Source organism: Pseudorasbora parva, chromosome 4 (genome assembly GCF_024679245.1).
Source record: "Pseudorasbora parva isolate DD20220531a chromosome 4, ASM2467924v1, whole genome shotgun sequence".
Classification (NCBI taxonomy): Eukaryota; Metazoa; Chordata; class Actinopteri; order Cypriniformes; family Gobionidae; genus Pseudorasbora; species Pseudorasbora parva.
This window is the reverse complement of record NC_090175.1, coordinates 56,238,798-56,377,948: the sequence shown is the minus strand read 5'-3', so window position 1 is coordinate 56,377,948 and position 139,151 is coordinate 56,238,798. Positions and strand designations below refer to the sequence as shown.

At 38.8% G+C, this 139,151-nt stretch overlaps 4 protein-coding genes across 5 annotated transcripts in view; 2 read left to right on the top strand and 2 right to left on the bottom strand.

The window, feature by feature from the left end:
- Window positions 1-17,474: 17,474 nt before the first annotated feature.
- Window positions 17,475-76,754, top strand: wu:fa56d06 (uncharacterized protein LOC795664 homolog). 2 transcript variants are annotated; one of them, XM_067442871.1, is made up of 14 exons: window positions 17,475-17,831; window positions 65,006-65,043; window positions 66,621-66,857; window positions 66,931-67,053; window positions 67,134-67,256; window positions 69,348-69,578; window positions 70,334-70,534; window positions 70,608-70,730; window positions 70,805-70,927; window positions 74,520-74,660; window positions 74,808-74,972; window positions 75,046-75,168; window positions 75,243-75,365; window positions 76,620-76,754. In XM_067442871.1, exons 2-14 carry the CDS (start codon window positions 65,007-65,009, stop codon window positions 76,709-76,711), a joined length of 1,842 nt encoding a protein of 613 aa, XP_067298972.1. In that variant the 5' UTR covers window positions 17,475-17,831; window position 65,006; the 3' UTR covers window positions 76,712-76,754. The 2 variants fall into 2 exon arrangements, with proteins under 2 accessions (XP_067298972.1, XP_067298973.1); XM_067442872.1 differs by lacking the exon at window positions 17,475-17,831 and adding an exon at window positions 64,814-64,887.
- A 2,311-nt stretch (window positions 76,755-79,065) lies between these two features.
- LOC137073613 (protein SON) lies at window positions 79,066-109,835 on the top strand. Its single transcript, XM_067442285.1, has 13 exons — window positions 79,066-79,228; window positions 79,978-80,120; window positions 80,192-80,363; window positions 82,636-84,218; window positions 85,827-86,209; window positions 86,285-86,416; window positions 91,781-91,999; window positions 92,090-92,200; window positions 93,737-93,853; window positions 102,682-102,829; window positions 102,920-102,985; window positions 104,460-104,575; window positions 109,250-109,835. Exons 1-13 carry the CDS (start codon window positions 79,146-79,148, stop codon window positions 109,406-109,408), a joined length of 3,432 nt encoding a protein of 1,143 aa, XP_067298386.1. The 5' UTR covers window positions 79,066-79,145; the 3' UTR covers window positions 109,409-109,835.
- A 2,778-nt stretch (window positions 109,836-112,613) lies between these two features.
- On the bottom strand, window positions 112,614-122,404 carry LOC137073609 (uncharacterized). The gene is made up of 7 exons (XM_067442281.1): window positions 122,255-122,404; window positions 119,074-119,134; window positions 118,658-118,981; window positions 116,603-116,950; window positions 113,922-114,161; window positions 113,803-113,838; window positions 112,614-112,790 (listed from the first exon to the last, which is right to left on the bottom strand). Exons 2-7 carry the CDS (start codon window positions 119,117-119,119, stop codon window positions 112,663-112,665), a joined length of 1,122 nt encoding a protein of 373 aa, XP_067298382.1. The 5' UTR covers window positions 119,120-119,134; window positions 122,255-122,404; the 3' UTR covers window positions 112,614-112,662.
- A 1,667-nt stretch (window positions 122,405-124,071) lies between these two features.
- LOC137074187 (protein downstream neighbor of son homolog) overlaps window positions 124,072-139,151 on the bottom strand; it is a 15,119-nt gene continuing 39 nt past the window's right edge. Inside the window, exons 1-10 of the mRNA XM_067442870.1 lie at window positions 138,691-139,151; window positions 138,075-138,155; window positions 136,630-136,827; window positions 135,118-135,296; window positions 133,021-133,199; window positions 132,520-132,613; window positions 132,105-132,245; window positions 130,284-130,482; window positions 126,239-126,448; window positions 124,072-124,550 (exon numbers count right to left, since the gene is read on the bottom strand). The exon at window positions 138,691-139,151 is cut by the window's right edge and continues 39 nt beyond it. Of these exons, the coding sequence (XP_067298971.1) occupies window positions 124,413-124,550; window positions 126,239-126,448; window positions 130,284-130,482; window positions 132,105-132,245; window positions 132,520-132,613; window positions 133,021-133,199; window positions 135,118-135,296; window positions 136,630-136,827; window positions 138,075-138,155; window positions 138,691-139,062 (1,791 nt within the window). The 5' untranslated portion in view covers window positions 139,063-139,151 and the 3' untranslated portion in view covers window positions 124,072-124,412. The remainder of the gene's footprint in view (window positions 124,551-126,238; window positions 126,449-130,283; window positions 130,483-132,104; window positions 132,246-132,519; window positions 132,614-133,020; window positions 133,200-135,117; window positions 135,297-136,629; window positions 136,828-138,074; window positions 138,156-138,690) is intronic.

Genomic DNA, 139,151 nt, shown 5'->3' with positions numbered 1-139,151 from the left:
ACTGGGTTAAAAACCACCCAGTTTGCCCAGTGAATTGCCTCATTTGTTTAACCCGGCATAGTTTATTCTTTTTTGCTATAATACAAGCTTATTTGTTTTACTTCATAATTAATTAATGTGTGCGGATAATCTAAAATTTAAAAAAAAAATACTCGACACAACCACTGGTTTGCATGATAATTCCTTTACTTTAAATCATATTTTATAGTAAAGCATATTTTATACACATTACCAAGCTGTAAGCTTGTTTAACACATATTAGAAGTAAAAAATTAACGTTTTCAAGTAATTGAAGTGTAATCGAGTAATCTCCGTTGTCCTGTTTTCACCATAAAGGCGCTGGATCATGTGCCAGAAAACGTCTGACTTCTGACATCGAACCCCTGTGGGTTGCTTTGTGTAACATTAAACAATATACAGCACAAAGAAAACTAAACGAATTAATAGATCAAATTAAATGTACACAAAATTACCCAAACACTGGGTTGTCACGTCTGACCCAGGATCTGAGTAACACAAAAACTACCCAAACACTGGGTTGTTACGTCTGACCCAGGATCTGAGTAACACAAAAGCTACCCAAACACTGGGTTGTTACGTCTGACCCAGGATCTGAGTAACACAAAAGCTACCCAAACACTGGGTTGTTACGTCTGACCCAGGATCTGAGTAACACAAAAACTACCCAAACACTGTGTTGTTACGTCTGACCCGGGATCTGGGTAACACAAAAACTACCCAAACACTGGGTTGTTACGTCTGACCCAGGATCTGAGAAACACAAAAGCTACCCAAACACTGGGTAGTTGCGTCTGACCCAGGATCAGGGTTACACAAAAACTACCCAAACATTGGGTTGTGACGTCTGACCCAGGATCTGGGTAACACAAAAACTACCCAAACACTGGGTTGTGACGTCTGACCCAGGATCAGGGTTACACAAAAACTCCCCAAACACTGGGTTGTTACGTCTGACCCAGGATCTGGGTTACACAAAAACTACCCAAACACTGGGTTGTTACGTCTGACCCAGGATCTGAGTAACTCAAAAACTACCCAAACATTGGGTTGTGACGTCTGACCCAGGATCTGGGTAACACAAAAACTACCCAAACACTGGGTTGTGACGTCTGACCCAGGATCAGGGTTACACAAAAACTCCCCAAACACTGGGTTGTTACGTCTGACCCAGGATCTGGGTAACACAAAAACTACCCAAACACTGGGTTGTTACGTCTGACCCAGGATCTGAGTAACACAAAAACTACCCAAACACTGGGTTGTTACGTCTGACCCAGGATCTAGGTTACACAAAAACTGCCCAAACACTGGGTTGTTACGTCTGACCCAGGATCAGCATTACACAAAAACTACCCAAACACTGGGTTGGATTTGGGTAGAAAAAATATTACAAGATTTTTATTCAGTCATAATCCAATATTTTTTATATTTAACTTTATTTTGCATTGATTTTTTATAATGAGCAAAGTTTTGATTTTGAGTTGTTAGAGTTAAAGTTTTGCTCATCAGTAAACCAAGCATGCAAGAGATATCACGAACAGACATGCGCAAATGAAAACATCTGACAGGATGGCGTTCACAAGCGAAGCAAAATTGGGAAAATGGGGAAAATCTCACGTTCGGCATGAATGTTAAGGCGTTTCCTGATAAAATATCATCATTAAAGTCAAATCAGGGATTAATGCGCTCATTACACCGCATAACCACATTGCAGAGGCAAATCGAAATGTATTCGTTTGTATTCATAACTCTGATTAGTGATGATTAGAAGTTGATTCATCATGCAAACAATTTTGTGAATGTGTGTATTCACATCTCTCTCTGAAATCGTTTTGAAAGGTTAGTTCAAGAAGTTTAATAGCATTTGCAAATCAGCAGCAGAGCTTCATTATTGCTTTGAGAAGCGTAATTACTAATAGATATGGTAATGGAGACAGCACAGTCAGCTGAACGTCACTGCTATTCTATAATCAGAAATGATTCATCTTCATCTTTTTGAGTGTAAACATTCATAAACAGCATCACAGTCCAAACATCTGCCAGAGTTTAATAACTGTGTTTGACTTGAACAGTGTACTGACTATATGAACCTCAATGGACAGAGAAAGAGAAGATGTCTAATTATGTGTATGTTTGTGATTGCAGTAAGTGTATGAAATATTAAATATTTATCTCATTGCGATGCATTATCCACAGCAATATTAGCACTGTTGAAACGACCCGTTAAATGAAGCACTTTGCCTTTTTCCGGCGCTCATCTCGCTGAACTGAATGACTGTTAGTGTTCCTTTGGTGACATGTTTTCATTCTCTCTCTCTCTCTCTCTCTCTCTCTCTCTCTCTCTCTCTCTCTCTCTCTCTCTCTCTCTCTCTCTCTCTCTCTCTCTCTCTCTCTCTCTCTCTCTCTCTCTCTCTCTCTCTCTCTCTCTCTCTCTCTCTCTCGTACAAACAGACACAGAGCACACCTTGATCCAGACTTAAAGGGGGGGTGAAACACTCAGTTTCAGTCAATCTTGAGTGCCTATAGAGTAGTATTGCATCCTTCATATCTCCGAAAAGTCTTTAGTTTTATTATATTTATAAAAGAAATATGGGCTGTACCAAGTCTTTCCGGAAAAAAATGAGCGGCTGGAGGCATATCGTGTGGGCGGAGCTAAAGAATGACGAGCGCCAACAAAGTGGTGACGTCCTCAAGTGTGGAGAAACCCATCGCTATCTTAGCTAATACAGATAATGATCCAGAATCAAATCTAAGGCAGAAATAAATTGAACAGGAGAAGCAGCAGCAGCAGGACGTCCGTCTCTGTGGTATGGACTGTATTTAGTGGCCTGTCAACATTTGTGTGTGTTTACTCGCAGTTTATGAGGACATGATTCGGTTTATGGACTATTGTATGCGACTAAACCTTAGCAGTAGCGAGCAAAACGGTTTTGCACGTCAGACTAGTGTAACGTTATACAGAGAACAACAATGGAGTAACCGTTAGCGCATTTGAATGACGAAGCACGCGATCGTGTCGTTTACTGATGTTTACTCACACGACGATAGCCGACAGCACAGACATCTGAAGCAGTTTAACTCACCGGCTGCTTCCAAAGCAGGACCGAACCTTTTTCGCTGGGACCACTCCGTCAAAAACACACTTCTTTGGTATGATTTGGTGAAGTCCTGTGACAGCAGTGACTGTGGAGATCCACTTTGCGACGCGATTGCATTTCTGCGTTCAAATCGGTTCAAATGCAGCGCTGCCTTCCCAGAATGCTGTGCTGACGCGTTGAAGTCGCTCGACGTCACCCATAGGAATAAAGTGGAGCGCGGCGCGGACTATAACGACGACTGGATCTGCAGCTGAGAGTGTGTATGGGCGTGCATTTCCTCTCTCGCTCTAGTCACGCGCGCACACCCTACCGGGAGAAGAGCCCGTACGGCCCATACAAGGACCTTCCGCTCTATTAACGTCAAGCCGACCCATACTCGAAAAAAACTCTCCAAAACTTGTGAGAAACCGGAAGGAGTATTTTTGACACAGAAATACTCCATCAAACGTCCAACATTAGTTTTTGAAACTTTGTCTGTGTTTAGGATGGGAATCCAAGTCTTTAACAGTGTAAAACGCTCAGTATGCATGAAACAGCATTCCCCCCCCCCCTCCCCCCCCCATTTCATTTTGTGTTTTAAGTACTTTCGGAAAAAAAATTTCATTTGTCAATTGTTGATTTTTATTTTAGGGTAATAAAAAATTGCTATTTATATTAGCAGGAAAAATAAAGTGGAACAAAGGTCTAGTGATGATGTTAACTTGTGCTTTTCAATTTTGACTGATTTTTCGTTTTTATAAACTTATGGAAGATCTTACAACTTTTAATTTGATTTGGTGCAGTCGTGGTGCAGTGTGTGAAGTGTGTGATGGCAATTTGGTGTTTTCTTTTTAAGTTTAATGTGTATTTGTGGGTTTATAAATTGTTGAAAGTGTAATACTTATATTGCTGGTGAACTGTGAAGAGATAATGGATTAATTGTAAATAAAAAAAAAATTAAAAATCTAAATTTTCAAAACTCTCAAGTCAAATCTCTCTATCTCTCTCTCTCTCTCTCTCTCTCTCTCTCTCTCTCTCTCTCTCTCTCTGTCTCTCTCTCTCTCGCTCACCTCAATCTCTACTCCATTTCGTGGTGATTTACCGCGGTCCGCGGTGGCCCTGAATTGCTCGGGGAAGATTTGGTCCTTGATAAGCATTGAGAGTCCATGAGAGCAGCTGCACCGCAGAAGCAGAAACACCACGTGCTGTATAATCATTATTTTAATGTCTCTCGCTGCCATTAATCACAGTCAGAGAGTAAAACACTGAGAGATAGAGAGAGAAACAGGAAAGACAGAAGTTAAGTGGATGTTCATGTGATGAGGGCTTGGAGTGCAATGTGGGTTTTATTATCTTTATTCGTGACGGTGCCTTTGTAGACAATTTCAACCTCAGGGTTTCAAGATATGCTCATTTTTATTTGAAAAACTAAAATGCACAGATATAATATAAATTGAAATTGTTAATATTATATTATTATATATTATAACTGTGTGTGTGTGTGTGTGTGTGTGTGTGTGTGTGTGTGTGTGTGTGTGTGTGTGTGTGTGTGTGTGTGTGTGTGTGTGTGTGTGTGTGTGTGAGCCTGTTTATGTGGTTTATGAGGACACAAATTTGTATAACTACATGGGTATTACACTGGTATTACACTATAAATGTGGGTTATGAGGACATATCAAATGTCCTCATAATTCAAATGGCCTTAAAAACATACTAAATGATGTTTTTTTGAGAAAGTAAAAATGCAGAATGTTTCCTGTGATGGGTAGGTTTAGGGGCAGGGGCAGTGTGTGTGTGTATGTGATGGGTAGGTTTAGGGGCAGGGGCAGTGTGTGTGTGTGTGTGTGTGTGTGTGATGGGTAGGTTTAGGGGCAGTGTAAGGGGATAGAAAATACGGTTTGTACAGTATAAAAACCATTACGCCTATGGAGAGTCCCTGTAAACCACATAGACCAACATGTGTGTGTGTGTGTGTGTGTCACGTAACACAGGGGAAGAGCAAACACAACTACTGACATACACATTACACACTAGCCAATATCCGACCAGGAGCTGAAAGATACAGGGAGTATACTAGACCAAATGAGGGAACTAAATAAGTGACTAACAGGGCACAGGTGAAAAACATGACTAATTAGATTTGGAAACTAGGGCTGCGTCCGAAACCTGGAAAATGCTGCGTTCAGAGGACACATTTCAAGGCATCAAGGCACATCCGAATCTAATGTTAGCTTCTGAGAGACCTTCATCTGATGGATTTTTGAATTTTTGGCAGCATACATGTATCTTTCGCTGCCTTTGATATCCCACAATCCTTTGCTTTCCATTCAGTGACAGTTGAGCTGGAAAAAAAGATGCCGTCCAAAAGTTGCATTTACTGGTCAGTTTGTGTTTATATTATATTTTCCACTTCTGTCATTTCTAGCGAGAACTTATGTGTTTAGTTCTCTCCAAAGCTTTCTCTATTTTGCTGTAGATCAGTAAACTGTTAAACTGCCGAAGAAGTCTGTCCGAAATTGGTTTTGTGAGGTGCCTTCATGGATAAACTTACAACTATAATTCAGTCTAATAAATTTTCGGATGCAACCGCTGTCACACTAAGGAGTGATAGCTGACAAATACTGATGGGGCTGATTCGAACGGACATGAATCAGTGAATCGATTCATGATTCGGATCGCGTGTCAAACTGCTGATACCACGTGACATTGGTGATCCGAATCATGAATCGATTCACTGATTGAAGTGACTGAATCGATGACCCTTTGAATCTTTATTTGCGGATTGAAAACAAACCCGGAAGAGAAGCCAATGCTGAATAAAGTCGTAGTTTTTGTTATTTTTGGACCCAAATGTATTTTGGATGCTTCAAGAGACTCTAATTAACCCACTGATGTCTCATATGGACTACTGTAATGATGTTTTTATTCCCTTTCTGGACATGGACAGTATAGTGTGCATACACTTGCATACGCTCTCGGACTAAATATAAAATATCTTAAACTGTGTGTGAAGATGAACAGAGGTCTTACGGGTGTGGAGCGACATTAGGGAGAGGAGTTAATGACAGACATTTCATTTTTGGGTGAACTAACCCTTTAAAGGAATAAAGTTGCTTTTAATAAACTCATAATTACATGTATCACTCATTATTTTACTAAACAGTATGTAAGGCGAAGCGGCGGAAAGCTTCTTTGTCTTGCAATGCTTGTAATAAGACTGTAATCTCTAAATGACCTCCATTATGGCAGCATTAAACGAGAGCGCTGTATCTTGATGAATATCTCAGCCACGCTGGGAGTCACTGGATCCATGTGAAGCTGTTAATTATTCAAACAGGTTAACCCAGCTGAGCACTTTAATCAAAGCACTACAGATTCATCTGTGCGACGAACACATATTTTATCAGCTACTATTACATTTTATCATCCAAGAACAGCCTGTGTGATTATTAGCTCTCGCCGTGGAACGTCAAACTGTCTGACGTTTCTGTTTTCACACTAAATTAGCCTCATTAATGATAATTACTGCTACTTTTTTCCCCATTTATGACTTTCTTTGTAACTTATTTACGTCACTCAGCGAATGTGGCTAATAATGAGGTTCACTTTTTCTGTGATTAGTGATACTTATGAGACAAACATCTTAATCTCATGCATACTTTCAGCTTTATATAAGTTCAGCAGCATTTTTTTTTCAACAGTACACTCTTAAAAATAAACAAACTAGCTTAGGACATGCTAATTCATGCTAGCAACATATTAATTTATGTTAACACAAATAAGCAAAATGCTTATTCATGTTATCCACATGTTAAAACATGATGCAGCATTACAGCTTGTAATCGATGTGTTAATTCATGGTAGAAAAGTGTTAAATCATGTTATTACACGGCTCTGTGAAATACTTGATTCTGATTGGTCAATCGCGCATTCCAGCGGTATGTTATTTCCAGATAACAACCGCTCATCCGGGTACTACGAGTTATCTTGACCGGATCTACTTCTGTGCTTAACGCTGGCGCCATCTTGTGGCTTAAACAGCCGTGGGTTACAATGGAAGACTTCAAGGCAGGTTTCCTTTATAAAGTTTTAAATATGGATATTTTTCTGACACAAACGCATCGATTGGAATCAGAAGGCTCTATTAACCCATCGGAGTCGTGTGGAGCACGTTATTTGACGGACAGCTGCATTTTATATGGACTTCAAAAATAGCTCCAACTACTGCTGGGATTAACGTTAGCCTGGACTTTTTAAATATAACTCTGATTGTATTTGTCTGACAGAAGAATGTCATAAACACCTATAATGACCTGAGGGAGAGTAAATCATAGGCTTGGGTTCATTTTTGGCTGAACTAACCCTTTCAGCATTCATTCTCAACATTTAGCAGCAATAGATAAAGGCTTAAAGCAGGTTGGAACTGTTTTTCTTCGCGGAAGCTTTGCGGAAGAGCTAATAAAATATTTAATCTCAAGACAATATTTAGTGTCTAATTTATTTGAGACTAGTAGGCGTGTAATAAGCGGGATAATGTCCACCCAGCCGGTTGTTATCACAGAATAAACCCCTACAGAGTGACGCTCCGCTTCGCCTCGGGGTCCTGATCGCTCTGAAGGGGTTTTTTCTGCGATAACAACCGGCTGGGTGGACATTATCCCTTATGATAGTAACATGCCAATTCATGCTAGCAATGTACTAAAAACTGACAGCAAACATACTAATACATGCTAAAAATGTGTTACTTAATGTTAACAACATGCTAATTTATTTTATCAAATGTATGTATGTATGTAAATCACGATAGAATAATACTAAAACATGCTAAAAATATGTTAAATCATGCTAGTAACCTGTTAATTATTGTTAACATGTCAAAATGTTAAATTACGCTAGCGTCATGTTAATTCATGCTAGCAAAGTACTAAAAACTGTCAACAAACATGATAATACATGCTAGAAATGTGTTAAATTATGTTAAGAGCATATTAAATTATATATCAAATATATGTAAATCATGATAGCATAATGCTAAAACAGGCTAAAATATGTTAAATCATGCAAGTAACCTGTTTATTAATGTTAACATGTTAAAAATACCAAATTCCGCTAGCATCATGTTAAAACATGCAACCAAATACTAATTCACCTTAACAAAGTGGTAAATAATGCTAGTAATATGTTAAAAGATGTTGAATTAATTCTAAAAGCATGTTAATTCATGGTTACATGATAATTCATGGTAACAAAATATAATAATTCATTTTAAAACATGCTATCAAAATGCTAATTCATGTTATCAATGTGTTAAAACATGCTACCAAAATGTTAATTCCTGCTAGCAAATGCGTAAATAGTGTTAACAATGTGCTAATTAATGCTAGAAATGTGTTAATAGTGTTAACAATATTAAAACATGCTAATTAATGTTTGCAAAGTAATACAATTTTAGCAAATTGCTCATTCCGGTTAGCAAAGGGTTAAAACATGTCAGCAAAGTGTTAATTAATGCTAACAAAGTGTTAACACATGATAATTCGTGATAGAATTGTCTTAAAACATGTAAGCAACATGCTAATTAATGTTACCAAAATGTTAAATAATGCTAACAACTTGCTAAAGCACATTAGCAACATGTTAATTCATGTTTAAAAAGTGTTAAATAATGATAACAACATGCTAAAACATGTTAGCATTGTGTTAAAACATGCTAACAACCTAGTAAATAATGCTAAAAACATGCTGAAACATAAAAAGTAACATCCCATAAAGCATAAACAAGTGTGCATTGTTGTAGTCTTTAAAGGGTTACTTCAGCGATTAGCATATGGCTTTGTATCAGTAGAAACCCTGGAGAATATTCAAATTATTGTGCTTTCCCCCCTCATATCTCCCTGAGACGAGAGATTTATGCATTTTATTTCTGGAAAAATTCCTCCTATGATGCAAAATGACGATTTTTGCATCATAGGAGGAATGCTTCCCCAAAGGCTAAAGACTACAGCCAGCAGAGGGAGCCATTTCCACATGTTTTGAAACCGCGCATGGGGGATGGGAGATTACACTCAGCTGGCAGGGAGAGCTCATCTTGCAGACAGGATCATTTAAACGGAGCTATGGTGAGCAATGTAAGTCTTTTAACTTCTCAAATTCATTTCTATGAAAGTTAAGCTTGCAAAGGCATGAACTGAAACGCGTGCCAGACTGAACTGGCGTTGTGAATGTATGCCGCGAGTGTAGTCGCGATTACCTCAGCTCTCATCACTCGTGCAGTTAGTGCTCTGGGCTGTGAGACTCGCGCGGTGACTCACTCATTATATTGAACAGACACGTTCAGTTTTTAATTGTAGTGTCTTCTCTAACTCAGTCACAGTAATGAAGTTGGTGGTGTTGGGAATGGCCTCAGAGGGCAGCGAAGCATTCTGGGAATTGTAGTCTTTCATCCCCATGGGACAAAAATACATTTTCTGTCTTTTCTCAGTCTAGAAGGCACCAAATTCAAATATAATTTCACATTTCTACTGCATTGATGACCCAGTTTAAATACAGATTCATCTTCCCAGCGCTGAAGTACCCCTTTAAGCATTTTTTCTAGTGCAAACCACTAATTATACTTCCATCACTGTTGGTTTGTGGTAGTTTTCCCAAAATGGTTTGCTGGTGTGCGGACAATGGTTTCCCAAACAGTTCAATAGTCCACCGATACTGACCTGCAGCAATAATTGATCTCTGAAGAGTCTGTGTGTGTATGTTGTTTACCTCTGCATGGAATATCTTTCCCAGCATGCATTGATAGGTAACACATGACACCCATTGATCTTGCTAGTGAAGTGAAGTCCAAATCCTCCGTCTGCTGTTTTCAGCAAGCTAGATATTGCCTTGTCAACGAGATTAAAACACGCGCGCGCGTTTGTTTATGTGACATATGGGGACATTCCATAGGTGTAATGGTTTTTACAAAACGTATTTTATATCCCCTTTACACCCTGCCCCTAAACCTACCTACCTATCACACACACACACACACACAGACACACACACACACACACACACACACACACACACACACACACACACACACACACACACGCGCGTTTGTTTATGTGACATATGGGGACATTCCATAGGTGTAATGGTTTTTACAAAACGTATTTTATATCCCCTTTACACCCTGCCCCTAAACCTACCTACCTATCACACACACACACACACACACACACACACACACACACACACACACACACACACACACACACACACACACACACACACACGCGCGCGTTTGTTTATGTGACATATGGGGACATTCCATAGGTGTAATGGTTTTTACAAAACGTATTTTATATCCCCTTTACACCCTGCCCCTAAACCTACCTACCTATCACACACACACACACACACACACACACACACACACACACACACACACACACACACACACACACACACACACACACACACTGCCCCTAAACCTAAACATTTCTGCATTTGTACTTTCTCAAAAACAAAAACTCCTCCTGTGTGATTTATAAGCCTTTTGTAAAGTGAGGCCATGGGTAATGTCCTCATATTTCACCCTCTCCTGTAATACCTGTGTCATACCCATGGCATTATACACATTTGTGTTCTCATATGTCAAAAAAAACATGCCAACACACACACACACACACACACACAGAGAGAGAGAGAGAGAGAGAGAGAGAGAGAGAGAGAGAGAGAGAGAGAGAGAGAGAGAGAGAGAGAGAGAGAGAGAGAGAGAGAGAATTGGAAAACTTCGGCAAAAGGAGGAAACTTGTGTCCTTGAAAACAGATTGGAGTGGCTCACAAAAGTTGATAGAATCAGTGCGATTTTTTTTTTTTTTTATCGTGATGAAGGATGGAAGCCCATCGAGTGTCGCGGCCGCCGACAGCGGCTCCTTAATCTGACACGGCGCGGCTGAAATAACCCCGAGGCCTTTAGCCGCTGAGTTATAGTACAGTCAAACTTCCAATCGTTGTGTATTTTTTTAGAGACCAGAGAAGAGGTCTGCTGTTTCTCTCCGCTTCGCGAGTGAATCCTGTGCCTGAACGATGGCTCTTATCGCACTCAGGAGATTCGTCAGAGCTCAGCGTTCCTGATTCAACTCTCCAGAGGTTTTGGTTTTACAGTAGCAGACGCTTTCCTTCTGAAAGGGTTTTGATTACAGTTTGAGCGCCGTGTTCCCGCGGGAATATCACTCAGGTGAACAGCCCTGCTTTCCAAAACTGCAAGAGTAATGGAGACGTTCCTGTAGTATGGCAAGCCATTTTAACTTTTAATCCTTTTTTTTTCTTCATTTAAATTGTTAGTTTACCCAAAAAATTAAAATTCTGTCAATAATTCCCAGTGTTGGGAATGTTACTTTAAAAAAGTAATTAGTTATAGTTACTCACTACTTGTTCCTAAAAGTAACTGAGTTAGTAACTGAATTACTCTAAAATAAAAGTAACTCGTTACCAGGGAAAGTAACTATTTGCGTTACTGAAAAAAAAGAAAGTTGCTATAAGTCATATAATTTTGATTTTTTTAACCAGTTTTCACAAGTCAGTTGAAATGAGTAGAACAGACAATGTTTATAACTTTTTTTAAATGTTCGAATATGTAAAATAACTTGAATGCCCCCAATATTAAATGAATGAAATGGACACTAAATAGAATAAATTATTATTATAAAACATTGTACACTAATCTACACTATTTTAATGTTGCTGTGGGACAATGTGAGAGACACCTATCAAATGCAATACATTATTTTAAATATCAGTAATATAGTGGAACAATAAAACTAAATAGATTGTTTAGAACTGTAATATTTATTGCACAGACCCCAACTGGCCATCAAATAAATCTAAAAATAAATAATGCTCCTTAAGAAAAGTACCAAAAATAGAAAATAATAATAATAAAAAAGATTAGCCTAATTTACTGTATTTAATTATAGTAATGCCGCATTTAATTCTCAGTAACGCTGTTTATCTATAACGCTGTTATTCCCATCACTGATAATTACATACCCTAGTGTCGTTCGACACTCGTCCTCCGTTCATCTTCACACACAGTTTAAGATATTTTATATTTAGTCTGAGAGCGTATGCAAGTGTATGCACACTATACTGTCCATGTCCAGAAAGGGAATAAAAACATCATCACAGTAGTCCATATGAGACATCAGTGGGTTAATTAGAGTCTCTTGAAGCATCCAAAATACATTTGGGTCCAAAAATAACAAAAACTACGACTTTATTCAGCATTGGCTTCTCTTCCGCGTTTGTTTTCAATCCTCAAATAACATCTCAATTTGATTTCCATTTAATCGGATTGATGTTTTGCAGAACCAGCTGAGATAATAAAAAGGTCAGGTTTGTCGTTGTTTGTCTTTTGAGAATCTGCGATCAAACGTCATAAATCTCAATGTGAACTCGCTGAACGTTTTGGCTCATTTCAGTCTGTTTTCTCCTCAGGGCTGTTTTGGTGTCTGAGCTGTGAAACTGGTCTGTGTTTCCCACAGTGACAGAAGCAGAAAATCTCTGATTACAAACCGTCAGTTCAGCGTTTACAGAGGGATTCGTTTGAACCGATTTCAGCATCAGCTGTGGAGGATTGTGTGTGTGTGTGTGTGTGTGTGTGTGTGTGTGTGTGTGTGTGTGTGTGTGTGTGTGTGTGTGTGTGTGTGTGTGTGTGTGTGCGTGCGGGCATGCACACGCTTGTTTTTGTGAAATATCAGGACACAAATGTGTATAATGACATGGGTATGACAGGAGAGGGTGAAATATGAGGACATTAATTTAGTTTTTTATTGAGAAAGTAAAGATGCAGAATGTTTCCTGTTATGGGTAGGTTTAGGGGCTGTGTGTGTGTGTGTGTGTGTGTGTGTGTGTGTGCGTGCGTGCGTGCGTGCGTGTGTGTGTGTGGGCATGTTTTTGTGACATATGAGGACACAAATGTGTATAATGCCATGGGTATGACACAGGTATTACAGGAGAGGGTGAAATATGAGGACATTACCTATGTCCCCACTTTTCAAAAGGCTTATAAATCACACAGGAGGAGTTTTTTTTTTTTTGAGAAAGTAAAAATGCAGAATGTTTCCTGTGATGGGTAGGTTTAGGGGCTGTGTGTGTGTGTGTGAGAGAGAGAGAGATAGTGTTTGTGTGTGATTGCGTGTGTGCAGGTGTAGGTTTAGGGGCTGTGTGTGTGTGTGAGAGAGAGAGAGAGATAGTGTTTGTGTGTGATTGAGTGTGTGCACGTGTAGGTTTAGGAGTAGGGTTAGTGTAAGACAGTATAGGCCTACAGTTTATACAGTATAAAAACCATTACGTCCATCTCAAGTCTACATAAAACGTGGAAGCCCAACGTTTGTGTGTGTGTGTGTGTGTGTGTGTGTGTGTGTGTGTGTGTGTGTGTGTGTGTGTGTGTGTGTGTGTGTGTGTGTGTGTGTGTGTGTGTGTGTGTGTGTGTGTGTATGTGTGTGTGTGTGTGTGTGTGTGTGTGTGTGTGTGTGTGTGTGCATGCTCAGGTTTGGCCAAAAGTCCTCATTTATTAAGTGAAATATCACGATCGCCTAGTGAGGATTAATATTACTCCACAGCTCTCTGGAATATAAACCTCTAAAAGCCGTGTTTTCTTTGTTTCTCCACTTTGAACAGTCCCTCATCGACATTCAGAGCCGGACTTCAGTGATACTTGTGCAACCGTGAATCAGAATATAAGAACAGAATAAAGTTTCTGCGTGTCGACTCAAAGACAACAGCAGAAAGAACAAGCGGGTAATGATGGAGAGCAGATGTAAAATGCTTTGCTTGCGTCTCTCGGGCCGTCGTCAGGACACGTTCATCTCGATAAACAAAATTAATTGCCCTCTCAATGTCTTTCAATTAATTGCATGTGTTTTTTATGCATATTTTCTTTCTTTATCTCCAGGCCGACAGCAGTGGTTGTGTTTTATTTATTCAGGTTTTCTGTTATTTTTTTGGTTATGTTCGTGGCTCGAGTCATAGCCAGGCATCGGATAAATAAATGATTCATGAATTAATGTAAAACTAGATACATAAGGAGACACAGAATAACAGAATATATTATTAAAATATCTCCAAACTGAAATTGTGCTTTACAAACGCGAAAGCAAATCCGTTTAAATTCACTTGAAATGAAAAGTGATGCAAAGCCCTCAAAATAAAGTGGCTTAAAATTACAAAATGAGATCTTGAATGAGATTAAACCACATATGAGTTTCAGAAGATATCATATTGCAAAGTTCATATTTCTATGCTCTAATGCTTTGAGTTTTTCCAAATATGCAGAAGAAAGAAAGTTTAGATTTTTTTTTTCCCTCTGGACAAACCCATTAATATTTCATACAGTCGTGACACGCAAGGCTTCTTATGCAAATGTGTCAAGTGTTTGCACAATAAAGATGTCGGCAGCTGAAATAAGGAAAACAAAACCATTTTTCATTCCAGAGTTGAAAGTACAGAGGCACGCGCGGCCGTGCGCGGCGCTTTCAAATGACTTATTCTGACAACATCCAATTACAAATGATAGCAGCATATACTTCAGATGATTTAACCGCTGCATTTACACCTCAAAGCCCCCCAAAAATGCTCAGAGGAGAAAAATCTGAAAATGAAAAACAAATAAAAAAAGAGACACACTTCCTTCTCACAGCTGGAGAGCATGCGTTTGGTTTTTTTTCTGAATAACCCAATATTTAACATAAAAATATTCACATTATTGCACGGCAGTGAAAATGTTGCATAATGCTCTTTTTACCTGTGAGTTAAAAACACTCTGGTCTGAGGTTGGACCTGTCTGTGTTTTAGCAATCGTCTCTGATCTTGATGGCAATTAAAGCATCAACGCTTTTGTTTCGCATAGACTATATCGTCTCAATTGTCTGAGACCTCCAGAATTTATTGTTAAATGTGTCGTGAACTGCATTGTTTTAGAAGGTCTCCTGGGGTGCATTAATAGTGTCAGTATGATTTTTACAACATTTTTTCATAATTTAGAAATAAAAGGCTTTTTTTCCCACCCTGATATTAGGGGCGTGTCTGCAGTGATTGGCTGCTGTGAAACTTCAGTGTAAACGCCCACTGCTGTGATTGGCTGCTGTGAGACTTCAGTGTTAACGCCCACTGCTGTGATTAGATGAAGTGGGCGGGGCCAAAGTTATGATGATGAAGTCGGGAGAGCCAAAGGTGCGATGATGAAGTGGGCGGGGCCAAAGGTGCGATGATGAAGTCGGCAGAGCCAAAGGTGTGATGATGAAGTCGGCAGAGCCAAAGGTGAGATGATGAAGTGGGCGGGGCCAAAGGTGTGATGATGAAGTGGGCGGGGCCAAAGGTGCGATGATGAAGTCGGCAGAGCCAAAGGTGTGATGATGAAGTCGGCAAAGCCAAAGGTGTGATGATGAAGTCGGCAGAGCCAAAGGTGTGATGATGAAGTCGGCAAAGCCAAAGGTGTGATGATGAAGTCGGCAAAGCCAAAGGTGAGATGATGAAGTCGGCAGAGCCAAAGGTGCGATGATGAAGTAGGCGGGGCCAAAGGTGCGATGATGAAGTCGGCAGAGCCAAAGGTGCGATGATGAAGTCGGCAGGGCCAAAGGTGCGATGATGAAGTCGGCAGAGCCAAAGGTGCGATGATGAAGTCGGCAGGGCCAAAGGTGCGATGATGAAGTCGGCAGAGCCAAAGGTGAGATGATGAAGTCGGCAGAGCCAAAGGTGCGATGATGAAGTCGGCAGAGCCAAAGGTGAGATGATGAAGTCGGTAGAGCCAAAGGTGCGATGATGAAGTGGGCGGGGCCAAAGGTGCGATGATGAAGTCGGCAGAGCCAAAGGTGTGATGATGAAGTGGGCGGGGTCAAAGGTGTGATGGTGAAGTGGGCGGGGCCAAAGGTGTGATGATGAAGTCGGCAGAGCCAAAGGTGCGATGATGAAGTCGGCAGAGCCAAAGGTGCGATGATGAAGTCGGTAGAGCCAAAGGTGCGATGATGAAGTCGGCAGAGCCAAAGGTGCGATGATGAAGTCGGCAGAGCCAAAGGTGCGATGATGAAGTCGGTAGAGCCAAAGGTGCGATGATGAAGTCGGCAGAGCCAAAGGTGCGATGATGAAGTCGGCAGAGCCAAAGGTGCGATGATGAAGTGGGCGGGGCCAAAGGTGCGATGATGAAGTCGGCAAAGCCAAAGGTGCGATGATGAATTCGGTAGAGCCAAAGGTGCGATGATGAAGTGGGCGGGGCCAAAGGTGTGATGATGAAGTGGGCGGGGACAAGGTGCGATGATGAAGTGGGCGGGGCCAAAGGTGCGATGATGAAGTTGGCAGAGCCAAAGGTGCGATGATGAAGTCGGCAGAGCCAAAGGTGCGATGATGAAGTGGGCGGGGCCGAAGGTGTGATGATGAAGTCGGCAGAGCCAAAGGTGCGATGATGAAGTGGGCGGGGCCAAAGGTGCGATGATGAAGTGGGCGGGGCCAAATGTGTGATGATGAAGTGGGCGGGGCCAAAGGTGCGATGATGAAGTCGGCAGAGCAAAAGGTGCGATGATGAAGTGGGCGGGGCCAAAGGTGTGATGATGAAGTCGGCAGAGCCAAAGGTGTGATGATGAAGTCGGCAGAGCCAAAGGTGCGATGATGAAGTCGGCAGAGCCAAAGGTGCGATGATGAAGTCGGCAGAGCCAAAGGTGTGATGATGAAGTCGGCAGAGCCAAAGGTGCGATGATGAAGTCGGCGGGGTCAAATGTGAGATGGTAAAAAGACGGTCTTTCACCATCTATTCCAGGCTTGGTTAAACTTACAGCACATTCTAATAGTATGATGAGAATTATATGTCACTTATATGTCTCACATGCCAAAAGCTCAGATTTCTCAATTCATGACCCCTTTAAGTGATCTATAATAATGTTATGTTCTTTGAGTAATGCATTTAAAGTTTTCAGCCCTTTGGAAGAACTAAGAAAAGTACACTGATAGTCAAACTCACAAATAGTCTTGATTGCACATCCATCAGTGTGCAATGCAGGTAATGTTGTTTCAATTACTTTAGCTTTAATAAACAGTGACACTGCTCTTGTTTTTAATAAATAAGCTCACCATCAGCAACAACACGCACGGTTGGGTTTCTCAGACTATTCATGCTGAATCATCATAACAACATTTAACATCTAATAAAATGTGCTGCACCTCTCCCCTGGTTGGAAAAGCATCAACTCTTATAAATTCATTGGAAATGCCCGGAAAGTCTCTAATTGGTAATATTCATTGTAAAGCTGCTTTGGAACAGTATGATCTGTGAAATGCACCATACAAATACAACTAAATTGAAATCTTTTTGTGTAACAGGTGCCAGGAACCCAACAGTCCTGTGATGCAGGAGAGGAGAAGAACATAAAGATGACCGTCACACAGCGAGGCGCTGAAATTACACTACTTGCAATGAGGCTTTTTCACCAAAATTGCCCACCGCCATCCAACTGGGTCAAAGCACCCCAGCGAACGGCTCACTCCGATTATTTCTCAGAGGCGAGAGAACCCGCGAGAGTGATGTGAAATCTTATGGGAATGATTGCATCTCTCGGTTCATAAGCAATTGTATATAGTGCAAGCAAACAATGATGCTAAAGTTTGATTCTGGCTGAATGTGTCTGATGCAAACCGTACAGAATACCAGCAACAGCCGGCTGAAAATCACCAGCTCCAATCTGATTGGCTGCCACTAAGAAGGTCAGTGGTATCACAAGATATTCACCTATTCTTATCTCAGCATAATGAGAATGTGTTCGTAAAGAGTTTAATTTGATCAAATACTGGTTCATCTTGTCTGACTATCACCAGACCAAGCTCAATTTAAGATTGAACATTGATCTGGGGAGTCTGCTCTGTGATAAACCAGCATTATTCAAATGACTCTGTACTCAATTGGAAAATCTTTCAACCAATCAGACCACAAAAGGCGTTATATATGAGCATAATTCAACTGAATGACAAAATCTGTTCATAAAGGGTTTAATTTTAGCAATACAGGGTTTATCTAGCCTGGATGCTAGCCGAACTTAGCCCCGCCCACACAATTTTTAGGCCGGGCGGTTCGGTCTGGCCTCGCTCCGTAGAGGAGTAATTATCCCCGAACAGAAACTGTTCGGACAAATGAGATCATCAGGGCGAGCTTTAGACGATGACGGACAGATGATCAACAGAAACTGTTCGGACCAATAAAATCATCAGGGCGGGCTTTAGACGATGATGGACAGATGATCAACAGAAACTGACCAACGAGATCATCAGGGCGGGCTTTAGACGATGACGGGCAGATGATCAACAGAAACTGACCAACGAGATCATCAGGGCGGGCTTTAGACGATGACGGACAGATGATCAACAGAAACTGTTCGGACCAATAAAATCATCAGGGCGGGCTTTAGACGATGATGGACAGATGATCAACAGAAACTGTTCGGACCAATAAAATCATCAGGGCGGGCTTTAGACGATGATGGACAGATGATCAACAGAAACTGACCAACGAGATCATCAGGGCGGGCTTTAGACGATGACGGGCAGATGATCAACAGAAACTGACCAACGAGATCATCAGGGCGGGCTTTAGACGATGATGGACAGATGATCAACAGAAACTGACCAACGAGATCATCAGGGCGGGCTTTAGACGATGACGGGCAGATGATCAACAGAAACTGACCAATGAGATCATCAGGGCGGGCTTTAGACGATGACGGACAGATGATCAACAGAAACTGACCAATGAGATCATCAGGGCGGGCTTTAGATGATGACGGACAGATGATCAACAGAAACTGACCAACGAGATCATCAGGGCGGGCTTTAGACGATGACGGGCAGATGATCAACAGAAACTGACCAATGAGATCATCAGGGCGGGCTTTAGACGATGACGGACAGATGATCAACAGAAACTGACCAATGAGATCATCAGGGCGGGCTTTAGACGATGACGGACAGATGATCAACAGAAACTGACCAATGAGATCATCAGGGCGGGCTTTAGATGATGACGGACAGATGATCAACAGAAACTGACCAACGAGATCATCAGGGCGGGCTTTAGATGATGACGGACAGATGATCAACAGAAACTGACCAATGAGATCATCAGGGCGGGCTTTAGACGATGACGGGCAGATGATCAACAGAAACTGACCAATGAGATCATCAGGGCGGGCTTTAGACGATGACGGGCAGATGATCAACAGAAACTGACCAATGAGATCATCAGGGCGGGCTTTAGACGATGACGGACAGATGATCAACAGTAACTGACCAATGAGATCATTAGGGCGGGCTTTAGACGATGACGGACAGATGATCAACAGTAACGTAATCATCACGTCATCAAAGGGGCTTGGATTATATTTGTTCAAATCCTAAACGGAGAGCTTGTTCGTATCTGCATCACCTTCACTATATCTCTCAGAAATGATGATCATGTTGGGTAAGTGCTCTGTGTATCAATAAATTATTACATTTTTTTACAACACCGGCAAAGATCACTTATTCCAGCGCATGTGCAGATAGGGTTGCCAAGTTTTTACAACAAAATCCGCCAACTACTAGCCCTAAACAATAGCTTCTCGGGGGGTTCTCCGGAAAAAAATGGTGTTTGGGGGTAAAAATGTGTGTTATTTTGGCAAGGGTGCTGCTAAAATTCGCACTCATGGGTCTATATATCACATAATAGTCGGAAAAAAGACACAGACTTGGCAACGCAGTGCAGTTGAGTTCTGTTGACATTATGCGTGGCTTCGCTGCTCTGATTGGTTGTGGGTCTGTCCAATCAAGATCTTTCCTGGTTGGGTTGAAACACGCCCCATAATCACAGCCCAATGGAGCATCAGACTCATATTATGACTAGAGCTGAGTATGACCACGGCAGGCTAGGGTTTATCCACAAATGGGTTAAAACAGCCCGGGTTTTTTTTAGAGTGTGTTGGCAAAAATATGACATTAATCTGCAAAATATTAAAAGAAAGAAATAATACAATCACAGTATGTTGGGGTTAAAAACAACACAATTTGGATTGTTTTTTGCCCAAAGGCTGGGTAAAATGTGTACGAATTGCCGTGAGATCGGGTTGGACAGAACACTTTGACTAATTTTACCCTGCAAATTGGGTTATTTAACCCAGAATAATGGGTTGAGCTGGGTAACACAAAAACTACCCAAACCTCCAAAACTTTTCCGTCATGAAAAATTCGGATTCGATTTGATTTTCTAAATTTTTTGGGATCAAACGTAGAAAATCGAACCCAATCCGAATTTTTTATGACGGACGAAAAGTTAATAATGGGTAAGCAGAATACAACAATGGTAAAAATTATTATTATTATTTTATTTAAAGTTAATTTATAATTTTTTAATATCAAGAATCCTCCGTTCTTGTTTAGTTACTAGAACTCAAGTGAACTATACTAAAAAATTTCAGTCGAATATACTATTACTATTTCACTCTTCTTGTTTTTTTAAAGGTAGTCCGTTTGCATGCTCTTTTTAATTAAGTCTAACTCATTTGATTTTATAGTGTACTAAAATTAAATGCCATTTATGTCAGAGCAAATAATAAAGTACAAAGCCTAACATTTCATGACTAAATTTAAAGGACTCATTTCCAAAAAATCCAACATAACGTAAACTCTTCCAAATTAGCACAGCAAAACATTAAACACTACACAGCAAATTCATCCGTGTTAAATTTCAAGTGTTAAGCCAATTCAGAGTAAAGTGTCGAAGTTATAGTGTTACATTTAGAGAAATTAACACTATCAGTGTTAAAAGCTTGATTGCTTTGGTGTAATCACTGAGTTAAAGGTATAGGGCAAACGTACCTATTAAGCTCAAGTACCCATTAAGCACAATATCTTTGAACTCAGATTATAAAAAGAAAAATTAATAATTTATCATCCTACTTGAAAATCTCCCACTTAACATTAATCTTGCACACACACACACACACACACACACACACACACACACACACACACACACACACACACACACACACACACAAAAACATTATATTGTAGCATTTACTCTCCCTTTTGAGTATCATTGCAGAGCATGCTGGGAAATATAAACCCCAGCTCAGTTTCAGTTAAATTTAAACAGAGGTGGTAAAAGTACTCAAAAGGTATACTCGAGTGAAAGTATATATACCTAAATAAAAAAATACTCCAGTAAAAGTAGAAAGTCCTCCATTCAAACATCACTTGAGTAAAAGTACAAAAGTATCAGATTTAAAACGTACTCAAGTACCAAAAGTAAAAAGTAAATATTCAAATTAACTGTAAATATCAATAATTAAGCAGATCAAATCTTTTGGGACTGATATGCAATGCTTTAATTGAACAAATGATAAGATTAGATACTGCAATTAAGAATTTGTTAGATTTGCAATAATACGAGACAATGAAGCACCTTAACGCAGTATAGGGGTTAAACTTAAAATAGACATGTTCCATAACATTAGCTCCATAAAACAGATGAGGAGCAAGATACTATTAACTAATTCAAAATTATAGTCATGTGCCTCAACAAGTAAAGTCATACTATAATTTTGCCAATTGTTATGATTAATGATTAGTTAAACAGACAACTGAGAGTCGGAATGCATGGCTTTGAATACATAAATTTACATTATTAGTTAATGTAATATGTTATTAGGGAATTAATGATGTCATTTTAATTAATAGCAATTCATATATTACTTAATCTATTAATCATAGAGAATGTTCATTAGTTGCTGTTGCAGTAATCATTAAAGGGGTACTTCAGCGCTGGGAAGATGAATCTGTATTTAAACTGAGTCATCAATGCAGTAGAAATGTGAAATTATTTTTGAATTTGGTGTCTTCTAGACTGAGAAAAGACAGAAAATGTATTTTTGTCCCATGGGGATGAAAGACTACAATTCCCAGAATGCTTCGCTGCCCTGTGAGGCCATTCCCAACACCACCAACTTCATTACTGTGACTGAGTTAGAGAAGACACTACAATTAAAAACTGAACGTGTCTGTTCATAATGAGTGAGTCACCGCGCGAGTGTCACAGCCCTGAGCACTAACTGCAGGAGTGATGAGAGCTGAGGTAATTGCGACTACATTCGCGGCATACATTCACACAGGAGTTCAGTCTGGCACGCGTTTCAGTTCATGCCTTTGCAAGCTTAACTTTCATAGAAATGAATTTGAGAAGTTAAAAGACTTACATTGCTCACCATAGCTCCGTTTAAATGATCCTGTCTGCAAGCTGAGCTCTCCCTGCAAGCTGAGTGTAATCGCCCATCTCCCATGCGCAGATTCAAAACATGCGGAAATAGCTCCCTCTGCTGGCTGTAGTCTTTAGCCTCTGGGCAAACATTCCTCCTATGATGCAAAAATCGTCATTTTGCATCATAGGAGGAATTTTTCCAGAAATAAAATGCATAAATCTCGTCTCAGGGAGATATGAGGGGGGAAAGCACAATAATTTGAATATTCTCCAGGGTTTCTACTGATACAAAGCCATATGCTAATCGCTGAAGTAACCCTTTAATAAATGGTTTAGTTCTTCATTAGTAATACATTAACTCATGATTATCTGTGCATTAGTTAGGCATGAATTATAATAGTGCACCTGTATTGTAAAATGTTACCGATGTTTTCATAGTAAATAGTGTGCCGCAAAATAAAAAAGTTGGGGAAACACTGAGCTAACGTTAGTGTGGCAAACCTGACTTGTCAGCTTTTCCAAGTCTATACCCGACTGGATCATCCATGACCGACCTGACCGGTTTGGAAATCAAGTGTAATAAATACTTAATACTTGGAGCGGGCATGGGGAAATGTATTGAAGTAAAAAGTAAACTTTGCCTTTAATATTGTAGTGGAGTAAGAGTAAAAGTAGATGAAAATAAAATATACTCAAGTAAAGTACAGATCCCCGAAAAAAATACTTAAGTAAAGTATCAAAGTATTTTTACTTGATTACTTACCACCCCTGAATTTAAATTAGTCTAAATTAAAGGGAAAAAGAAGGTAAAACTCAAAACAATTAAACAATTCAGATTACTTAAAATGTGTCAGTTTTGTGAACTCAAAAGAAAAAGAAAGTTCTAAATACTCATAGTTGATTTGATTTGATTGAAGTGAATTTGATTGAAATAATTAGTTTAATTTGAGTTGGCTCTACTCAAACCTACTCAAATCAATTCATTATTTAGAGCGTTATGGTTTTCCGCAGGGAAATCTTTTGCCCTAAACAAGAAAAATTCCTATTTGAAATGCCTGGATTTCACCACGGACAACGATAAAAAGACCGCAGCTTAAAACAAGTAAACAAAAGCTGATGTAAAAACGAACAATGGTTAGCAGAGATTTGTTAGAAGTGTTTAATAGTGAGCAAACTCAATATCTGTGATCTTAAGAAGTGCCTTTATTTTTAGAGCAAAAAAAAGTGTCGGCGGTTCTAATTTATTTCCCCAAATCTTTACTATCCAAAGAAAGTGCTGCAATTTGTCACTTGGGACGTAAAGCGAAGCCTTTAAGGCAGAGCATCTGTAATTAGACGGCATTCGAGCTCAACGCCTCGGCTATCTCAGGGGATCACGTGGTCTTCCAGCGGGATAATGATGTCAAGCGATGTCACCTTTGATTCATTTGCGGTCCAAAAGTGTGATTGAGTTTTCTCTTGAAGCCAATTACTAACGGCTAGCGGCCGATGATAGTGGTAACAGATCTGGTGGTGCAAAGCGGCTAATTGTGCGTCTTATTTTCTTAAGTGCTCAAATTATTGCAGAGATGTGTAAAGTCACACCGTCGACATCATGACCTTCCTGTGCTGACAGCTAACGAACTGTATTTAAACGTCTCAGCTGGCTCCGATTGTGAGATGGAGAAACGCAATATTGATGCGAAGCCTAGATGTTATCAGAAGGCGACAGATTCATTTCTGGGCAAACACTACAGACGCAGATGATGATGTAAAGGCTCTTTCTTGATATAATAAGCAATAAATGTCTTGACTTGCAATTGTTGACTTATTTGACCGAGTGGGCGGCTTTGATTTATCACACACACAAGAAATTCATTCTATATTAGTGTGTCGAGTTTCTGGGCGACCATAAATAGTCTAAACCAGGGGTTTTCAAACTGGGGTTCGGAGGCCACAAGGGAGTGCAAGGGAATAGGTTAGAGAAAACTGTAATAACAATAAATGGAGAAATAAATAAAGCATAACAATTACATTAATTAATAAAATCGTTACCGTAAATAGAAATTAAATAAATAATAAGATCAAAATTTACTAAAAATAAATCAAATAAATAGGTAAATAATGGAATATTACATTCAACAATACAGTGCTATAATGAGAATAAAGCATAATGTAACATACTTTTTTCACATTATATTTTAGACATCTTTATGATACATTTGTCACAGTATAATTGGGTGTTTTAATATAAGAGAGTATTTAAATGCCTTTTACATTTTTTATTAAAACAATTAATAAAATATTTAAATAAATTAATTGATAAAATTAGATTAAATAAGTAAATAAATAATTATTAAGATCAAAATAAATTTATATATAAATGAAAGCTCAGCTCCAAACTCGCTCATTCATGTCTTTATGGACCGACGCTTTGTGCACTGGAGCGCAGTCATGCTGGGACAGGAAGGGGCCGTCCCCAAACTGTTCCCACAAAGCTGGGAGCATGAAATTGTCCAAAATGTCTTGGTAAGATGAAGAATTACAAGTTCCTTTCACTGGAAATAAGGGGCCAAGCCCTAAATAACAGCCCCACACCATAATCCCCCCTCCACCAAACTTTACACATGGCACAATGCAGTCAGGCAAGTCCCGTTCTCCTGGCAACCGCCAAACCCAGACTCGTCCATAGGATTGTCAGACTGAAGCGTGATTGGTCGCTCAGAGAACACGTCTCACTGCTCTAGAGTCCAGTGGCGGCTGCTTTACGCCACTGCATCCCACGTTTTGCATTGCTCTTGGTGATGTAAGGCTTGGATGAGCTGCTCGGCCATGGTAATCCATTCCATGAAGCTCTCTACGCTGTTCTTGAGCTCATCTGAAGCCCACAGAAGTTTGGAGGTCTGGAGCTGTCTGGACCTGGAGCTGACTCTGCAGAAAGAATTAGACCCTCAGCATGTGCTGACCCCGCTCTGTGATTTTACGTGGCCTATCACTTTGTGGCTGAGTTGCTGTTGTTTCCAATGGCTTCCACTTTGTTATAATCCCACTAACAGTTGAGCGTGGAATATTTAGTAGTGAGGAAATGTCAGGAATGGCCTTATTGCACAGGTGGCAACCTATCACGGCCCCACGCTTGAGTTCACTGAGCTCCTGAGAGCGACCCATTCTTTCACTAATGTGTGTAGAAGCGTCTGCAGGCCTAGAGCTGGAGTTATACACCTGTGGCCATGAAGAGATTGGAACACTTTAGAGGGGCGTCCCAATACTTAGCAATATAGTGTACATATATTATAAAATATATTCATATAAAATTATATAACTTTAAATATAGTTTGGGGACCCTTCGCATGAGGATGATCATATTTAGGAGTCTTTGTCATTTTTGGTGTTTTATTTTATTGTATTTTTTTGCTGTAAGAATTACTTTTGCTCATCCTTCAGATTCAAAACTTAGACAGTTTCCACATCGTGACTGACTCCAAGCTTGAGTTTTCTTCTGTCTGTGACAGTGAAGTATCTCTCATGGCTGATGAGATCTCTTCATCAGCAGCGTTTGTGTGTCTGAATATCTGCCCGGTGAGTGAATAATGGAGCCAATCTGAGCTCAACGCCAGCTCACATTACGTGAACAAAGTTTGTTTTTAAACTAACAGCAGGAGATCAAGTGATAAAAAGGGTCTTACAGTACAACCACAATCTTGAATGTGTTCACAACTGTTCACAAACCAAAATCTGTTTGTTAAAGGGATAGTTCACTTTAAAATAAAAATTCTGCCATCTTTTACTCACCCTTAAATTGTTTCAAACCTGTATGAATTTCTTTCTTCAGCTGAACATAAGGGAAGATATGTTGAAGAATGTCAGTAACCAAACAGTTAACTGGAGCCATTGACTTCCATAGTAGGAAAAAAAAAAATACTATAGAAGTCAATGGCTCCAGTTATCTGTTTGGTTACTGACATTCTTCAAAATATCTTCCCTTATGTTCAGCTGAAGAAAGAAATTCATACAGGTTTGAAACAATTTAAGGGTGAGTAAAAGATGGCAGAATTTTTATTTTAAAGTGAACTATCCCTTCAAAGAAAGCGTAACTATTATTATTGCTTAGATATGATTGATTTGACCCTTTCAAAAAGTATTGAACTTCACTTACTTCGCCTAGTAATGCCGTACCAGAATATGCAGGTGGTCCATTTTTACTTTGGCCAGAAAGACACAAAAAACGTAGTGTAAGCAACTACTTAAAAAAAAAAAAAAACTTAGTGACACCCTAGCAACCACTAAGAACGCCTTAGCAACTGCATAGCAGTGACAGAATACCATAGAAACATGCTGGCGGGCTATTTTGACTTAGGCTAGTAAGCATCTAGTTGAAAAAAAACTCTTTGTGACACCCTAGCAACCATTTAGTAACAGCATAGCAACCATTTAGAACACCTTAGCAACTGCATAACAACACCAGAATACCAAAAAAAACAAGCAGGAGGGCTTTTGTGACTTGGGCTAGTAAGCAACTACTGTTAAATTAACTCTTAAAGGACGTACAATAAACTTTTTAAAGTAATTTCAACTTAAATAAATTTGAATATTGTCTAACATATAAAAAAGTTGAAAATTGCTTAACATATATTGATGGGTTAAAGTATTAAAACACATGTTGTCATAGCTTATTGATCATATATATTTTTTTGTTTATAGTAGGGGTGTGACGATTCATCTACTACATCGATGTATCGATTTATATTCCTATGATCCAACTACATCGATCTGTGCTCGGCAAGTTGGCCTTCCGGACGACATATATCGATCTAATATCGTTTTAAAAGATAATCAATCGATTGTATCGATTATAGGAAATAACGCGTTTGATTTAAGCACGTCAGACTTTATATGGACGTTTTTTCTTAGCCCTTTTAATGATAAAGGCGTTAAACGTTACTCAGTCTGCCTATCCACAACTTTCCCGAACTCTGACCTTTCCCATGATCGCTATGGCAACGTAGAACACGCCGGCAACGAACTTCCGGTTTACGTTAGTCTGTACTGTTATCAGCTAAACGCTTGGTTGTATTATGAGGATTCAGGAGTAGATGTTTACAACAACGCTTCAGGCAAAATGATCACATGTCCCAGATGGTCGCATGGATCTGACTATCTTACAAGAACGTACTAATATCTGTTGCACTAACCGGTTCACCTGAGTAATGTGGCGCAGACATTTTGCCACTGTGTGGTAGGCCAGCTTGGCTGTTCCTATGACCCACGTAAGAGTTACCTTCCGTCCATGCGCCTGTACATCGATTTTATTTTATTATTAATAAAGGTTTATTTGTTTCTAGTTATTTATTTTGTTAGATATTTCCACTTTGCAGGAGTCCCGCAAAATAATTTTATTTTCCCGCGACACGCACACAATAATATCTTGCGGCCCGCATCCGCATTCACCATCAAATATTACCCCACGCCCACTCGGTTGTGCTGGGTCCCGCGGGAGTGCAGGTCTCTATTTATCGTTAGGTTGTTTGAGCGATCTTGCTACACAGTAAATCTGTAAATTATTGAAAACAATAAACATACCCCTTGCAAAAAAAATTATACAGTTGTAGCCTACTGCAGTATTTTAAATAGGTTAAAATAATATATTATATAAACTCAATAATTAAATTTACAGCAATGAAATGTTAATTATTATTACAATGCACTTACATTAATTGAAGTTCATGCATCTATTTTCATGTTGATTTAAAAAAAAAGTCTACTGACAATGTCTGACATGATTTCAACAATTACAAATATTAAAATATAAATATTACTTCTACATCACAATTCTTGAGTTTATTTGAAGCTCGTTGGGCACTGAATGAGTGTGTAGGGTGCTAGGCAATATGTCAAACGGGTCCGTTTATGTGGCATGGTTTATTGAAGCAAGTAGGTTTCGGAGGTGTGAGACCCAGGCGTTCAGCGGCGCTCAGCCCTCATTAACCCCGGCGAGAGCAGCCTTAACTCTGCTCGTCCTTCTGATGACTGCCGCTGCCTGGCAGAAGCCCCTCCATGACGCAAATTTGTGTCTGTTGTGTAGTGAATGAAGCGAATGAAGTCAAAACGTTCACGCGTCCATGTTAGCGCGAATAGCGCTATTTATTCGCGTCACTCACGTCTGGCGTGAACGCAGCAAAACTGTTATGTGTGCTAAACCGGAACTGAGATACCGTCAACCGGAAGTATCGAGTGTCATGGCGTCGCCCACTAAGACTTGCAGGAAAGTTGTGGATATGTGACGTCAGCCGCGCGCGCCAGCAGCAGCGCAAAGAAAACTAAACCTAACATGCCGGAAGACAGAAGAGAAGCCAACGAGTGAGAAATTATCAAGCCACCATAGCGGTCCAGTTTGTGGAAACACTTTGGTTTTGGTAAAGACGGAGATGTTCTTAACAAGTCGCTCGATCGCTGTTTGTAATAGTAGCAGGTTCAGTACTGCTCATTCAACCTGAAGAGATGTTGGTTGCACTTTATTTTTGATATTAATAATGTAGTATTTTTATTTTGAAAAAATAAACAGAAGTAGCAGTAGTAGTATGTGTCGAATTGTATCGACAAGCTCAAAATGTGATACGAATTGAATCGTTGTTAAAACGAATCATTACACCCCTAGTTTATAGTATACTTAAAAAACATTTAGTAACACCCTGACAACCCCACAGCAACACACTCAAAAAAAATAAGTACACCTTAGCATCATGGCGGTGGGTTAGCACAGGCACACATTATGTTTTCTTCCATAAATGTACAAATCTAGTTTATGCATGTTTGCAGAGAAACGCAAAGCATTTTAAAACTTGGTGACTTTCATATAGTCGTGCAGTATGTACAGGTCATTTTTCACCTGATTGGCTCATCTCTCTCACTTGAAAAGCATCTTTGTGTCTGATCCGAAGCGGTTCATGTTGTCCTGACCCAGCACTCAAAGCGAGGTGCCGTCGACGGCTGTCTTTCATCTTCTCTTCCTGCACCGTGGCCTTTGGTCTGGCAGAAGAGGAACAAAGACGGCATTATTGAAGACACAACTAACATGTCCCTCTCGTCTATTGTTTCTTGGAGAGCTTTACACAGACGGGCCTCTAAAAATGTCATCTTTTGGAGCAGGCCACCGTCACCGCTGACTGAACGTCAGTCTTAAACTGCTGCTCTTCTCTGTCCTTGCTCAGTAATGCTTCAAATATCATTAACGCTTCAAATCCACTAATGACTTTAGTTAACTGGACAATTAAATGCAAAAAAAAAAGTTGGCTTAACCAGTGAAAAGAAGTTGGTTCAACAATTGTTGGACCAACCCAGCATTAATTGTAAATTCAATTTGTAATTGCAAGTTAAAGCTACACTGTGTAACTTTTTTAGTTTATTCTTAGCTAAAAACACTTAGTTCTTTCAAAAATATATGTGCTCATTAATGTATATTTACTTCTTTCAAGTAATAAAGTATTCTCGTAAGTTTATAATATGCCATTGAAAATACATACGGGTGAGGGGTTCGGATGGCGGTCGCCATGTTGCCCCTCCATCTTGAAAGTACATTAGCCAAAGAGGGACATACCCGTAAATTCAAGCTTCGCCTTTGGCGTTTTAAAGGTCCCATTCTTCGCGATTCCATCTTTCAAACTTTAGTTAGTGTGTAATGTTGCTGTTAGAGCATAAATAATACCTGTAAAATTATAAAGCTCAAAGTTCAATGCCAAGCGAGATATTTTATTTAACAGAAGTTCCCTTTCAAAGCCAGCGATCGGCCGGTTTGGACTACAGTGCTGCACTTCCTGCTTTAATGATGCAACTAGAACCGTCTGTTGACGAACCCTCCGCCCACAAGAACACGCAAATTCGGGGGCGTTGTCCTTTTGCTCTCGCAGGTCGAGAATAGGAAGCATTGTGTTTGTAGAGTGTGTTTGTCGCCATGCCATTGAAACGCTGTTATTTTCATCCCCGAGTCAAATCACCTTTGTTTGACCTTCCCACGGACGCTGTATGTAGAGATCAATGGCTACAGTTTATGGTTAACTCGGTTCCGGAAAATTATAATCACAATTTAAAACTATGTGCAGCACATTTTGCTGAGGACTGTTTCCTCAATCTCAATCAGTTTAATGCCGGATTCGCAGAAAGATTATTCCTAAAAGATGACGCAGTTCCCTCTTTGTCTGGAGAAGGCGTTGTTATGGACCACAACCGGTAAGTGTATTTTATTATTTAAGTCGGTCCGTTTAACAGTTTATGTAACTCATGACACAAAGTGCAACGCTGTTTAGATGGTAATTGAAACTAATCCGAAAAACTTCACATATAAAAGTGTAGTAATTCATTCAGACACCATCGATTGTTTGTGTTTGTAATGATCAGTTTAAACTACTGAATAGACAGCTGACCGTTCTGAAACATCCAGCAAAAGTCTTTCCTGAGCAGGTTGTAATCGATCCTCTTCGATATTCTCCGGGTCTGATTCCGACTCAAATTGATAAGGCAATATAGACATTTTTGCAATAACATTGAGCGGGCGTATGGTATCTACACGTTATGATAAGAGGCGGGACCTTTCCGGGGAAAATGTGCTAAGCTGCTGTCCAATCACAGCGCGGGAAGCGCTGGCCCAATCAGAACTCGTTACGTATTTTTGAAGGAGGGACTTCATAGAACAAGGAAATCATCAGGCCGTTTTTAGGACAGAGGAAACACCGGTATACAGATAAGTAAATTGTGTGAAAAATACTGTGTTTTTTTACACGCGAAACATGAACTCATGTTATATTGCACACTGTAAACATAATCAAGGCTTCGAAAACACGCAAAGAATGGGACCTTTAACACTCGATGGCACCGTGTCGAATGCATAGACCGTAAAAAAAAATGTTTTTTTTTTTTGACCGTTTGCCAGATTTGAAGCTTTCAAATCGGCCTGCACGGCGCTAACATCTTGGGACTAAGTCTGCGCAGTAGAGACCAGGAAGTAGAGCAGGAAGTACAGCCGCGATATCAAAAGCCCGCCCACACTCTCACGGATGCAGAACAATTAATAATGTTGGTGTGAAATAAACAATTATGGAAATGTAGAAATTAAAGCTAAAGCTCCAATCTGCTCCCAAAAATCCAGAAAAAAGTCCGTTAGGGCCTCAGTGACAACTTCACTCAGAGAAGACGTCGATCAGCTGTCAATCATGACGTCACACACCCGTTTTTATAGCATCAGATAACTAACTAAAACTAAACTTATTTTAAAAACAAACACTTGAAATGAAATCATCGTGATGATAACTGCCTTCAATGACATAAACTAACTTTGGGGAAAAAATATTTGAAGTGTAATTTTATTGTTTAATTTGCCTCGCGAAAGTCAGTTTCTGAGAGGGATAACTGCAGGCTTGGTCGAATGTGAAGAGGGGGATTGCCATGCTAATCTTGGACTTAATTGACCACCGTAGAAGTTAAAACTAAATCAGAATTGAGAGGAACAGAAACTAATTTTCACTGGATGGTCATATACCCTCTTCACCGCTAGATGGGGGAAAATATCACACAGTGTAGCTTTAACAAGCATACAAGTTGCAACACGTTAACAATGCATATTGGGTGCATCATGCAAAACTCATCCATGGCTCCCAGCATCCATTGCGGCATGAAGCATGTCACCGTTGTTGAGATTCATAGGCTGATTATTGATGTCTGTGGGAGTAAATCTCTAGCCTTGTTGCCAGCCGAACTCAGCCCCGCCCACAACATCTGAGACTCATATTCTGACTAGAGTTGAGTATGACCACGTCAGGCTAGTAAATCTCAGAGCTGGACAGTAACTCAGCTCATTTACTTGAGTACTGTACTTAAGGACACTTTTTGAGTATCTGTACTTTACTGGAGTATTATATTTTCTGGAAACTTATGACTTTAACTTCACTCCATCTGAAAGACAAATATCGTCCTTTTTACTCCACTACATTTCTATCAAGGTCCTCGAAGTGGAAAGTCGTTTCTGTCGCAGCTTTGAAAGTCAGTGATGATTTTTTTCTTCGTTAAAAGGTGTTTGGGTTTTTGCAGAAAGCCTTTCAGGAATCACTCTTGTAGAGTCTCGTGAAGTTCAATGATTTCACAGCATTTATTAAACACTGATTTATAGTTTAGAGCAAAATGGAAGAAGACGGATGTCCAAATGCTCATTTAGTGGAGTATTCACATAAACAAAGTTGATTCTGTCTTCAGTGAAGGTGAACAGTGTGAGAATATCAGATGTGTATCAGTGTATTGGATCCGTGCATTCGGCCTTAAAGTGACAGCAGCTTTGTAACTTTTCTACAAGTATTTAAATGAGTTTAAGTTAGTCGTCTGCTAGTGTGTCAGATGGAGCGTCACTGACTGGCTTAAACTATGATGGCATAATGTGCATTTATACAACAATAATACAATAATGCGCTGACATAAAAAAGAAATTTACTTTTGATACTTTTGAAAACAAATACGTTTTTTACAACTTTCACTTGTAACAGATTAATATTTGACCTGTAGTATTGTGTACTTTGTCCACCCCTGGTAAATCTCAGCACTGTAAATAATCCAACTTATGTTTTGTATGGCAATTGATTCAGCTATTTAACTTGAAAAAAGTTTGATAACTCAAACAAAGTTTGTACAACTATTGACCCTAAGTTGAGAAAACTCAAAAATGTTCTGCAGCTGATTGCCTTAAACTTTTAAGTTTTCTCAAATTTTTTACGTTTTTTATTTATCTATTTTTTACAGTGGTCAAAGTGCTTAATGTATGGTCGGTTTTAAACCTTATTGAGTTTTTCTAATGTAAAACTGAGCTGGATCTTTCCTAAAATCACAGTAAAAGAAAGTTAATAGTATATTTCTCATATAAACTCATTAATTAAATCAATAAATTAAACCAATTAAATTCAGCAGCCAGAGAAACACTAACTTTAAAAAGTCGTCAAACTCCTGAACTAAAGAACGCACTGATCACCATGATGGTGACATAAAAAACAATAATTCAACATGAGTGAACTACTTTGTGTTAAATTTGAGTAAACAAAAAAACACTGTGCAGCAATTTTGCCATACAATTTTAAGTTATGTCAACTTTTCTTTTTTTAAAGGTGTAGTATGGAGGAGGGTATCGAATTGTGACCACTTTTCAATATTTTTCTTAAAAACATTTTTAACAAAAGAAGTGTGGAAAAGCACTTTCATAAATGTATGTATTCTAGCCTGTCAATATTTTACCGGCATGTCCATGACCCTAATCGAGAAAAAGTCCAGAATCAACCAGTATTTCTGACAACTCAAAATAATACGCAACTGGTTTCATTCTCATAATAATGATGTGGGATTTTTTGTGTACAGACTGTGGTAAATACACATGAGATTGTGTTATGAAATGCCAAGGTCATGAGTCTTGACTGCAGAGAATTATATTTATTATTTTTACACTCCATTCTCCCATGTCTCCAGACTTTATAGAAGCAGTTTTTTATCAAAATTGAGTTATTTCATTTTAAGGATGCTCATGTATTTTTAAATTAAACAGACAGAAAGGGATTTTTGTCCTCTAAGATTGTCCAGTTATAAGGCAAAATACATGTATGAGTGTAATCACATAATTAAACAGGCAAATTCTTGAGAGTCTATGATTGGATCATTATTATGTTTCTAGTTAAAAATGATACGTTGGATTTACTTAATTTTTTTATGTCAACAGGTTCCACGTAATTGAGTTATGTTGAATTTAATTTACATTGTTCATTTCGGTAAACTTAATTTTTTCACATAAAGTTAATTCAATGCCATTTAGTTAAATCAGGTTAACATTCTTAATCTGGCCAAAACTATTAAGTTTAATTACTCTGAAATGAATATAAAAAAACAAAACAAGTGGTCCTGTTTAACTGATTATTTTAATTTAGTGAAATGCTATTTTTTACAACATTCACAAAACCTTTTACATTACAAGATTGCATTGGCTAGATGGTTTTGTTACATCCATGGCATGCCCAAAGTAGCTTTTTTTTTATTTATTATTAAAACAACTTTAATAGTTATTATCAGATCCTTACCCCAAGCACACGCTCTACACTTCACCACAATGGTAACGTCCAAAAACACTAACATAACACACACTTTTAAATACCAACATAACAAAACATTAAACATTAAAAAGTATCCCCATCTTCTCATCTCGTTAGAAATGCATAAAATAGCACTTTAGTTAAACATTTACTCTCCACATTCAGCCCATTTGCAAAGCATGATGGGAAGTGAAAGTTCTGTTTGATTGGGTTACTTGATTGAATCATGTTATTTCAAAATAAAACCATCAAGTCAGTCTAAAATGATTAAATTACATTTGAACCAGAAACCTGATATAATGGTGTTAAATCAAGATGAATTGCTTAAATAAAGTGAACAGCATCATAAGTTCATTTTTTGAGTGTGTGTAGCTTTTCATCTCTTAGGGTGCTTTCACACCTGCCTCATTTAGTTCGGTTGAATCGTACTAGAGTTCGTTTCCCTCTTTGGTGCGGTTCGTTTGGTCAGGTCTGAAAGCAGCAATCGCACTCGGGTGCGCACCAAAAGCGGACCACACAAACGTACCGAGATCTCCTTGAAGAGGTGGTCTCGGTACGCTTTCAAACGAACTCTGGAGCGGTTCGTTTGTGGTGAGAACGTGATCCGACCTCGAACAGAACCAACTGCAAAAGTACTGATCATTTTTGGACTAAACCAGCTGCCGTAGTTAGCTGCTCTGACATTGTGTGCATGATATTATTACCTGATAGAGCGTTGGCAATATTTACGGGAAGATGAGCATGTCAAGAGTTAATAATTAATGCACGCCTCCTCTTGAAGTGACGAGCGATGCGCGCTCGCCGTCTGCAGTGCATTAGAGCGTTGTTTTCATGTCGCATCCGCGCTTCATTATAGAAATGTTTTGTTTGCATACTGTGGTAAATACACACCGTGTAGTAGATTATGGCCAGGGATAAAACCAGCCCGCAGTCGTCTCTCCATAGTGTTATTATAGTTTGCTGGCTTTTCCTCTTCTGTTGGAATTTTCCTACATGTAAATTCTGACCAATCGAAAAGCAGTTTAGGAAATACGCCATGGCCAATGAGTGATGTGGATGTTGTCACGTGCCTGCATTTTGGTTTGTTTCAACTGGTTCGGACCAAAGCAATCAGTGTGGTGTGAAAAGGAACCAAAAAAGCTGAAAAATGCAACAATGTATAATTGTTTGCCCTTGGTTCGGACCAAATGAACCGAACCAGAGATGTGAAAGCAGCCTTAAACACCCATGTAGGAAGACACTTTCAGGGTGACAATGTCAAAATTCAGATTGTGATAGAATGGGTGGGATGGCGCATTTTCACAGGTACATCGACACCTCTGAGTCCAGATCTTAAGTTCATTGGAAGACTTTGAGATGTGCTGGAGGAGACTTTACACCGTGCTGGACTGGCATTACAAGAGCTTGACCGAAAATTGATAATCATAGATAGCATTTATTTCCATCAAGAGGTGCATCTCAATTTCTCTTCCAGAAACTTCTTAACCACGCTACATTACTACAGAGCCAGCCCAACCACTATGTCTTCAGAGATAAACTAAATCGTAACCAAAAATATAAACAGGGTTCAATTGAAACATTTAAAATAAAGTGCAAGCAGTTCAGACTGTAATGGCAAAATAATTAACTCCGTCGCTTCACTGAATAAGAGACAAACATTAGCCAGTTATAATTATAAAGGTTTATTTAATAAAAAAGTTTCTTGCAAGAAAGAGGCATGGTTGATGCAACCACCAGGCCACACCAAGCGTACACTGAAGTCATAACAGAAGTCACAATCTCTTATACTGTTGGCAGCATCCTCCCCTCTCAGTACATTTCCACACAGGCCGTTGTTTAAGTCAGGATGCCACGTAGCCCATGTATAGCTCATAGTACACGTATGTCATGTACTGCATATCTCACACCATGGGAAGGTAAACATATGGCTATACCAAGATTTGCATTTTGCCACAACAAGACAAAGCTCAGAGCTCATTCAGTAAATGCATAGCTTAACGTCTGATTTAAAAAAAAGTAGTAATGAAAAATTAGACCCTTAATTAAACCTACCGGTACTTCAGTTAAAATATCAAATAGCTTATGTGTGAATAGATGCATTTGCTTCTGTAAAGGAAGAATCTTGAAACTATAATCATGATTTGAAATGACCGAGGGGTTTTTTCTATATAAGGACAACCTCGTTTGATAATTGTATCAGAAGCACAGAGCAGGTCTTTATGAATTCAGTTACGGATCTATCAAAGTCATTCCTGTAACCTTGAGCTGTTGCAGTGTCATGTTCACTTAATGTAGCAGTGTAATGGAAACGGATCTTCTGGAGAGGAAGAGAAAACCTTCTTTCATGGCTTTTTGTGAACATCTGATACAAGATGTTCACAAAACACTGAAAACACTGAAAGAATTCTGCTTTTTTATTTTTATTTTCCCAAACTCAATTCTGAGGACAGATTCATATATGGACAGAAAAACAGACGTGCTAGAGTTGAGTGTTCAAGGTCACAGCAGTGAAGTACAGAAGACGAATCCAAATCCATCTATCTGAAATTCAGTCTATAACTTTTATATGACCCTCTACTCCTCTGACTTCTGTTCCAAAAATGGGTCACAGACAGCAGGGTAAAAACAATGCTGAATAATAAATGATAAAATGCAACATTATTAGGTAAACAATACTGTTTTATGCATTTATTATTGAAATGCAACTGTTTTTGTGCAGAATTACATGAGTCAATACATCATCAGTTCTTCTTCCAAAACTTGTTTTTGTCTTACCCTGATTCAGTGTGGCAAGATTATTATAAGTGCTGCTTTGACACATGTCCGGTGTGGGAGTGAAAGGGGTTAGTTAGTGGCAGAGGTTAGTTAGTGGCAGCGGTTAGTTAGTGTTAGAGGTTAGTTAGTGGCAGGGGTTAGTTAGTGGCAGAGGTTAGTTAATGGCAGAGGTTAGTTAGTGGCAGGGGTTAGTCAGTGGCAGAGGTTAGTCAGTGGCAGAGGTTATTTAGTGGCAGGGGTTAGTTAGTGGCAGGGGTTAGTCAGTGGCAGAGGTTAGTTAGTGGCAGAGTTTATTTGGTGGCAGAGTTTATTTGGTGGCAGGGGTTAGTGGCAGAGGTTAGTCAGTGGCAGAGGTTATTTAGTGGCAGGGGTTAGTTAGTGGCAGGGGTTAGTCAGTGGCAGAGGTTAGTCAGTGGCAGGGGTTAGTCAGTGGCAGGGGTTAGTTAGTGGCAGGGGTTAGTTAGTGGCAGAGGTTAGTTAATGGCAGAGGTTAGTTAGTGGCAGGGGTTAGTCAGTGGCAGAGGTTAGTCAGTGGCAGAGGTTATTTAGTGGCAGGGGTTAGTTAGTGGCAGGGGTTAGTTAGTGGCAGAGGTTAGTTAGTGGCAGAGTTTATTTGGTGGCAGAGTTTATTTGGTGGCAGGGGTTAGTGGCAGAGGTTAGTCAGTGGCAGAGGTTAGTTAGTGGCAGAGGTTAGTTAATGACAGAGGTTATTTAGTGGCAGGGGTTAATGGCAGAGGTTAGTTAGTAGCAGAGGTTAGTTAGTGGCAGAGTTTATTTGGTGGCAGGGGTTAGTGGCAGAGGTTAGTTAGTGGCAGAGGTTAGTTAGTGCCAGGGGTTAGTTTATGACAGAGGTTAGTTAGTATCAGTGGTTAGTTAGTGCCAGAGGTTAGTATCAGTGGTTAGTTAGTGGCAGAGGTTAGTTAGTATCAGTGTTTAGTTAGTGGCAGAGGTTAGTTAGTATCAGTGGTTAGTTAGTGGCAGAGGTTAGTTAGTATCAGTGGTTAGTTAGTATCAGTGTTTAGTTAGTGGCAGTGGTTAGTGGCAGGGGTTAGTTAGTGGCAAATGTTAGTAGGTGGCAGTGGTTAGTGGCACAGGTAAGTTAGTGTCTGTGGTGAAATTTTGCAACAGCAACTCAGATATGGTGTTTTTAGTGAATGTTTTTTGAGCAGTTGGATAATTTATTTTAAAAAATTTAAGTTAAGCGAAAAAAAACATGTTTATCCACACAGTCACGCAGAGCCAAAGCACAATCAACATAAATTGTTACTATCTATTATTAATTATGAAAAGCAATTAACCATAAATTGTGCATAGTAACTGGTTGCTGAGAGAAGAAAAACATACACTCATAGAAGAAAAAGTTCTATATAGAGTTAATTTGGTTTTATTTCATTTTCTCAGGTTAAAATTAAAAAAAAAAAAAACTCTATAGACTCTGAGATCAGATTATGATAGACTTGAATTCGGGCCTCACCCAGCCACAGTCATGCATTATCCAGAACTTAGAAACTGGATAGCAACACCCTGGCAACCACCCGTACTCTGAGAAAATCTGTGCATGGGAAAGTGTGACACAGGCCCAAATCTGCTGCTCTCACCTTCAACCTCCATTTGAAATGAAAAACCTGTCCAAGCATAAAAATATGAATCCATCTCCCACAGAAAGACTAAATGTGATTCTGAAGAGTCTTCAGGACGACTGACAGAGAAAAACGCAGACAATGTTCAGATGTACTACAGTACAGCAGCTGCATACTGTGCATATAGGCATTAAATGCTTTTTGCATCTGTAATCTGTCAAAAACAAGCCTGGTTCATATTTCAACCCAAAGTCAAAAGTAAGAAATTCGAATAATAATAAAATACATTTTGCATAATAGAACCAATGTCTGTGACATTATTGTCATGACAATAGGGCACATTTTGCCCCAAATTATCATTACTGTAATGTCATTAATGTAAGCAAAATTATGATTTTTTTTTTTAAGTTAAGTATTTATTCATTATGGTCATCTTGTTATACTGCAATTAATTTAGTCCTATGATTTAAATATAAAAAATACAGAATTAAGAGGACATGCTAAAAAAAAAAATGTAATTGTATGAAAATAATTTACAAGTCACATTTCTGTTTTCCACATACTATTTTTTAAGAAACTTCTATTCTGAAAGCAGCCGACACGCTAGTTGTTGGGAAACGATAACAAAAAAAAGAGCAGCAGAGAAGATGCATGAAAGAGAACGCTGTAACAATGAGCACTCAGAAATGTATCAGCCATAGATAATGAGCTATTCATTTCTCTCCTAATGGCATAAATTCCCAGTCTTTCTCACTGTCATGAATACACAAACATGCACACACATCAGCTTCTGCTGAATTTAATGTGCGCAGATGGCGTGGCAGAGCCTCAAGTAACTAACACGCAAAGTGATGTACTTGTCTCGTCCAATGAGAGTGCTCGTTTAGATCTGTCATCCGCTGACAGATGATTTATTACCGTTTGCTGCGGCTCCACACAGAGTCTAGCCTGCGACTGCGCCGGCGCAACAATAACACAATAACAACACAAAACACAGACCTGCTCCATCTGTGTACATCCCTCCTTTTGTCAATCAAACTAGTTATGATGGAAATTCCAGCTCTGGGTTTAGTTTGCCTCACGTCCCATTTATTTACATGGAGAGAGCGGGGTTTATGACTTATACTGGGACCAGCCACCGGGGGGCGATCGAAACGTTTTGGCTTCATTTTTCAGGACTTGTGCGGCACACTTAAATCATGCTGCTTCCCGATTCGCCTACTTATTCTATGTCCTGAAAGAATGTACTCTTTTTGTGAATAAAAAATACATACTTTAGAGTTTTTAGCAGAAGAGTAAGCAAGCTTTGGGACAAACTACTTCTCATCTTTAACGGACTCTGACGTTTAGTTACGAGCATCCCGTCACTGTTTAACGGACCTGTCAATCATCGTCAGATTCATCAGTTCAAATCCTCCTCATTCAGTTTAATCTCCTGCCGTATCGGAGAGAAATGTAGCCGCTCGTTGATCTGTCATGTGTGTGTCTTTAATGCAGAGACTCTCCTCATGTGTTTGCAGTTTAAATATAATGATGCATTTAAAAGTTAATGGCCAAACGTGTCATTACAAAAGTTCACAATGCTGCTGCAGGTGAAATATAATGTGGACAACACTGAATAAATATATTTTTATCAGGTTAAATACTGATAGTTGGTCACTCAAACCCCTTTATCTAAACATCTCTACTTAACCGTCTGACTCGCACATCTGACATGTTTGTAGTTTTTTCACACTTAACCGCGGTTGTAGTTCTAATTGAATCCTCATCCAACTCGCAATGGCTTGTGGGTAATATCAGCCGTTAGTGTGTGTGTCGATCTGTACTTCAAATTCTAACCGGAAAAAGTAAACAATCCGGGTATCTTTGAATACTCTTTTCAGCATACTACGATTTGGGACATACTAATTCTATTTTCGAATACTATTTAGGATGGAGATTGCAAATTGATACGCAGGGTCCGTGTTTGGAAGGAATCGGTTGAATGAATTATTCATTGACTCACTTTGTAACCTTCCAGTCAGTGAATCGATTCATGATTCGGATCGCATGTCAAACTGCTGAAATCACGTGACATTGGCGATCCGAATAATGAATCGATTCACTGATTTATAACCGTTTGAAGCTTTGTTTTGAATTCGGCCATCGCTATATAAGTTGTTTTTTAGGGTTTTTTTTGTACAAAAACTCTTCTGGTGTCTTCATAAAATGATTGTAGAGCCGCTGTAGTGAGATGGGCTTTGTAACGACGTCTTTAGTGCCTTTATGGGTCTTGAGAGAGGAAATGACATTGGTGTCAATGAAGGCCTTTCTGAGCCATCGGATTTCAACACTAATATCTTCATCTGTGTGTGAAGATGAGCGGAGGTCTGACGGGTGTCCAACCACATTAGGGTAAGTAATTAATGACAGAATTTTTATTTTGGGGTAAACTAACCCTTTAATACACAAACACACACACACACACACACACACGCACGCACGCACGCACGCACACACACACTGATAATCCGTCTGAAACCAAAACAGAAAACAAACAGTTAAATGTCCCAGAGCAGATGGAGTTATATCAGTGCCCAGCCAGTAAAACTTGTATAAAATCTGATTATTCAATGTAAAACATTGCCTCGTTGGTTCAACGGGGCATGACTACTTTTTAAAAGGCTAGCATGACTGTAGTTTAATCAAATGTTGTGGTTTTTAGTTTGTTTCAGCACATCTTCCTTTGTTTTAATAGGCAATGTGTCAACCCAGGAAAGAAAACTGCACTTGTTAAACTATTTCAGGTTTCTAAATTATGAGTAGCTCAGCTGTAGTTTCAAAGTATTTTCCCCGACACCAGAGTTCATTATTGTGGGAAAAACAAGTGTTTGGTGGAGAAAGGTGTTCCTAGAATGAAGAGGCTATAGTGTTTCAGCCCGTGAAGAATTACTTTCACCCTCATTTCCTCTCAAGAGCAAAGCCTGTTTCTCCACGTCCTCTTCAGATCGGCAACAGTGCCTGTCAGATTTCAATGCCGCGAGAGTGCGAGATTGACACCGAGCATGCCAGCGAGCTTCGCTAATCAATGCTTCTGAGCAAATGAACGTGAGAGAAAGAGAGGCCTGTCAAGTCCCATCTCGTATCAAACACCGGCCTCTGAGAGCGGCCACGGGAAGGAAGGCTTTGGAGTGTGAGTGCGATCGATGCTGCCTGAGCGACAGCCAAAATATGGTTTAAAGTAGGTTTTGATTGATGGTATTTAAGGCTTATCTGGACACAGGCAGGAGCTCCATCATAATCTCTGGAAGCAACACTCACACTGACCGCAGCCGAGAACGCCGCTGCCTTTCATGTGTTTATGCAACATACTGACCGCAATCTCTACCTGAGGCCACCATGAGCATCAGCAGCACGATTGTTTACGACTATTATCAGGGGAAAATTACGTTAGGCAGAGGTACATTTACTTGAGTACTGTACTAAAGGACACTTTTTGAGTATCTGTACTTTACTTGAGTATTTTTATTTTTTCTGGAAACGTATGACTTTATCTTCACTACATTTGAAAGACAAATATCGTCCTTTTTACTCCACTACATTTCTATCAAGGTCCTCGAAGTGGAAAGTCGTTTCTGTCGCAGCTTTGAAAGTCAGTGATGATTTTTTTCTTCTTTAAAAGGTGTTTGGGTTTTTGCAGAAAGCCTTTCAGGAATCACTCTTGTAGAGTCTCGTGAAGTTCAATGATTTCACAGCATTTATTAAACACTGATTTATAGTTTAGAGCAAAATGGAAGAAGACGGATGTCCAAATGCTCATTTAGTGGAGTATTCACATAAACAAAGTTGATTCTGTCTTCAGTGAAGGTGAACAGTGTGTGAATATCAGATGTGTATCAGTGTATTGGATCCGTGCATTCGGCCTTAAAGTGACAGCAGCTTTGTAACTTTTCTACAAGTATTTAAATGAGTTTAAGTTAGTCGTATGCTAGTGTGTCAGATGGAGCGTCACTGACTGGCTTAAACCATGATGGCATAATGTGCATTTATACAACTATAATACAATAATGCGCTGACATAAAAAAAGAAATGTACTTTTGATACTTAAGAAATTTTGAAAACAAATACTTCTGTACTTTTACTTAAGTAAACATTGTTTTTTACAACTTTCCCTTGTAACAGAGTAATATTTGACCGATAGTACTGTTACTACCAATTCTTGCAGTATATATTATTAATGATTTATCCATGGACATCACTATTTATTTTTTAACATTTTTTTGAAATTGACCAATAGCAGACTACATCCATCCAATCAATTCCACATATACAAAATCAAGCCCCGTCCTGCATTTATTCTTGTTCCAGAAGCTTTTCTTTTATATATACGTCCCAATAGGGAATAAAAGACTAGTGCATTTCACAATGAATTTAATCAATTAAATATCAATTTAGTCATTGTCAGTGGCCTTTGTTGTAGGTGAGGCAGCCTTTCTAAAATATGGATGGATGGATGGATGGATGGATGGATATATGGATGGATGGATGGATGGATGGATGTTAGATGATTTATTGATTGATTGATTGATTGGTTGATTGATTGATTGATTGATTGATTGATTGATTGATTGATTGATTGATTGATTGATTGATTGATTGATTGAAATAAAGTGATAAAGATGAAGGCACTAATAGAGATAAGCTCTCTACATTGGCAGCTTTTTAATATTTTTCTAAGCATGAACCTTTCGAAATGTATTTTCTAAAAACATGTTTAAGCTAGTTTACTGCCTCGGTCCTTTGAACAGGAGCTTTGATCCCTTTGAAGCTGCACTGGAGAGATCACGCCTTCTCTGATTTATTCTGTATTTATAAAAAATGGCCTACAACATTCATTCATACTTACTCTCATTTATTTCTAAACTTCTCTATTTACACTGTTCTGACTTCCTAACCCTGCAAGCCTGAGCATGCTGTGATTTATAAAGTACTACACACTTCTTTCTTCGGGAAAGCCAATAAATAACGAGCTTGTAAAAGACTGAGGTCATTTCAGTTGCATACAAAAAAATCTGCTTTTAGTCAAATTACATCACCATCATGTTCATGTCTTGAATTTAAATAATGTCACTTAATATGATAATGAAGACGCCATATATGACCTATGACATAATTAACATAAATACCTTGAAAAATAGATTATTTTTTAAATATGCAATTGTGTATATGTGTATATATATATATATATATATATATATATATATATATATATATATATATATATATATATATATATATATATATAATTTAACTGAATTGAATTGAACAAGCTGCACTGAGAGACATCAAATTCAAACTACTACAAAACTAGATTTTTACACCTTCCAAAGAAAATGGTTGCTAGGTGGTTACTATGGTTACACTATTATATTTTATATTAGTGTGTTGCTATTAAGTTGCTAGGGTACTTTAAGTGGTTGTTAGGGGGTTGTTATGCTGTTTATTATTGGCCCAAAACAAAAGAGTCCACCCCTCTGTTTTAGTGTGTTGCTAGGGTGTTGCTATGGTATTTTGGGTGGTTGCTAGAGGATTGTAAGTCTGTTTATTATTGGCCCAAAACAAAAGAGTCCACCCCTCTGTTTTAGTGTGTTGCTAGGGTGTTGCTATGGTATTTTGGGTGGTTGCTAGAGTATTGTAAGTCTGTTTATTATTGGCCCAAAACAAAAGAGCCCATACCTCTGTATAAGTGTGTTTCTAGGGTGTTGCTATGGTATTTTGTGTGGTTGCTAGAGGATTGTAAGTCTGTTTATTATTGGCCCAAATCAAAAGAGCCCACCCCTCTAGAGGGCTCTAAAATATTCTGTATTAGTGTATTGCTATTAAGTTGCTAGGGTGTTGCTAGGGTATTTTGTGTGGTTGCTAGATGGTTGTTAGGCTGTTTATTATTGGCCCAAATCAAAAGATCCCACCCCTCTTGAGGGCTATTAAGTTGCTAGGGTGTGTGGGCATCATTTTTATTTTATTTTTTTGGGATGTCGCTAAGGTGTTTCTTCCTCTCTAATTTCACTTGACAAGCTGCACTGGCAGACTAAAAATACTCTGTGCAATGGCTTTCAAAACCCAAGAAAGTATTAATCAATCAGATTTGAACTCTATTACAGACTCGTAATGTTATCACACATCTGAGACAAAGAGTTTCTAATCCTGAGTGAGGGTCCGACAACAACACGCAGTCATGCTTTGCACATCTGTGATCTGATCAGAGCTTAAATCCGGCTCTTCCTGATTACCTCAACAGCTCAGCACACTTCCCAATCTCATGCATCAGATATTCACACACACACACACACACACACACACACACACACACACACACACACACACACACACACACACACACACACACACACACACACACAGACAGAGAGAGAGAGAGAGAGAGAGAGAGAGAGGATTGACATGATTCAATTCACAGCAGCAAATGAGCTGCTGGACTGCAAAAAAAAAAGAGAAAGAAATAAAAAAAGGATTGTATCCCCAATAATTTCAACTTGCAACTTGTAATGCAGTGACTGCACACCTGCCATTTTGTTCAAATAATTCAATATCATGCGAATACAGAGACAACTGCACAGCATGAGTTGCTTGGTAGTTTACCAGGTTGTTTCTTACTGGACCAAAAAAAAAAAAAGCCACAATAATATGGTTGCTAGGGCATTGCTATGCCGCTGCTTGGTTATTTTGGGTAGTTTCCACTATACAGTTGCTAGGGTGTTTTGGGTGGTTGCTAGGGCATTGCTATGCCGCTGCAAGGTTATTTGGGGTAGTTGTCACTATACAGTTGCTAGGGTGTTTTGAGTGGTTGCTAGGGCATTGCTATGCCGCTGCAAGGTTGTTTGGGGTAGTTGTCACTATATAGTTGCTAGGGTGTTTTAGGTGGTTGCTAGGGCATTGCTCTACCACTGCTAGGGTGTTTTGGGTAGATGCCACTCTACAGTTGCTAGGGTGTGTTAGGTGGTTGCTAGGGCATTGCTATACAACTGCTAGGGTGTTTTGGGTAGTTGCCACTCTACAGTTGCTAGGGTGTGTTAGGTGGTTGCTAGGGTATTGCTATACAACTGCTAGGGTGTTTTTGGGTAGTTGTCACTATACAGTTGCATGGGTGTTTTAGGTGGTTGCTAGGGCATTGCTTTACCACAGCTAGGTTTTTTTGGGTAGTTGCCACTCTACAGTTGCTAGGGTGTTTTAGGTGGTTGCTAGGGCATTGCTATACAGCTGCTATGGTGTTTTGGGCAGTTGCCACTATACAGTTGCTAGGGTGCTTTGGGTGGTTGCTAGGGCATTGCTCTACCACTGCTAGGGTGTTTTGGGTAGTTGCCACTCTACAGTTGCTAGTGTGTGTTAGGTGGTTGCTAGGGCATTGCTATACAACTGCTAGGGTGTTTTGAGTAGTTGCCACTCTACAGTTGCTAGGGTGTGTTATGTGGTTGCTAGGGTATTGCTATACAACTGCTAGGGTGTTTTTGGGTAGTTGTCACTATACAGTTGCAAGGGTGTTTTAGGTGGTTGCTAGGGCATTGCTTTACCACAGCTAGGTTGTTTTGGGTAGTTGCCACTCTACAGTTGCTAGGGTGTTTTAGGTGGTTGCTAGGGCATTGCTATACAGCTGCTAGGGTGTTTTGGGTAGTTGCCATAATACAGTTGCTAGAGTGCTTTGGGTGGTTGCTAGGGCATTGCTATATCACTGCTAGGGTGTTTTGGGTAGTTGCCACTCTACAGTTGCTAGGGTGTGTTAGGTGGTTGCTAGGGCATTACTATACAACTGCTAGGGTATTTTGGGTAGTTGCCACTCTACAGTTGCTAGGGTGTGTTAGGTGGTTGCTAGGGCATTACTATACAACTGCTATGGTGTTTTGGGTAGTTTCCACTCTACAGTTGCTAGGGTGTGTTAGGTGGTTGCTAGGGCATTACTATACAACTGCTAGGGTGTTTTAGGTAGTTGCCACTCTACAGTTGCTAGGGTGTGTTAGGTGGTTGCTAGGGCATTACTATACAACTGCTAGGGTGTTTTGGGTAGTTGCCACTCTACAGTTGCTAGGGTGTTTTGAGTGATGGCCAGGGCATTGCTATGCATTTTGGGTGGTTGCTAGGGCATTGTTATGCAGTTGCTCTAGGCTAGGGAGTCCTTTTGTCCTTATCGCCTGTCTTTTTGTTTGATAGATTCACTATCTAAAACTAGACAGCACACCCAGAGACCATCCTGACCATCTTGTCCACACAAAATTGGCAAGAATTAGCTAAATTACCTAATTCCAGTCTGATTGGTTGGCGCTGCACTTCTGAGTGCACAGGAACTGTGATTGACCACTTTACGTGTCAGTCAGACAGAGACTTTCTGTCCAAGTCAGCAGTCCTTAGATAATTGCTATATTTTTATCTCACCAAAGCAACCTGAAAAAAAGCTTGCCAATGAGTAGACAGCTGAGTGAGTTGGCTCTCAGGTGGAGGTGGCGTTCTGATGGTCCTCCTGAGGAAAGCTGCGGTGAACCTGTTGTGAAAGCCGCACAGGTGTTGATTTATGGAGTGAGCCAGCCAGTGTTAATTACAGCTAGAGGGGGAAAAGAGCAAATATCCAGACAGCCTAGCTTTCCTTCTGGTCCTTGCTCTATCTCTGGCTCTCCCTCCATCTCAATTACTTCTCTTTTCTGTGTTTTCGAACGTTCTTGCCCTTCATACCTCTCCATTCCCAGAAAGTCATCTATACGTTTTCTCCACAACGAAAATGTCTTCATTTCTTTCTTCTTTTTTGATTCATCTCTCTCCTCAGACCTTGGGAGTTGTACCCATGGGCCATTAATTTCATTTCCACAATGCTCCAAAGGAGAAAAGGGTCACCAATCTCAAATTTAAATGTAATTTTCCTCTGGGTCCTTGAAGGTGAGATACCAATCTTGCTCTCTTTCTCTTCAGAACTAAACGTTGACCAGCCAATGTCACTGCTTCATAGAGAGATGCGGGACTCGCTGATTCACATCTGAAGGGTGCGGCGAGTCCGAGAAAGAGATTGAAAACTGCCTGACATTTCACTAACCTCTGAATAGACTTATTCCCACGCTAAACATCCAGAGACTGACATGAAATAGGAGCTCTGACTGGTCAAGAAGCTTCTCGTTCCACAGAGACAAAATATACAGGGAACTGAGCCAATAAAGCTGTGAAAACCTTTGGGTTACTGTGTGTGTGTGCGTGTGCGTGTGCGTGTGTGCGTGCGTGTGTGTGTGATGGGTAGGTTTAGGGGCAGGGACAGTGTAGGGGGATAGAAAATGTGGTTTGTACAAAACCATTATTCCTATGGAATGTCCCCATATTTCACAAAAACAAAACAAACAAACAAAAAAATGTCTGTGTGTGTCATTTATCACTTTATCAGATTGTTTCAAAGCAGCTTCACACAGATAAATAGGAACATAATAGTTCATTTTCAGTTATAATGAAAATAATGATATGTAATGCAGATCTACAGAAGACAATAGTGTGAATATTCAGCTTAAGTCAGTTCAATGTTTTGTGTCAAAAAAATGGTTACCCAAATAAAAGCATTGAGCATTGCTCTGCAGTTGCTAGGGTGTTTAAGGTGATTGACACTGTGTAGTTGCTAGGGTGTTGTGAGTAGTTACTAGGGTTTTTGCTATGCAGTTGATATGGTGTTTTGGGTAGTTTCTAAAGTGTTGCTATGCAGTTACTAGTTTGTTTTAAATGGTTGTTTGAGCATTGCTATGCAGTTGCTAGGGTGTTTAAGGTGGTTGACACTATGTAGTTGCTAGGGTGTTGTGAGTAGTTACTAGGGTTTTTGCTATGCAGTTGAGATGGTGCTTTGGGTGGTTGCTAGGTTGTTGCTATGCAGTTGCTATGTTGTTTTGAGTGGTTGAATCTATGCAGTTGCTAGGGTGTTTGGGTGGTTACTAGGGTATTTGCTATGCAGTTGAGATGGTGCTTTGGGTGGTTGCTAGAGCCTTGCTATGCAGTTGTGATGGCGTTTTGAGTGGTTGAATCTATGCAGTTGCTAGGGTGTTTGGGTGGTTACTAGGGTATTTGCTATGCAGTTGAGATGGTGCTTTGGGTGGTTGCTAGAGCCTTGCTATGCAGTTGTGATGGCGTTTTGAGTGGTTGAATCTATGCAGTTGCTAGGGTGTTTGGGTGGTTACTAGGGTATTTGCTATGCAGTTGAGATGGTGCTTTGGGTGGTTGCTAGAGCCTTGCTATGCAGTTGTGATGGCGTTTTGAGTGGTTGAATCTATGCAGTTGCTAGGGTGTTTGGGGGGTTACTAGAACATTGCTATGCAGTTGCTGGGATATTGTGAGTGGTTGCAAAAGCATACTTGTGTATTGATATACAGTTGATAGGGTGTTTTGGGTGGTTACAAAGGCATTGTTATATGGTTGCTTAGGTGTTGTGTGAGGTTCCTAGGGCCTTGCCGTGCAGTTGCTAGGGTGTTTTGGGTGGTTGCCAGGGCATTGCTCTGCAATTGCTAGGGTGTTTTGGGTGGCTGAAACTATGCAGTTGCTAGGGTGTTTTGGGTGGTTGACACTATGAAGTTGCTAGGAAGTTTTGGGTGGTTGACACTATGCAGTTGCTAGGGTGGTTGACACAATGCAGTTGCTAGGGTGTTTTGGGTGGTTGACACTATGCAGTTGCTAGGGTGTTTTGGGTGGTTGACACTATGCAGTTGCTAGGGTGTTTTGGGTGGTTGACACTATGCAGTTGCTGGGGTGTTTTGGGGGGTTGACACTATGCAGTTGCTAGGGTGTTTTGGGTGGTTGACACTATGCAGTTGCTAGGGTGTTTTGCGGGGTTGACACTATGCAGTTGCTAGGGTGTTTTGGCTGGTTGCCAGGGCATTGCTCTGCAATTGCTGGGGTGTTTTGGGTGGTTGACACTATGCAGTTGCTAGAGTGTTTTGGGTGGTTGCTAGATCATTTCTACACAATTGCTATGGTGTTTTGTTGTTGGTGTAATGTTGTGAGTGGTTGCTAAGGCATACTAGGGTATTGCTATGCTGTTGCTAGGGTATTTTGTGTGGTTGCTTAGGCATTGCTAAGATTTTGTGTGGTTGCTATGGCATTGCTATAGAGTTGGCAGGGTGTTTTCATTGGTTGCAAGGGTGTTTCTATGCAGTTGCTTGGGTGTTTGCCTATGGCATTGCTATGTAGTTTCTAGGATGTTGTGAGTGGTTGCTATGGTATACTAAGGTATTTGCTATGTAGTTGATATTGTGCTTTGGGTGGTTGCTAGGGCGTTTCTTTATCTTGTTTCACCTGTTATTTCATCCATCTGGTGAAAATGGTGCCTCTTACAAGACATGATTTTGAGGAATTTCATGTCTGTGGTATATTGCATGCACACACTGAAGTATGCAAACACAGGCACAAATGCTTCACCAATTTCACAGTCAACAGATCAATAAAGTTTCCATTTGGTGATTTACTCATGTTTTTTTTTTCCCCCGACTGGAAAAATAACACTAAAATTGCCAGACCATGAAACGATTTTCCCATTTTCCAGGTTTCCCACAGATGATGGACTCAGCGTGCAGCCTGTGCTATTTTCTTGGCAGTGGTGTTGAGGAAGCTGGCTGGCATGCTGGTACATTAGTCAGCCCGTATGTCTGATCTGAGGACAGTTTTAAAGTTCCCGGTGTAATGGCTTAGGGAAAACTTTGGGACTGGAGAGCAGGTCCTAAATCAGGAAGAGCTGGTACATTACACTCACAGCTGACAAACTCCATGTCCTGAGTACAGTGTTCGGCTCATTAGCTTCAGCACTGTGACCGACGGGGTGACAAACTGAGGGAGTTTGATGGGGTGCGAGGTGTCTTGTAGGGTGGCTGGACTACGATGAAAAGAAATTCATGAGGTCTAGTGAGCAAGAAACATTCGGAGCACGACTTCCAAAAATACTGGTCAGTGCTACAAACACTTGGAGAGGCACTCGAGAGTGAAGACAACCGTAGTATAAGCACTATGAAACTGTCCAAATATTGTCAAATAATGTGGTAACATCCAAATTATTCAATTGTACATCAAATGTATAATTTAATATGCACTAAGGGTGCATTTATTCAATCAAAAATACAGTAAAAATGTTGAAATATTATTATAATTTAAAATAACTGTTCTCCATGTGAATATATAGTAAAGTTTAATTTATTCCCGTAATCAAAGCTGAATTTATCATCATTACTCCGGTCTTCCTTCAATAATCATTCTCATATGAGGATCTGATGCTCTGGAGACATTTATGATTATTATCAGTGTTGAAAACGCTTACGACCTTCAGGATTCTCTGATGATTAGAAAACTCAGAACAGCATTTATCTGAAATAGAAATCTTTGTGAAATTAAAAATGTCTTTGCTGTCACTTTTAATGCACCTTTTCTGAATAAAAGAGGTAATTTATTTAAACCAAAACTTGCTGAACCCAAACTGTACATTAGATTACCACCAATTAAATTAATATACTGTGTAAAAAAAAATCAAAACAAATCACAGCTCCTTAAAATAACAGCCTTCAAATTCAATAAATGTGTGGATTTAGAAGACTGGCAGTACAAAAAAATAAAACTCATTGCTGGATTTCACCTAAAGGGATGTGAGAGAGAAACTCAACAATATGAAGGAAGATTTTATGCTTGAATCTGACTAAAACCTTAATAACTTCCTCAATAATTACTGCTATACTGTATTTAATACAGACTTAAAGGGTTAGTTCACCAAAAAAATGTAAATTGTGTCATTAATTCCTCCTGTGGTTGGCCAGCCGTCAGACCTCCGCTCATCTTCACACACAGATGAAGATATTAGTGCTGAAATCCGATGGCTCAGAAAGGCCTTCATTGACACCAATGTCATTTCCTCTCTCAAGTAGCCTAGCAATCTAGATGCACCCTAGCAGCAGCAAATCTAATCTGAGTGTCGAGTATCGTCTACACGTCTGAGCTGTAAAAGCCAAACTCTGGTCGGGCCAATCACATCGTATATAGAGTCAGGGGGCGGGGCTTAACATAATGACGCCGAGTTGCGTTTGAGTGCTTCTAGTAAACACAGAAACTGGCGAACGGCGGTCTTTCGAATCAGCTTTGACCGCGACTGTGGAAGACTTGGAGTTAAGCTTTTCTCTGAGAAAAGAACAAAGAACGGCACTGAAGTCATTCTTAAGAAGAGAAGATGTGTTCTGAGTTTTGCCGACCGGATACGGCGAATGTTTAATCTGTCAGCTAGCTCCGCTTCACGTTGCTCTGGTTGGTTGTAGCGCTATCCTATCGTGTGCAGAGGGAGTCTGAAAGACAGCCGTTTATCCGCCCCTCGGATTGAGCCGTCAATGGTGAGTTTCCAGACCAAACATCATGATGTGGGTCTGGCTTGTCAGGCTATATCTCTCAAGACCCATTAAGGCAATAAAGATGTCGTTACAAAGCCCGTCTCACTACAGCGGCTCTACAATCATTTTATGAAGACACAAGAATAGTTTTTGTGCACAAAAAACCCCGTAAATAACGACTTACGAGCCATTATGAATCAGTGAATCGATTCATGATTCGGATCGCCAAAGTCACGTGATTTCAGCAGTTTGTGGGTTTGACACGCGATCCGAATCATAAATCGATTCACTGATTCATAACGGTCCGAAGCTTTGTTTTGAAATTGTTTTGTTTTGACAATGATGCCCTGTCCAGCCAGTGGACTCCTGACACAAAGCACAAATGCTTCAGGAATGGTTTGAGGAGCACAACAACCAGTTTGAGGCGTCGACTCGGCCTCCAGATTCCCCAGATCTCAATCCAATCGAGCATCTGTGGGATGTGCTGAACAAACAAGTCCGATCTATAGAGGCCCCACCTCACAACTTACAGGACTTAAAGAATCGGCTGCTAACATCTTGGTGCCAGATACCACAGCACACCTTTACGGGTCTAGTGGAGTCCATGCCTCGATGGGTCAGGGCTGTTTTTTGGCAGCAAAACAATATCAGGAAGGTGGTCAAAATGTGATGCCTGATCAGTGTATTAATGCCATATATTTTGCCACTGGCAGTTCATTTTGGACACTGGGTCTGTAAAAAGCAAATGTTTAATGTCATAAATTGAGTTAGTCAGAGCATAAACCTAATCCACTTGAGCAGCTGTGGAATGACAGATATTCATAATGGAGCTTGATGAAGCTTCGGCAGGTTTGCCTGCGAGCAGAACAAAAAAAACCTCCACTTTCAAATGCATTAACTCTGGAGGTAAATGTCACTTTGCTTTTGACTTCACAGAATATTTGGTGTTGGTATGAAGCAAAAACGTTCAATTAAATACACTTTTGCATGCTGTACAGCAATGAAATGTGAAAAAGGGGTCGCATGCTTTCACCGGCACTGCACACAGTGAATAACTCATTCTGCTGGCTTTACGATAGCTTATACATTTCCAGCACAATTTGTTCCTCTGAGGTCAAAAACACTAATAAATAATGTGTGAAATGTGTAGGTTTGCCAGCATCAGCGGTTAATTAGTATTCTGCAGAAATGTTTAACCAAAGTGTCTTACAGTTTACTAATGAGAGAAACAGCCTCTCGTGAACATCTTGGGGTTAAGCGTTGGTCACAACGGCACGGTGGTGATAGAAAGAGATTTTGATGATAGTACTGTGTCTGACAAATTTACCATTGCCCCTACAAAATTAGCATGCAGTCTCCACCAAAATGTTGCAGTAATTCCATGTAAAATCACCAAATATTAATATGGAGGACCAGTGTAAGCAGCTTGTTTTGACAACAGTACATTAGACTTCGGTGTTTTGGTTGAAACTATTGTTAACATGGTAATGATTTTGACTTTGTGATGAAGAGTATATTAAAAATCGCTTTCATTCATGTAAAAAAAGAAGCTGAAATTAAATACATATTAGATGAAAAACTGTATAAAGATTGAAGCACTAAAGTTTCTAAAACTGAAATAAAAATATTCTGAAAAATTACAAAATGACTAAAATATAAACTTAAAAATAAAAGATCACTTAGTCATCATAACAGTACCTAAAACCTAAATAAAAATAAGTGAAAGCTACGTAACACAAACTAATAAAACTGATAAAGTAACAGAGCAGAATTATTCAAATATGACTAAAATGAAACTGAAATCTCAAAATAGTTCATTCAAAATATTAATAAACACTATAATAGTATATAAAAAAACAAGCCGTGTGATGTTTCTTAGTGATTAGATGCTTTATTTCTATCTGAACACCCTAGCAACCATTTACAACGCCATAGCAACTCCAAAGCAACGTGCTAAAACTCAGAACCAAAAAAGCAACACTCAAAAAATGTAAAAATCTAGTTAAAATATATTTCTAGAAAGAAAGAAAGAAAGAAAGAAAGAAAGAAAGAAAGAAAGAAAGAAAGAAAGAAAGAAAGAAAGAAAGAAAGAAAGAAAGAAAGAAAGATATTTACCAGCTCACTGAACAGATGGAGGAGTTTAGAGCCAGAATTCACAAGCTTGCGAACACATTTCCAAAATGTTAATAATGGAGTGTGTGTGTGTGTGTGTGTGTGTGTGTGTGTGTGTGTGTGTGTGTGTGTGTGTGTGTGTGTGTGTGTGTGTGTGTGTGTGTTTTGTCCTGTAATATAGCATAAGAAACAAACTGAGATCAATGCGCTAGCAGCTCGACCCTAAGCGTATTTCTAATATTAATCAGACCGTAGAAGTTGCTAAAATCATTTATGTGTCCAGTTCTCTTATAATGCTGCTTTTAGACTTCCATGGACACATTTAACAAGCTGCATAATAATTAGACTGCAATAATTCACCTACCAATTAATTACTGTCACCAATTTCCAGGCAACTACAGAGGAAGCCTTAGTAACACTAGCAACTCTCTCTAGCATTAAGATGGTGAGTTTTGCATCACAGTTTTGTATTTTCTTCCGCAAGTCAGGTGTGAGCTTAAATACAAAGCTCTGTCATGAAACTCTAGATGCCACAACTCAGTCTGCCTTCAGCAGATAATAACCTTACTGGAATCGAAATTAGGAATCGATAAGTAGAATATGAATCATTCAAATTCATACAATACCCAACCCTAGTATTGTGCATTTTTCCTTACCACAATTTTTTTAATTAGTTGTTTAATCATTTTAATGGGACCAGAATCTCTAGGTGGAACTGGAATCCCTAAGTGGAACCGGAATCGGACTCAGAATTGCTAAGTGAAACCGAAATCACTAAGTGGAACCGGAATTGGAACCAGAATTGCGAAGTTGAACCAGAACCAGAATTGTTAAGTGGAACCGGAATCGTTTAGTGGAACCGGAACTGCTAGGTGGAACCGGAATCGCTACATAGAACCGGAAATGCTAGGTGGAACCAGATTAGCTACATAGAACCAGATCTGCTAGGTGGAACCGGAAATGCTTCATAGAACCAGAACTGTTAGGTGGAACCGGAATTGGAATCGATAGATAGGACCAGAACCGGAACTGCTGGGTCGAACAAGAATCACTGCATAGAACCGGATCTGCTAGGTGGAACCGGAATCGCTAGATAGAACCAGAACTGGAAATGCTGGGTGGAACAGGAATCGCTACATAGAAGCGGAACTGCTAGGTAAAACCAGAATCGCTACATAGAACCGGAACTGCTAGGTGAAACCAGAATCGCTACATAGAACCAGATCTGCCAGATGGCACCAGAATCGCTACATAGAACTGGAATCGCTAGGTGGAACCGGAATTGCTACATAGAACTGGAATCGCTAGGTGGAACCGGAATCGCTACATAGAACTGGAATCGCTAGGTGGAACCAGAATCGCTACATAGAACTGGAATCGCTAGGTGAAACCAGAATCGCTACATAGAACTGGAATCGCTAGGTGAAACCAGAATCGCTACATAAAACCAGATATGCCAGATGGAACCGGAATTGCTACATAGAACCGGAATCGCTAGGTGGAACCAGAACTGGAAATGCTGGGTGGAACCGGAATCGCTACATAGAACCGGAACTGCTAGCTGAAACCAGAATCGCTACATAGAAATGGAACTGCTAGGTGAAACCAGAATCGCTACATAGAACCAGATCTGCCAGATGGAACCAGAATCGCTACATAGAACTGGAATCGCTACATAGAACTGGAATCACTAGTTGGAACCAGAATTGCTACATAGAACTGGAATCGCTAGGTGGAACCAGAATCGCTACATAGAACTGGAATCGCTAGGTGGAACCGGAATCGCTACATAGAACTGGAATCGCTAGGTGGAGCCGGAATCGCTACATAGAACTGGAATCGCTAGGTGGAACCGGAATCGCTACATAGAACTGGAATCGCTAGGTGGAACCAGAATCGCTACATAGAACTGGAATCACTAGGTGGAACCGGAATCGCTACATAGAACTGGAATCGCTAGGTGGAACCGGAATCGCTACATAGAACTGGAATCGCTAGGTGGAACCGGAATCGCTACATAGAACTGGAATCGCTAGGTGGAACCAGAATCGCTACATAGAACTGGAATCGCTAGGTGGAACCGGATTCGCTACATAGAACTGGAATCGCTAGGTGGAACCGGAATCGCTACATAGAACTGGAATCGCTAGGTGGAACCAGAATCGCTACATAGAACTGGAATCACAGGGTGGAACCGGAATCGCTACATAGAACTGGAATCACAGGGTGGAACCGGAATCGCTACATAAAACCAGATATGCCAGTCAGATGGAACCGGAATTGCTACATAGAACCGGAATCGCTAGGTGGAACCAGAATCTGAACTGGAATTGTTAGGTGGAGCCGGAATCGGAACCAGAATCGCTAGGTGGAGCCGGAATTTGAATTTTTTTTCCCAACCCTAAGAAGCACTGTAGCAGATCTATTCAACTTAGACCAAACATATCAACATTGTCATATTCATTACCATCCCAAACACTCTAAGAGTTCTCATGACAGAAATATGGTTAGTTTAACCCTCCTTAGAGAGACCATCCACTCCTTGTGCATGTGTCGGTGCCATAGTAACAGAGCCATGAAATATAACTTTACAGGAACAAATCCAGCACGATGTGTCCGCAGAACTCATCAGTGAGCCGTCGACAGATAGCATCTGCCAATATCTGCCGGCGTCAGGGAAGCGAGAGACAGACCCGGGTCAAGGTCAAAGAACTGTCTGGAAAATATAATAAAAGACACAATAATTACTGTAATTATGTACTGCTTTTAATGCATGATGTGCCGCTAAAGTGCCATAAAATAATGTTTAGAGATTGAGTCACATCAATTGGAGCATAAACTGATCTGTGGCGATCTTTAGTTGAGTTTGAAAGAGGGAGTGATATTTTCAGCGGAAAAGGAAAGTCGTTTCAGAAACTAGATTTTGAAGAGATTATGAAGAGTTGTTCACAATACCATCAAAAACTTGTTGACTTTAAATTAATTTTAGTTTATCAAGCAAACCATTTAATGGAGTATTATTTAATTATATAAACTATAATAAGCCTACTGATATGCCAACATTGTCGCTCTATGATAAATTAAATAAGCTGATAACATCACTGTTTTCTCCAGAACGACTGTACAGCCGAATCACATTTTGTTGTAATATTGTCTTGTTTAACACTGTGAAGCTGCTTTGAAACAATCATCATTGTAAACACGCTATATAAATAAAGTTGACTTGATGCAGTACTTACAACCTCTGCTTGCTTTTTTGCATATTTGACTATATTTGCTTCACAATTTGATTCTTCTTCCAGCTCTTTCAGATGCACATATCTTTTATAGCGAGGTCTGAAGCGGCTGTGAATATACCCAAAGTAACAGAAGTGCATTTCCCAACAACACGCAGACACTTTCTCTATATCCCAGAGGCGGGAAACATCCCTGCTTACACTGATGCCAACGAGCCGATCCTGAATTCGTCCATCCGTGTTTTGAGGACCTGCTGTCTCACAGCGGGCCGCTTTCAAAGACCTACGACCTTTATCATCACGTCTCAGGATACAATCTGAACCGAGGCCTTGCAGGTTCAATTTCAAGAGAGACTGATCTAACTGAGCCGGCCGACTGAATTCCCGTTAGAACCGCAAACCTCGCCTCTCTTTTTCCCTAAAGCCGTCGCCTCACAGACTGATATGACCCAACCGCCACTGCATAGAGATAATAGAAATGACTGGAGGAATTGTAGGCCAGTATTTGTGTGTGTGTGTGTCTTTTGAGCGAGTGTGTGCGCGTGAATGTTGGGAAGGTCAAAAGTCTGTTATCTCATTCCAAGATTGAAAATAGATTTACCCTTCACATGCCTAGTACTTTCTTTTATATTGGTACCATTATTTTTTCTCATAGAAAGCAATACTATTAAATAAACGAGTCATGTGTGTCTCCTCTAAAGCGTTGTTTTCATGGGAAAAAATCTTACTATTTTACAAGGTGATGTTATGAATTTATACAATGTGATTTCATTGGAAATGTGCGATATTTAGAAAAAAAAAACATTAGCATTAAGGTCTACCCCTAACCTAACGGGGTGTAAGCAGATCGTAAGGAAATGTATGAATTAGATTGTACGAATTAAGGGTCCACAGATAACAATATAACCAGGGGCGTCGGACTGGGGGTAAAACCAGAAACTAATTACCAGGGACCCAAGGGGAAATATTTTATTTTACTTGGATATTTTCATTTCTTAATTAAATTTCATAATGAATGTCGGATGAAATGTAAAGTTTGTGTATTGGGTGAATAGCTTGGTTGGTTGACTAATTTAAAAGTAAGTTCTCCCGGCCCCACCCCTTGCTAATGCGCCAAATGGTTTAGTCCATCTGCACGCATTTTGTTTATGCTAGTTAGTTGAGCATCTGGTGGAGAGCAAACTTCTGCTGTCGAAATGTCTTTCTCAAAGAAAGCCAAATCAGGCCACCAAGAAAGACAGGAGAAGAAAAGAAAAGAAAATGAGGGGAAACTATTTGCTAACTGGCTTCTTTTTTAAGAAAGGTGATCAAAAACTAGAACACGGAATCTATGCAGCTTTAACAAATATGCTCTCAAAACATCCGCACATAAACATTATTTATGACGTAAATCACTAATAGGCCTAACTCTTTTTTTTCAAAAACAGTTTTAGATGTTACTCAATTAATAATAATTTTTGATTATTTATAGAACAAGTTATGTTTTGTTTTATCAAACGGGACGTTTTGAACGTTCATAGATTCAGAAATAATGTTCTCATAACAATTGTCAACTGGGTTATTACACATTTTTCATGAGAAACTTTTAAGATCATACTGAGTGACAAACTGATTGTAAAAACCTTTTAAAATGGCTGAAATGCATTCAATAGAATCAGTCCTGCTGAAATAACATCCTGTGGTGCTTAGGAGTTACACCAGCAAGGCCAAGATGGTTGGTCTGGGCTGTTTTAATGGTTTTAGAGGGGTTTTGGACACTTATCAGCTTTGCCGGTTGAGTATTTCAGCAGGGAGCTCGAAAATTTCCATTGAGCATCATTCAGATCTCAAACATAAATGTTGCAAACTTGCAAAGCTTTACTACATAAAATAAACCAAAATCTAATCTGGCAGGCATCATATAAGAATTCTAAATCTCATCATATGTAGAATAAATATGGTCATCTTCAGCCATCATCAGCAATCCAACTATTATTTGGCCCGTAATGTGAAAGCTTAGCTTATGATAAGACTTCCCTCTGCTGGTGGAAAAGTGCAATAGCGCAAAAGCCCATTGAGATGCGCTGCTAGAATCTGTCATGAAATGATGGATGCTCTGAGGTTGAATCAGCTGTATTACAAATCTCTCTATACACACACACACACACACACACACACAGAAGAGTCGTCTTATTCTCGCAGTGTGACAGTAAGGTAAGCAGTGGTTAAGGCGGTTTGTGTGTGGGCCCGTCTTCACCTCAAACAGAGAAAAGACACTCTCCAGTTCATTCAAGTAAAGAACGTTAAGTGTTTTCTAAATTTATTTCATTCATTCACTGCAAACAGCTGTTGAAAGTGAATAACTTATCTCTTCATCACGGCTCCTGTTAGTGGGTGGGATATATTAGGCAGCAAGTGAACATTTTGTCCTCAAAGTTGATGTGTTAGAAGCAGGAAAAATGGGCAAGCGTAAGGATTTGAGCGAGTTTGACAAGGGCCAGATTGTGACGGCTAGACGACTGGGTCAGAGCATCTCCAAAACTGCAGCTCTTGTGGGCTGTTCCCGGTCTGCAGTGGTCAGTATCTATCAAAAGTGCTCCAAGGAAGGACCAGTGGAGAACCGGCCACAGGGTCATGGGCGGCCAAGGCTCATTGATGCACGTGGGGAGCGAAGGCTGGCCCGTGTGGTCCGATCAAACAGACGAGCTACTGGAGCTCAAACTGCTCCAGAAGTTAATGCTGGTTCTGATAGAAAGCTGTCAGAATACACAGAGCAGCTCAGTTTGTTGCGTATGGGGCGGCATAGCCGCTGACCAGTCAGGGTGCCCATGCTGACCCCTGACCCCGCCGAAAGCACCAACAGTGGCACGTGAGCATCAGAACTGGACCGCGGAGCAATGGAAGAAGGTGGCCTGGTCTGAGGAATCACGTTTTCTTTTACATCACGTGGATGGCCGGGTGTGTGTGTGTGGCTTACCTGAGGAACACATGGCCCCAGGATGCACTATGGGAAGAAGGCGAGCCGGCAGAGGCAGTGTGATGCTTTGGCCAATGTTCTGCTGGGAAACCTTGGGTCCTCCATCCATGTGGATGTTACTTTGACACGCTCCACCTACCTAAGCATTGCTGAGACCATGTTCAGCCTTTGATGGAAACGGTATTCTGGTGGCTGTGGCTCTTCCAGCAGGATAATGCTCCTGACACAAAGCACAAATGCTTCAGGAATGGTTTGAGGAGCACAACAACCAGTTTGAGGCGTCGACTCGGCCTCCAGATTCCCCAGATCTCAATCCAATCGAGCATCTGTGGGATGAGCTGAACAAACAAGTCTGATCCATGGAGGCCCCACCTCGCAGCTTACAGGACATAAAGAGTCTGCTGCTAACATCTTGGTGCCAGATCCCACAGCACACCTTCAGGGGTCTAGTGGAGTCTAAAAACCCATATTTATCAGCTGATTGTGTGTGTGTGTGTGTGTGTGTCTCTATGTGCGGTGATAGCAAACACACACGCTCTTTCTCTCTCAGTGCATCACAACTCATGTCAAAGTCTGTTGTTCAGATTATTCAGACACGTCTGTCTCTCTGTGTCTTTCTGTTCTTGTGGGTGGAAGCGTTTATATGACACTTCAGTGCATCACTACACTCAAAAACAAATGCTCACAAAAGGACGTACAATGTAATACATCACTGAGAACTTACACTTTCATCCTCCATCAACATCTGTCACGTACGTCAAACATTTCAAGCTGGTTTATGCCTCTTTCATCTAATATTTGTTGGGTTCTGTATAGACATGGAAAAACATCCACAGACTAATTTGTTTAACGCAAGTTAACAATACTAATCTCTGTTCATCTCTTAGCATATATTCTGTATCTACAAACTAAAATATCTGAGACTTGATAGTGGGTTTTTCATTTGAGCCAAAATCACACATCAACGGCCTAAAAAAAGCCTAAAACATGGCAGAATATTGCTTAATATCTCTTCATCTCTGCAGGGGAGTGAATCTATTAGAAAGCAAAGTTGACTTACTCTTTTCTGAAAACTCAGACTTCCTCCAGATAGAAGAAACCGTGAAGACATTTTCGACTACTGGAAATGTGGAAGCTTGTTTCCACCACAGAATAAAAAAGGTAATTGTAATTTTTAATCTCACAATTCTGACTTTTTTCCTCACAATTGTGAGATATAAAGTCAGAATTGAGTGATTAAAGTCAGAATTGAGTGATTAAAGTCAGAATTGTGAGATATAATGCCAGAATTAAGAGACATAAAGTCAAAATTGTGAGATATAAAGTCAGAATTGGGTGATATAATAATAACGCCATCATTTGCAATTAAATTCTTTAAAAATCAGACAATGTGATTAGATGTTAGCAGCAGATCCTTCAATGCACTTTTCTAGCGAATCTTTTCAAGATTTATAACGAATCTCAACGTGCAACAAAGGAAAAAAAAATATATATATATATATATATATATCCCTCTATGGTACAGTGTTGCCTCCAGGCAACATAGTCTATTTTAGATTATTCTTAATCAAATGAAACACCAATGTATTGTTCAAACCTATCCCTGGGAAGAAGAACTCAAATACTAACCAATGAAAGTGTAAAAAAAATGGGTCACATGACCCACAGGGGTCCATTTTGTGTCCTGTTTCAGTCATGTGCACAGGTCACATGACTCCATATTTTCTCCAATGAAAATGGCATTTTTCACTAATTTCCTGTCCAGATAATCACCCACAAAAATATGAGTCACCTTCACTGGTTAGTAAAGAAGTATTTTCAAGAACTTCACATTATATATCATCAAATGTTTTAAAGTAAATAACAAAAAACTGTGTGTTGCCTCAAGGCAACATTGTACCATAATGGAATCGTGTAAGGCCATAGCAGACACACTAGGTTGGATACAAATACAGCATATTTGTAAGGAAAAGAGTTAGAATTATCTAAATATATCTGCATTTTTGCACAATATTGTAATGCATGTATAAAAATAGTAATACACATACTATAACTGCATTTATTATGATCTGCACATTTTCTATAGCACTCAAAAAAGGTATAAAACACAACTGATGAGGATGAGGTGTCGTGATGAGGAAGATCAGGCCATAGTGACAATCCGGCAGGGAGAGAGTGAGGGTGAGATCGAAGATGGAAATGAGGATGAATATGGTTATGATATGATATAATAACTTGATGTAATAACTTGATGTGATGGCTTGATGTAATGGTTTGGTAATACATGTTCCACGATGGTACAATGTTGCCTGAGAGCAACACCTGAATTTGAAATGTTGCTTTTTATTAAATATGAAATTTGTAATACATTATAAACTGGATAAATGTGTTTGTTCAGGTCTCTGGTTAAAGAAATTGATTTTTTCAATAAATTTATTCATTTTTTTCTACATGAAAACGTAAAAAGTTTAAATTTGTCCGTTGTGGTACAATGTTGCCTTGAGGCAACAAACTTTAAAAAAAAAAAAAAAAAAAAAATTATGAATTTTTTTATTGCTATTGTTAAAGTGTCCTATTTTAAGCAGGAAAAACACCACAAATAAATTTTTTCTCATTTAAATCATATTGCGTACCATAGAGGGATATATATATATATATATATATATATATATATATATATATATATATATATATATATATATATATATATATGCACAGGTCCTTCTCATAAAAAATTGCATATCGTGATAAAGTTCATTATTTTCCATAATGTAATGATAAAAATTAAACTTTCATATATTTTAGATTCATTTCACACCAACTGAAATATTTCAGGTCTTTTATTGTTTTAATACTGATGATTTTGGCATACAGCTCATGAAAACCCAAAATTCCTGTCTCAAAAGATTAGCATATCATGAAAAGATTCTCTAAACGAGCGATTAACCTAATCATCTGAATAAACTAATGAACTCTAAACACCTGCAAAAGATTCCTGAGGCTTTTAAAAACTCCCAGCCTGGTTCATTACTCAAAACCGCAATCATGGGTCAGACTGCCGACCTGACTGCTGTCCAGAAGGCCATCATTGACACCCTCAAGCGAGAGGGGAAGACACAGAAAGACATTTCTGAACGAATAGGCTGTTCCCAGAGTGCTGTATCAACGCACCTCAGTGGGAAGTCTGTGGGAAGGAAAAAGTGTGGCAAAAAACGCTGCACAACGAGAAGAGGTGAGCGGACCCTGAGGAAGATTGTGGAGAAGGACCGATTCCAGACCTTGGGGGACCTGCGGAAGCAGTGGACTGAGTCTGGAGTAGAAACATCCAGAGCCACCGTACACAGGCGTGTGCAGGAAATGGGCTACAGGTGCCGCATTCCCCAGGTCAAGACACTTTGGGCTACAGAGAAGCAGCACCTGACTGTTGCTCAGTGGTCCAAAGTACTTATTTCGGATGAAAGCAAATTTTGCATGTCATTCGGAAATCAAGGTGCCATTATATTATTATATAATAATCCATAAAAATCCACATAAGATTACTTTAACATCTTAGTTATTTCTCCTAATTTGAGTCTTGATGAATCCTCCTGATTCTCAGATGTTTCTCCTGAGAAAAAGACAAATAATTCCACATGTAAAACTTAACACCTGTGCTCAGATTTTACATTTATGCATTTGGCAGACGCTTTCATCCAAAGCGACTTACATTGCAATCAAGGTACACATTTTAGATTTTTGTCAATTCATGCTTTCCCTGGGAATCGAACCCATGACCTTGGCGTTGCTAGCACCATACTCTACTCATTGAGCTATAGGAAAGATTTTGCCAATATACCAAATTCAAAGATCTCGATATGATCTCAAACATTTCTCATCAAATGATCTGAGCTGCTCTAGGGTAATAAATGATCTTTCAAAGTTGTAACTAAAATAAAGATTATTGGGTAAGAATTTATAATAAGTATACAGTGACAAAGCACATAATTTGCTAACTATTAGTGTACACCTAATTGGGTCATTTTGTATTGTTCTGTAAGAGAAACATCTGAGACAAATAAACAACTGATAACTCAATTTAGTTTTCCAAGAGCTGTGCATTTTCCCCCTGATATCAGTGAACATCTCAAGCAGTAAAGCGATCCAGGTCATGAATGAACCGACACTAATATCAGCTGAACTGGGTCGTGTCAGAATGTCTGGGATCAAAGAGCGGATGTTTTATCGCTGTCTAAGAGACAAAGGCAGATGAAAAGATAAAAAGAGGGAGCATTACAGGTTCATGTCAACCTCTGAACCAGGTTATTATCTGAGTCTCTGGGTTATTAAAGGCGACCCCAGACAGCATACGCTCCTTGTTGTGTGAGGAGAGTCAAACAGACAGCATACAGCGCTGAAGAATATATTTCATCTGTTTTCTCAAAGCTGAAACGATCACAGGTAGCATTTGACGTGCTGTTACCGTGTTATCATTTATAATATAGCGAAAGCAAATTGTTTGTAAGAAATGATGGCGTTTGGCAAACCAAACTAGTAATTCAATTGTTTTTTCTTACAGGATGTTCAGGTTCTTGCTGCTCCTGTTGGCTGTGGCTGGTGAGATTTGTCTGCATCTTATTTATTGGCATTATAATTAAATTTGTTTTATTTCTAAAAGCGATTCTGCTACAAATATTAAAATTGATGTGGGGATGTTAAAAGGAAAAACAGTGTCTATAGGAAATCTCACATTATGAAATATATAATAATATCCAAAATACTAATAGTTTGTGTTATTGTAAAATAAATTAATATGGATCGCTTTCAAACACTTGAGGTTTCAGAATATTTCTGTCATTTTGTTTAATTTCTCTTTGGCTTCTTCAGATGTATCATAATTTTGTTGTAGTAAAAGTATAGAGTTGCAAAGGGGCTGAACATTTTCAGTCAAATTTTGAGAAGTTTTCCAAAAGCTCTCAAAAATCCTTGAATTTTTCTTTGAAAGTTATAGGGTGGAAAAAATTCTGGAAAGATTCTGTTGTAAAAGTAGGCTAATTGTAGTCTTTAGGTCAAGGTTCAGATAAAACCATTCATCTGAACTTTAACCTTTTGTTAAGGTTTAACCACATGGCACATTGGCACATTTTATCTGCTTGATTAAAATATGACCTATTCAACAACTGAGATAGAGACAAGTCATAAATCAGTTTTTATTGCTTTTGAAGATTAAGTGATGTGGCTTCTTTCTTCAATAGTTTTCATAACTTAATTGAGATTATATAAAGGTCATGTGGCATTGTTATTAAATGAATCCTGTTCAATATCCCTTTCAAATAAAAAACAGGGCTAACCTGCATTTAGAGTACACTGTAAAAAAATATTTAGAAAAAAAGTTACCTGGTTGCCTTAATTTTGAGTTCATAGGAAAAAAAATCTAGATTCGACAACCTTTAAAATATTATTAAAAGATTTTGTAAGCATATTGGGTAATTGTGTGTTTTATTTGTGATGACGCAGCCAAATAGTGCTATTTTCATGATTTATCAATTTTTGTATGTGGTTCAGATACAATAATATTTTGAGTTTCTATTTATTAAACAAATTTACTTCATTGTATCAACTCAAATTTTTAATTTCAATAAACTCATATTTTTAAGGCAAGCAGGTTACTTACTTTTTTAAGTTAAACCAACAAAAAACAACACATTTTTTTACAGTGTACCTAAACTGCTGTGCATGCTTCATGTGAACAAATCAAGGGCCAGATTTACTAACAGCTTCCTTCAGTGCAAACCCTCTTCTTGGGTTTAAAACAGGATTTACTAAAGACACGCAGTGAAGAGTTAGTGCTGAAAAGGCGTGGACAGGGTTATTTTTGTGCATTTGAAGTTTCCCTTTCATACGCAGTATTTATGGGAGGAGAGCATTTAAATTAAGCATGCAAGGTGATTTAATAAGGTTTATGCTGGTCAGTTTACTGGAATTTCCACCATTATTTACCAGCCAAAAAAGCATGTCCTGCACCAGACATCAGCTAATTTGCACTGCTCTTGATAGATTGCTCGTTATGCAAATGATCGTCGTCAGTCCCAATGGCGTTTTTTTGGAAATTGCACTTTCACGCCAATTTGCCCTGTTTAGTAAATCTGGCCCCAAGTGTTTTATAAGGTTTGGTGTTAATGATGTGTGTGCAGGTCTCCATGCAAGACCACTTCATCGATTCCCAAATGGTAGACTGAAACAAATTGGGCCACAAATGGTCCAAGACAAACACAGGGACATGAACACTGATGTGAAACCCAAGAAGCAAATACCAGTTCCTGTTGAGTTCTGCAGGCAGGGAACAGAACCTTCCAGACGATTCCTGATGGATCTCAACACTGGGATGCTCAAGGAGGAAGTCGGAGAAATAAACAGAAGAGTTTCAGGCTGTAAGTTCGTGAAAAAAGTGGGTTTCAACTACAACAACTACAGTAGATTTTGACCATATTATTTTCTCCACAGTCTACAATCCTCCAGCTAATGAGAAGAGGCAGGGGACAGAACCCTCCAGACGCTTCCTGATGGATATGGACACCGGCATGCTCAAACACGAAGTTAGCGAAATGAACAGAAGAGTTTCTGGCTGTATGTTTGCTATTTTAACATTTCAATGCAACGTAGCAGATTTTGGCCATATTTAACAATAGTCTTTGTTTTCTCCACAGTCTACAATCCTCCAGCTTATGAGATGAGGAAGGGAACCCAGAATTCACACGCCACTCTGGTGGATCCCAGAACGGGACAGATGATGCCGTCACTAACAGAACTGCAGAGGAGCACAGCGCCATGTGAGTGCTTCAAAACAGCTCACACACTTCATATCAGTCATGGTTTCAGACTTAGACATTATTCCAAATATCTACACTACTTTCCTCAACTAAATTAATTCCGTCATAATTTCTTTTACACTAAAAAATGCTTGGTTAAAAACCAGGGGTGGACAAAGTACACAACTTCATTGCTTGAGTAAAGGTAACAGTACTACCGGTCAAATATTACTCCGTTTCAAGTGAAAGTTGTCAAAAACGATTTTTACTTAAGCAAAAGTACAGAAGTATTTGTTTTTAAAAGTACTTAAATATCAAAAGTAGATTTTTTATGTCGCCGCATTATTTTATTATAGTTGTATAAATGCACATTATGCCATCATGGTTTAAGCCAGTCAGTGACGCTCCATCTGACACACTAGCAGACGACTAACTTAAACTCATTTAAATACTTGTAGAAAAGTTACAAAGCTGCTGTCACTTTAAGGCCGAATGCACGGATCCAATACACTGATACACATCTGATATTCTCACACTGTTCACCTTCACTGAATCAACAGAATCAACTTTGTTCAGGTGAATACTCCACTAAATGAGCATTTGGACATCCGTCTTCCTCCATTTTGCTCTAAACTATAAATCAGTGTTTAATAAATGCTGTGAAATCATTGAACTTCACGAGACTCTACAAGAGTGATTCCTGAAAGGCTTTCTGCAAAAAACCAAACACCTTTTAAAGAAGAAAAAAATCATCCACTGACTTTCAAAGCTGCGACAGAAACGACTTTCCACTTCGAGGACCTTGATAGAAATGTAGTGGAGTAAAGAGGACGATATTTGTCTTTCAGATGGAGTGAAGTTAAAGTCAGAAGTTTACAGAAAATATAATTCTCCAGTAAAGCACAGATACTCAAAAAGTGTCCTTAAGTACAGGACTCGAGTAAATGTACTTAGTTACTGTCCACCTCTGTTAAAAACAAGCATTTCACAGCTCACACACATGATAAAATCCAGCATAAAATAATTCCATGTGGGTTCAGGCTAGTTTAGTGCTGTCTCCAGCAAAACTGAGCTGTTTTATCTGGTCCTTGTGCAAACAGCAACCAGCAACCCATGCTGGCCCCAGCATTCAAAAGAGCACGCAGGATCTTGGAAAAATTTCTAAAGAGAAATGCACTGCAAAAAAAATGCTCTTCTTACTTAGCACTTTTGTCTTGCTTCTAGTCTAAATATCTAACAATTCTTAAATCAAGATGCATTTACTATATAAGTAAAACGACATACATTTTTTCTTGTTTTGTTGAAAATAAAATCAAAATGAAGTGAGTTTTTGCTTAAAACAGGCATAATGTAGATGGTAGATAATTTAGCTTGTTATAAACAAAAAGGTTTTTTTTATATTGTTCCCTCAGAAAAAAAAAAAAAAAATATTATGTAATTTTACTTATCTAGTAATGCATCTTGATTTAAGAATTTTTAGATATTTGTACTGGAAACAAAAAAAAAAGATCAAAGATCATAGACATATTTACATAGATCCCCCATTAGTGCCTGTGCAGATCGGTTGAATGAGGAATCTAAGTAAATATATGTCTATGATCGCGCCGGTATTTTGACCTTCTTCGGCAGAAGAAAAGCCGTTGGGAATACTAGATGAGATTCGTCTGATATGAGGTAAAATAACACAAATACTGTTGCGTTTCTCGCAGAAAGCGATCGTTTCGTGCCTTAAGACATCAATGTGTCTCCACGAGCCACAGGGTTTAATATGGATTCGTATGTCTGTGTGTTTTTTACTCTCATAGAAATACACCCCATTGACATGCATTATACAAGCAACGGTTGAGTTAAAAATCTTCATTTGTGTTCTCCTGAAGAAACAAACACACCTACATCTCAGACGCCCAGCAGATAAACATCACAGGCTCATTTTTGGATGAACTATCCCTTTAATAAAAAGTCTCAAATTGCTCTTGTTTAATCTCATATGGGAAACTCTTCGACTGTCTAAGATATAAAAAAGAGATCTCATTGTGAAGTTTTTTTTTATTTTTTTAAATGTGATGTTTTCAATGCACACTGATGACTTTTCTGTGGAATTTTGTTCAACAGTGGATGAGTTCAGACAAGGCACTGAACATCATCTGCACATCCTGCAGGAGCTCAGAAAGCATCAGATGATGAAACCACTGCACGGCGCTCAGAGCGAGAGGCACGAGCAGAGAGCGATCCCTGTTGAAGTGTACAGGCAAGGCACTGAATCTTCCAGAGACGTCCTAATGGACCTGAACACCGGGCTACTCAAAGAGCACAGGAATGAGATGGACAAGAGAGTGGCAGGCTGTAAGTCTCACTTTCTTATCAACCCTTCTGAAAAGACATGCATTTTGCTGGTGCACACCATTGCTATAATGGTCAACCAATCAACCTATTTTATATGTTGATTGGACTATCAAATGTAGAAAAGGTTGACACTACTTAAAGTTTGGTAGTACGGGTGCTGAGCATGCACTGCAAAAAAATGCTCTTCTTATTGTTTCCAGTTATTGTTGTTCCTTATTTAATTTACTAGATAAGTAAAATGGCATAAGATATTTTGCTTGTTTTCTGGGGGGGGGGGGGATCAAAATGAAGTAAGTTTTTCCTTAAAACAAGCAAAATGATCTGCCAATGGGGTGAGAAAAATATTCTTATTTCTGTTTGGGACGGAAACAAAAAAACAAGATTTCAATCAGAAACAAGATTATTTTACTCACCCCATTGGCAGATAATTTTGCTTGTTTTAAGCAAAAACTCACTTCATTTTGATTTTATTTTTGAGAAAACAAGAAACTATTGATTTATGAATTTTTAGATATTAAGACTAGAAGGAAGACAAAATTACTGAGTAAGAAGAGCATTTTTTGCAGTGTAATCAGCTTGGTCACTGATGATGATTTTTGGTCAAAGCATGGCATAAAACTTTGTCAGTGACAAACCAGTACTAACTGACATTAACCACACAAAACCAAAATCTAAGCTGGCCTTTTTAAAAGGAAACCAAGCTTTCACAAAATTCCTTCACCAGTCTGGACTCATGTTTTTTTCCCCTTCATTAGCAGCTAAATGGGAAGTGGTTTCTGGCCCTGAGCATGAGGACATAAAGAGCCAAGACTCTTCTGGACATAAGGAAAACCACGAAGCGGTTCCGGTTGAGCTCCGCAGGCAGGGGACAGAACCTTCCAGACGAATCCTGATAGACATCGACACTGGGATGCCCAAAGTGGAAGTCAGCGAAATGAACAGAAGAGTTTCAGGCTGTAAGTTTGTGAAAAAAGTAGGTTTCAACTACAACAACTACAGTAGATTTTGACCATATTATTTTCTCCACAGTCTACAATCCTCCAGCTAATGAGAAGAGGCAGGGGACAGAACCCTCCAGACGCTTCCTGATGGATATGGACACCGGCATGCTCAAACACGAAGTTAGCGAAATGAACAGAAGAGTTTCTGGCTGTATGTTTGCTATTTTAACATTTTAATGCAACGTAGCAGATTTTGGCCATATTTAACAATTGTTTTCTCCACAGTCTACAATCCTCCAGCTTATGAGATGAGGAAGGGAACCCAGAATTCACACGCCACTCTGGTGGATCCCAGAACGGGACAGATGATGCCGTCACTAACAGAACTGCAGAGGAGCACAGCGCCATGTGAGTGCTTCAAAACAGCTCACACACTTCATATCAGTCATGGTTTCAGACTTAGACATTATATAAATGTTTTGAGCGTCCTCAATTTTTTTTATTTTGTCATAATTTCTTACACTCTAAAGAAATGCTGGACTAAAAACAACCATATTTGTGTTATTGGGCAACCAGGCGCTGGGTGAATATTGCAAATAACACATACTGGGTTTGGTTATTTTTACCCAGCTTGTTGGATTTTATACATTAACCGGCCCCACTTTATATTAGGTGGCCTTAAGTACTATGTACTTACTGTGTTCAAATTGTAGTCCCAAACACCTTTGCTGATATAGGAGAAATACAGGTAAAGTTGGTGGTGTGGGTCAGTTTAAGGGTAGAGTTAGGGTCAGGTGTGGTGGTGTGGGTCAGTTTAAGGGTAGAGTTAGGGTCAGGTGTGGTGGTGTGGGTCAGTTTAAGGGTAGAGTTAGGGTCAGGTGTGGTGGTGTGGGTGAGTTTAAGGGTAGAGTTAGGGTCAGGTGTGGTGGTGTGGGTCAGTTTAAGGGTAGAGTTAGGGTCAGGTGTGGTGGTGTGGGTCAGTTTAAGGGTAGAGTTAGGGTTAGGTGTGGTGGTGTGAGTCAGTTTAAGGGTAGAGTTAGGGTCAGGTGTGGTGGTGTGGGTCAGTTTAAGGGTAGAGTTAGGGACAGGTGTGGTGGTGTGGGTCAGTTTAAGGGTAGAGTTAGGGTCAGGTGTGGTGGTGTGGGTCAGTTTAAGGGTAGAGTTAGGGTCAGGTGTGGTGGTGTGGGTCAGTTTAAGGGTAGAGTTAGGGTCAGGTGTGGTGGTGTGGGTCAGTTTAAGGGTAGAGTTAGGGTCAGGTGTGGTGGTGTGGGTCAGTTTAAGGGTAGAGTTAGGGACAGGTGTGGTGGTGTGGGTCAGTTTAAGGGTAGAGTTAGGGTCAGGTGTGGTGGTGTGGGTCAGTTTAAGGGTAGAGTTAGGGTCAGGTGTGGTGGTGTGGGTCAGTTTAAGGGTAGAGTTAGGGTCAGGTGTGGTGGTGTGGGTCAGTTTAAGGGTAGAGTTAGGGTCAGGTGTGGTGGTGTGGGTCAGTTTAAGGGTAGAGTTAGGGACAGGTGTGGTGGTGTGGGTCAGTTTAAGGGTAGAGTTAGGGTCAGGTGTGGTGGTGTGGGTCAGTTTAAGGGTAGAGTTAGGGTCAGGTGTGGTGGTGTGGGTCAGTTTAAGGGTAGAGTTAGGGTCAGGTGTGGTGGTGTGGGTCAGTTTAGGGGTAGAGTTAGGGTCAGGTGTGGTGGTGTGGGTCAGTTTAAGGGTAGAGTTAGGGACACGTGTGGTGGTGTGGGTCAGTTTAAGGGTAGAGTTAGGGTCAGGTGTGGTGGTGTGGGTCAGTTTAAGGGTAGAGTTAGGGTCAGGTGTGGTGGTGTGGGTCAGTTTAAGGGTAGAGTTAGGGTCAGGTGTGGTGGTGTGGGTCAGTTTAAGGGTAGAGTTAGGGTCAGGTGTGGTGGTGTGGGTCAGTTTAAGGGTAGAGTTAGGGTCAGGTGTGGTGGTGTGGGTCAGTTTAAGGGTAGAGTTAGGGTCAGGTGTGGTGGTGTGGGTCAGTTTAAGGGTAGAGTTAGGGTCAGGTGTGGTGGTGTGAGTCAGTTTAAGGGTAGAGTTAGGGTCAGGTGTGGTGGTGTGGGTCAGTTTAAGGGTAGAGTTAGGGTCAGGTGTGGTGGTGTGGGTCAGTTTAAGGGTAGAGTTAGGGTCAGGTGTGGTGGTGTGGGTCAGTTTAAGGGTAGAGTTAGGGTCAGGTGTGGTGGTGTGGGTCAGTTTAAGGGTAGAGTTAGGGTCAGGTGTGGTGGTGTGGGTCAGTTTAAGGGTAGAGTTAGGGTCAGGTGTGGTGGTGTGGGTCAGTTTAAGGGTAAAGTTAGGGTCAGGTGTGGTGGTGTGGGTCAGTTTAAGGGTAGAGTTAGGGACAGGTGTGGTGGTGTGGGTCAGTTTAAGGGTAGAGTTAGGGTCAGGTGTGGTGGTGTGGGTCAGTTTAAGGGTAGAGTTAGGGTCAGGTGTGGTGGTGTGGGTCAGTTTAAGGGTAGAGTTAGGGTCAGGTGTGGTGGTGTGGGTCAGTTTAGGGGTAGAGTTAGGGTCAGGTGTGGTGGTGTGGGTCAGTTTAAGGGTAGAGTTAGGGACACGTGTGGTGGTGTGGGTCAGTTTAAGGGTAGAGTTAGGGTCAGGTGTGGTGGTGTGGGTCAGTTTAAGGGTAGAGTTAGGGTCAGGTGTGGTGGTGTGGGTCAGTTTAAGGGTAGAGTTAGGGTCAGGTGTGGTGGTGTGGGTCAGTTTAAGGGTAGAGTTAGGGACAGGTGTGGTGGTGTGGGTCAGTTTAAGGGTAGAGTTAGGGTCAGGTGTGGTGGTGTGGGTCAGTTTAAGGGTAGAGTTAGGGACACGTGTGGTGGTGTGGGTCAGTTTAAGGGTAGAGTTAGGGTCAGGTGTGGTGGTGTGGGTCAGTTTAAGGGTAGAGTTAGGGTCAGGTGTGGTGGTGTGGGTCAGTTTAAGGGTAGAGTTAGGGTCAGGTGTGGTGGTGTGGGTCAGTTTAGGGGTAGAGTTAGGGTCAGGTGTGGTGGTGTGGGTCAGTTTAAGGGTAGAGTTAGGGACACGTGTGGTGGTGTGGGTCAGTTTAAGGGTAGAGTTAGGGTCAGGTGTGGTGGTGTGGGTCAGTTTAAGGGTAGAGTTAGGGTCAGGTGTGGTGGTGTGGGTCAGTTTAAGGGTAGAGCTAGGGTCAGGTGTGGTGGTGTGGGTCAGTTTAAGGGTAGAGTTAGAGGTCAGGTGTGGTGGTGTGGGTCAGTTTAAGGGTTGAGTTAGGGACACGTGTGGTGGTGTGGGTCAGTTTAAGGGTAGAGTTAGGGTCAGGTGTGGTGGTGTGGGTCAGTTTAAGGGTAGAGTTAGGGAAAGGTGTGGTGGTGTGGGTCAGTTTAAGGGTAGAGTTAGCGTCAGGTGTGGTGGTGTGGGTCAGTTTAAGGGTAGAGTTAGGGACAGGTGTGGTGGTGTGGGTCAGTTTAAGGGTAGAGTTAGGGTCAGGTGTGGTGGTGTGGGTCAGTTTAAGGGTAGAGTTAGGGACAGGTGTGGTGGTGTGGGTCAGTTTAAGGGTAGAGTTAGGGTCAGGTGTTGTGGTGTGGGTCAGTTTAAGGGTAGAGTTAGGGTCAGGTGTGGTGGTGTGGGTCAGTTTAAGGGTAGAGTTAGGGTCAGGTGTGGTGGTGTGGGTCAGTTTAAGGGTAGAGTTAGGGTCAGGTGTGGTGGTGTGGGTCAGTTTAAGGGTAGAGTTAGGGTCAGGTGTTGTGGTGTGGGTCAGTTTAAGGGTAGAGTTAGGGTCAGGTGTGGTGGTGTGGGTCAGTTTAAGGGTAGAGTTAGAGTTGCTCGGGTATAGTTTGTTTTGAGTGTAGATCCGATGTATGCTGTGTTTGTAAGGCTTGCGTTCCAATCAGACGGTAGCTGCTAAAAAAATTACATACATTTTCCTCTTTGTACTGTAATAATTTAAAAGGAATATAATGTAATAACAATTGATTGAACAATTGATCATAATTGATGATTGAACTATCCCTAAATACTATGTTCTTCTGTGTTTTCCCCTCAATAGTGGATGAGTTTAGACAAGGCACTGAGTACGAGCTGTACATCCTACAAGAGCTCAGACTGAGTGAGATGTACAAACCAGGCACCAAACCTTCCAGAAACCTCCTGATGGACCTGAACACCGGTCTACTGAAAGAACACCAAAGTAAGATGGACAGAAGATCAGGCTGCAAGTCTCAAGTTCAAATATCTGAGAACAAGACAGGCTATTGAATTAAAGATTATTTGTTGATGTTGAAGATATTTTCCAGTACTTTACAAGTCAAGTGTCTTATAGAAAAACCTTCATTAGCTTCATTAGCAGCTAAAGTGGCTTCTGGACATAAGGAAAACCACGAAGCGGTTCCGGTTGAGCTCCGCAGGCAGGGGACAGAACCTTCCAGACGAATCCTGATAGACATCGACACTGGGATGCCCAAAGTGGAAGTCAGCGAAATGAACAGAAGAGTTTCAGGCTGTAAGTTTGTGAAAAAAGTGGGTTTCAACTACAACAACTACAGTAGATTTTGACCATATTATTTTCTCCACAGTCTACAATCCTCCAGCTAATGAGAAGAGGCAGGGGACAGAACCCTCCAGACGCTTCCTGATGGATATGGACACCGGCATGCTCAAACACGAAGTTAGCGAAATGAACAGAAGAGTTTCTGGCTGTATGTTTGCTATTTTAACATTTTAATGCAACGTAGTAGATTTTGGCCATATTTAACAATTGTTTTCTCCACAGTCTACAATCCTCCAGCTTATGAGATGAGGAAGGGAACCCAGAATTCACACGCCACTCTGGTGGATCCCAGAACGGGACAGATGATGCCGTCACTAACAGAACTGCAGAGGAGCACAGCGCCATGTGAGTGCTTCAAAACAGCTCACACACTTCATATCAGTCATGGTTTAAGACTTAGACATTATTCCAAATATCTACACTACTTGCACTTTGGAATATTAAAGAGATGTTTCCGTCTTAATTTTTACTAGAGGTTTTTTCCGCTGTGCAACACCAAAATTATATAATGAACTAGGGCTGTCAAATAAAAATTAGAATTTCGAATATTCGTCAAATTTACAAAATAAATAAAATTACATTCGAATGCAACAACCGTGCATTCGAATTTTTGGTAGAGGCGTACGAGACAGGATGATGCTGATGTAACTTACGCGGTGCGGCTGTGTTGTTAATTTTAAAAAAGGTGTGGGAATAAAAGAGTGAGGACTCGAGAGTCAGAGAGAAAATGGGCAACCTGTTGGACGGCGTACAGTCAGACAGACACAGAGCAGTGCAGAAGGCAATCAGAGATTGGAGCATGAGATAGATGTAAATGAAAGACAAGCTACACTACCTTCTGACGAAAATCTTCTCAGTTGGTGGCAACAATCATGCAGAACGATATATATGTATCCACATGTTGGGCAGCTGGCAAAGACATACACTCTAAAAATGCTGGGTTAAAAACAACCCAAGTTGGGTTGAAAGTGGACAAACCCAGCAATTGGGTTGTTTTAACCCAGTTGTTGGGTTGTTTTAAGCAAACATTTAACCCAACCACTGGGTTAAAACAATACAATTGCACAAAATGACACAAAAAACGCTCAGCTCACGTTTGCTGTTTTTAACGAACAATATGTAGATGTTTAGTGAGTGAAAATGAATCTGAATGTCAGTTTGCTATTTTTTGTTCACCTTACGTTGTGTGTTGAAGCATGTTTTCTCAGGTCACTGATGCACTTGCAGTTTTATGCACTTTTGTTACCTAATTTTCCTAACATGCTCATTAATGAAATTATATTTTATTTAATAACAATTTTTTGAAAAGTTAATGCACTTTAAAAAGTGAATGTCATCATTTCAATAAAAGATGCGATGCTTGATTTGGTTTACGTTTGCTTGTTGCGCTCACTTGCGCCCTCTCATAGGCATAGGAGAGAATACAGTAATTTTTCCCTCTAACATTAAGTACTGCCTTTAGAATTAGAATATAATTAAAATTTTGCTAATATTCAAGAAAGAATTTTGAATATAGTTTTTTAGCCATTTTGACAGCCCTATAGTGAACTTTCCAAAATCGAAGAATGTTTTGTGAACTTTGTTTTTTCCCCTCTACAGTGGATGAGTTCAGACAAGGCACTGAGTACGAGCCACACATCCTACAGGAGCTCAGAGTGCATGAAATAACGAAACCACTGTACAGCGCTTAGAGCGCTAATGAAAATCAGAGAGCTCGCATTTAAAACTGGTGAGCTTTTCCTTATCATCATCAAACATTATATATGCTGGCTAAGTACTATGAATGACATTATTGAGTTACATAACTGATAATTTTGCTTGCCATCATTTGCTACATCTTTGAACTTTGGGTTATTATTGAGTTGTGTAACATCTAAAATAATCATGCAACTAAACAAATGCAGGCAATGCTGTAAAGCAAAGTGATTTTTTTGGTAATTTTTTTCCAGATGAGAGCTTTTGAGTGCATGAAGACCATCTCTGGATCAAGTATCTACATAAGAAGAAACTCTCAGTTTTAAGCTGTTGTCCATGATATGTCTAAAGTACACTTTACTGCTAATTTCAGGTTTCATGCAATAAAAGAACCTACCTGTTCTCATGATCTACAAAATAAACGCATTAAAATATAATTTTTGGCTTGTAAATTTGTACGTTTTAATCATTGGTTACTTGTGGGACATATCTCTTTTTATTATTTGATGTGTAATAAGAGTTGTTTATGAAAGCAAACATGACCGTTGCTATAATGCCGCCTATACAGATAAAGTGTCAATGTTCCAAGATTGTTCAGGCCTATATCATATTATCTTATTATCAATCTTGGAACATTGACACCTTATCTGTTTCGGCATTATTTCACCGCTGAGTGAAACGCTCGTCTTAAAGGGACTTTGATGTTGATCAAGATTAGGTCTGCAGTAAATGATGATCATACATATGTATGATCATCATTTACTGCAGACCTAATCTTGATCAACATCAAAGTCCCTTTAAGATGAGCGTTTCACTCGGCGGCCATCTTAGAAACGCCTCTCAGGCATGGAAGCAAAGCTTCTATCTCTTTGATTTGAATAGGGAAACATATAATTCTCCAAAACTGTTCACCAAGCTTATGATTAAATGTCATATTTGAAATCAGCAATGAAATCTGAAAACAACTGGCTCATAAATTTTGTTTCCAAATGTTTGTATCGTAACAAAAAAACTGCATTTTTCAGCCTGGACATAAGAACAAATTAAGTAATTAATTGAATAATTAACGATTGGCTTTTTCATTTATTTATTTATTTTTATTTTTCCAGTTAAAAGACAGGGCTTATACACCATATTTGGGGTTGCACTTTCTCCCATCCATTAATCGGCGTGCACCGTCTTCCTTTATGTATTTGTCAACATCTTTTCTTGAATCCTGAAAATATCGATTCATAGTGCGCAATAGGCTACACTAATAAAGATGTGATAAACAATCCTATTATGATCAACAAAGTTGTCAGCACAGCAACCGAGTGACATTAAATTATTCTATAATTTTAACCCTAAAATATATTTGATGATTCAAAACATAATCAAAACTTTTAAATACCTGTTGCATACAATCTACATGATTTCTGTCGTCTGTCTGGTTGATAGTTTTTTTTTTTTTTTTTTTAAGTTAAGGCTCTTTATTATTATTATAAACATGTCCACCTTCAGCTCATCTTTTTGCTGTGAAATCTTTATATATATATATATAGTAAATGTAGGCCTAATCATTTTATATTTTTAGAAATATTTCAAGATGAACACTTACTGGACTGAAGCAACTTGGTTTAGCCTACTTGATTTTGGCCTACTTTTGTTGTTGTTGAAAAATCGTGTCAATGTTCAATAATTATCACAGACAGTAAGAGTTATAGTAGCCTGCTACGAGTTTTGTTCCTGTTGCTATTCAAGCTTTAAATAGGAAATTGGCCATTGATGTAATATTGGCTACTCTCGCTGTAATTTTTTTTGTTGTTTTTGTGATGTCTGTGATTGTTCTGATTGTATATAGGCCTACATTAACCTATGTTTTGTGTTGTCTGTGCATACGGTGGAAACAAATTTACTCTTGAGGACAATGAACTATCATATCATCAAATACATCCATAGGCATCTGAGGAAAGTTTATATCCATCCCTCAATCATCACTGTTTTTCATTTAATTATTATTCCGTTTGGGCCTCACAAAATTGTTTTATGAGCTCCACATTTCCAATAGGCTATATGAGCTAAAGCCCGAGGTCTTATCCTCAAGATTTTGTCTAAATAACAAACTGGTCCCTTAAAATATGTTTTTCTGACTATTATTAAAGGGTTAATCAACTGTCGACTGCGAAATAATATGCTTATGGGGGCTTTCGATGATTACTGAAGCGTTATTAGTCACTTCATTGGGCCTATTATTAAAACACACGAGTATTAAATTACGTATTAAAATGTTATTTCTTTTTTGTTATTAACCATTAAGCGTACACTAAAGGTTTTAAAATTTTGAATTTGCCGCTTTCGCGCCACTGTCGTCGGTCGCTGTGGAGACCGGAGGTAGAAGCCGTAGATGAGGCATTCTGGGATACTGGCGGACCCAGCAACGCTCCTACTGTGATGGCGACCAACATCGAACAGATTTTCAGGGATTTTGTAATGAGTAAGATTAAAGAAATCGAGGATGAAACTCAAGAAATCAGGTAAAATGTTCGATCTTATACTTGTGAGTTATATCGCGCGTTTCATTAAGAACGCGTTGATTTGTTTTAGCCGATTAGCTAAACATTAGCTGTTATGCTCACTGTACACGTTACTATAACGTTACTTCAAAACATTTAATGATGGTTTTGAGACTGAATTATGTGCTTTCGCGTCAACTGTCGCTGTTTGTTGCCATGTGTACTACATAAGGAGTATCATACGTGTACATTACAAGTTAATCCAGTGCTCATGAAAGAATAATGTTACGTTTGTGTAACGTTAATTAATAACTTACTGTAGATTGTTCACTGGTTTACGCATCGTGAGGTAAACCTTCACAATAAAGGTTACCATGGTTAACTGAGCTTCCACTGTAAACGTTTCATATAATAAATGTGACATTTTAAAATAATAACACTTTCATCATAACTGTTGATTCTTTATATGTACCCAATGGTAACACAATTGTCAATCAGTGACAGAATTGTTACACAATGCAATGTTTTATTTGCTCTAAAAAAAAATTGTTGTTACTTTGAAACGTAAAGCACTATATAAATACTATGATTAACTCAAAAGATAATTATATATATATATATAAAACATCTTCTAAGCTTATGAATTTTGTTGAATTGTGACAGACACATGATAGGAATTTCACCCAAGAAAGCAACAAACACAATGGACTTCATCTGCATCTACATCATGTTTGAAATTATTAACGTTTATACAATGTTTTTTCATTCAGTGTGCCAGATGAGCCACAGACTGAGCCACAGACCGAACCACAGACCGAACCACAGACTGAACCACAAACCGAACCACAAACCGAACCTGTGATGGAGACGGCAGAAGATGCACTAAAGGAAGAACAAATTAACACACCAACAGGTTAGTCATCAATGCATATATGTGTTTTCTGTCAAATGTTCAGTCACTAATAATCTTTGCTTTCACTGCAGATAAAATCACAAATACTGACCTCCAAGATAACCATGGCAAAGAGGACACCAGCTCTAAACACAGGAAAAGTAAAAAGCACAAAAAACACAAAAGCAAAAAGAAAAAGAAGAAACGTAAAGAAGGAAAAGACAGCAGCTCAGAGACTGAGTCTGACAAAGAGACTCAAGAAAGGTGAGACAGTTCTGGGCACTTACAAAAGATAATGTTAGTTTAGTCAGCCTAAATCAGAGATGGAAACTCGAGGCTTGACTTGGACTTGAAGACAGAGACTTCAAGTCATTTTGTTACGGCATTTCAGATTATGTTCTCTCTTTACTGACACCGGGGGCCCACGGGTCCTTAAAATCCTTGAAAGTTTGTGAGTCTGAAAAAAAATGTCAAGGCCCAAGTTCTTGAATTTGTGCAAGAAGTTTTCTGGAAAAAATACCATATTATTCCCTCCAGTCCGCTAATTTGTTATTTATGTTAGTTACGCACATTTTTCCCGCATGAGGTACTTTGTGTTGTACGTTGCCATGATGTTCACACATGCATGAAACTACTATGATGGTACCTCAACGTTTTCAGTGCTTACACCGAACCCAAATATGTTCAGTCAATGACTGTATATTGTGTAAACATAAAACATTAGTGATAATCTGTTGCCTAAATATTGTATTTAATGCAGTGCTGAATTGCTTTGCTTGTTAAGATAATGTAAAAGTATATTCATATACATATTAGGGGTTGCACCGACTAATCGACCTTAATCCTCTGTCATGACGCTTGAAGCTTGACGTCGACTAGTCGCTGGCCTATAGAGGGCGCAACAGGATAAACAACTGTTTTGAACATTTGTGACAATTAGTGAATAAAAATGTAATTTGTGATTTTTAGTAATGCTTAAAAGGAAAAACATCTGATTTAATATTTCCAAATTCTGTTAATTTCCACAACTAGTTGAAAGAACTATTCCTAAAATAGAACCAAGACTTCACTTGGACTTGATTTAGGGACTTGTGAATTGACTATAACTTGTCTTTTATAATAGTTATATTTACAAAACAGGACAAGATCTATTTGTTTGCTTAATGTTTAGGTATCGACTTCAGTTTAGTATCAAATTATTATTCAGTGAAACATTCTTTTTAAAGGGAGAGTTCACCCAAAAAATCTCAAATCATCCTAGGTTTATATGACTTTGGCTGAAAGAAGAAACACAATTGGAGTGAATGGTAACTTGGATTTTGAAGGCCAAAAAAGTGCATCCATTATAAAATTAACCCATACGGCTCCAGGGGTTAATAAAGGCCTTCCAAAGCGAAGCCATGCATTTTTGTCCCCTGCGTTTCCGCATTCGTCTAACGCCGGGCCAGAAGTCACTCTTCCGCCGGAACTAGATTGGTGTATAGCCATTACCGGTAGCCAGTGCTTATAAAGTTATAAATATGGATATTTTTCTTACAAAAACTCATTGCTTTGCTTCAGAAGATTTAACACCATTGGATCAAGCACCACAGATGTTCAAATGAATCTTAGTTCACACTTGTCATGTTTGGTTCGATTAAAACAAACCCTGGTGCGATTGCTCGTTTAGTGCGGTTCATTGAACATATGTGAACGCTGCCATCCGAACCCTGGTGCGCACCAAAAAAGCGGACCGAGACCGCTAAAAAGACGGGTCTCGGTCCGCTTCCAAACGAACTCTGGTGCGGTTTGACTGATATATGAACGCAACACGGACCAAAGACTTGTAAACGGACCAAAAACAGGACGTAATGTCACAAGATGCGACGCATAGTCAGCTGATTTAACGACGCGGAAAGATCGGTGTATCCAAAATGAATAACTTTAACGTTAGAGGGCAAACGTGGAGCAAGGAGGAAGTGCCTCATCAATACTTGGTCCGACGTCCGATTCGAAAATGCTACAAAAAACACACAAAACGCATACCTGGTTATTCTCATCAAAGGACCCGTGTTGCCCATTATTAGCAGGTACAGACGACAGAACAGCCGTCTCTTTTGCCTAAGAGACACCCGTCTCTTTTCTGCACAACGGAGGAAATACTGCTGCTGTTTTGAATGCATGAGTTCTCAGCGGGTAAAAATAATGCCATATGTACACGCATAAAATGATGGAGGTTAATCCAGCACACGGCATTGTTTTGAATGTTTGGTAAGCAGCTCCTACGTCATATAAGCCGACCAATCAGGTTATTACCGTCTCTATGCCTTTGGTTCGGTAACTTTAGGTTTGCTGTTAAAAATGCCAGTGTGAACTTTGAGCGGACCAGGACTATATGTTTTGTTTTTGTTTTTTGGTACGAACCAAACAAACTGAACTACAAGTGTGAACGCACCCTTAATGGGTCGATCATAATTTCATTTTAACTTGGTGGTTGTTTACAAAGCTTTTATTCCTAATGTGCTAATTTTTTTGTGTGTTTGTGTGTTGTCCAAAGTGGAAAGAAAAAGAAGAGAAAGAAGAAGAAAAAAAGCAAAGATTCAGACAAAGTGAAGAGGTCTGTCTCACCATCTGAAAGCTCTTCAGCATCTGCTTCTGAATCTGAGTCTGAATCAAAACCTTCTAAAGAAAATGCAAAGTCCTCTTGTAAGATTTCAAAGTCTGAGCTCAAAGACGCATCTGGGGTTTTGCCTGACATTATTCCCAAGATGGAGAATTCTGTCCACAAAAGCACTGAAAACGAAAAGCCCAAGGAAAAGAAAAGAAGTTCCAGCAGAACCTCTAAAAGTAAGGACACTTCTAGAGGATCAAGATCACCCAGATGGAAGGCAGGACGTAGATCAAGATCACGGTCTTCAAAACGACAACGGCGATCAAAGTCAACCTCCCGCTCTAGAAATAGCTCCAAAAAAGCGTCTCATCAACACAGAGAGAGAAGTAGATCGAGGTCAAAGAGACGCAACAATCGGTCCAGGTCTCGTTCTGTCCAAAAAGGCAAACATTCAAGATCCAGGTCACACTCCAGGCGATCAAGATCAAGGTCTATTGTGATCTCGAGGAAGAACAGAAGGTCCTTGTCAAAATCTAGATCTTGCTCGCCACGGCGTTCCAGGAGTAAGTCTCGAAGTAGAACGAAACCTTCTAAATCAAGGTCCATTTCAAAATCTAGGTCTGATCTGAAAGATGGACTGAAGGAAACTGAATTGATTAAGAATGATGCAGAACCAGCAGTGGCCGATATTTCAAGTTTTGCAATGGAAATGCAGACAAATGTGTCTCAAAACATGACTGAGAATGGAAAAAGTCCAACAATGACTGTGAACTCTGACACAAAGTTGATTGACGTTGCATCCATCAGCTCAAGTTCTGGTTTCAACACAGTTGGCGCCACAGGATCTTGGCGACCGGTTCCCTTCTTGACCGAGTCATCTGAGACCAAGTCTTCCCTAAAGTGCATTATACCTGAGGTGCCTATGGAAGTGACCAATGTATCTGAAGAACCCTCGAGCGATTCGCCAAAAGATTCAGAGTGCGCTATCAACCCTGACAAGGAAGAAACCAATGCAATTCCAATAACGGCCCTAGAAACTTCGATCCAAAGGATCTCCACGTCACCATCCAAATCTCCCAATCAACAATCATCCTCAAGATCCAAAGTAACTGCACGATCCAAATCAAAGTCGCCATCGAAAAAGAGAAAATCCAGGTCACCTTCACGAAAGTCTCGATCGCCCTCGGAAAAAAAATCGCACAAGTCCAAAACGAGGAGCAAGCATTCGAAATCCAGGTCGCCCAAAAAGAGAAGGTCGCGATCACGTTCACAAGGTCGTAGGAGGAAGTCTCGAACTCCAGACAGAAGCAGGCGATCTAAATCAAGAAAGAGGTCTCGCTCGCGTTCGAGGAGGAGATCCCGATCCGGCTCTCGCTGGAGGAAAGGTTTCGGAAGCCGGTCGCTAAATCAGCGGGACAGATGGAAGCGAGAACCCAGCCGCTCTCCGGTCCTCATTCTCCGTAAGAAAAGATCGCCGTCCAGAACTCGACGTAGCACCAGCAAGACGCCTCCACGTCTTACGGAACTTGGTACGAAGAAACTTTGGAATTCTTTCCTTTACTTTTACACTACCGGTCAAAATTTGGGGAATAATTAAAGGGGTCATGAACTGCATTGTTTTATGATGTTTCCTGTGGTGCACTTATAATGTTAGAATGTTTTTTACATCAAAAATTGGCATAATTTAGAAATAAAGGGCATTTTTCCTTCCCTGATTTTAGCTTAGCTCTGAACGCTCTGTTTTAAGGGGCGTGTCTGCTGTGAGGGTTCAGTCTCAACGGGCACTGCTGTGATTGGCTGCTATGAGAGTTCAGTCTAAACGCCCACTGCTTTGATTGGCTGCTGTGAGAGTTCAGTCTAAACGCCCACTGCTGTGATTGGCTGCTGTGAGAGTTCAGTCTAAACGCCCACTGCTGTGATTGGCTAACGTCCTTCCATTTGAACTGGCTCAGTATTATGCTCTTTTAGTGCGCTTTTACTATATCAGTTCTCATTATTAACTTATCGGGAAAAGTGATGCATTATATTTCGATCTATGGCATTATATTGAGATTGTGGCATGAAAGATTACAGAGATGATCATTGTAGCCGATCACACACATGCTGAGCGCATGAAAGCAGTGATCTCATCATTGCAACTCAGTTTCTGTACATTAACGAATCTTCACTAACAGTGCAATCGTGATATAGTTAGAAGATTTGTTGATTAAAACGGGAGTCACTGATAAACTCTCCCTGTTTGATTGACATCTCCAGCATGCACAACAATTACAAATTGTTAAAAAACATGTTTATTGCTTGGTTGCGCCTCAATCTGGTTTAACACTAGGCCTATGTTATGTGCTTAAATTGGTGGGCGGGGCTAAACAGGCAGTGATGAATTAGGCATTGATCTTCTTCTGCAGAGTCGGAGTTTCACCACATTCTGACATCAAGTCTTGGTTTATTCTGAGACCGAGCGTTTCTATATATAATATAAGCTTTTCTTTGACTTACAAGGACGTTTTCAGCACTCAAACTTACAGCATATTCTTATATCATTTCATAGGCTGAATAAAAAGTTGATTTCTCAATTCATGACCCCTTTAATATTTTTTAAGTAGTATCTTAATGCTTTCCAATTATGTACATTGCAAAAAATGCTTTTCTTACTTAGTATTTTTGTCCTGTTTTAAGTCCAAATATCTAAAAATAAAAAAAAATACATTAAGAAGCATATACTACTTAAGCAAAAGTTTTTGTCTTGTTTTGGTTAAAAATTACTCAAAGTTAAAACTAAGTGAGCTTTTGCTTAAAATAAGCAAAATAATCTTTTTTTCTGTTTAAATTAAGATTATTTTGCTTACACCATTGGCAGATTATTTTCACTTAATTTTGAGTAATTTTCCCCCAAAACAAGACAAAAACTTTTGAATGTCTAGTAAATTCTTCTTAATGTTTTTTTTTTTTTTTTTTTGATATTTGGACTTATAATACTAAGTAAAATACTAAGTAAGAAAAGCATTTTTGCAGTTAATTTACAGAACGTTTAAATTCACAAACAGCAATGTCGAAAAAACATAATGGGGCGCTTTATTACTTGACCAGTACTGTATATTGCAATGGTCTTATCTTACTGTTGTTTTTCCCTTTTCCAGATAAGGAGCAGTTGCTGGAAATAGCTAAGGCTAATGCCGCCGCTATGTGTGCCAAGGCAGGCGTGCCCATCCCGGATAGTCTCAGACCCAAAGCTATTCTTCAGCTACCCTTGACATCCACAAATTGTGGATCCATGTCCTTATCCATGCCAGTTATGTCAAACATGACAATGAATGCTGCTATGGCTAGTATGACTGCCGCCACCATGACCGCTGCTTTGTCCAGCATGGGTGCCTTGGCTCAGTTCCCACAAATGGCCCCGTTACCCACAATCGTCAACAAGCCGCCATCTTCAGCCACACCTAATCTTGCCAGTATTGAAGAAGCTAAAAAGAAAGTGACGAAGCAGGCGAACAGCTTCAGCATTAAAGAGCTCACAGAGGTAAGGGTTGTGCATGCGCTTGCAGTTTGGTCTTTCTTTGTCTGCACTTGTTCAACGTTTTGTTTAATCCTTCAGAGATGCAAGAAGATAACGGAGAGTAAGGAAGAGATGGCCATCGCCAAACCACACGTGTCAGACGATGAAGAGGATGAGAAGCTATGTGGAGCTTCCCTTAAGGAGAATAAGGGCATTGCGTTCAGTCTCGGTGTAAGTGTTTTACTTTTTTGCATCACTCTTACTGTTCTTCATACTTGAGGTGTTAGGAGTTTGTTCAATTCAGTAACTCATAGGGGTGTGACGGTACATGTATTCCCGTTTTGGTACAGGACTGCATGTGTGTACCAATGCAATCTTTAACAGTCGGTTTTATTTTACGTACGGAATATTCTAATAATCTGAGTTCCTACATTAACATATTCTGTCCATTTTATCACGAAATTCAAGTGATAAATGCAGTTTTGACGCTCTTTATTGTGGCGTGACGGATCACTGTATAGGCGCGTCAGTTCAAGCGACATTGGATCATCTCTTCCTAGTCAAAGAATAGACATGAATGAACATCAGAAGGTATGTTGAGGATACTTTACAACTGATTGAACCGTATCATATGTGGTGTAATCGCTCAATCGGTCTTTCAACGGTGGAAAGACGTCAATAAAACAGCTTGAGAACAATGTCCCGTAGCATCACATTTAACTCAGAAGTCCTTCAGTGTCCATAGCTGAGTTCACTAGAAAGTTCAACTCTTTCACTGAATATATGACCCATATTAGCTCATATATATATTCATTATATCAGCCTATATATGACCTATATTAGCTCATATATATATTCATTATATTAGCCTATATATGACCTATATTAGCCAATATATATTCATTATATCAGCCTATATATGACCTATATTAGCCCTTATATATATTCATTATATTAGCCTATATATGACATATATTAGCCCTTTTATATATTCATTATATTAGCCTATATATGACCTATATTAGCCCATATATATTCATTATATTAGCCTATATATGACCTATATTAGCCCTTATATATTCATTATATTAGCCTATATATGACATATATTAGCCCTTATATATATTCATTATATTAGCCTATATATGACATATATTAGCCCTTTTATATATTCATTATATTAGCCTATATATGACCTATATTAGCCCATATATATTCATTATATTAGCCTATATATGACCTATATTAGCCCATATATATTCATTATATTAGCCTATATATGGCCTATATTAGTCCATATATATTCATTATATTAGCCTATATATGACCTATATTAGCCCTTATATATATTCATTATATTAGCCTATATATGACCTATATTAGCCCTTATATATATTCATTATATTAGCCTATATATGACCTATATTAGCCCTTATATATATTCATTATATTAGCCTATATATGACCTATATTAGCCCTTATATATATTCATTATATTAGCCTATATATGACCTATATTAGCCCATATATATTCATTATATTAGCCTATATATGACCTATATTAGCCCATATATATTCATTATATTAGCCTATATATGACCTATATTAGCCCTTATATATTCATTATATTAGCCTATATATGACCTATATTAGCCCTTATATATTCATTATATTAGCCTATATATGACCTATATTAGCCCTTATATATTCATTATATTAGCCTATATATGACCTATATTAGCCCTTATATATTCATTATATTAACCTATATATGACCTATATTAGCCCTTATATATGTTCATTATATTAACCTATATATGACCTATATTAGCCCTTATATATATTCATTATATTAACCCTATATATGACCTATATTAGCCCATATATATTCTAATGAACCTGTTAGTGATGTCTTGATTATTTAATGTGTTTCAATTAGGGCCGGGACTTTAACGCGTTAATTAAGATTAATTAATTACGTGACTTTAACGCGTTAATTAATTAATTACGCAAAAAAAAAAATTTTTTACCGCATTTATTTTTGCACCGCGGAACGTTTTTCAATAAATCAGTTTCGACGGACCGATTATACTGGAACACCAACTAGCGCTCCGGAGTCACGACAACAACATGGGTGCGTCTCAATCCGCTCCCTAGTTCAGTAGTCAGGGCACTGATCAGGGAGTCAGCCCATTGACTTATGTCCTGATCAGTGCCCTGACTACTGAACTAGGGAGCTGATTGAGACGCAGGGCATGAGCGAACATGAACGAAGAAGCTGATGAGACCGCTTTGCTTGGCCCCGTGGATGGGAAATTTTGTTTTAAAAAACGAAAGAACGAAAGGATGGAAGCGTCGTCAAGAGCAGGGTTGTGTGCAAGCTATACAACAAGGAATTTGCGTATCACCGCATCACATCGAGCCTCAAATATCACAAGTATGCTCTTGCTAAACTTAATGGCAAACATTGCGCTGGTCTGCTGGACTGAAATAAAGAAACTATATTTTGTTGATTAAGCTTATGTATACAGTCATTATTCAATGGTATACTAAAAATACATGTGAAAAATTACTTCTCATTGTTCTCAGGTCAAATATTTATATGCGATTAAAATGCGATTAATTTCGATTAATTATTTACAAAGCCTCTAATTAATTAGATTAATTTTTTTAATCGAGTCCCGGCCCTAGTTTCAATAAATCTGTCATGAAAATGTCAGCCACTGTATAACGTTAAATTATTATATTTCGACAACGAATTGGAGAAAAAACATAATTTCATAATTAGATTTAGAAGTTTTTAAACTGCCTTATGTTAAGTTTGCATACAATGTGTTATTTGAGCGTTGATTATTGTATCTAAAAATAAATAGCAGCTGAATTTAGGCTAATAGTTTGGGTTCTGTGCTGTAATATTACAGTAAGTAAGGGCTCCCTATATAGTTTACAGCATTATCTTTAAGAAACTTTGTTATAATTCCATTAATTTAAGGTCAGACACAGTTTATTAGTAAACCACTGTTTAATAAAATAAAAAAAGCAGTTTTATGTTTAGTTTTCTCCCTCCTGCCGTACTGATCCGTGACTTAAAACCGAGGTACGTGGCGAACCGTCAGATTTGTGTACCTTTACACCCCTACTAAGTCTAGTATTACCAGTTGGTAGGAAAACCAAATACAATTATTTCCCTTTTTTTATGTATTTGTGTGTTTCTTAATCAATCAGGGACGAGAGAGGACAAGAACAACATGGGTCCAGGGCAGAGGAAGGGTTACATAAAGAGTTACTTATAGGAAAGTGATTTTTTTTTTTAAGGTACAGAAGGAAAGATTGCCAGATCATGTGAAATTGTTCTGTTCTGCTGAACATTGTAAATCACATTTTTTTCTATTTGAATAAACTGCAACATGTCGTGCATCCAATGAAAATGATTTTTCCAGTTCTTTAAGATGGGTTGGGTACCAGGACCTATATAACCGGTGTGTATCCGAACCGAATCAGAACGCAGATTTCGGTGCCAGAGACAGACACGTTCAGCGCTTGTCACATCACGACCACATAATGTTTATTTTAGGTTCCAGACATTTAAATGTACATGAATACTAGCATAAATATATTTATAGTTTGTTAAATACACACTGATGTCTATGGAAGCGGCAATAATCCTTTCAGTTATAATTTGACTTTGTCTTATTCACATCAGATAAATATTATATAGGTAACTCTATTCTTCTCCCAGGTCACGTATATTCACGTGTTTCGTGAGACGAGGATGAATTAACGGGCTGTAAATCCAACAGATCCGATTATCTGAATTACAGCGCAGACGCTAAAATGGCGGCATAACATGATCATTATAAAGGGTTTTAAATGACAAAACACATTCACTTACACATGTGAGATATCATGGCATATTTTGCTGGCTTTTCGACAGCGGACACAAGTAGGATCGAGATCGGGATTTATTTTAAACACTTTTGCTTTAACTAATACTGTATTAGTGCGTGGCGAGCGCAAAAAGAGGAGTATGTACATGACAAAGGGCCTTTGAGCGTTCCTCATCAGTAAAAGCATGGTTAAGATCTGATTCCCAATTATTACACCTGTTTTAGCTTCTTTACATTGATTACCTGTTTCTTTAAGGAGTGATTTTCAGATTTTTTTGTTGACATATAAAGCTTTAAATGGTTTGGCACAAGAAATAGATATAAAACTAATAGAGATTTGAAGTGAGGGCTCAAAAATGATGTAATAGCTTGCCAATTAATATTAGCACATCTAAATGCATGTCTGTTTTTAAATGTCATCTGAAAACGTACCTGTATAGACGTGCTTTTAGTAATTTGTGATGTCTTTTGTGATATATTATATTTTGTTTCTTCATGTATTGTGTATAGCTCTTCATTATGTACTTCAATGATTGTGTTTTCATTGTGTAAAGCACGGTGTGCATTGTAGCGTTAAAAGTGCTATAAATAAAATTTTACTTGCTTACTAATTCTGCTTTATTTTAGACATGGGTGAAAAATTCAGTAAATGAAAATATTGTTTGTACATATTGGAAGACTGCACATTTTAGAGACTTTTATTTCCAAAGCAGGATTGATCTCTTGTTTAAGAGGTGCATGGGGAAAGTAGGAAAATCCATTTCTTATGATTTCAAGAGGCTGAAGATACTGGAAGAAGTGTTTTTTTTTTATTTATTTTTACGGAAGATTACATTTTTCTACATTCACAAAAGTATTCTCATGGAAAAGGTCTATCATATTTACAATGCCCCTTTTAAACCATAATGTGAAAGCACCATCTGAAATTGAGGATAAAAAAGAAGGATTTTTATACAGAGGAGACAGACCTGACATTGTCAGAAAGCCGAAGTGTTTTCTACATTTTTGTCAGATGTTTAGGCTATGAAGTACTAAAGGGTTGGAAGAATAATGGGAAAATGTTATAGCTGTCGAAGAACATAACAAGGCATGTAAAGAGACTTTGATACAAGAATCACCTTCCATTTCAACCCATTGAAAAAGACCATAATGTGACTGATGCTGTGAACGTTTGCCGCCCATAATAATAAATAAAATAAGGAAGTGGGAATCCACCAAATCTTTTGGGTTGCAGAAGAAGTTTTCTGGATTCTTACTGGGCCAAATTAAATCAAATTATTTTTTTTACATTTATATTATATTTGCAGTAATCTCGCACTCACCTTAATTAATTTAATAATCGACTAAAAAATGTATTTAGGCAAAATAGTACAGAATTGTAATATTGGCCATTGAACATGAATTGCAGCTTTTTGAGGTAGGCTTTTATTTTTACGATTTTTAAAAATATAAACGTTTGATAATATTTAATTTTGCATGCTCTTTTCCACCATTTTTACAATAAAATGACCTCGAACACTCACTTTTAAAATCACTAATAATCTGATGTGATGTGTAAAAGAGTTACATTTATAAAGAACATTGTTTTATTTTTGGTTTATCAAGAACGTGCTTTATAGAAATTTTTCATCAGCCAATTATCAGTGACTTATTGTATTGGTCAGGATTTTAATATCAGTGTACTTCACACTGTCCTCTTCTCTTTCAGAACAGCTCATTAAAGCCGGCCGTCCGAACCGAAGCGGCTTTTGCTAAGGAGTTCCCGGTTTCCTCTGGCTCCCAGCATAGGAAGAAGGAGGCTGATGGTGCTTATGGGGAATGGGTGCCAGTTGAAAAAAAAGCAGAGAAGCCGTCTCCATCTGCTCCTTCTGTGACTGAGGAAACCAGCAAGGAGAGTGACAGTGTCTTTCCTGAAGCACCTTCTCAAGTCAGTGTTCAACCTCTGAACTGCATCCAGTTGATCTTAAATAAGCCTCGTCTTCAGCTTATCTCTGAGCTCTTGTGTTTTGTTTTCTAGCCCGTGGACATCACGTTGGCCGTCAGTGAGAGAGCGGTCGCACAGAAGAGGCTGGCAGAAAACCCTTTCGACATCAATGCCATGTGTATGCTCAGTCGGGCTCAGGAGCAAGTACGTTGCGTGTCTTGGATGTTGGGTTTGAGAGCCTACATGGTCTATAAATCACAGAAATTGTGTATTATTATTTATTTTATTTATTTTTGGCTAATTTAATCTTGCTTTCAGCTACTAGTGTAAGTGTAGCAGTGTTCATACTGTTAACTAAAACTAATAATCTGTTCAAAATGTTCCTTTGCAACTAAATAATAAAATGACAGAAACTAAAAGTAAATTACTATATATAATATATTTATTAATATATATAATATGTATATAAAAACTTATAACGGACAAAAACTCAACAATAAAAATGTAATTTAATATTACAGTAGTGTTCACGGTATTTGTTTTTAATGACCCTGCAAGTTTAAGCGTTCAAAAAAAAAAGAATTATATATATATATATATTAAATATGAAGAAAAAACAAACCACTAATCTTGGTTAAGATATTTATGTGACAAAATTATTTGGTAAAAGAGGCAAACTACATCTACAGGTTTTATTGTACCATGCAAAAAAAAGAAAAGCTTGCAGAAAAAAAGCATACACTGACCTCAACATAAGTAGTAATTTATTTATTTATTTTTCAATGGTTCTCTTTTGTTTTTGCATGTATTCTTAATTTCTTTGTATTTGTCTGGCCAAAAATTATGTCTGCAAAATTTTGCTTGTTTAATTGGGTTTGTATTACAAATAAATTGGGTTTGTAAGTACAACTACGCAAAATTATGTTAAAAATCTTTAACACATTTTTTAATAATATTTAAATAAAGGCTGAAAATGTTAAATTACCTTGGCTGGACATCACTTTTGGTCACTACTGTATATAATACATTTTGGCTAATTGGTGGTGCTTGAAGAGACTACAACTATGTTCATTCAAAATATTAATAAATTATTACAATAACAGTATATAAATAATAATAAAATGACACTGGAGTTCAGTGCTCTCTGCTCCATTTAAACGTTTTGTCACATTTCCAATGAAGTCTCACACAATCAGTGCAGAAAATTTGAAATAACTGCATATATTCTTTATGAGTGAGTCATTGAATCATTCATTCAAGAGATTCGTTCAAAAAATGCTGATTCATCCAGTAATGAAACCAGTGAAGTCTTTATGAGTGAGTCATTGAATCATTCATTCAAAAGATTCGTTCAAAAATGCTGATTCATCCAGTAATGAAACCAGTGAAGTCATTATGAGTGAGTCATTGAATCATTCATTCAAGAGATTCGTTCAAAAATGCTGATTCATTCAGTAATGAAACAAGTGAAGTCTTTATGAGTGAGTCATTGAATCATTCACACAACCCAACTATTTCCAAATTCAAATTAGTTAAACATTTTCAGCAATTAACATTTTGTCCAAACCTCTAGTAAATTGCATGTTACTTTGTGTAGTTGTCTGTTCCGAATAATGGGAGAATTGTGCTCTCTATTTGAAAACAAAAAAAGTATTCTCAATTTATACAGAATCGTGCAGCTCTAATGTATTTTGTATTAGCCTAGGTTTCAGACTTTGTTTCTGTATGTCCTGATTTCAGGTTGATGCATGGGCCCAGTCCAACACGATTCCCGGCCTCTTCACAGGTTCGACAGGCGCTCAAGTGCTCTCGTCTGATGAGCTCTCTAACAGCGGCCCACAAGCCTGGATTAAGAAGGTAAAGCCCTGAATCAACGACACCACTCTTCCAATGATTCTGGACATATATTGTGCTTGATGGTTTGTGTTTTGCATCATATATGTGTGTGTTAAATTCCCATGAATCATAAAGTTGACCTCATGAAAGTGGGTGTATTGCATTCAGATGCTTAATTTACCCTTACACTGTTCAGACATACGCTCACATTGTACATGAAGGGTAAAATAGATCCTGAAATGCTCTCAAACTCAATACCCAGCATCCCCTTTTATAAGGCATATAAGAATTGTCATCTGTGATTACTTTGCCAATTGGTGTACCCAACTGAGTTGTTAATCAGACCGCAGTCACTCGCACAATGATAGCTCACACCGGACACTTTTTAATTAGTAAGTATTGATCTTTGCACTGACGTCAGTGTATCCTGGGAAACGATCTCACGGCTCAGAGCTGTGTGTTTACTGACGTCAGCTGAAAGAAAGAGAAAGAGCTTCTCGTCTTTACTTTTAAAGGGGACCTATTGTGCCCATTTTCAATGTCTTGATTTTGTTTTTGGACATGTTTGAATGACAAAAAACAATTTCCCCGTATCCTCCATCGTTGCAGCTCCTCTCTTCCCAGTCTGTCAGTAACGCTCCGTTTAGTTCCTGTCTCTATGAAGCCCCGCCTTCTGAAAAGCACACTATGCTCTGATTGGTCGGCTGGAACAGTGTGTTGTGATTGGTCAAGGGCTTCTAGTGTGTTTGGGAAATGTCCCGCCCCTTACCATAACTGCTATTTTAACACACGACTAACTCAACCAGGCCATGCCCCTTTATTTTGCATATTAATTATTTAAATAAGGAATATTGGGACATGTTTCGTTCCCGGAAGAAAACTTAAGACTACAATGGAGGCGTTTTCTGTGTAATTTAGTCGCAATTTTATTTTAGATTTTGTGATATCCTAAACATTAGGTAGTGAAAATGGCTAATAATATCAATAAGTGCTTGTTTGATACAAAGTGTTAGTTTTCCTACATCTTTAAACTTTATATGATTACATCAAAGATAACATTAAAATTGGAAAATATTTAGAGCTTTGAAGTGCTGTAAAGCCCTTTTAAAGGTCCCATGGCATGGATTGTTTTATTATTTTATAATGTTTCCTGGTGTGTACTTATATTGATAGTATGGTTTTTACATAAAAAAATTCATAATTTAGAAATAAAAGGCATTTTTTCTTTACTGATGTTAGCCCTCTGTCTGGAATGCTCTGTTTCAAGAGGCGTGTCTGCTGTGAGTCTTCAGACCTTTAAAAGTGCTTCATTTTCACTCTCAAAAGGTTGTACGAACCCTGAGATGAATAATGTAAAGAGACTTGACTATTTCTGCCACAATACCATAGTTACTGTTAGCATCACCACATGAAATCCGTGGTGATTGTTGGTGATTTTTGGATTGAAAAGCCTTCTAATACGTTGTTCACGGCACACTGTTTCTTGTGTTTTCCATGCCAGTTTGATCAGATATCTGTGGTTTATTAAAGAATTATGCTGTGAATTTAAGCGCTTTTCACAAGATCTCGCTGCGACGTTATTAATTTCCCTGCAAATTCAAACGCTCGATCTCCCAGCGTTGCGTTGTTTTGGTGTTGCGTGATCGAGATTGGTCTGCGAATAAACCTGTTCTGATCTTGTGCGTCTGAGTACCATGGTTTATTTGCCGTTTTGTTTCTCATATGTAACAGAAAATGGCTTATCAGTTAGACACCTTTAATCAAAATTGAGTCGCACCGTCAGGGGAAAAAGTTGACAAAATGCTTCGTGTTTTGGAGCTTTTTCATGCTTGTGCATCTAAAAAAAAAAGCATAATAGGACCCCTTTAAGTGCTAATGTTTGACTTGATCACAGTCTTTTGAAGGAAATGAAGCTCTCTTGATTGAAATGATTAGCGCAATAGCAGTTGGACGGGTACACCACTTGTGCATGGTCATGCAGATGTTTTATATGTGAAATTCTGTCGTAGCAGATGCATTGATGGATTGGGAGCACGCCTCACTTTACTCCACTAAAAAGTGTCTTTTGAGAGAGGGGAGGAAGGAAGAGGATGTGAAGTAAGTCTCTCCACCCCTCCTCTGAATGACCTGGAACCTCCCAATGAGTAGAGAAATGTGCATCAGGATCCGACTCTGATGAGCCACATGTATGCACACACCTGTGAGCACACCATTCTGTATATCTGAGATACAACCTACAGTTAGATTAATGAACGCTATTAAGAAATGTGCAGTTGGTAAGATCTCTCTCATATTCACCAAGGCTGCATTTATTTGATCAAAAATACAGTGAAAATAGTGGAATGTTACTGCCGTTTTAAACAGCTGTTTTCTATGTGAATATATATACGAAAATGTAATTGATCAAAGCTGAATTTTCAGCATCATTACTCTTCAGTCATCATTTAGAAATCATTCTAATATGCTGTTCAATCAATGTATTATTATATAGTTGTAATGTGTACTATATACTAGGGGTGTAACGATGCACTTCACGGTTCAATACTATTGCGATACCCAATACGATATTTATTGTGATATTTCAAACCAAAATAAGGATGATTTTTTTATTATTACTTTTTTTTATTATTCAAATAATGTTATTGTTATTATATATGACCCTGGGCCACAAAACCAGTCCTAAGGGTATTTATTTATTTTTTAGATTGAGACTTAACCATCTTATATGGTTTGTTATGATAGTATAAAATTTGGCCGAGATACAACTATTTAAAAATTACTATTCGAAATATTGAGATAATCTCCTTTAAAGTTGTCCAAAGCAATGCATATTACTACTACTAATAAAACATTTTTGATATATATATATATACGGTACGAAGTTTACAAAATATCTTCATGGAACATGATCCTAATATCCTAATGATTTTTGGCATAAATTAATAATCAATAATTTTAACCCATACCATGTGTTGTTGGCTATTGCCTCAAATATACCTGTGAGACGCACGGCTGGTTTTGTGCTCCAGGGTCACATGTGATTGTCAGGACACTAGGGCTGTCAAATTAAAATTTCGAATATTCGTTAAATTTACACACAAAAAAGCACATTTGAATGCAAAAACTGTCCATTAGAATTTTTGGTAGCGGCACGCAAGACATAATAATGACGTAACTGACGCGGCTTGTTTATCCAGTTACAGCACAGTTAGGACATTTGAGGACATTTGAAAAATGAAAAAAAGGACATTTGAATGCAAAAACTGTCCAGTCAGTTGGTGGCAAAAATCATGCGGTGTGTATCCACATATTGCGCAGTTGGGCAAAGACCACACCTCAGTAAAAAAAACGCTCAGCATTCAGGTCAAGTTGACTCTTTGGTGTTTTTGATGAACAATATGTAGATGTTTAGTGAGTGGAAATGGATTGTTTCTGAATGTCAGTTTGCCATTTTGTGTTTACACTACTTTATCTGTTTCTGATCCATAGGCGGCAGAATGATAGATCTAACTGACGAAAAAAACCGTAAATATTACCCTTTCGGTCAAATCTTGCGCTGCCAACATCAATAACAGCTTTAAGTTGTTAATGTTATGTCAGTTGTAAAGAGGGCTGACCTCTTGTAACCAAGTAGCTCCTTTTTAGGTACTAAATCGTCGTCAGGCTGACATGCTGCTCTTCGTGTATATCTCAGACAGGTGTGCACTAGGAACAGTAAATGCGCCATACGTCATCGCATCGCTCTATCATTGATATCGCGATATGACACTTTTTTTATCATGTAAAAATGTATACCGGTATTATAGGGGTTGGTATGATATGGCTCACCCCTACTTTTAAGGGCACGGACCGAATTACGTTGGTACTACCGAGTAGCGATTCACATTAAACCAATCGGTGCTAAATTTCAGTACCTGAGAAGCATCAGGTGATATCTAGTGTCTGTTTAACACACACAGACACACACACACACACACACACACACACACACACACACACACAGAGAATTGCTCGTTTCCATCTCTGCCGTCTCGCACAAGGACATGACCGCATGAACTTCATCTCCAGAGCCGCTCTGAGTCACTTCATCAACAGTAGAATTTAGATACGTCTCAATGTAATAATAATACTAACACTAATGTAATAATAAATGTAAAAATAAATCATCAATGTTTTAATTTGAACAGTGTAAGCTCAGTTGTGCAGCTTTGTTTGACAAAAAAAGATAAATAAAATGAATATTTTATGTCTTCATTTGATTACAAGAAAATACACAACACATCATTTGTGGGATTTTTTTTTTTTTAAGTTGTTTTTGTGAATTAAATTAAATACCTAGTAGTCTAGTAAATATTACAGTAAACAAGCATCACAGACAAAGGCAGCTCTGGCATAATGTCTCTTGTGTGATACCCAAATTTTAGAATATTTCTATCTAATATGATTTATGACTTGCAAGGTTGGCAGAATAATAATCATACACTGTTTAATATAATAGGCCAGAGGAGAACTGGCACCCCGACTGAGTCTGGTTTCTCCCAAGGGTTATTTTTCTCCATCATGCCCTGATGGAGTTTAGGTTCCTTTGGTCACCTTTGGCTTGGCTTGCTCAGTTGGGGACACTAAAATTATGATCCAAGTTATTCAACTAAATATACAAATTAAATTAATTAATTAGGTCATATTTAATTCTATAAACTAGCCAAATCTAATTTTGTTGCAATATTGTCCTGTTTAACACTGTGAAGCTGCTTTGAAACAATCATCATTGTAAAAGCGCGATATAAATAAAGTTGATTAATTAATGTCAATAACGCTTCCATAAATGATTTACACGTTTATTGAGGTAAATATCCCTAAAGTACCTAAAAAAGTTACCAGCACCGAATTTCAGATGTGAACGTTACCCAATCCTAACGGTAATACCTTTGCTTTTTTATATTGCGATATCTCGATATGCAATGTGTCGTTACATCCCTACTATATACGTATTTTTGTGGAAACCGTGACACATTTTATTCCAGAACGTTGATAAGAACAGCATTACATTTCAAATAGAATCCTTTGTAACATTATAAATGTCTTTACTGTTACTTTTGCTCAATTTAATGCATCCTTGCGGAATAAAAGTATGAAATTCTTATGAAAAAACATAACATTTTCAACATATATTGATGTTCCTGTCATTTTTATTAAAGCAGTAAATCTCTTTACGTCTTATGTTACAGTTACTCTAAGGAGTTTTTGGCACTCGTAAAAAAAGCCTTGGTCTTATTATTGATATTATTATTATTATTATTATTATTATTATTATTATTATTATTATTATTATTCGGTTTTACACAACACAAGCCTCTCAACCAAAAGTGTGTACATGTTTGTAATGAGTCTCATTTTAGCTGAGGAGGCTTTGGACGCTGACTGATGTGTAATGCAAACCTTTACATTTAAAGGGGCGGTGAAATGCTGTTTCATGCATCCTGAGCTTTTTACACCTTTAAAGACTTGGATTCCCATCCTAAACATAGACAACGTTTCAAAAACTAATGTTGGGCGTTTGATGGAGTATTTCTGTGTTAAAAATACTCCTTCCGGTTTCTCACAAGTTTCGGCGAGTTTTTTTCGAGTATGGGTCGGCTTGACGTTAAATAGATCGGAAGGTCCTTGTATGGGCCGTACGGGCTCTTCTCCCGGTAGGGTGCGCGCGCGCGCGTGACTAGAGGGAGAGAGAGGAAATGCACGGCGTAAACAGTCTCTCAGGTGCAGATCCAGTCGTCCGTGAACACTTATGACGCGCCGCGCTCCACTTTATTCCTATGAGTGACGTCGAGCGACTTCAACGCTTCAGCACAGCATTCTGGGAAGGCAGCGCTGCATTTGAACCGATTTGAACGCAGAAATGACGGGAAGCTTCAAGGCATCGCTTCAGTCGCGTCGCAAAGTGGATTCCGCGGTCACTGCTGTCACAGGACTTCACCAAATCATACCAAAGAAGTGTGTTTTTGACAGAGCGGTCCTGCTTTGGAAGATGCCGGTGAGTAAATCAACTTCAAATGTCTCTGCTATTGGCTACCGTCGCATGAGTAAACATCAGTAAACGATACGATCGCGTGCTTCGTCATTCAAATGCGCTAACGGTTACTCCATTGTTGTTCTGTTACACTGACTCTGACGTGCAAAACCGTTTTGCTTGCTACCTCTAAGGTCTAACGTTAGTCACATACAATAGTCCATAAACCAAATCATGTCCTCATAAACTGCGCGTAAAGACCATAGACTGTAAAAAATTTTTACACAAAGGCCCCTAAATACAGTACATACCACAGAGACGGACATCCTGATGTTGCCGTTTCTCCTGTTCAATTTATTTCTCCCTCAGATCTGATTGTGGATCATTATCTGTATTAGCTGAGATAGATGGGCTTCTCCACGCTTGAGGACGTCACCGCTTTGCGCGCTTGTCATTCTTTAGCTCCGCCCACACGATACGCCTCCAGGCGCTCGGTTTTTTCCGGAAAGACTCGGTACAGCCTATATTTCTTTTATAAATATGATAAAACTAAAGACTTTTCGGAGATATGAAGGATGCAATACTACTCTATAGGTACTCAAGATTGACATGAGATTGACTGAAACTGAGAGTTTCACCCCCCCTTTAAGACGTGATAATCCAAAGTTTTTATTTAGACTAAGCTACATAAATACATCTGTACAGAGAGATCATCGCATTCACACAAGCAAATACGGCTGGTTTATTCAGAGCAGTGCTACAGAAACGACCAGCTTTGCCTAGATACGACAGTCTCAATGTATATAAACCTGTGTGATGTGTTTGGAGCTCACTCTTGACTTAAGAGCGGGGTCCAAATTCTTCAAATGATACCGAAGGTCGAAGGAGCATCTGAAAGGGTCAAGCCGAATTTTGGGATCTGGCATCCACTGGGCTCAAGCTTCATTGGTTGGGTTGGGACACGGATGGACGAGGGGTGGGGGCTCACAGTCTGACCTGTGAACTCTCACCCCTCTGTATGGAAACTTGTTGCAGGGTCAGTCCTTGTAGCTGCCTTGTTGCCATGGTCAGAGTCAGGCCCCTTCTATTCACGTCAGATGCTCGGCCGATGATGGGGGCCTAGGTACGTACGTCCTCCAGCACCCTTCCTTCTATTCATGTGGATGTGTGTGTGAACTGATGCATTTTTCTGCCATGTGCTCCTGTGTGTGTCCACTGAACCGACTCAAAGCCTGAGTTCTGTTCAGGACGGTATTGATGCTTCGCCTGTTGAAGGCTTGCACATTTAATAAGTTATGTGTTTTATATAAGATATACACTACTGGTCAAAAGGTTTGGAATTATTATGTCTCTTATGTGCTGCATTTACTTGTTAAAAAATGTTGTGAAATATAATTCCAGTGTAAATCACGTGATTATATAGTAAAGTGTAATTTATTCCTGTGATCAAAGCTGAATTTATCATCATTACTCCAGTCTTCAGTGTCACATGATCCTTCACTAATCATTCTCACATGAGGAGCTGATGATCAACACACATTTATGATTATTATTATCAGTGTTGAAAACAGCTTCATATTTCTGTGGAAACTGATGCTACTTTGTTCTTCAGGATTCTTTGATGAACAGAATGTTCAAAAGAACTGTTTATTTGAAATAGAATCTTTTATAACATTCTAACCGTAACTTGATTCATTTGTAAGATTCAAACTCACTTTTGATTCATTTGTAACATTCAAACTCACTTTTGATTCATTTGTAAGATTCAAACTCACTTTTGATTCATTTGTAACATTCAGACTAACTTTGGATTCATTTGTAACATTCAAACTCACTTTTGATTCATTTGTAACATTCAAACTAACTTTGGATTCATTTGTATCATTCAAACTCACTTTTGATTCATTTGTAACATTCAAACTCACTTCTGATTCATTTGTAACATTCAGACTCACTTTTGATTCATTTGTATCATTCAAACTCACTTTTGATTCATTTGTAACATTCAAACTCACTTCTGATTCATTTGTAACATTCAAACTCACTTTTGATTCATTTGTAAGATTCAAACTCACTTTTGATTCATTTGTAACATTCAGACTAACTTTGGATTCATTTGTAACATTCAAACTCACTTTTGATTCATTTGTAACATTCAAACTAACTTTTGATTCATTTGTATCATTCAAACTCACTTTTGATTCATTTGTATCATTCAAACTCACTTCTGATTCATTTGTAACATTCAAACTCACTTCTGATTCATTTGTAACATTCAAACTCACTTCTGATTCATTTGTAACATTCAAACTCACTTTTGATTCATTTGTAACATTCAAACTCACTTTTGATTCATTTGAACTTTTGAATGTTTAGTATCAGTTTCGACAAAAATGTTAAAAAGCAAAAATGATTAGTGAAGGATCATGTGACACTGAAGACTGGAGTAATGATGATAAATTCAGCATTGATCACAGGAATAAATGACACTTTACTATATATTCATATAGAGAACAGATGATTTACACTGGAGGAATATTTCAAAATACTAAATTTTTTATCAATTAAATGCAGTCTTGGTGTTTACACTTATTTATACTTGTTTAGTCTGCTGCAGGTGAGAAATAAAGGATTTAAACAATTTATGTATTCCATATTATAACACCTTGAGTTGTTAAAATATAAATTCACAATCTGTTCTGTTTTAAACACAGCTCCGGTTGAAGTGATGTGACCTGTCTGATCGAGCGAACCTCTCACTGCGTGCCCGTTTCTCTCCGTTTGCCTTTCTTTCTTTCTTTCTTTCTTTCTCTGTCTGAATCTGTCCCGTTCCATTCAGGACCAGTTCCTGCGGGCTGCTCCGGTTTCGGGCGGGATGGGTGAGATGTTGATGAGGAAGATGGGATGGCGTTTAGGGGAGGGTTTGGGGAAGCACAGGGAAGGCACGGTGGAGCCCATCGTTATCGACTTCAAAACGGACCGCAAGGGTGAGCGAGAGCAGGCCGTGGGGAAACCAGTGAGTGATGATGTCATCGCTGAGGTGTTAATCGTGAGGCCGTGTGTTTCTGTCCATTCAGGGCTTGTAGCGGAAGGAGAAAAAACGCAGAAGTCTGGCAACATTGTGGTGACAAAAGATCGTCTAGGTGAGTGACGTGATTTACCCGACATTGGTTATGTTAGTAGATGATCCTTTAATATACAGTATAAAGCCTACTGCATGGGCAAAATCCAGATCTCATACAAGTAACACTTTATTTTAAGGTTCAGTTATTAACTATTGATTATTAGCATGCACATTACTAGGATATTGGCTGTTTATTAGCACTTATAAAGCACTTTTCTTTTTTCTTTTTTTTAACCAGGGTAGTCACATTGAGACAGTAGTCTCTTTTTCAAGTGAGCCCTGGCCAAGAAAAAGCAGCACATAGCTTAAAAAAAAAAAAAAAAAAAAAGACATAAAAACAGAGATGGACACAACATAAAAAAAACATAAATACAATTAACAAGTGAGAATATGCAGGCTGTAAACAACAAAAAGTCTAGACACACACACTTGTATAATGTAAAGTGTCTGCCAGATACGACTTAAAATGAGAGATGGAGATATAAACATGTTTATTTACAGTTCTTTCTGTAGTGCGATCCAGATTGACGGAGCATTGTAACGGTAGGCTGTTTCACCAAATTCAGAGTGAACAGTAGGCACATAAAAAAGTATGCTATCATTGGACCTGAGGTTATATCTATTGTTTGTTGCCAATGAGAATACCGATACATATGATGGTAATGATCCAGTAATTGCTTTATAAATGAAAATCAACCAATTGCGTGGTCTGCGTCTAGACAGTGGTAACCAACCAGATAAGCTGTACGAACTGCAATGATGTGTATTATAGTCGGCTTTTGTTGTAAATCGTAGTGCTGAATGGTAGACAGAATACAGAGAACGCAAACCAAATATATATAATGTCACCATAATCCAGAACAGATAAAATTGTTCTGGATATTAATGCTTTATTCTTCATGACCTTACTCTACATCCCTTAATCCGACCCAATACCTAAACTTAAATACTACAAAAACTACCTTGCTAACTATTAATAAGCAGTAAAGTAGGAGTGTATTGAGGCAAAAGTCGTAGTTAATAGTGAATATGTGTTCCCTGTACTAAATTACCCAAGTACTTTTTTTGCAACAATATCTTGAATTTTGTGAGCATTTGTATTAATTTTGGTGACATTTTTGACACAATCCCTCATTCATTTCTGAACCGGCACAATAAATAAATCAAATTTGATTGCATCTGAAGCGGTAAGTTGATCTGCACCAAATTGGATGTTTTTTGCCCTCTGTTTGAGCCTCTGTTTTTTCCCCTCCATATTCTCACTGCATTATGAGCCTTAAAAGCCAGATGCATCAAATATGATGCTCAACAAAAAGCACACGTGGAAAGGTTTTGTTTTCATTAAAAATGTTTTTGTTTTTTTCTGACCGGTATTTCACATTTCAGGCTTTATAAGTCAGAGATTTGTTGATAAAATGTGTGACCCCATGCCAAATGTAAAAGCGAACTGGTTTATAGGACTGTGTGTGAATCCTGTGTGTTATTTCCTGCAGGGAAGCATCCGGTGTCGGCTCTGATGGAGATGTGCAATAAGAAGAAGTGGCTTCAGCCGGAGTTCGTGATGGTGCACCACAGCGGACCCGACCACCGCAAGAACTTTCTCTTCAAGGTCAGTGCTCCATTAAAAAAAATAATAGTACATTTTGATCAATGTATTATCAAAATATAATTTTATTTCCTTTTGTATTAGCCCCTATACATTCATTAAATTAGCCCATATATATTCATTATATTAGCCCCTATATATTCATTATATTAGCCCATATATATTCATTATATTAGCCCCTATACATTCATTAAATTAGCCCCTATATATTCATTATATTAGCCCATATATATTCATTATATTAGCCCCTATATATTCATTATATTAGCCCATATATATTCATTATATTAGCCCCTATATATTCATTATATTAGCCCATATATATTCATTATATTAGCCCATATATATTCATTATATTAGCCCCTATATATTCATTATATTAGCCCCTATATATTCATTATATTAGCCCCTATATATTCATTATATTAGCCCCTATATATTCATTATATTAGCCCATATATATTCATTATATTAGCCCCTATATATTCATTATATTAGCCCATATATATTCATTATATTAGCCCATATATATTCATTATATTAGCCCCTATATATTCATTATATTAGCCCCTATATATTCATTATATTAGCCCCTATATATTCATTATATTAGCCCCTATATATTCATTATATTAGCCCCTATATATTCATTATATTAGCCCCTATATATTCATTATATTAGCCCCTATATATTCATTATATTAGCCCCTATATATTCATTATATTAGCCCATATATATTCATTATATTAGCCCCTATATATTCATTATATTAGCCCCTATATATTCATTATATTAGCCCCTATATATTCATTATATTAGCCCCTATATATTCATTATATTAGCCCCTATATATTCATTATATTAGCCCCTATATATTCATTATATTAGCCCCTATATATTCATTATATTAGCCCCTATATATTCATTATATTAGCCCCTATATATTCATTATATTGGCCCCTATATATTCATTATATTGGCCCCTATATATTCATTATATTAGCCCCTATATATTCATTATATTAGCCCCTATATATTCATTATATTAGCCCCTATATATTCATTATATTAGCCCATATATATTCATTATATTAGCCCCTATATATTCATTATATTAGCCCCTATATATTCATTATATTAGCCCCTATATATTCATTATATTAGCCCCTATATATTCATTATATTAGCCCCTATATATTCATTATATTAGCCCCTATATATTCATTATATTAGCCCATATATATTCATTATATTAGCCCATATATATTCATTATATTAGCCCCTATACATTCATTAAATTAGCCCCTATACATTCATTATATTAGCCCATATACATTCATTATATTAGCCCATATACATTCATTATATTAGCCCCTATATATTCATTATATTAGCCCCTATATTTTCATTATATTAGCCCCTATATATTCATTATATTAGCCCCTATATATTCATTATATTAGCCCCTATATATTCTTTATATTAGCCCCTATATATTCATTATATTAGCCCCTATATATTCATTATATTAGCCCATATATATTCATTATATTAGCCCCTATATATTCATTATATTAGCCCATATATATTCATTATATTAGCCCATATATATTCATTATATTAGCCCATATATATTCATTATATTAGCCCATATATATTCATTATATTAGCCCCTATATATTCATTATATTAGCCCCTATATATTCATTATATTAGCCCCTATATATTCATTATATTAGCCCATATATATTCATTATATTAGCCCCTATATATTCATTATATTAGCCCATATAGATTCATTATATTAGCCCCTATATATTCATTATATTAGCCCATATATATTCATTATATTAGCCCCTATATATTCATTATATTAGCCCATATAGATTCATTATATTAGCCCCTATATATTCATTATATTAGCCCATATATATTCATTATATTAGCCCCTATATATTCATTATATTAGCCCATATAGATTCATTATATTAGCCCCTATATATTCATTATATTAGCCCATATATATTCATTATATTAGCCCCTATATATTCATTATATTAGCCCATATAGATTCATTATATTAGCCCCTATATATTCATTATATTAGCCCCTATATATTCATTATATTAGCCCCTATATATTCATTATATTAGCCCCTATATATTCATTATATTAGCCCATATAGATTCATTATATTAGCCCATATATATTCATTATATTAGCCCCTATATATTCATTATATTAGCCCCTATATATTCATTATATTAGCCCATATAGATTCATTATATTAGCCCCTATATATTCATTATATTAGCCCCTATATATTCATTATATTATCGAGATTATACAGTATTGTTCAAAATAATAGCAGTACAATATGACTAACCAGAATAATCAAGGTTTTTCGTATATTTTTTTATTGCTACGTGGCAAACAAGTTACCAGTAGGTTCAGTAGATTCTCAGAAAACAAATGAGACCCAGCATTCATGATATGCACGCTCTTAAGGCTGTGCAATTGGGCAATTAGTTGAATTAGTTGAAAGGGGTGTGTTCAAAAAAATAGCAGTGTGGCATTCAATCACTGAGGTCATCAATTTTGTGAAGAAACAGGTGTGAATCAGGTGGCCCCTATTTAAGGATGAAGCCAACACTTGTTGAACATGCATTTGAAAGCTGAGGAAAATGGGTCGTTCAAGACATTGTTCAGAAGAACAGCGTACTTTGATTAAAAAGTTGATTAGAGAGGGGAAAACCTATAAAGAGGTGCAAAAAATGATAGGCTGTTCAGCTAAAATGATCTCCAATGCCTTAAAATGGAGAGCAAAACCAGAGAGACGTGGAAGAAAACGGAAGACAACCATCAAAATGGATAGAAGAATAACCAGAATGGCAAAGGCTCAGCCAATGATCACCTCCAGGATGATCAAAGACAGTCTGGAGTTACCTGTAAGTACTGTGACAGTTAGAAGACGTCTGTGTGAAGCTAATCTATTTTCAAGAATCCCCCGCAAAGTCCCTCTGTTAAAAAAAAGGCATGTGCAGAAGAGGTTACAATTTGCCAAAGAACACATCAACTGGCCTAAAGAGAAATGGAGGAACATTTTGTGGACTGATGAGAGTAAAATTGTTCTTTTTGGGTCCAAGGGCCACAGGCAGTTTGTGAGACGACCCCCAAACTCTGAATTCAAGCCACAGTACACAGTGAAGACAGTGAAGCATGGAGGTGCAAGCATCATGATATGGGCATGTTTCTCCTACTATGGTGTTGGGCCTATTTATCGCATACCAGGGATCATGGATCAGTTTGCATATGTTAAAATACTTGAAGAGGTCATGTTGCCCTATGCTGAAGAGGACATGCCCTTGAAACGGTTATTTCAACAAGACAATGACCCAAAACACACTAGTAAACGGGCAAAGTCTTGGTTCCAAACCAACAAAATTAATGTTATGGAGTGGCCAGCCCAATCTCCAGACCTTAATCCAATTGAGAACTTGTGGGGTGATATCAAAAATGCTGTTTCTGAAGCAAAACCAAGAAATGTGAATGAATTGTGGAATGTTGTTAAAGAATCATGGAGTGGAATAACAGCTGAGAGGTGCCACAAGTTGGTTGACTCCATGCCACACAGATGTCAAGCAGTTTTAAAGAACTGTGGTCATACAACTAAATATTAGTTTAGTGATTCACAGGATTGCTAAATCCCAGAAAAAAATAATGTTTGTACAAAATAGTTTTGAGTTTGTACAGTCAAAGGTAGACACTGCTATTTTTTTGAACACACCCCTTTCAACTAATTGCCCAATTGCACAGCCTTAAGAGCGTGCATATCATGAATGCTGGGTCTTGTTTGTTTTCTGACAATCTACTGAACCTACTGGTAACTTGTTTGCCACGTAGCAATAAAAAATATACTAAAAACCTTGATTATTCTGGTTAGTCACATTGTACTGCTATTATTTTGAACAATACTGTATATATTCATTATATTAGCCCCTATATATTCATTATATTAGCCCCTATATATTCATTATATTAGCCCATATATATTCATTATATTAGCCCCTTACTTGTTTATTGGTGTTTTCAGATCTTTCAGAGAGAGCTCGCGTGCATGTGGTTGCCAGATTGGACATGTTTAGGTAAAAACCGGAGTGTATACGGGTTTCTTTTCACAGAAAAGCTCTGTTTGGGGGATTTAATTACTAAAATCTGGAAACCGCACAAGCGATCTGAAAACACCAAATAAACAAGTAGTCTGCATTTGATCAATCTCCATTTGAGCTGTTCTGCTTAAAGTGTCCTTCAGTCGGTCTGTGTTCTGTCAGGACTCACGAGCCACTTCACTGAACTGCTGTCAGCTGCTGAAATAAGCCAATCAGGAGCAGAGCTCAACATTAATATTCATGACTATTCCAAATAAGGCAAAAACAGAGCATTTTTTTGCTCTTAAAAAAGCCACATACCCTCTGTAGATATTAGAGAACTATTTAACATATTGTTTCAAATCATTCTAGGGCACCTTAAAAAAAATGTTGTCTATAGCATTGAAATTGTTAAATTTTGTCAATTGTTTCACCCCTGATTAGTTTATATCACTGCGTTCATCACTAAGCCATGGTTTGGTGTAGTTGTGTGTGAGTCGTCAGATGTGTTTCTGTGTCCATTGTCAGGTGGTGGTGAATGGCTGTGATTACCAGCCTCAGACTGCCAGTCCCAATAAGAAACACGCCAAGGCAATGGCCGCCACGGTCGCACTGCAGGCCATGGGAGAAGTGGCGGGAGATGGCGTTCACACCGGACCTGTGTTCACAGCAGCCACCAACACGTGAAGCCAGAGCCCAAAACCGCTTCCATTTCATCTCCATTAGGCATTGCCCATGTTATGCTTTTTTGGCTGCTTTTCTTCAGCCTCAATCCCCCTGTGAACGCCTTTGCACGCCAATGAAACGAGAAGCATGTTCACGGGTCATGAGTCTGTAGTTCACTAGGTTTGTTGGACTGTGAGGTTTTGTATTAATGTGTTTGATGCATTCGACTGAACGGCTCCATTGTTTTAGACCGTTATTGTTTCTAAGTCTGCTCTAATGCATGCTTTAAAACTATTTTATCTTCATAGACAAAGTTTTTGTCTTTGCTTTCCAATTTTTTTACCAGCCCATTTCTGCATCATCATCATCTTCTGTTGGAAGGCTTGTGTTCTGTTGCTGGCAGAGAACGTGTTTTTGTGATGAAACCAATAAACGGAAAATCATGTCACTGGAATATGATGCTCTTTATTGTGTCCGGAGAGCTTCACATTTACTAAATTGCACTCTTGCAGTATAATCGAAGTTGACCTTTGCTTCAAGAACGTCAAGTATCTTTGTACAAACTGCATAAAACTCAACAAAAATAAAACTGCAATCAATCAATCCAAAAAAGAAAAACTGCATGTGCATGATTTAACATTTCTGCAATAGATCTCATCTGGACCTTACGGAAGAGGATTAGGGCCAAGCAAAAAAAAAAAAAAGCATCTCGAGATTAAAGTCATTACAATGCGAGAATAAACTCGTTAAATTTCGAGAAAAAAAGTCGAGATACAATCTCATTATCGAGAATAAAGTCGTTATATTTCGAGAAAAAATGTCGAAATAAAATCTTGAGAATAACGCATTCGATCAGTGTTCATTGCATAGCATACTGATAGAGGACATTGATATAATTTTGTCATAATTAGCTAAAGTTGATAGTATTTCTTTGTTATTGAAAGAAAGTCTGAAATATAGCTTGACTAAGTGATCCAACTCTGCCATGTCCTCTATCAGTATGCAATGAACACTGATCGAATGCGTTATTCTCAAGAATTTTTTTTCAACTTTTTTTCTCGAAACACAACAACTTTATTCTCAATATTTAATGAGTTTATTCTCAAGATTTTATTTCGACTTTTTTTCTCGAAATTTACCGAGTTTAATCTCGCATTGTAATGACTTTAATCTCGAGATGCTTTTTTTTTTTGTTTTTTTTGCTTGGCCCTAATCCTCTTCCGTAGGACCTGTATATAAACGTCAGAATGCTTTCAACAAATTTACTGTCCAATGTATTCAGTGACAAAGGTTGAAATATGCATTTAACATAACACAGATGAATCAGTCACATTGATCTGAATATGAAAAGTGTTAAAAAAAACGCTTCACATTAGTAGATCTACAGTCTTTGATTATACTTATGCCATATTTTGCTTCATGCTTTGAAGGACATGGTAAAAATCACATTTCAAAAACTAGAAATATTTGAAGAACATACAACAGAAATAACAGCACCATTTAAAGATAAATAAATGATTAGCACCATACTCTGACTCACCCATCAAATACCTTTTATCAAAGATTTTCATACTATTAAAATATATACACTCCTAAACCTTGAGGAAAGCCTTCCCAGAAGAGCTGAAGCTGTTAGAGCTGCAAAGGGTGGGCCGACTCCATATTAAACCCTACGGATTAACAATGGGATGGCATTAAAGTATGTGTGTAAAGGCAGACGTTACCAAATTTTTGGCTATTTAGTCCATATCATATGGTTTACCTATTTTTATATTTAAATATTGTATAATAACTTAGTATAGGGTCCAATTCTCATTATTAACTAGTTGCTTATAAGCATGGATATGAGTTGGAAATGTGCTGTTTATTAGTACTTATAAAGCACAATGCTAAATTTAGATAAATTAATCTAAATTTAGGTGAAAAATTAGGTAAAAGTCATAGTTAATAGTAAGAATTGACCATTATGACTATATACACTCACCTAAAGGATTATTAGGAACACTTGTTCAATTTCTCATTAATGCAGTTATCTAATCAGCCAATCAGTTGCTTCAGTGCCTTTAGGGGTGTGGTCCTGGTCAAGACAATCTCTTGAACTCCAAACTGAATGTCAGAATGGGAAAGAAAGGTGATTTAAGCAATTTTGAGCCTGGCCTGGTTGTTGGTGAAAGCAACTTTGACTGAAATAACCACTCGTTACAACCGAGGTATGCAGCAAAGCATTTGTGAAGCCACAACACACACAACCTTGAGGCGGATGGGCTACAACAGCAGAAGACCCCACCGGGTACCACTCATCTCCACTACAAATAGGAAAAAGAGGCGACAATTTGCATAATCTCACCAAAATCAGACAGTTGAAGACTGGAAAAATGTTGCCTGGTCTGATGAGTCTCGATTTCTGTTGAGACATTCAGATGGTAGAGTCAGAATTTGGCATAACCAGAATGAGAACATGGATCCATCATGCCTTGTTCCCACTGTGCAGGCTGGTGGTGGTGGTGTAATGGTGTGGGGGATGTTTTCTTGGCACACTTTAGGCCCCTTAGTGCCAATTGGGCATCGTTTAAATGCCACGGCCTACCTGAGCATTGTTTCTGACCATGTCCATCCCTTTATGACCACCATGTCCCCATCCTCTGATGGCTACTTCCAGCAGGATAATGCACCATGTCACAAAGCTCGAATCATTTCAAATTGTTTTCTTGAACATGACAATGAGTTGACTGTACTAAAATGGCCGCCACAGTCACCAGATCTCAACCCAATAGAGCATCTTTGGGATGTGGTGGAACGGGAGCTTCGTGCCCTGGATGTGCATCCCACAAATCTCCATCAACTGCAAGATGCTCTCCTATCAATATGGGCCAACATTTCTAAAGAATGCTTTCAGCACCTCTTGTTGAATCAATGCCACGTAGAATTAAGGCAGTTCTGAAGGCGAAAGGGTCAAACACAGTATTAGTGTGTGTTCCTAATAATCCTTTAGGTGAGTGTGTATATATGTGTGTGTGTGTGTATATATATATATATATATATATATATATATATATATATATATATATATATATATATATATATATATATATATATATATGACAAATACTACAGGATTTTTAGGATATTAGGATAAATTTGCTAAGTATTAAATAGTATTGAGTACTGTAAGTAAACAGTTATCAGCTATATAAAAATACATTATATTTTGTTGAACTTTTCACAGCTCACAAAATGGAAATGTCTGGAACTTCAATCCCTTCATTATTTCTCTCTCAGATTCTTCCAAACAGCAGCAATAATCCAAGAGCGGCTGCAGTAATGAGCAGAACTCCACCGACGAGCCCGATGCGGATCCAGGGAGTCTTCTCCTCCGAGAGGATCTCCAGAGGATCTCGCTGACCTGAGAGGAAACGGCTCACATTAAACACGCATCACACAGAGATGAGCTGAAACTGGGCGACACGTCGATCTTAACCTAAAGACTTTATAATGTTCTACATTAGATGTGTGTCAGACTCCGCTGGCGTTTACTTTTAGAGGGTTTGTGGCCTTTAATCTTTGAAATAAACAAGCTTGATATTCTGTGAACACATACCGTCACTTTCAGAACTAAAACCGGCCTCTTCAGTACAAAAAAAGCATTTACTGAACATTAATAGCTTGTTTAGGATTGCCCAAAGCATCACACTGCCTCCGCCGGCTCGCCTTCTTCACACAGTGCATCCTGGGGCCATGTGTTCCTCAGGTAAGCCACACACACACACACCCGGCCATCCACGTGATGTAGAAGAACACGTGATTCCTCAGACCAGGCCACCTTCTTCCATTGCTCCGTGGTCCAGTTCTGATGCTCACGTGCCACTGTTGGTGCTTTCGGCGGGGTCAGGGGTCAGCATGGGCATCCTGACTGGTCAGCGGCTATGCCGCCCCATACACAACAAACTGAGCTGCTCTGTGTATTCTGACAGCTTTCTATCAGAACCAGCATTAACTTCTGGAGCAGTTTGAGCTCCAGTAGCTCGTCTGTTTGATCGGACCACACGGGCCAGCCTTCGCTCCCCACGTGCATCAATGAGCCTTGGCCGCCCATGACCCTGTGGCCGGTTCTCCACTGGTCCTTCCTTGGAGCACTTTTGATAGATACTGACCACTGCAGACCGGGAACAGCCCACAAGAGCTGCAGTTTTGGAGATGCTCTGACCCAGACGTCTAGCCGTCACAATTTGGCCCTTGTCAAACCTCAGATCCTTATGCTTGCCCATTTTTTCAATGATATGTATTTTATAAAACTTAAATATATTAAATAAAATGAATAAATGAAAATAAAAAATTTTGTGGCGATACTAAAAATAGTCATTTCATTTTCAATTTAATTTATATGAATTATAATCTTTGAATGCTTTTGATCTTACCAGAAATGGTGCCCGCCTCAGGGACGTCCGACATATCTGTGATCAGTAGGAATAGTGTTGAGAAACAGAATTAATAAAGAACATTTATTGATGATAACAGTAAGATTGTGAGGATGTACCTTCAGCTCTCTCAGTGTATGTCTGCACTGGCGCTGTTTGAGAGCTGGCAGCATGTGTGTGTGCTGGCACGGTGCTGTTCATTTCTGTTTGAGCACTCGCAGTGTGTGTGTATGCTGATGCCGTGCGGCCCGCTTCAGTTTGAGTGCTCACAACAGCCGTCCAAGTTGGCACGCTAGAGCTTGTGTGAGAGGTCACGCTGGCACTGGAGACCATGAGGTCTGTCGTCCCTGAAGACATAGCTGAGGAGAGAGAGAGAGAGAGAGAGAGAGAGAGAGAGAGAGAGAGAGAGAGAGAGAGAGAGAGAGAGAGAGAGAGAGAGAGAGAGAGAGAGAGAGAGAGAGAGAGAGAGAGAGAGAGAGAGAGAGAGAGAGAGAGAGAGAGAGAGAGAGGGAGAGGGTGGGGGGGAGGTCACATGATAACAGACTTAATGGACTGGTGAATCTCACAAAGTCAAAAGAAAAAACGCGAACAATAGGAAGTCTACTTATAGGTCCGTTCATATTTTTTTTTTTTTTATGAAAAAATTTATCTTTTGGATGCCCTGATAAAAAGATTTTGACCGATACCGATAATTCTTCATATTTGAAAGGCGATAACCGATATATTGGCCGAAAAATCCAAAATCTAAATCCAAATTTCTATATTCAAGATTTTGTTCAATTTTTATATCATTTTGAGATCCTTTTTTATAGGGATGCACCGATATGAAAATGTTGGCCGATAACCGACAATTATTTATATTTGAAAGCGATAATCAATATATTGCCTGATAAATCTAAATCTCAATTCGTATATAATTTTTATATAATTTTGAGATTCTTATTATAGGGGTGCAGTAATATGACAATTTTGGCTGATACGATAACCAAAAATTCTTTATATTTGAAAGCCGATAACCGATATATTGGCCAATAAATCTAAATCCAAATTTCTATATAATTTTTGAGAGTCTAATTACAAAAACAAGTCTCCCCATGCAAATCCATATCCCAAACACACAATCATAATGGTCTTATTATAATTTTATCTAGACCAAATGACAGACTTCAGCTGCACATCTCACTGAATGGTATTTTCCTTTTTTTGAAGTGATATTAATCATATTTTAAGCGATTCAAACTCATCATGGTGAACAATGCACGTCTGAAGTGTCTCAGCTAAAGGACATGACATACATTATTTATCGGCTTTAATATACATCAGCCAAATGTTATTATTGGACCGATAATGATAACATTAAAAATTTACATTTATCAGCCAGTACTGAAATGGTGGCCCATATATCACGCATCCCAAATTTACCTCCAAATTATTAACACAATGCAAAAAATGTAATTCTCATTACTGTAATGGAGTTATCAATTTATAACACTTGATATTTGAACCCAAACAGACACATTGCTCCACCCCCAAAATGCAAATAGAGGATCTCTTTATAGCTGAATCAAAGCAAATGAATGCTCTGTGCAAAAGAATAAGAACAACACAAACGAATGACAAGGAAGAAAAAAATAAATTAACATACAGTAGGGTGAATATAAGGGTATATAGAACGCATGAGTTAACTGTTAACTAGTGATTGGCACACTTTCTCCTCTCCATCATTAAGTGGACACACCCCCTATTGGTTCACTCATTCCACTCCATCATTAAGTGGTCACGCCCCCTACTGCTGATTGGTTCACTCTCTCCACTCCATCATTAAGTGGACACGCCCCCTACTGCTGATTGGTTCACTCTCTCCACTCCATCATTAAGTGGACACGCCCCCTACTGCTGATTGGTTCACTCTCTCCACTCCATCATTAAGTGGACACGCCCCCTACTGCTGATTGGCTAACTCCCTCCCCATCATGAGTGGACACACCCCCTACTGCTGATTGGCTAACTCCCTCCCCATCATGAGTGGACACGCCCCCTACTGCTGATTGGCTAACTCTCTCCTCCCCATCATGAGTGGACACGCCCCCTACAGCTGATATAGGTCACTCTCTCCTCCCCATCATGAGTGGACACGCCCCCTACTGCTGATTGGCACACTCTCTCCCCATCATGAGTGGACACGCCCCTTACTGCTGATTGGCACACTCTCCCCATCATGAGTGGGCACACTCTCCCCATCATGAGTGGGCACACTCTCCCCATCATGAGTGGGCACACTCTCCCCATCATGAGTGGGCACACTCTCCCCATCATGAGTGGGCACACTCTCCCCATCATGAGTGGGCACACTCTCCCCATCATGAGTGGGCACACTCTCCCCATCATGAGTGGGCACACTCTCCCCATCATGAGCGGGCACACTTTCCCCATCATGAGTGGGCACACTCTCCCCATCATGAGTGGGCACACCCCCTACTGCTGATTGGCACACTCTCTCCCCATCATGAGTGGACACGCCCCCTACTGCTGATTGGCACACTCTCTCCCCATCATGAGTGGACACGCCCCCTACTGCTGATTGGCACACTCTCTCCCCATCATGAGTGGACACGCCCCCTACTGCAGATTGGCACACTCTCTCCCCATCATGAGTGGACACGCCCCCTACAGCTGATTGGCTCACTCTCTCCCCATCATGAGTGGACACACCCCCTACAGCTGATTGGCTCACTCTTTCTCCTCCCCATCATGAGTGGACACACACTCATACACAGTTCTCAGCTGAACATGTACGTACCCCAAACAGTGAGTGTGTGCGTCTCTGGGAATCCGATCCGTGGCGCCCCGTAATCGGTGCTCTTGTAGCGGCACTGATAAACGCCCTGGTCGAAAAGACTCACCGACTTAATGGTCAGTGAGAAGATACCGCGAGAGATATTTTGTTTGGGGGGTAAGGCCATGAGGCTGTAATCCATACTGACGTCCATCTTTCCGGAGCTGAACCGTAGGATCTCTTTGTCATCTTTCAGCCATTGGAAGTTGATGTCTTCCCATGGCTTATTTTTAGGGATATTACCAAAGCACTCCAAAGTGACATCCTCACCCTCAATCGCTTCAACATGATCAGGGAACAACTCTGGTACAGCTAAAACACAGAAGAGATTTACACGGCACTTTTTCATGAACTTGTGTTGATGATCATCATATGGCATTTATGAAGTGGTTCTTTGTGCCCTAGGGGGTTTTCTAGTGGACTAATCTACAGTCCCTGACAAAAGTCTTGTCGCTTGTGTACAAATTGACCTAAAATGCCGCTGAAATACATTTCTAATCAAGATTTTTTTACTAGTATTATATATTCTAATATTCACAGCTTGGTAAAGCCCATTGAGTCAATTTTTGCAAAGACATAAGTGTTGTCACCTTGTCATATGAGCTTCACCTGTGACTAATAATGGATCAATTAGGTCTCAAGTGTGTATAAAAAGAACCCCAGTACACTAGACCTTCACATCAACTGCAACTAGACCTCTGCAAACATGCCTAAGATTCACCCTGAGACTAAAGTTTTGATTATCAAGAGGCTGAAGACCAGATCCACTGCTGATGTGGCAGACACCTTCAATGTGTCTCAGCGTCAAGTACAGAGGATAAAAAAAAGATTTAAAAAGACTGGAGACGTTTTTGACAAGCCCAGGTCAGGCAGACCCCGCAAGACAACTGCTCAAGATGACCATTTGTTGGCTCGAAAATCCAAGGCCAGCCCATTTTCCACTGCAGCAGAGCTCCACAAGACCTGGTCACCTGAAGTCCCTGTGTCAACCAGAACAGTTTGTCGGATTCTGTCTCGAAATGGCCTCCATGGTCGAATCAGTGCCCAGAAGCCAGCACTAAACAAAAGACAATTGAAAAACCGTGTGGCATTTGCCAAGGCCCACAGCCTGCTAAAAGGATGGACGCAGGTAAAGTGGCAGAAGGTGGATTTTTCAGATGAATCTTCTGTTGAATCACACCACAGTCGCCGCAAATATTGCAGGAGACCTACTGGTGCCCGAATGGATCCGAGATTCACCCAGAAAACAGTGAAGTTTGGTGGCGGAAAATTCATGGTCTGGGGTTACATCCAGTATGGGGGTGTGCGAGAGATCTGCAGGGTGGAAGGCAACATCAATAGTCTAAGATACCAAGAAATCTTAGCTACCTCTTACATTCCCAACCATAAAAGAGGCCAAATTCTGCAGCAGGACGGTGCTCCATCGCATACTTCCATCTCCACATCAGTTCCTCAAGGCGAAGAAGATCAAGATGCTCCAGGATTGGCCAGCCCAGTCACCAGACATGAACATCATTGAGCATATGTAGGATAGGATGAAAGAGGACGCATGGAAGACGAAACCAAAGACTATTGATGAACTCTGGGAGGCATGCAAGACTGCTTCCTTAGCTATTCCTGATGACTTCATCAATAAATTGTATGAATCCTTGCCAAACCGCATGGATGCAGTCCTTCAAGCTCATGGAAGTCATACAAGATATTACATTTGGATCTCACAGCACCACTACTTAATTTGCTGACATATTTTTGTATTTGCAGTAAATTTGTTCAATTTCTGTATAGGCGACAAAACTTTTGTCTTGCCAAAATTTGACCTTTCTGTCTTGATTAAATGATAAATATTTTTTCTGTGAAAATTATTTATTTCAGTGCATTAAACATCATTTGGGAGGGTTTTAGCTTTTCATATGAGCTATTTCTAACACCAATGAATTAATTAAAAGTCAGGTTAATATCAGGTATTTCTAGAAAATAGATAAGCGACAAGACTTTTGTCAGGGACTGTAGGTTACTTACCCAACACATTCAGTAATACAGAGCAAATGGGTTTAGTTCCCTCCCAGAGACATTCGTATATCTCTCCATCGTTCAGCATCACATCTGACAGAAGGAGGGAAAAGTCCTGCGTTTCGGCAGGATTGGTGAGGAAGCGGACCCGTCCTTCAAACGCCCTGCTGACCGTGATGACGTCTCTATTCAGAGAGAGGACGTCTTTGCCCATCGCCTCCCAGTAAACTTGCAGCTCTTCCACTGGGAATCCGGAGCCATTGCAAGGCAAGATTATGTTCTGCCCGAGGAACGCCTGGACCTCCGATGTCTGCAGGTAGACACCTAGACAGACTGGAGGAAGACATGCAATGTGATGAGTATTTACCTGACCTTTTAATTTTAATTAAATATCAGATGCTAAACAGAGGAAATTCATCACTTACCACTGAGGGCTACAATAAAAATCAATGTGGTGCCAAGAATATTCATGTCCTCTCTGAAAACCTGGTTTATAATAATAAAAATAACAATCTATTATCTCCCCCAAATTTGTATTCCATTATGCAATATATACATTTTATTGACATCTATCATAAAATACCACAAATTATGACCACGGACCAGTGAAGTGACTAACACTCATGATCATCACGGCTCCTGTTAGTGGGTGGGATATATTAGGCAGCAAGTGAACATTTTGTCCTCAAAGTTGATGTGTTTGAAGCAGGAGAAATGGGCAAGCGTAAGGATTTGAGCGAGTATGACAAGGGCCAGATTGTGACGGCTAGACGACTGGGTCAGAGCATCTCCAAAACTGCAGCTCTTGTGGGCTGTTCCCGGTCTGCAGTGGTCAGTATCTATCAAAAGTGCTCCAAGGAAGGACCAGTGGAGAACCGGCCACAGGGTCATGGGCGGCCAAGGCTCAGTGATGCACGTGGGGAGCGAAGGCTGGTGTAACCCCTACTGTTCGGACCGGGACGCGAACCCGGGTCCGCCGGCATGGGAGTCGGACGCTCTAACAAGGAGGCTAAAGGCTGCAACCTCTAGCGTCGGTCGCTAGAGCGTCTCTTGCGGTCAGAGGAGTGAGGTTTACTTGCACAGCAACTACTACCAGCTGGCCTCCGTTACACTCACCCCCCTAAACCTCACTCCCATCCGGGTCACGGCACCAATGTAACCCCCTACTGCTCAGACCGGGACTCGAACCCGGGTCCGCCGGCATGAGAGTCGGACGCTCTAACAAGGAGGCTAAAGGCTGCAACCTCTAGCGTCGGTCGCTAGAGCGTCTCTTGAGGTCAGAGGAGTGAGGTTTACTTGCACAGCAACTACTATCAGCTGGCCTCCGTTACACTGGCCCGTGGGGTCCGATCAAACAGACGAGCTACTGGAGCTCAAACTGCTTAATGCTGGTTCTGATAGAAAGCTGTCAGAATACACAGAGCAGCTCAGTTTGTTGCGTATGGGGCGGCATAGCTGCTGACCAGTCAGGGTGACCTCTGACCCTTGACCCCGCCGAAAGCACATGAAACACCACAACAGTGGCACGTGAGCATCAGAACTGGACCACAGAGCAATGGAAGAAGGTGGCCTGGTCTGAGGAATCACGTGTTCTTCTACATCACGTGGATGGCCGGGTGTGTGTGTGTGTGTGTGTGTGTGTGTGTGTGGCGTACCTGGGGAACACATGGCCCCAGGATGCACTATGGGAAGAAGGCGAGCCGGCGGAGGCAGTGTGATGCTTTGGGCAATGTTCTGCTGGGAAACCTTGGGTCCTCCATCCATGTGGATGTTACTTTGACACGCTCCACCTACCTAAGCATTGCTGAGACCATGTTCAGCTTTTCATGGAAACGGTATTCTGGTGGCGGTGGCTCTTCCAGCAGGATAATGCTCCTGACACAAAGCACAAATGCTTCAGGAATGGTTTGAGGAGCACAACAACCAGTTTGAGGCGTTGACTCGGCCTCCAGATTCCCCAGTAAGATCTTAATCCAATCGAGCGTCTGTGGGATGAGCTGAACAAACAAGTCCGATCCATGGAGGCCCCACCTCGCAACTTACAGGACTTAAAGGATCTGCTGCTAACATCTTAGTGCCAGATACCACAGCACACCTTCACGGGTCTAGTGGAGTCCATGCCTTGACGGGTCAGCAAAAGGGGGACCAACACAATATTAGGGAGGTGGTCATAATGTTATGCCTGATTGGTGTATAAAAGGGGCATAACATTATGACAAAATTAACAATCTGACAAAATTATTTGTCAAAAAGGCAAACTACAGCTATGCACAAAAATTGCATAGAAAAATCCAAAAGCTGACAGGAAAAAGCACAGTTATTAATATTTAATTGGTTCTCTCTTGATTTTGCACATTTATTTGTATGACAGCCTGACCAAAAATAATGTTGGCACAATTTCATTGCATTATCACAAATATCATTATTTCATGTCATGCATTTAAAACCCAATACTATTATACTTCCAAACAAAATTAAAATCCTAGGTATTTTTGGGGCACGTGGAGCAGCAGAACGATCCTCCCATGATCCTCTACTCCAGCCGCTGCCTCCGTCACGCCCACAAAAGCTGCTAAAGCTTTATTTAATAGTGCTGACGTGCGTCACATGATCCTGAAACTCAATCCACATCAGACACTGCAGTCCAATCACCTGACAGAGGGGGTCACAGGCTTTCTACATTCATATAGATATATATATAATAATTCTGTTTTAAATCACAAAATGATGACACTTATATTCTTATATTTTAATTGATAGACACAATCCGGCAGTATATCAGTTCATCACTAAAGCACATCGGGATCATTACTGCATCAAAAAATAACAGGACACTCAGTATTAGTTTAATATTTTGATTTAACTTTTATATTTCCATTAGTCATGTCAATTTTTGAGCATTTCTTTGTATTGTTTTTATTAGTATTTACATTGTAAAATATTTGTATTTAGTTTGAGTGTGTTTTTATTTCCGTTTTAGTCGTTTTAGTGCTTCAACTCAAGTTTTAAAGGTTAAAAATAACACAAAGACAATAGTTGGAAACACTATTTTAACGTTCAGCTATTAAATATTAACTAATTGCTTATTAGCATGCATATTACTAGGATATTGTCTATTAGCACTTATAAAGCACATATTAATGCCTTATTCTGGATCCCTTAATCCGACCCAATATCTAAAAGCTACAAAAACTACCTTACTAACTATTAATAAGCAGTAAATTAGGAGTTTATTGAGGCAAAAGTTATTAAAAGTTAATAGTGAATGTGTTCCCCATACTCAAGTGTTACCCAATAGTTATGTAACTTAAGCCTCGTCTCTTGATTTAACTTATATTTCCTTTATATATGTAAAGAGTATTGGCCAATTTTATATTAAGACGTCATGTTTTAATGACAAGGGACGAAAACTGAGGGATAAAACAGATTAAGACATTAAAACACAAGGCATATTGCACTATTTACACATTACATATCATACACACACACATTTTCTAGCAATGACAACGGCATTGATCAGTGAAACGCTTCTCAAATATTATTCTTCATGAGATTTCCGGCTGAAACATCACTGACCTGACATGAATGGGAAATGAGAGTACTTACGGTTGTCCAGTTATTCAGTGATTGTGACGGATCATCAGAGCTCTGGTTGGTCTCGTCTTCAGCTCAGTCACATGCTGAACACAGAGAACATGAATCCAGCAGATCTTATACGTCCTGCACAGATGCTGCTTTACGTTTAGGGCTCGAGGTGACACGGGTGTTAAAATATGACCTGACACATCATCACATCTACATTACACTGCAGTTATGGCATTACCTGAACAATATTGCATTGCATTTGCACGTCTTCAACAGGTCAGAGAAGAAGTAAAGACTGGTTTCTGAGTATTGTGAATGCACGCGCCGTGGATGTGAAACACTAGATCTTCTGAATGAGGGAAATTCTTGGCTCGACTGCAAGCATTTACACTCTTCAACACTTCTGGCACAAACTCCAGCTCTGTTTTTAGACCTCGCATTCGCTGACTGATCCGACTCACATGAAGAACAATGAGACACACACACCAGATCTCTTACAACCAAACTCCTTAAACTGTGTGTGTATGTATGCATGTATGTATATATATATATATATATATATATATATATATATATATATATATATATATATATATATATATATATATATATATATATATATATATATATATATGTGTATGATAGATAGATAGATAGATAGATAGATAGATAGATAGATAGATAGATAGATAGATAGATCATCTTTTTTAATATATTTTATAGCCTTATAATTTATGTTTATGTTTTATTCAATTATGTATTCAAGGAGTCCTGTACGCATTTTTATGTATTGTCAAGGCACATTGTTTCTGCCTTCCCTGTTTTAACTTGTAAAGCACTTTGGGTCAACTGTTGTTCAGTTAAATGTGCTATACAAATAAAACGACTCACTCACTCACTCACTCACCCACTCACCCACCCACCCACCCACTCACCCACCCACCCACTCACTCACCCACTCACCCACCCACCCACCCACTCACCCACCCACCCACCCACTCACTCACCCACTCACTCACCCACCCACCCACCCACTCACTCACCCACCCACTCACTCACTCACTCACTCACCCACCCACCCACTCACCCACCCACCCACTCACTCACCCACTCACTCACTCACTCACTCACTCACTCACTCACTCACTCACTCACTCACTCACTCACTCACTCACTCACTCACTCACTCACCCACCCACTCACCCACTCACCCACCCACTCACTCACCCACTCTCTCACTCACCCACCCACTCACTCACCCACTCACTCACCCACCCACTCACTCACCCACTCACTCACCCACTCACTCACTCACCCACCCACTCACCAAAGCATATATTACAGTAGTACACTATATATACATAAACACACACACACATATATTTATATATTATATATATATATATGGGGTGCTGTGTGTACATTAATGGGGAAAAAATGAACTTAAATGATTTTAGCAAATGGCTGCAAAAATGCAAGGGGGTCCGAATACTTTCCGTACCCACTGTATATACACACATACATTAATATATCATACACAGTAATTTATTTTTGTTTGATTATTTATTTATTTATTTTATATTTACTTTAACTTAATTTTCCACAGAAAAAAATAAAATACTACCATAAATTATTTTACAATCAAATCAATATTTTTATGTCCATTCATTAATTTATACATTTTGCATGTAATGGTAATAATAAATGTAGTTAGCAGGTTATGATCAATAAAGCAGACGGTATATTATCATCACTTATTCCCCCGCCGGACGCTCAGAAATCTCTGATTTAAACTTCTGCACTCATCTGCGACACCATTATGAGATATAAAGCGGGAAATATTTCAACTCATTTAATATTAAACATTCATACATGTGTGAATAATAGACTGGATTTCAACAGTCAGAAATATTACCATGAGAGCTTTTTGACAGAATTACACACACACTTCTTCTTCTTCAGGAAGGAATCAGTGATTAAAACTCAAGCTTTAAAACACATCATCTTAAAATGAGAAATCAAAACTAATGTTCATATATATGCGCCGTACACTAAAAGCGTCACCGTACACCAGCAGGATCTCCTGCACTCGTGCGGTCACGTCACAGGACGCCTGATTGGCCAGCAGGTATTAATAGGCCTGGCCTGTCAGAGGAGAAGAGAAGAGACTCAGACCAGCTCAGGACTTCCAGCTGTACGAGTAGCCTCTCATGTGCAGCTGTCGGAGCGCACACTTTCCCAGCATGCTCGGCGCTGCCAGCTGCTGAATGGAGCTCTGCTGTAGGCCACACCTGCCCAGATCCTGCACGACACACTCCTAGAAAGAAGAGATGAGAGCATGAGACCTTCTGGAGCAGAGAGACACACACACACACGTCAGGTTCACTATCTTTGTGGGGACTCTCCATAGACGTAATGGTTGTTATACCGTACAAACTGTACATTCTAACCCCCTAAACTGCCCCATGCCCCTAAACCTACCCCTCTCACACACACACACACCCTTTTTTTTACTTTATCAAAAAAAAAAAAACTCATCCTGTATGATTTATAAGCATTTTGAAAACAATGTAGGAATCTCAACATTTAGTCCCCACAAAATAATATAAACAAGGATACACACACACACACACACACACACACACACATATATTAAAGGACCTCGAGAGAAATGTAAATTACAAAGAGCATGCAAAACTGAAAATTGAGTAGTTTCCCCCAAACGGGGGTTTGTTTAACGTACATTTGGGAGCATAATGCGTATTAACTTCTCTATTTACACATTCACATCATATTCAACCAAGTTTACAGCAAAAATAAGCTTTATGATTTGAAATGTTAAAAGCTCAAGGGTTTGAACAGATTGGTATTATTAACAACAAAAAAATAAACAATAATAAAACATTTTACTACATTTAAAATAATAAAAATGACATTATAATTATATCACATTCTTTTTTATTGTACAATACAATTGCAATGTACAACAGTAATAGATTTGTCATTATTTTTTGTAATTAGAATTAAAACTATTAATAAATATAACCATTAAAACTGCAATAAAGACAATATGACGGTTTAATTTTTGTCAGTTGTGCAGTCCCTATGCATTAATAATTAAAAAAATAAAACACTTAGTAAAAAGAGATCATCAGAGAACGTCATCAAATAATTGAAATATTAAGTTAAGTAAATATTTTACATCTAAAAAGATTGTGGAAATCCAAAAGTTGTAAATAAAGTTTATTGGAATATATTATATATATATATATATATATATATATATATATATATATATATATATATATATATATATATATATATATATATATATATATATATATATATATATATATATATATATATAAAAGGGATAATGTATGCAGCTGTCCGTCAAATAACGGCTCCGATGGGTTAATAGAGCCTTCTGATTCCAATCGATGCGTTTGTGTCAGAAAAATATCCATATTTAAAACTTTATAAAGGAAACCTGCCTTGAAGTCTTCCATTGTAGCCCACGGCTGTTTAAGCCACAAGATGGCGCCAGCGTTAAGCACAGAAGTAGAACCGGTCAAGATAACTCGCAGTACCCGGATGAGCGGTGTGTGTTATCTGGAAATAACACACCGCTGGAATGGGCGACTGACCAATCACAATCAAGTATTTCACAGAGCCGTGTAATAAATATATATATATACACCCATATATAAGTTTATTCTTTCCTCATATTCTTAATTTTTCCTAATCGTAGCTCCAAAAAAAATGGAGACCACTTAACATTGATTTCTCAATGTTAAGTGGTCTCTTAATTTTTTCCATGGCTAATAAATAAACATATATATAACATTTCAGTCTTTATACGTTTGAAGATTTCTACTTGACGATTCTTTGAAACCATTTTCACCCAATTTCTAGTAAATGTCACTAATAATTACAGAGTAAATCCTTCACCATTTTCTTTCTGGATTAAATGTAGCACAACACACAGCCAGCGTTTAGACGTACCAGCGGTCCTGAGCTCTGGCTGATGGGAACGTTGAGGACGGCCGTGGGCTCGTGTGTGTAGAGTCCGGCGGAGAACTCTCCTCTCTGAGCCGGTCTGAGGAGCTGGGTCAGTGTGTGGAGTGTGTGAGGCATGATGGGACCCGTCACCTCCAGACTGTACACGTCCTGATAGCCCGTCCTCACCAGAGTCTTCACATTCACAGCACGGGCCTGCAAAACAATCAAAGATCTCATTACACTGCAATAAATGCTGTTCTTACCTAGTATTTTTGTCTTGCTTCTAGTCAAAATTTCTAAATATTCTTACCGGTAAGTAAAAATTGTTGTTTTGTTTTGGGGAAAAAATAACTCAAAATTAAGAGAGGGCTAAAATAAGATAAGTCAGTGGGATAAGAAAAATAATGTTGTTTTAAGATTATTTTTCTTACCCCACTGGTAGATTATTTTGCAAATAATCTTTAAACTCTCTTAATTTTGAGTTTTTTCCCCCTAAACAAGACAATTACTTTTGCTTGTCTAGTAAATACTTCTTGTTTTAAGAATTGTTAGATGTTTCGACTAGAAACAAGACAAAAATACTGAGTAAGAAAATAATTTTTTGCAAAGTGGAAAAAAATGCTACATTATGTCGTGTGTCCAATGATTTTCTCAGCTTTTCGTTCAAAATGTTGGTTTTTTTTAAGGAAACTTAACTATACTTAAGTACTCAATACAAAAAAAAAATGCATGAAGCTAGCATTATTTTTGTTTTGTTTGTTTGTTTAAAAGAAGAGGGTCAGCTCTTTATTTGGATATATTGCATGCTCGGATATTTAGAAAACAAAATATTCTATGGGCTATTAAATTTTGTGAAAATTATCAAAAACCCTGGCAGTGGCTGGCATCGTTAAAAACGCTGACGGGGAAAGAGTTAATACATTGATGACTTTAAAAAATATATATAATTAAAAAAAAGAATGGCAAAACCACACAAATACTCTTTAAATATGAATATTGCTGCAACATAAAATGCTATAGATTTAAGACTGTTTAGACAAGATATCTTTGGCCTGTTTTGGACAGATTATAAAGTGTTTACTGTAAAATAGCCTTGTGTCAATGTGTTAAAAAAATTCAATTTTACATCACTGAAATAAATTATATTTTAAAGTACATTAAAATAGAAAACCATTATTTTAAATTATAATAATATTTCACAACATTAATGATTTTTTTCTGTATTTTTGATCAAATAAATGCAGGCTTGATGAGCATAAGACTTTTAAAAACATAAAAAATAGTAATGTTTTAAATCTTTTGACAAGTACTGTATACAATTTAAAATATAATAGGCCTATACTTTGTTCAAATGCTGTGCAATATCAGCAATCATGCTTTCTGTTAAGAGTGGAGATTATATTATGGTTTATACAATAGTTTAACCTGTTATCAGTACATTTCTTTCAGTATCAGTATTCAGTTCTTTTAACTCATAGATTTGAGAATCCTGGTCACCTGATACTAGCTAACATAGGACATTGTGCTTTTGGCTCTCACTTTATATTGTTGACTAGATAAATATAAAAAATATATATAAATCTTTTGTCCTGTTCAATCAAGGTCCTTTTGTCCTGTTCAAGCTCCCTCTCAATCACATACCTGACTCAAAAATCATTATGCAGCTCATTACGTGGTTCTCATCATTAACGCCTCTTCGCATATGGGCTTTGCAAACAAAAAGTGTCAATCAATTAAAAATCAAATTATTGTTTTTTTGCCAAAAAACATGCATACATGTTATGTACATACATGTTGCTCATATATTATTGTAGCCCCGGTTTGTGCTGAATACAGTGTAATACAGTGACAAGTTTGCCATTAATGTGTTTATAAGAAACTAAAAAAAGCACAAATGTCAGAGCATGACAACTTCTAAAGGGCCCCAAAACTCTGCAGACCTGGAGGGGTTAATATAACTCTGGCTGCATTTACACTGCAGGGCTTGATGCACAATTCTGATTTGGTGACTATAAAAGCGGCCCGTTTCCGATATTCGCATTTACCCTGTACACTGGCGAAACAGCCCAAGACGTTCTTAACCGGAAAAGGAAGTAAAACAGAGCGATATGCAATGGACACAAACAAAATATTTATACAATTTTTTCCTGTCTGCACTTTTCCACATCTTTAAAGGTCAGCAAAACATTTCTCTTGAAAGGCGGAGACTAGTGTTGTCAAAAATATCGATATTTCGATATATATCGATACTGGAATATCTGAAACGATACGATTCTCAGTTTTTACAGTATCGATATCAGCTGCGCTCTCTTCTCTGACCGTCAGCGAGTTGACACACACACCGGCATATTCTCCCTCAGCCCGGTTAACCTCTGAGCACGGCGAAGCGGGCGAACGCGCGTTCTGCTGGACTTTTTCCTCATGACAGTGTGTTAGTGTTAGTGAGTGGTCTGTCTGAATTTCGCGCGGGATTGCACATAAATTAATTCTACTAATCCCCGCAGATTTCGTGCTCCACATCTGAAGCGCACACACACATAGCCTACCGTAATAAAGCCGCCTCTGACATGATACAAGTGCAAACATTTGCTTCCTTTTCCAGCTTATTATTGGTCAAATACACTCAAAGAATTATCAGTGCACATCTGGAAGAGTATTAATGTAAACACAGTCGCAAACAGTTCAGGAAGAACGAGTAACAGGAACAGTGTGCAGGATCCATGCGTCTGTTAGTCTTAAAGGGACCGCAGTCATTTGCTATTCAAACTACAAAAAGACAAACGATCAACTGCTCTTGACTGATCAACTTGTGTAACTTTAATAGTTTCATCTGTACACTATTGAATTTTTTACAAAGAACATTATCCAATGTTGTTTTAAATGTAATTACTATGCATTTTTTAAATTCAGTTTCTTATCTGAATGTTAGACCTACCTGAAAAAATAAAGCAGTCTGTTTAATTTGTATCTTCTATTCTATTGTATTTATTTGTGCTATTGTTTGTAATCTGTTTATTTGTTCTTATTTTATTACTGTTTACTCGTCTTTTTTAATTCAATTAACCATTCGAAATCAAGCTTTCTTGTGCTGTGTGTAAGCTATTGCAACACATTTACACCATTGTAAAAAATACATTGAGATAGCAAAAATTTGTGAGATAATTTTAATAGTAATTGATCAATTGATCAATAATTGTTCAAATCAAAATGATGCCCAACCCTAAGGAACATGCTGGCCACATGAATTTTTAGTAAAAAATAACAATGAATAATAACAAGTTCTGTTGTCATATTAAGCATCTTATCTTATTTATTTATTTTTTTACTGTGGTATCAATTTAGTATCGATATATTGATATTTTAGTCTGATATCGTATCGAAGTCATAATTTTGGTATCGTGACAACACTAGCGGAGACAAAGAGGAGAGCGCTTGACAGGGTTGCCAGGTTTTCACAACAAAACCTCCCAAATGCAACTCAAAACTGACTTAAAGTAGCTCAATTACGCAGGAAAACCGTGTACTTGGCAACACTTGAGAGCAGTTCGTGTCCACCTGAGTTGACGTCATTCACCTCAGGCCTTTTTTAATGACGTACGACTCATTTACTGGGGAATATCTGATTGGACAGCTTACATAGCAGACGCAAATGCACATATCTGATTCAAATCGGATTTATTACCATATATGAGTGAGGCCTGAATCCGATCTAAGGATATCGCAATCCATGTGTTTTTTTACCGCTTACACATTCACATCATATCCGATCTGTGCCACATGAGAGGGAAAAATTGGGTCACTTGAACCGTGCAGTGTAAATGGGGCCTCTGTTTGTGTTTGCCTGAAAGAAGAATGTCATACACAGCTAGGATGGCTTAAGGGTGAGTAAATCATGGGGTAATGATTCTGGGGAGTGAACTAACCCTTTAATGCATTAACTAATGCATATTGTAAAGTGTTACCAAAATAATTTTGTAAATGTAAATTGTGCAAATACAACAGTGTGAATCAATGAGGCCAATAATAAGACGAGCCCGAGGCCCCGTACCTTGAGCGAGTGCAGTGTGGCCCCTCTGAAGGCTGTAGGGGCCAGGAGTGTTGGAGGAAGCCCCGCCTGAGAACCGGCTCCTGCCACCAAACTCTTACAGTTAATGAGGAAGTTGAGCAGCGTGAAGGTGTTCGAACCCTCCACCAACACCACGGACTCGGGTCTGTGGTCCAAACGGACCTCTCTGTGCTCCTTACGACTGGTCACGACTTAAGGAAGCACATCAGGCTAACTGAGCATTCATGGCTAATACACTTCAGTGTGTATAACATATGAAAACGGTCTACACTTCAGCATGGGCTAGCAACTAATCCCAGTTAAGTCAAGGTTTGACTTTCACTTAAAGGACAACTCCGGTGAGAAATGACCCTAGGGGTAATTAACAGATGGTTAGCGAGTAGATCGTTCTCTGGGATGCGTTTCCATGAAAATCGAATGTAAAGAGCTTTATCTCTAAAAACAGATTAGCTTATGACGCTTGTCTATGGGGCATATAATAAGTGAAATTAAATAACTAGTTAATACCACTAACAAGGCTCAAAATAACCTCACACTAACACGGCAGCATAATGAGGGTCCCTACATGCTAACCGAAGCATTGAGAACTTTGTAAGAGTACAAACAGTTTAATAAGAAGATACTTTATAAAGACAGTCCATTACGCGTTTACAGACGGCAGCCATCTTGGAAAACAGTCTCGATGACTCAAGCCACGAACGCTGTGCTAAGTGAGCTGGTCGATAGGAATTAAGTTTGTGAAATCTAATTACATGGAAATGCATGAATTATATCTGTTTATTAAAATAAATGGTTGACTAACTACAAGGGAAAAAGGTGTCCCACATGACAGTGTTCGTGGCTCGACTGGTCGAGACTTTTCTGTCTGTTTTCCAAGATGGCTGCTGTCTGTAAACGCGTAATGGACTGTCTTTATAAAGAATCTTCTTATTCAACTGTTTTGTTCACTTACAAAGTTCTCAATGCTTCGGTTTGCATGTAGGGACTCTCATTATGCTGCCGTGTTAGTGTGAGGCTATTTTGAGCCTTGTTAGTGGTATTAACTAGTGATTTAATTTTACTTATTCCATGCCCCATAGACAAGCGTTATAAGCGCATCTGTTTTTAGAGATAAAACTCTTTACATTCGATTTCATGGAAACGCATCCCAGAGAGCGATCTACTCGCTAACCATCTGTTAATTACCCCGAGGCTCATTTCTCACCGGAGTTGTGCTTTAATCCATTAGTGTGCATTAGAATTGTAAAGGACCAAAACAAAGAACAAATAAAATACGAAGAAATAACGGGGGCACTGCACCTTAATGTTAAGAGATAGTGTTCATTGTGATTTTAGACTTATGTCTTCTTTGAGTGTTTTCCATGGTTGTGTTGACATATCTGCCTTTATAACTGAGAGGATTATAATCAGAGGAAGGTTAAAATAATGATTAAATGTGATATATTTTTCTCCTGGTGCTTATTTTAAATAGGTAATAAAAATAATCGATATCAACCGACATGAAACTTGAGTTTTATATCAGTTTTACTGGTAGTCACTGTATGAAGAATGTTTGGGTGTAATATGTCCCAGTTGACTTTATTTTGCTCTCCTCACTCAAAGAAATGAACTATAGTGACATTATCAACACTAGTGAAACATTACTGTATATCTGTGTCTGAATCATTTTTGGTCTTACTGTGTGTTTGCTTGACATGCAAAAACAAGTGAGGTTCATTGAATCATTAGATGATTTACTATATAGCAATATACCGCTTTACATGTGTATGTGACACTAGTTTATATAAAGAGCTGTAAGGATACAGTTTGATAGAAATGGCATCTGGTTTCTTGATCTTGTCTTGGACGCCCATCTCCTTCAGCCAAGAAAACCCTCCATCATCGTCATCATCTTCATCATTATCCTCCTCCTCTTCCTCCTCGTTTTCACTGTGCTCACTTAATCTGGAAAAAGGAAAGATGAGGAACGCATCGATCAATACTCAAAGCAGACCGAAGCGCATCCGCCGTCATTTAAAAATATATTCATGCATATGTATACTTGCTGAATATTGTTTAAGATTGCACATGACCGTTTACCAAAAGGAAAAGGGAACTCTAATTATGAAGTCCCCAGAAGTGTGGTTGTTGATGTGTTTCCCCGAACAAGAAGGCTAAATAAACGGGTTATCGTTGAACTACAAAAATGTGCATTTTTGTGTAACAGTCATGTACTCACACAGCGCTTTTCCCTGCTTCCTCTTTGCTGTCCGTCTCTCCCAAATCTTTGCTCTTCCTGCGCTCCTCCAGCAGAGGGAGCGAGAACTCTATCCCTGAACAAAAGCAGCACAAAGATCACGTCTGAAAACAAAGCTTCTGCTTGTACGAATACTGTTATACTTCACAAAACAATATGTGACGTTACAGTGGTTTCCATTTGCAGTCATTTTACACAGCAAAGCAGGAGACATACAGGTACATACATACTATTAGGTATATGCATGCACACATAAATAACCATACAAAATATGAATCAAGATGTAGACTCTATAAATAAGGGCATTTAACTTGATAAAGCATTGATGAGCGAATTAAAAGTCCTTAAAAATTATCCAAGTCAGAAATTCTTCATACTTCCCCCTCGGATTGAGCTGTCAATGGTGAGTTTCCAGACCCAACATCATGATGTGGGTCTGGCTTGTCAGGCTAGGAGTGTGTGTGAACGCGCCGGGACTCTTACCCTCGGCCTTCATGGCCTCTCGCAGCCCTCTAGTGGTGGGTGAGAGCAGTGCAGTGATGCCTTTAGCGCCACTCAGACCGGCCGCCCTGAACAGCACAGTGAACTGATACGAGCACATGTAGAAATACGGACACAGGCGGGCCTTCAGCAGACTGTACAGAGACGTCAGACTCACAGACCTACAACACACACATCAGTAACGACAATCAGCATCATATTCAGTGCATCAGACGCCAGGATCTAGAGGGCTGCTGTTTATATTCACGCATGTGGCAGATGCTTTTAAACTTTACACTAGGGGTGTGCCATATCATACCGTCCACGATAATAACAGTGTAACCTGTCAGAGTATATACGAAGAGCAGCATGTCAGCCTCAGATGACGATTTTGTACCTAAAAGGAGCTACTTGGTTATAGGAACTAGGTCAGCCCTCTTGAAAACTGATATAACATAACTTAAAGCTGTTATTGATGTTTGAAGCGCAAGATTTGACCGGAAGGGTAATATTGACGGTTATTTTCGTCAGTTACGGCTTGTTAGATCTAGCCTTCTGCCTCCTTTGAATCAGACACAGAGATAAAGTTTATTTAAATAAATGGATTATAGCATTTATTTGAATTAATTATCGAGAGCGAGCACGAACGAGAGAGAGATTTGTGACTGCATCTTTTCAGCGTCTCTCTTAACAATGAAGATGTGCGTTTATCACTTAAAAATAGCGATGTAACCCCATCGTTGCTGAGAAATGTAATGTGAAATTATAATTGCTATAAAAAATAATAAATTTTAAAAAACACACGGCGGTGTTGATACGTTTCTGTGCTCCTGAATCTGCAGCGCGATCTCTGCTCTGCATGTGAGTGTGTGTGTGTGTGTGTGTGTCATAATGAAAACATTGTATTTAAGAACAATGATTCTGATGAGATCTGACTTGGAACTAACTGTGCATTAAACAATTTTATTGCACACCTTCCAGCCAATCATAATTGAATATTCAGACTAGGGCTGTGCGATATTGAAGAAAAATGCGATATGCAATATCTTGTTAAAGGGTTACTTCAGCGATTAGCATATGGCTTTGTATCAGTAGAAACCCTGGAGTATATTCAAATGATTGTGCTTTCCCCCCTCATATCCCCCTGAGACGAGAGATTTATGCATTTTATTTCTGGAAAATTTCCTCCTATGATGCAAATTGACGATATTTGCATCACAGGAGGAATGTTTGCCCAGAGGCTAAAGACTACAGCCAGCAGAGGGAGCCATTTCCCCTTTAAATAATGCGATACTCGATGCGATATCGCTAATAGTGTGTAAAATCTATTTAAATTATATTAAAAAAATTATTTAAAAACTGAGAATGATACCATTTGTGTTTCACATTCTCTCTGGGAAAAGAAAGCGTCGCTACAACTTCTAAAAGTGACCAGCAGTGTTTTAGCAAACACTTATGTCACAAATTGTTCATGTTTTGGTGTGTGCTAGATAGCGCGAGACTGCAAGTTATTGTTTTTTGCGAATTATTGCGTTTAGTAGCTATTTTTAACGTCAAGCAAGTCACATTAGTAATAGTCGTGTGCCCAGTCTATTCTCTGCTATGCGTCGACCTAAAATGTACACTTTTCACAATGTTGAAGTAGCCTATTAAAATCATTCAGATATTGCATACCGTTGTGATATGCATATTGCGATATGTATACATTTGGGATATTTCGATATATTGCACAGCCATAATTCAGACCATAGTATAAATTACTTTAGTTATTTAGAAATCATGTTGTTATAGTTTTACTTAAGATTTCCAGTGAAAACATTAAAAACTTGTACAAGAAGTTGCTTTCAATTGACTCGTGCTGTGTGTGACTAAAGCTGCTGCTGCCACCTTATGACAGTAGATTTACACTTTAAATTAAATATTCTCTCATCAATGACAGTGGCTCATAGGAAAAGGATGGACAATGTCCTTCATTTTGTTTGCACTAATAAATGATGCAGCCTACCAGCTGCAATAACCAATACACTTTGTGATATAATTATGAGGCTATATTGCCCACCCCTACTTCTCTCTCACTCACTCACTCACACACACACTTACCAGTCGCTCATCAGGCTCTGCTGTAGCGCTGCATCCTGAGCCCACGGCACGCATTTGCCAGAGAACTTTCGCTCTGCACCAATCCGTGGGAAGAGAGAGAGCCAGGGCAGCGACGGGTGCTGCCAGTACTGAAGACTCTGCTGAAAGCCACACCGCAGCTCCGCACAGCCCCGGGGATCCTGCCACACACACACACACACACACACACCCACACACACAAAACATGAGAAACGCAGACTAACATTCTCTACATTAGCATTATTTCATTTCACTGGACTGTATTAAAGTGCAGAATTAATTACTTAAAAACAAGATAAAAATCACATAAAACAGTATACAAAATAATTATTTTTAAAAGGAAACCAAATACGTTATATTATTCATAAAAATAATAAAAACAGCATTAATAATAACATTTATATAGAATTTTTAACATAAAACTACAAATACTAAAACTAAATGAAATCATACAGTAAAAGCATAAAAAACATACAAAATATTTTTAAACATAGAACAAATATTTAATAAATTAAAATGTTTTAATACATATTTACTAAATTATTTATGTTAATTAACTAAATTTAATTAAATAAATCCTAAAACTATATAAAAACAATAAATCCTAAACCTTAAATGACATCAGACAAAAAAATGATACATAACTAAACAAAATGCTTAATATAAATATCTTATAACATTAAGATTAATATAAAACTACATTAAAATAATACAATATTTAAATATCAAAAAGTAAATTTGATACTTTATTATTATTATACTTTTAACATTTGATTAAATATACTTTTTGATATTTAAATATTGTATTATTATTATTATAATTATACATTTAATGTGATTGTCTTTATATGGTTTCAGTGTTTGTTTTTTAATATTAAAATATGTTTTTATCTTTATATTAAATAAAAAATTAAGTAAATGCAGTGTTTATATTAATCTTAATGTTATTAGATATTTATATTAAGCATTTTGTTTAGAGTTTAATATTTATATATGAGATTTAAGTATGATGTCATTTAAGGTTTAGGATTTATTTAATTAATTTACTAATTTAATTAATTAGTAAATTAAATATTCCAAATATCAAAATAATAAACAACAACAACAATAATATTAAAAATAATGTTTAAATTTGTATTACAAATAATAAATATCTATATTTAAAAATAAACTGATAAAAAAGTAAATACTAAAAACACTATAGAGAATTTTTCCAACAAAAAAAAAAAATCTTGTATAATTCCATAATAAAATTAACATTACACACACACATATATTATATATATATATATATATATACACACATATACACACAAAATAACTATGGTATATATAACTACTATATACCATACACTAATACTACAAATAATAATAATAATAATACTCCATAAATATAAAAAAAAAAGTTATCATAAAATTTTACAAATAACATGACTGTAATAAAGCATTGTTAGGCTGGTGTTTGGCAGTGGTTGTGGTGTGATTGTGCCGTACTGGGATGTTGGCAGGTAAGCTGGTGAAGTTGGCCCTGCAGTGAGAGCTCAAGCCCTGCGCCTCTTCCTGCGCCTTCACATGCTCCGCCCAGGAGAACGGCTGAGGAGACGTGAACAACACACGCGTTTTAAGGGACCAATCGGCCGGGAACTCCAGGCACACTTCAGCTGGAGCCGCGGGGCAAACCGCTTCGGGACTCTAGAGACAAACACACGTCATGAACAAACACAAACACACAATTCCTGTGTCTTAATAGTATTCAAAAATAGAACTAGCATGTCCCAAATCGTAGTATAAGATTTCGAAGTGTGGATGGATGCTAACGGCTGATATTACCCACAACCCAGTGCGAGTTGGACGAGGATTTGATTAGAACTACAAACATGGCGGATGTGCGAGGTTGTAGGTTTAGATAAAGAGGTTTGAGTGACCAACTATCAGTATTTTGACAGAAATATATTTATTCAGTGTTGTCCGCATTATATTTCACCTGCAGCAGCATTGAGAACTTTTGCAATGACACGTTTGGCCATTAACTTTTAAATGCATCATTATATTTAAACTGCAAACACATGAGGAGAGTCTCTGCATTAAAGACACACACACGACAGATCAACGAGCGGCTACATTTCTCTCCGATACGGCAGGAGATTAAACTGAATGAGGAGGATTTGAGCTGATGAATCTGACGATGATTGACAGGGCAGATAAACGGTGACGGGATGCTCGTAACTAAACGACAGAGTCCGTTAAAGATGACGAAGTAGTCCCGAAGCTTGCATACTCCTCTGCTACACACACAAAAGTATGTACTTTTGCTTCACAAAAAAAAGAATACATACTTTTAAAGGGTTAGTTCAATGCAAATGATTTCATTAATTACTCACCCTCATGTCGTTGGACACCCGTAAGACCTTCGTTCATCTTCAGAACACAAATGAAGATATTTTTGTTGAAAGCCAATGGCTGAGAAAGGCTTCAGAAAGGCCTCCAATAGTTTTTGTGCGCAAAAAAAATAAAAACAAAGACTTTTTCCGGCAAGTTATTGTCTTCCGTGTAGGTCTGGCTCCTCCTCTTCTGGGTCATGAACGGTGGATCTGCGTCATATTCTCGCGCACGCGTCGAGTTCACGTCAATAACTTGGTGGATAAAGTCGTTATTTTGATTTTTGTGCACACAATAACTATTTTCGTCACATTGTAAAATGATTGTACAGCCGCTGTAGTGAGATGGGCTTTGTGTCGATGTGTTTAGTGCCTAAAATACCTTCATTTGTGTTCTGAAGATGAACGAAGGTCTTACAGGTGTCCAACGACATGAGGGGGAGTAATTCATGAATTCATTTGCATTTTTGGGTGAACTAACCCTTTAAGATGTAGTACAAGTAGGCAAATTGGGACGCAGCACAAGACAGAGAAATCACGAGTAACCATCAGCTGTCAAACCTTCAGCACTGGAGTGGATCTCTCCGGCTCAAAAAGATCCTCCTCGAACAAATGGTCGTCTTCAGAAAGCGAACCCGGCGTCTGCAGACGGAGCAGTCACATTATACTCACATACATGTCAACACATAGGACTGAATTATGATGATCATAACTCAGGTATAAACACTGATGTCTATGGAAGTGATCAATAAATAGAGGTAATAAAACTGTTAATAATGTTTATCATTGAATCATTCATTCAAGAGATTCATTCAAAACGCTGATTCATCCAGAAATGAAATAAGTGAAGTCTTTGAGCCATTTTTAGCCAGATTTATAAAATATCACTTTTTTCTTTCATAAAAATCATTAGAACAAAAAATAAATATCATGTAATATTTAAGACCAAAAATACAACCAATAAATACTACCATTATTTAACAATAATGTTAATAATAAAACATTTTAAAAGTACGGAAAAATGATAAATGAGTTAAAATATAAAATTAGTATTAATGGTTATAAAATAAATGAAAGATATAATATATAAATTGATGTACCATGGTATTAAGATGTACATTTAAGTCTCGTAAATATGGTAAAGGATATCAGTTTCATTAAAATAAATAAACTACACCTTTATCTCGTGTTGTTTCCGTTGGTCGGTATTGAGCAGCTCTTCTCGGAGTTTTCCGTCCAGAACCGCGGCTGCCGTTTTCCTCCCGTCCCGAGGTCCGTTACAGCCGTCGGTGTGTGATAAAGCTCGTTTCTTGGGACTGTTGTATGTGTTTTCAATGTTCGCGAACGGATTCCTGCGCTTCACGCCGCCCCGCGACCGGTCCGGAGCGCTCGACAGCGGCCCCGGTGAGAACGGACGGACTCCGGCCACCGACACAACCGGACTCGCCGTCCTCCTGTCGGGCCCTTCGCTCCGCGCGCGCTTCTGTCTCATCCGGAGAACATCGGACGGTTTTTTAAAGCTCGGAGAGTAGCAGCCCAACTCCGCCATCGCGCTTGTTGAGGTCGATTATTGTTGTGTGTGAAGCGGGAACAAAACGATTGTTTTGCTCGCTCAAACTTTCGCGCGTAACGGAATTG

Excerpts from the sequence above, each read along its gene's own strand:
- wu:fa56d06 (XM_067442871.1), top strand. The coding sequence starts at position 65,007 with ATGTTCAGGTTCTTGCTGCTCCTGTTGGCTGTGGCTG. Across the intron at positions 67,054-67,133 it reads GAACAGAAGAGTTTCTGGCT|TCTACAATCCTCCAGCTTAT; the intron begins GTATGTTTGCTA and ends TTTTCTCCACAG. Across the intron at positions 75,366-76,619 it reads GCAGAGGAGCACAGCGCCAT|TGGATGAGTTCAGACAAGGC; the intron begins GTGAGTGCTTCA and ends TCCCCTCTACAG.
- LOC137073613 (XM_067442285.1), top strand. The coding sequence starts at position 79,146 with ATGGCGACCAACATCGAACAGATTTTCAGGGATTTTGTAATGAGTAAG. Across the intron at positions 92,000-92,089 it reads TTCCTGAAGCACCTTCTCAA|CCCGTGGACATCACGTTGGC; the intron begins GTCAGTGTTCAA and ends TTTGTTTTCTAG. Across the intron at positions 92,201-93,736 it reads TCAGTCGGGCTCAGGAGCAA|GTTGATGCATGGGCCCAGTC; the intron begins GTACGTTGCGTG and ends TCCTGATTTCAG.
- LOC137073609 (XM_067442281.1), bottom strand. The coding sequence starts at position 119,119 with ATGAATATTCTTGGCACCACATTGATTTTTATTGTAGCCCTCAGTG. Across the intron at positions 116,951-118,657 it reads TGTATTACTGAATGTGTTGG|CTGTACCAGAGTTGTTCCCT; the intron begins GTAAGTAACCTA and ends TCTGTGTTTTAG. Across the intron at positions 114,162-116,602 it reads GCACACACTCACTGTTTGGG|CTATGTCTTCAGGGACGACA; the intron begins GTACGTACATGT and ends CTCTCTCCTCAG.